Source organism: Petaurus breviceps, unplaced genomic scaffold, assembly GCF_028583685.1.
Source record: "Petaurus breviceps papuanus isolate PSGF00001 unplaced genomic scaffold, PetGlider_PUasm1.0 90925, whole genome shotgun sequence".
Taxonomy (NCBI): domain Eukaryota; kingdom Metazoa; phylum Chordata; class Mammalia; order Diprotodontia; family Petauridae; genus Petaurus; species Petaurus breviceps.
This window is the reverse complement of record NW_027187380.1, coordinates 23,363,039-23,468,462: the sequence shown is the minus strand read 5'-3', so window position 1 is coordinate 23,468,462 and position 105,424 is coordinate 23,363,039. Positions and strand designations below refer to the sequence as shown.

General features: G+C 36.9%; 1 protein-coding gene across 1 annotated transcript; it reads left to right on the top strand.

The window, feature by feature from the left end:
• Nucleotides 1-11,741: 11,741 nt before the first annotated feature.
• On the top strand, nucleotides 11,742-84,393 carry GNA13 (G protein subunit alpha 13). The gene is made up of 4 exons (XM_069076574.1): nucleotides 11,742-12,228; nucleotides 14,723-14,949; nucleotides 72,725-72,775; nucleotides 78,676-84,393. Exons 1-4 carry the CDS (start codon nucleotides 11,946-11,948, stop codon nucleotides 79,246-79,248), a joined length of 1,134 nt encoding a protein of 377 aa, XP_068932675.1. The 5' UTR covers nucleotides 11,742-11,945; the 3' UTR covers nucleotides 79,249-84,393.
• The last annotated feature ends 21,031 nt before the right edge of the window (nucleotides 84,394-105,424 follow it).

Below are 105,424 nucleotides of genomic sequence, written 5' to 3'. Positions count from 1 at the left end.
AGGATAAGTACACTAATAGATGAAGCAAATTATATGGATATAGTTTACTTAGATTTTAATAAAGTTCTTCTCAGACTATTTTTGTGGGAATGATAAAGAGATGTGGATTAGACAATAATGCAAGTATATAGATACAGAACTGGTTGGATGGCCAGACTCGAAAAGTAATTGTTAATGGTTCAATGTCACTGTGTCAGAAGGTTTCCTGTGTGGTACTCCACAGGGAGTCAGGATACAAAAGGAATTTGACAGGTTAAAGCATTGGGCTGAATCTAATGAAATGGAGTCCAGTAAGGATAAATGTAAAGTTTTGTGCTTGAGTACAAAAAATTCACCTTCCAAAATAAAGGATGTAGGAAGTATGGTTAGAACAGCAGTTCTGAAATAGATCTCGGAGTCTGGCCTCAGCTACTTCCTAGCAGTGTGAACCTGGGAAAGTAAGTCACTTACCCCTATTTGCTTCTGTTTCCTCATCTGTAAAATGAGCTGAAGAAGAAAATGGCAAACCACTTCAGTATCTCTGTCGAGAAAACCCCAAATGGGGTCACAGAGTCTGATGTGACTAAAAAATGACCAGACAACAAGAAGCTCAATAGAAGTCAGCACTATTATATAGCAGCCTAAAAGGTAAATTCAATCTTGGGTGGCATTTGTAGCAGCAAGCACCCCAGCATCCCAAAGGTGGCTGCCAACACAGGTTCTTAGATCTGATTTTCTAAAGGAAAGCAACTCAAAATGGGTTAACAAGCTTACTTTAATCAATCAAACATCTATCGTTTACCTAGTTCAGGGAGAAAAAAGTCAGCACCCCAAACTTCAGAGTATACAGACAGAAGTTACAAGAAAACAGAAAAACATATCAAGTAGACAGGCCTTCACACTGTCCAACCATTACATCCATACCAAATCACAGTTACCAGAGAGGGAAGCATCAATATCTGGGTTTTCAAAGCCGCCGGGGTGGGGGTGGGGGGTAGAGGGGTGGTCTCAACAGTGGCCTAGAGTCTCATCTAGTCAAATCACACATTGCTTCTCAAAGTGAGCCCCAAAGCAAAGCCTCCCATCAGGGCTTATATAGCCTTCTCCTGGCTCAGAGAATGTAACAACCTTCTTGACTCTCTGACCAATCACAAAGTACCTCCTAAGAAACAAGCCTAGTACAAGAGGCTCCAGGTGCACTGAAGCCTAGGGGCAGGGAAGATCTTAAAAATTTACATTCCTATAACAGCATTAAAAGGGGCATAGCTTTCAGGAATAGGGAGGCTATAGTACCACTATACTCTACTCTCACCAAATCTCCTCTATAGTATTATACTCAGTTCTGTAGCATCATGGTTTAAGGACAATGATAAAGCTGGAAAGTGTCCAGAGGGCAACCCAGATGGTTAAGAGCATGACAGATGAGAACTGATTGAAGAAACTGGAAATGATTAGACTATGGAGAAGACCAGAAGATGGGGAGGAAAAAAAGGGCCACGAAGGGAGGGGGACAGGAAAGACACTTTAAGTGTCTTCAAGTATTTGAAAATCTGTCATGTGAAGAATGGATTAGATTTGTTCTGTTTGGCCCCAAAGGTGAGAACCTAGAGAAATGAGCAGGAGTTGAAAAGGGGCCAACTCAAACATGATGTCAAGAAAAACTTCCAAATAATCAAAAGATGCTTCCAAATAGAATAGAAATAGAAAGCCCTGCTTAGAAAGGCCTCCTTTGAAGGACTTCAAGAAGTGACTATTTGAGGATATATTAGGTATATTATGAGAATCCCTTTCATGTATGGGTTGGACTAGATGGTTGTTGAGGTCCTTTCCAATTTTCCAATTCTATTTGTTCTATAATGAATTATTTAACAATACTTTAGCCTGCTTCTTCCATGTTTCCCCACTGTGCTAGACTTCACAGGCTGGGCCATAATTTGTGAACTCTGAAGCTTGTGAGGTCAGGTCTAGTTTGTTTACAAGATGAACATTAATACAGCTTGCTTTGCTTTTCTTTGGAGTTGACCTTGTTTAGTGAGCAATTAAAGTGTGTAACATTAACATTGTTTTCATTGTGGTTTCATTCTTGTTCTTTCTCTTTTGGCTTAAATAGATTTTAAATTGAGAGATGTGTCTTCAGGCACAGTTGAAATCAGACAAAGCCTGACTAGGAGAAAATGATTTCTAAGTTGGTACTTGGTACATATGGGTGAACAGCTGTTCTTCACTAACACAAGTAGTAATGCGTTTAAACTCTAGTATAAGAAGTTTAGGCAAGACATAAGGAAAACCTTACTAATATAACAGTAAATAACTAAATATTCAAAAGGCTATCAAGAAACACTGGTTTGTTCTCTAGAGAACTCTAGAGTTGGACTAGACACCATCATCTATTTTATTTGGTTAGGTTTAACTCAGTATTTATTGCCTCCTTAATGTACAAGAAGCTATGCTAAGAACTGAGTCTATTAAAGTGAATATAAGACTGTCTCTATGGTCAAAGATCACTCTGTCTATCAGGGAAGATAGGATTTATAGATAATTATGATACTTCCTCCAAAAGAACCTTAATATCACACATGTGGGCATTTCTGTGTGGGATATGAAGACCCTAACACAAATTGACTACTCGGAGACCTCTGAAAGTGAAGATAGAAAGTTTTATTAGAATCTTGTGAGAAGCGGGTGGTCCAGTCTCTGGGACAACACCGAGAGAGAGGAGGCTGAGGTAGAGAAGCAGAAACTGGGTTAAATAAGCAAGGGTTACCTGCCCCTCCCAAACATTAACCTAATTATTACTAATGAGGCTCTAATCTTGTTAGATAACATACATAATACATAGGTCCACTATGCAAGCCCAGTAACAACCTCAGAATACTGAACCCCCTTCAGTCTAACCTAGATACATCCTTATCTGGGTCTGAGTGACCCAAGGCCACTGTCTATTTCCTGATTGGTCAAATCCACCTGCTGCTGCCAGCTTCTTCCGTTCTACATTGTTTCATTTTAGTATTATCTAGGAGTTGTCTGGAAACTGGGAACTCAACTTCCTCCCAAGGCTACTGCCTCAACTCCCCCAAGGCTACAGTCTGTTACTTTTTATCAGTAGTCTTGTTCAGCAATTCTTGCAGTTCTATAGAAACTTAACCCTTTGCTACCTCTCACATTACCATTCCTTTCCCCAAACTAAAAATACCCCTAATTTGGTCTCAATAGTTAATCCAATCAATTGTATTAATACTCAATAGCTCTTACTTTACCTTGAAATACACAATGACTTACATATACCGTGTTTCCCCGATAATAAGACCTATCCCGAAAATAAGCCCTCCCCTTACTGTGTAAGATTCCTCTAAAATAAGCCCTCCCCCGAAAATAAGCCCTATTGAGATTGCTACTGTAGTGAAGGTGATCCCCTGCGCTACACGCTACATTACGGTACCCTCTGTATGCACCGTTCCCCCCCCCCGTGAAACGCACGCCGCGCTCCGAGCTGCATCCAATCAGAGCTGCAGCAGTGAGTGCGTCATCCTGTTCTTCCCCAGTTATTTGCTTATTGAATCAAGGTACATTTTTTTGTTCACATTTACCTGTTTATTAAAATTGCTTTCAATGTTCATTAAAATAAGTCCTCCCCTGAAAATAAGCCCTTTGGTGATTTTCTGTCCAAAAAATTAATAAGACAGTGTCTTATTATCGGGGAAACATGGTATATGGGGAAACAATACTGAACTTAGTTATAAAATACAAGGAAGTAATAAGAACATATATATATATATATATGATATTCAGAATGGGGAAACTTCACTGCAAGTCATTCCACACATTTCTAACCCCTTTATATATTAGTACATAGGACTTCAATTGTTGTAATTAAAATAAATAATCATTTGATGTCCAATTTTTTGAAGAGGAACTTCTGAACTTGGCCATACTGGTCTTCACAAACAGACACATAGTTAAATACTGGGCCCAGATCCAAAGGCTTTACAATTTGGTACATTTCGTAGAATTTGACCTTCACTGGCAGAGCCAATGTCTTTTCTATGCCACAAGATATCAGAAAATAGACTAGAAGTGATGATTCAAGGTCCCAAGACAGGGTTCTATGTGTTGATTTTAAAAAGGCAAGGGGGAAGCAACTGGATAGAAGGCTGGCCCTGGAGTCAGGAGGGCCTGAGTTCAAATGTGGCCTTAGACACCTACTAGCTGGGTGACCCTGGCCAAGTCACTTAATCTCAATTGCCTCAAAAAAAAAAAAAGGAAGAAATCTTGACACAAACTGAGCTATACATACAAACATGTAAACATACATATAACAAATACTTTATGTGTGTATACATTCATACATATATTTTATATATGTATACACATACACATATATACATGTGTAGGTGTGTATAGATTTATTTATATATGCATGAAATTTGCTATTCCCTTCTCTCCTTACCATCTCTTTTTATACCTGGTTTCCCGGCTCTGTCTATGTAATTTGGGGCAAATTACTTTATCTTTACAGGCTCCATTTTCTCATTTGTCAAATGAGTGATTGGACTAGATGAGGTCTAAGGTCACTAAGAAAAAAATAACTAAAAGAAAGTGATCTTTTGCTGTTTTTTTTTTCCTTCTGAAAACCTGTGTGCATTTGGACTCATTTAATAATTGCATTTCCTTGAATGTCACCTTGGATGCTTTCTTTTCCTCTGTAACATATGCATCAATAGGAAAATAAATTAGTTGGTGACATTCTCTACTTACTCTGGGAGTCAGACTACCCACAGTCAACAAAAAGATCAAACTGAAAATTCCTCAATGCTTTTGGGATAGCCACAACTCCTTGATGGTAGTCACAATGTGATATAGTTCACTGCTATTTAATACCAAGGTAGAGAGTAGGGTTGCAGGTTATGGCATGCAATGTTCCATTTTGAGCCAAAGAGTCAGGGGAGTGGTTTAAGGAAGCTGCAGGCCCACATATGCTAATCAGTGGTCTCAGGGAAGGGGAGTTATATGTAATAAAAACTTTTGGAAGATTTCTCTTGGGTACGTGGCAAACAGCAGAGGGCTTTAAAACACAGGGTGAATTCTGATTCCATAGTTTGAAATTCTGCCAGAGGAGAAAAAGCACTTACATAAAATTTGGGACATTGCTTGTTTCTGATTTGGCTTTTATTAATCAATCAATAAGAATGTATTAAGCACCTACTGTTTCCAAATCACTGTACAAGTAGCAAGAGATACAAAATCATATAAAAGAGCTAATAATATACCCAAGAAACCACATATGCACATCTCTCTCTTTCTCAATGTGTATGTGTGTCTGTGTCTGTGTCTGTGTATGTGTGTGTGTGTGTACAAAATAGATACAAGGAAAATTGGTGAAGGGAGGCACATTCAGCTAGGAGAATTAAGAAAGCCTTACAGTAGAAGATATAACTCAGGCTGATCCTTTTTTTTTTTTTTTTAAAGCAATTGGGGTTAAGTAACTTGCTCAAGGTTTTACATGGCCAGTTATTTCTGGGTATGGTGCTAAGTATCTGAGCCCGAATTCGATCCCCAGGTCATCCTGACACTGGGGCTAGTGCTCTTACTCACTGAGCCACCTGGCCGCCCCTCGGGCTGATCTTTAAAGAAAACTAAGGATTCTAAAGGACAAAAGACAGGATGGAGTGCATTCCAAGCATAGGGGACAGTCAGTGAAAAGGATTGTAGATGGGAAATGGAATACTATGTAAGAGGAATGGCAAGGCCCAGAGTGAACACTAAGGGAAATATTACATAATAAGCCTGGAAAGGAAAGTGAGGGCCAAATTGTGGAAGGCTTTAAACACCAAACAGAGGCATTTATATTTGATTCTAGAGGTAACTGGGAGGCAACTAGAGTGGCTCAGCTCTGAGATGCAGGTAATAAAATTTAAATGTTATATGTAGTTCCTCCTACAGCAATAGCTCCCCAATCCTACTTGAATTGGATGGCCCAGGTCCCCAAAGGGAATACCTACAAAGAGTTCAAAGGGCAACCCCACTGGGCAGCGGTTTCTCACGCTGCTCGCGGGCTCCAGTCAGAGTTCCCCACTGACTAGTCAGAATCATTTAGCTTTTAGAAAGGATACTTACTAAGCAGGTACAGCAAGAACAGTTGTCACAGAAATATCTACCCAAATTAGAGGTATGCTTTCCCCTTGCACACACAGGGTACCTACTCTTCCCAAATTTATATAGGACTTGATCATAACTAGTTTACGTTTTTGATTAGCTGTAATTACAATTTTATACAACTGTCCAAACCCTAAACCCCACATTACCCAACCATTGTGAGGATAAATAAGATGTTTTCAAGACATCCTTTGAGCTGCTTGGAAGAAAACCATCCATAATGTACACAGCATCATAAGCTGAACTTTAACTTGGTGTTCTGAGACTGTTTTCAAAGTCACGGTACATTACACAAGAGCTGTTTTAGATGGATTATTCTGGTTATCTTTAAGACAATAAAGGCTGTGAATGAGCTGAGGTCACAACTGCTGTACAGTAAGTAGTTCATGGGCCTTTTTCTAAAGCAGAAATAAAAGCAACCAATAATTAAAATCATGTTTTCCACTAGTTAAAATCAATCCCTCGTGACTCGGACTAGATTCTTAATGAAATCTTTAGTACAAACAGCTTATTCCAGACATGACACCATCAAGATTCATTATAATAACATTACTGTATTCCAATCCACATTTCCAACCAGACTTTGGTACTAAAAAGAGCATTGGATTTAGACTTGAGGTGACTGGGTTTAAAAATCAACTCTGCTAGTACCTGTGGGACCTTGGGCAAGTAAGTCACTTAACCACTCCAGGTATTAGTTTTATCATCTGTGAAATGGGAAGGTTGGATATGACATCTAAAGTTGCTTCTAGCTCCAAATATAGTTAGCTCAAGTTGTGGTATAAATACCTTAATACAAACTAGTTTGTGGTGGAAAGAACAGTGGATTGCCCAACCAGAGAGCCTGGATTAATATCCTGACCCTGTTACTTATTACTTCTGTAATGAGTAGTGAGCTACATGATATGGTGCATGAGAGTGCTGGACTTGGAAGACAGGAAGACATGAATTTCCAATCCTGCTTCAGACAATAAGTAACTATGTGACCCTGGGCAAGTCACTCAACATCTCTTGGCCTCACTTTCTTATCTGTAAAATGGGGACATAAGAGCATGTTCTTCACTGGGTTGTTGTGACAATCAAATGCATAACCTATGTAAAATTATTTGCAAACCTGAAAGTGCTATATAAATGCTGTTACTATTTTTATGTGACTTCATTTAACTCTGAGAGCCTCACTTTTCTGATCTGCAAAATAGGAATAATAATAATATCCACTTCACAAGGTTGTTGTGAGAGTCAAATAACATAACATCTAAAGTGCTTTCCTTAGGGTGCTACATAAATATTATTACTACTATTATGTGATTTTAATTCTAAAGGCCTCAATTTTCTCTTCCGTAAAATGAGGGGGTTGACCTTTATCTTTAAGTTCCCATCCAGCTGGAAATCCTATCATCCTATGACATGATGACTAGACTGGTAGAAGGGCAGCTAGGTGGCAATGTGGATAGTGTACCAGGCCTGGACTTAGGAAGACCTGAGTTCAAAGCCAGCCTCAGATACTTACTGTGTGACTTGGGCAAGTCACTTAATCTTGTTTGCCTCAGTGTCTTCACCTATAAAATGAGCCAGAGAAGGAAGTGACAAACTACTTCAGTATCCTTGACAAGAAAACCCAAAAGGAGTCCAGAAGAGTGAAACATGACTGAAACAACTGAACAACAAGAAGACCAGGGGAATACTGAAAGTATTAAAGAAAAATAACTCATCACAGTTAAGATCCAAAGTACTGGCTATCTTATCACAGCCATCCCAGTGGATGGAGATAGTTTTTTGTTTGAATTGCCTATGGGACATTCAATTCAAAATGTCCAACAGGCAGCTGGTGATATGAGACTAAAGCTCAGGTGAGACTAGGACTGGATACACATACACACATATCTGGGAATCATGAGCCTAAAGATGATAATTAAAGCCCTACTTCACACATAAATAATAACATGATCTGACATGTGACAAGGGGGAAAATGCTTGTTGATTGATATGTGTATCAGATTACAGTTTCCAAAGTATTTTTACACACATGAACTCATACCCACAACTGTCACATGGCTCACTGTGCCATCTCTTGAGGAATAAAGTTAACTGCTGGTCCCTAAGCTTCAACTCTGGGAACTTGGGTATTAGGTATTTGACATGGGAAGACTCTAGAATGTCCTTATTTTCCTATTAGCTCCAGCTATCAAAAATGTCAATGTTTGTTTCTAAACCTATCACCTCATGCTAAATAACAGCAAGGGCAACTTTTATAAATTGTCCAGACAATTATATGTCTTCAGTCACTAGTTTTTGGGGTGGGGAAGAGGGGGAAAGGGGTGTTGTTATTAACGCGGAGTTAGGTCAAATTCCCTTAAGTGATATTGGTCCCCTTTAGTTCAACCCTTCCCACTCCCATCACCACTTCCACCCCTCATTTTCAGGTGTCTTAAGACTACAGGCAGCCAGCCAGATAGTGAAGTGGATGGAGCACAGGGCTTGAAGTCAAGAAGACCTAAATTCCAATTTGGCCTTAGACACTTAACTGACTGTGTGATCCTAGGGCAAGTGAGTAAATATCTCCCAGCCTCAGTTTCCTAAACTGTAAAAGGGGGATAAATAACAAAACCTACTTGGCAGGGTTATTATGAGGATCAAATGAGACGGTATTTGTAAAGTGCTTAGCACAGTCCTCGACACATAAAACTATAAAAATGCCTATTCCCTTCCCCTTCTCTTCAAGATCACAAAAACAGTGGCAGTGTTAGGGCTCAAGTCATTATAGGTCACATCATGCATACCTTGCAAAGGTGGCATATGACAGACTATATTGTAATGAATTTTGAAATTTTAGAAAGGAAAGGGCATTTTTGTAGGTTAGATCTCTACTAATCAAATTACACAAAGAACTCATCAATCGTATCAGTTATCATATACTATACATGTTGATATCTCATTTATCTATGTATTTATTAGCTATTAAAGAATATAAATATATGATAATTAATAACCAAACCTAGGTGACCCTAGGTAATGTCTAACTTCATTTGGTAACATGCTGTCAGGAAGAGATAATTCAGTCCTATAATAAAACTATTTGCCATGCAGAATGAAACAGATACACTGCCATACCAAGGTCACTGACCATTTACCAGAGTACACTTGGATGTAGTCCAAACCAGTTGCTGATATATTTTAAAGAAAGTAAAAATAACTAAAAAGTGGCATACATAATTCAGTCTCTCCCTCTTTACTCCATCATTCCCTGCTGTCTACAAATATACCCAGGTCTCTCCCATCCTTAAAAAACCCTCACTTAATCCTACCATAGGTCAAGCAGATCTGTAGCCCTTTCCCTGAGTAGCCAAATTCCTTGAAAAAGCTGTCTACACTCCTTGCCTCCACTTTCTCTCTTCTCAATCTTCTATCAGTCCCTTGGAATGTCTTCCAACTTCATCATGCAACTGGAACTGCTCTCTCTAAAGTTACCAGGCATATCTTAGTGGGAAAATCCAATGGCCTTTTCTCGGTGCACATCCTTCTTGACCTCTCATTACCATTAGACATTTTTTAATCTCCCTCTCCTCCTGGATATTCTCTTCTCTTTAGAGTTTCATGACAATGTTCTCTTAGTTCTCTTCTTATCTGACTATTCAATCTCCTTTGTTGGACCATCACACCTTGGGCACTTAAATGTAAAATACTAATGCTTTTTTATTTTTACCTCTTTGCCAAGTGCTGCTTCACTCTTATCCCCAGTTTAAAGGATGTTTTTCAAGGATTTGATGTAGATACCGTAACCGTTGGGAGTAGTATAGATGGTAGCCCAGTTCTAGATTTTGGCTCCAAAGTTCTGCCTTCCAGAAATAATCATCAGGGTTGTCAAACTTATTCAGAGGGAAGGTTAGGCAGAGGACTTTGAACACCTTTGTCTGACACTTGGCTTGTAACAACATGAACTGGTTCAGCAGGAACTCTTACCTGCCCCTTAGCTATCCTTGATTTTTGAATGCACACTGCACACTTTGACAGGGAGGGAAAGGGAAAAAGTGAACTCCCTGACTTACAGGCTTTTCTCCTTCCTTTTTGCTGAAAGCAGATTTAGATTAGCATTTGTGGAATGGATTGGGTTCATTGGCTGTATTACTTTCTCTTCTGGCTAGTCCTACTCATTTCTGCCTCCTACAATCCTTGTCTTCCTTCAAGGCTCAATTCAGGTGTTACCTCCCCTGTAAAGCCTGCCTTGTTTCCCCCAGTGGTTGTGTCTATATTCCTCCTCAATTTTCCTTTTTCTTACGTTTATATGGACAAAATATATTAAGTATACTTGTGGATTAAAATACATCAATATAAAAAAAATACACCCAAAGAAGCAAAAATACTGCTAGATTCCAGTATAACAGAATTCCTTTGTCCTTCATTATCTCTGGGCAATGTTTTGTAGAAAAGTAGAATTCTGAAAGGAACATCTCTTTACACATCCTGTAATTAGATCTCACTCTGATAACATAATAGAATACATAATATTTTAATTTATCTTATTTTGATAAACAATAATAATTCAAACTTATACAGAGCTTTCAAGTTTATAAAGTGATACCTATCAGACTGGCTAACATGACAAAACAGGAAAATGATAAATGGTGGAAAAGATATGGGAAAATTGGAACACTAATGCATTGTTGGTGGAGTTGTGAACTGATCCAATCATGCTGGAGAACAATTTGGAACTATGCCCAAAGGGCTATAAAACTGTGCATACCCTTTGACCCAGGAATACCACTTCTAGGTTTGTATTCCAAAGACAGCATAAGAATGGGAAAAAGACCCACATTTACAAAAATATTTATAGTAAGTAGAGAATTTAGAACTCAAAATCTTATGGAAGTTAATGTTGAAAACTAAAAATAAATAATTTTATTTAAAAAATGATTTACATATTAATAGTTCCTCATAACAACCCTGTGAATTTGGCAGTACATTATAATTCCCATCTTACAGATGACAAAAATGTGGTTAATACAAGTGAATTCTCAATCCCAGGTCTTCTGACTAATCATATTGTATTATTTCTGTTACACCACAGAGATTCCCAAAGATAGGTTTCCCTATAAGTCTTTCCTATTTCATAATAAATCATTCTCTTGGAGCTATCACATCTCTAACCGTCAGTGATAATATAAAATCTCATTCTTATTTAACTCATTGCACAGAGAATGGTCCAAACTATCTACGGCGCTGAGACACCCGCCAGGGCTGCAGAGTGAGCTAAAGCGCGTACCACCACTTCAAACAACTTCCTCACTCTAAGTGAACCAGAGAGTCGCAGAAGAGCACGAAGACCCGTGAAGGTCACGTGACAGGCTCCGCTCCTCCCACTAGCTCCAGCTTGCTCGCGACCCCGTAGAGGCAGGTGGGGCGGGGACTGGACGGAACCAGGGAAACGAATGGAGAAGTTCTGCGCGTTCTATCACTCGCAGAGGAGGCGGAACCCAGGCGCGAGGGAGCGCGCGCTCGCCGAAAGAGGAACTCATTACGCGCACGCCGTAGCCCGCCCAGGAGGAAACGAGGCTCGAGAGTGGGAGTGCGCGCTCGCGTCCTTCCCTCCCCTCACTCCGTCTCCTCCCCCTCCCCCCTCGTCCCGCCCTGCCCTACCCGCCCAACTCGATTCCTCCTGCCTTCGTTCCCTCCCTCCCCGGCGTTCGGGCCGATCTCCTTGCTCTCGAGCTGCGGCGCTCGGCCAGCGGCGGCCGCCAGAGGAGGAGGTGGAGGGCGGCGGAGGTACAGGCGGCGGCTGAGGAGGAGGCCGTGGAGGCGGCGGCGGCGGTGGTAAGATGGCGGACTTCCTGCCGTCCCGCTCCGTGCTGTCCGTGTGCTTCCCGGGCTGCCTGCTGACCAGCAGCGAAGCCGAGCAACAGCGCAAGTCGAAGGAGATCGACAAATGCCTGTCGCGGGAGAAGACGTACGTAAAGCGACTGGTGAAGATCCTGCTGCTGGGCGCCGGCGAGAGCGGCAAGTCCACCTTCCTCAAACAGATGAGGATCATCCACGGGCAGGATTTCGACCAGCGGGCCCGGGAGGAGTTCCGCGCCACCATCTACAGCAATGTGATCAAAGGTGAGGGGCCCAAGGGCCTGCTGACCCGGGGCGGGGCCGGGCGGGGGCCGGGACCTCGGGGGATGGGGCCCCCTGCGGGTCCGGCGGCTGGGGCCCCCTGCGGGTCCGGCGGCTGGAGACTTTGTCCCGACGCTCCCGAGGTGAAAGGGAACCTCCCTGGGCATCGTCTCGCGCCCCAACCCCACCCCCATGTTCCCGAGTGAAGGCCGTCGGCCCTGGTCTCGTCTTCGAAGGGAAGTGTGGCGGGGTGGGGTGACTCGGCGGGGAGCCACCCTCGTTGTCAGTGGAAGGTAACGCGCGGGACACTCCTCTCGGCCCCCAAGTCGGCCGCCCGGTGCCGTTCCCCCTCCTCGCGCTGACCGCTGTCCTTGAAGTTCTCGTTTCCGACCTACTCCTCCCTTTCCGAAGTTTGGGTGCTAGAGGCTTGGTAAAAAGCCCTGGCAGAAGAGAAACTTGGTTGTTTGTTTGCATTAAAGTCTTTTCCAGAGCCATGAGTGTCTGCCTGTGGGAGGCTTCTTGTGGGTTGTCTTGGGCCCTTTTTTTAGGTTGTCAGACTTAGGCTGTGCTGGTGGCAACCAGTTCCTGTAGTAGGCAGAGGTCTTTCATCCCCCCCCAAAGTCCTAATAGTGGTTATTCCATTTCATCCCAGTGATTTGCACAGCCCCAAATGCTTTTTTGCTTTCGATAGTGTCCACCCAATTGAGCCACAGTTTAATTAGGATTGTAGTTGGCACATACATAGGAATCGCTTAATAAATGCTTTATCTAAATGAATTAGGAAAAAAAATGCTAAGGTCTGTTGCCCCTCTTTTATGTAGCTACGTTTTCTGGTTGAATAAACGATTTGGAAATATTTTGTAGCAGAAGCACTAGGATCTAGATAGAAGTGGCCTTAGAAATCACTTGACAACCTCCTCCCTTACCGACCCCATTTTGCAGATAAGAAAACTGAGGCCCAGGGAGAGTAAGTGACTGACTTAAGATTTTACATACAGTAAGTAGGAGAGATGGTATCCTCTGGTTTCAAATTCTGCTGTCTTTGTGCTGCACCCTGATGATTTACTTATGTTCAAAAAGTGTTTCTTATAAATTCCGACCCCGGAACAAACAACCTATATGATACTTTTTTTGACTGGCTTTTTAAAAAAATGGATGTTTTTAGTATAAAGGAAGTGCGATAAAACTGAGATCAAGTGCATTTATTGCTTATAGCCTACTGGTTTTGATGTTTTGAGATTTCCTTTAATTTATGTAATTTCTGAGTAGCTACTCCAAGTAGTCTCAGATTTCAAGTCTTCTAAAGCAGTAATTTCTTAGTGGAATTACTTCAGAAAGTAGTAAAATAATTTGTTATTTTTTTCTTCCAAAGTTGTTCTTAGAAGAACAGGTTAAGAAAGTTAAACCTTTAGCTTCATTATATATATACTTAGCCTTACTTGTTTGAATTAAATCAAAATAAAGATACTCCCTTTCAATACCTCAGAAATTCCCCCCCCTTTTTTTTTCTTAAAGTCTGTTCTTTGAAGGAAACATTCATATCAGAAATTTAGTAAAACCCAAGTAGGTAAATATTGTTTAGAAGGTATATTAATAAGTGGATACTAATCCTTTTAACTAGGTCATTAGAGCAATTCACATGATTAAAAAAAATGCTCAGAAGGATTGTAGTATCTTTGAACCGATATTCTTGGATCTTACCCATCTGAATGAATCCATTTTCTGTGTATTCTACAGATGAGTCCCTGGAATCTGGATTCATAGCTACTAAGATGGATCAGAGGTTTAGTGATTGATATATTGGTTCTTAATTGAAATAAATCTCTGTAAGGTCAGTTACCTTAAGCAGCCCTCACTAAAACACACACATACATGAGTGTACCCATGTGCTTGCTCTCTCTCTCTCTTCTCCCCCTCTTTCCCCCCCCCTCTCTCCCCCTCTCCCTCTCTCTCACTCCCCCCCCCACCCCCCCTCCTTTTCAGGGAAGACTGTTAACTTAAATTGATTTCACACAAGCAGGAAAGCCCAGGATAACTTCATCTTGGTATTGACCGATGTTTGGGAAGCATCAGATAGCTTCTGATTCTAGTTGTTCTCTCAATAAGAATCTTTTGGATTAGACTTAAAATTCCAAATAAAAATGTTTGTTGAATTGAATTTACTGCTCTTGCTCTTTAAGTATCATTAAAGTGTTTATTAACAGAAAAAGAGCGTTTGATAAGAATTTTTCTCAACAGTTTTTATCTACTCCAGAGGTTATTTTGTGAAGTCATCTGATTTTATTCAAAATTCTTTATAATGAAAGGTAATGTTAATGATACTGTGAACACCCAGTTTTATCTATATGAGTCTGAGTAACTCCGGGTATTTGTAGAGGAGATGGTAGAAATGATCAACTTAAAGCAGTGTTGTTTTAATTAATAGTAGTTTTAAAGAAATAGACAAACATTTTTAAATTTTAATAATTTCCTTCACCCCGTTTATTTTTTTTTTAAGGTATGAGGGTCCTTGTAGATGCCCGAGAAAAGCTTCATATTCCTTGGGGAGATAATTCAAATCAAGTCAATGGAGACAAAATGATGGCTTTTGACACTCGATCAGCTATGGCAGCACAGGGAATGGTGGAAACACGGGTTTTTTTGCAATATCTTCCTGCAATAAGAGCATTATGGGCAGATAGCGGTATCCAGCATGCCTATGACCGACGTCGAGAATTTCAACTGGTAAGAAATACTCTTTTAAAATATGTCTTGTAAAAAACATCTAAGTGAAATGTTATTAGTGTCTACTATTAGCAGGACACCCCCACCTTTTTTTTAACTGAAGTATAGCATAATGAATCTGTCTAAAATCCTGATCAGTGAAATTGATGACGACTGTTGATGTTTTTATTGTTGTTCTTTTGCTGAGCAAAGAGAATAAGTAAACCACATAGAGCTAATGAAATTGGAGTATTAAAAAAAAACCATTTCTTTCTTTCTTTGCAAGGGTGGCCATAATGTCTCCTAAGGGAGAACTTCTTTAAAAACATTTTTCCAGCCTTTATTCTTGTCGTAGATAACTGTTAACATAATTTGCTTTGGCTCTGTTCCCCGTCTCCCCCCTATACGTTTTTTATTGTTCAGTCTTTTTTCAGTTGTCTGACTGTTCATGACCTCATTTGAGGTTTTCTTGGCAAAGATATTTGAGTGGTTTGCTGTTTCTTTCTCCAGCTCATTTTACAGATGAGGAAAATGAGGCAAAAACAGGGTGAAGTGACTTACATACAGCTAGTGAGTCTGAGGCCAGATTTGAATTCAAGAAGATGAGTGTTCCTAACTTCAGGCCCAGTACTCTTATCTACTGTGCCACATAGCTCCGCTGGCTCTCTACACAGTAGGTGTTTTAATGCTTCAGTTAGTCCTTTTGCTCTGAGTTACAGGTTGTTTCTTTTTTTTAGTAGTGGCTTTTTATAGTTAAGGACCTTATTAATTTTTTTCAAATGCTTTATTAACTTCTGATTTACATCATACATTTCCGCCAGATTTTGAGTTACAAATTTTCTCCCCGTTTTTCCCCTACCCACCGCCCCAAAATAGCAGTCCCACAGGATATCCCCTCCTCCAATCTGCTCTCTCCCATACCCCTTTAGACTTTTCCAGTGGATCTCTATGCCCCAGTGCTTGTGTATCTTATTTCCCCGATTACATGTAAAATAGTATATGTGTGTGTGTGTGTGTGTGTGTGTGTGTGTGCGAGTATTTGATTTTAAAACTTTGAATTCCAGATTCATTCCCCTCCTCCCTTGTCTCCCACCCTTACCGGGAAGATAAGCAGTTCAGTATAGGTTGTACATGTGTGGCTAATGCAAAACAATAACATAGTAGATATATTGTAAAAGACTGACTATATTTCCCTCCCTCCTATCCCACCTCCCACTTGTTCTGTTCTCTACTTTGATCCCATCCCTTCTCAAAAGTGGGTGCTCGAACTTCCCTCCCCCCCCAGCCTGCCCTCCCTTCCATTATCCCCCCTACACTCCTGAAGGGTTAGATACCCTATTTAGTGTGTATTTCTTTCCTTCCTCAAGCCAAATTCAATGGGAATAAGGTTGACCCATTCCCTTTTGCCTTCCTATTCTTCCCCTCCATTGTAACCATTTTCCCTTGCCTCTTCTATATGAGATAGTTTATCCCATTCTGTCTCTCCCCATCTCCTCTCATTATATTCCTCTCTCAACTCTTAATTTCACCTTCTATCATTCCTTCCTGTTAAATTGGTTCTGTGCCCTCTATCTATGTATACTTGCAAACATATATACACACATTCACATATGTAGTCATATGCCCATATACCCTCATATGTAGACATATATATACACACACACACATATATATATATATACACACACACACACACACACACACACATATATATATATATTTCTATTCCCTTCAACTACTGAGAAAAGTTTCATCAGTTACAATTATTGTTTTTCCATGTAGGAATGTTAATAGTTCAACTTTAATAAGTTCCTTATGATTTTTTTTCCCTGTTTACCTTCTCATGCTTCTCTTCCTTCTTGTATCTGAATGTCAGATTTTCTATTCAGTTCTTTTTTCAGCAAGAATGCTTGAAAGTCCTCTATTCCACTGAATGACCATATTTTCCCCTGAAACATGATACTCAGTTTTGCTGGGTAGGTGACTCTTGGTTTTAATCCCAGCTCCTTTGCCCTTCGGAATATCATATTCCAAGCCCTTCGATCCCTCAGTGTAGAAGCTACCAGATCCTGGGTTATCCTGATTGTGTTTCCACAATATTCAAATTGTTTCTTCCTGGCTGCTTGCAATATTCTCTCCTTGATCTGGGAATTCCAGGACCTGGCTATAATATTCCTAGGAGTTTTCTTTTTGGGATCTTTTTCAGGAGGTGATCAGTGGATTCTTTCAACCTCTATTTTGCCCTCTGGTTCTGAAACATCAGGGCAGTTTTCTTTGAGAACTTCCTGGATGATGATTTCTAGGTTCTTACTTTGATCATGGCTTTCAGGTAGTCCAATAATTTTTAAATTCTCTCTCCTGGATCTATTTTCCAGGTCAGTGGTTTTTCCCATGAGATATTTCACATTGCCTTCTATTCTTTCCTTTGTTTGGATCTGTTTAACAGCATCTTGATTTCTCATAAAGTCATTAGCTTCCATTTGCTCCAATCTAATTCTGAAGCAATGATTCTCCTCAGTGAGCTTTTGAGATTCTTTTTCCATCAGGCAAATTTGGCTTTTTAAGGCATTCTTCTCTTCATTGCCTTTTTGAGCCTCTTTTGCCATTTGAGTTAGTCTATTTTTTAAGGTGGTTTTTTCCTCAGGCTGTTGACTCTCATTTCAAATGCAATTTTCTTGCATTGTTCTCATTTCTCTTCCCAATTTTTCCTCCACTTCTCTTATCTGCTTCTTAAGGTCCTCTATGGCCTGTAACCAGCTCGTATTTTCCTTTGAAGCTTTTCGTGCAGGAGTTCTGACTTCACTGTTTTCCTCCTGTTCCATGCTTTGCTCCTTTTTGTCCCCAGAATAGGAGTGTAATGTTTGAATCTTCTGCTTTGTTTCCTTTGCCTGGTCATGTCGCCCCTCAGTCACTTGACCCCTGGGCTTTTTGCCACAGTAGGACTCTGCTACCAGACAGGGGATCTTTCGTCCCAAATGCTGGGGTTTTCTCAGCTGCTGGAGGTATTAGATGGGTGCCCTCTCTGAGATCTCCACATGCTCTGGCAAGCTGGACACACACCCCAGGACCTCCACCCTAGACTGCACTCCAGATCCACGAAGGTTAAAGCAGGAGCGATTACCCCTCAGGCTGGTGCTTGGTCCCCCTACAGTCTGCAGGCCAAGAGCTGAAGCTGCCACACGGTGCTGGCTGTGCAGGGTGTCTCAGCGGCTTCTGGCCCCTGGGGGCAAAAGCCACGCACTCCCACTTACTGGGTCCCAAAGTCCAGACTGCACTGACCTCTCACTTTGTCCTTCACATCTATGTGTTGACAAATCTGGAAATGGCCACAGCTGCTGCTGATCTGGAGTCTCTCCAGCCGTTGGCTGGTCAGGCCCCAGGCTTGGCTTGGCGTGGGGCTGGGCTGGGCTCCCAGAGCGCTATGCTGGCCGATTCCTGCCAGCTTGCTGGGCTGTCCTCAGGGGGAAGTTAGCTTCTCTGTGTCATTTTGTGGGTTCTGCAGCTCCAAAGTTTGTTTAGAGTCCCCTTTTACATGGATTGGGGAAGGTGGAAGACGTAGCCCAGCGGAGGTCCCGCTTCTACTCCGCCATCTTGACTCCGCCCCCGACCTTATTAATTTTAATCAATACTGTTATGTATTTTTATTGATAAATCACATATACTGTGGATAATGATGATAAATTGGAATATAAGTGTGTTGTGTGTTACAGGTACGAATCTGTGATAGCAACTGTGACTCTTCATTTCTTGGGCCAAAGTGAAATCCCTCTATGAAAGATTCTTAACTTGCAGTCCATGAACTTATTTTAAAAATATCTTTACAACTATTTCAGCATAATGGTCTTTTTTTGTGATCATATGTATTTTATTTTTTGCACTTAAAAGCATTATTCTGATCTATTAAGTTTGACCGGACTCCCGGAGGGGTCCATGAAACAAAAAAAGATTGAGATTTGCTGTTTTGTGATTTCTGGACAGTTTTTTTTTTTATTTTTTGGTCTTTATTAATTTGTTTACTTTTAGTTTACAAGATTCAGCTCCACAATTCCTTGAGTTTCAAACTTTCTCTCCCTGTCCCTTCCGCCCCACCCCGCCTATCACATTAGACATTAGTCAGGTTATAAAGGATTGTATCAGATGGAATGAACAGTGGGAAAGAAAAAAAACTAAGCAAGAAAAAGAAAAAGAGCAAGTAGTTTGCTTCAATCTGGATTCAGATTCAGTTCTTTCTAGTTCTTTCTCTGGATGTAGACATCTCTCTCCATCAATGAGTCTTTTGGGGTTGACTTATAACCCTGTATTTCTGAGAAGAGTCCAGTCTATCAAAGTTGGGTCATCACACATACGTTGTGTCTGTAATTGTTGGACAGTTTCTTTAATGAGAGACTGTGACTAAAAAATTTTTTCAATCAGTGGCTAATTTGGTGAGATCCTCAATGAATTCAACTAGATTGGTTTTCCAAAGTCAGAAATGTAGTCTGATATTGCACCTTTATTGGAAGCCCTTCTCAATTGGAATAAGATCTTTAAGAGCTTGAATTCCATGGCATGGTTTTTGAGGACCCAAGGTCACCTTTGTATCACAACGAGACATTGTAGTAGAACTTTAGTGGAGATTATTCCCTTAAATATTGTAAGTTTTCAAAGGCTTTTAAAAGTCCCTCTGGGGGCGGCCAGGTAGCACAACGAGTAAGAGCACTTGCTCCAGTGTTGAGAAGACCTGGAGATCGAATCCCAGGCTCAGACACTTAGCACCCACCCAGAAACACCTGGCCATGTAACCTTGAGCAAGTTACTTAACCCCAATTGCTTAGGGGCGGCCAGGTGGCTCAGCGAGTAAGAGCACCTGCTCCAGTGTCGGGATGACCTGGATCAAATCCAGGCTCAGATACTCAGCACCACACCCAGAAATAATAACTGGCCGTGTAACCTTGAGCAAGTTACTTAACCCCAATTGCTTAAAAAAATAAAAAGTACCTCTAGTCAGATTAATAAGCATTTATTAATTACCTAACATGTGCCAGGCATTGTGCTAAGCAGTGAGGATGCAAAGAATGCCAGTCCCTCTCACAGTCTAATGCAAACAATTATGGACAAATTGGAGACAATCTCAAGAAAGGTACTAAGATTTAGCAGGACTGGGAGAGACTTCTTGGAGAAGGTGAGAGACTTAAGTATTAAGTTCAAGAGAAACCAAGAGGGGGGGAATATAAGGAGGGAGAGAGTTCCAGGCATAGGGGACAGCCAGTGAAAATGCCAGGAATGGGAAGATGGAGGAAGAAATCCTTTGTAATTTAATTGTGAATGCTTTATTTTCCAAAAACTGAAAAGATTTCAAGTGCTACCAGACTAGACTCTTTTTTAATGTACAGGTGATTCTAGTCTGAGAAGTGTTACTCTGAAATAAACTTATTTGATAGTTAAAACAGGTTTAATAATGCTGTTGACTATTATTATCTGTGTACAGGTAGTCTCAAAAGTCTCAGTGCAATTTTAAGCTGTTGAAACTTTAATTAGCTTAAAACTGCACTGAGACTTTGGGACATCCTCTATATGTGTGTGACTGCAAAATGATGTGCAAACCACAGTCATTTCTAAGCAGTATTGAAAGTTCTTTCAGAGTATTGATGACAGAGGAGGGGTAGGAGGTAATCAGAAAATCTTTTTCTGCACTCTATAATATTTGCTTCATCCATACTATCTAGTTCTTAGTTCTCTAGCCTTATATCATTTTCTTTTATTATTTTAGTTTGTGAAAGTGTTAACTCTTCAACTACATTAATAAATTCTCAATAGAGACTAGGAATAAAAAAATTCTACATCCCTTTCCAGTCTCTTATTTGTTTATAGGATGACCTTATATGAGAAGCATTATGGTGTAATGGATAGAAAGCTGGCCTTGAAGGCCAAAAGACTTAAGTTCAAGTCTTGCCTCTTGACACATACTGTCATTGTGACCCTGGGCAAGTCACATAATCTCTCACTGCACTATGCAACTCTGAGACTAAGTTATAGAGAAGGTGCCACACAGCATTGATAGCTGGAATATCTTCTAGGAGTTTTTTTTTAATGCTAGTGGAAATCACAGATTGAGTCCCTGTCTCCATACTTTAATAATTTAGGTTATAGGTATGATAATCTGTAAGTAATATTTGAAAAATTTGTGAGGCATTAGACAGGGACATTATACAGGATATTTTTCAATTCAACAAACATATTAAGCACCTACTTTATGTGAGGTACATAGAAAGGCAGATCTTGTGACAAAAAATTGCCACTGTTGACAAAGGGATAAGTGTCCTGTAATTAGCCAAAGTCTGAATCAGCTATATGAGGGAAGGGGAAAGGATCATTTTTTCCATTTGTCTTTAAACGATTTTTACAAATCATTTTTGTTTTCTGAAGTTAATAAAGTTAGAAAACTGCACAAGACTTAAAATCTTTCATTTTTTAAATTGCTGCCCTTTACTTTTTATATCACATATTATATATATCCTTCATACACCAGCTCACCCCTTTTCTGGGGGAGCCTTTAAGAAAATTTTAAAAAGAAAAGAAATGCATTGTAGCTAACCAGCATATTGACTAGAGGAGAACTTAAGCTATTAGATTGAGAGATAGAAGGTAATTTAGAATGTTTCATAGGAAAGAATAATAATGGTTTTGTACCTGCTGAATGGGACAGGGGAAGAGAATTTTTAAATTTTATGTTTTAATTTTTGGTTGTTAGAGATTTTCAGTTTAAAAAATTGTGCTATAGTTTAGAAAGAAAATTGTTAGCTTGAAAGAACATGATTTCTTGAATAGCCATAATAAAGATTATATAGGAATAGCAACTGGACTGTGATTTCATTGGTGTAGGAAATTCCCAGGTGACAAAATATCCTCTATTAACGCAAGAGTAGAGAGAGGTTAAGTGACTTACCAGTTGGGTTGTACAGTTGCCCTTCTCCTTACCAGGGTATGCACCTGCCATTCTACATACACAAGTGAACACATTCCATCCCATCTTGTTCAGCAGATTTCCCCTCTGTCATCCCTACTATCATTTATCTTCAATCTCTCCCTGTCTACTGACTGCTTCCCTACTACCAATAGACATGTCCAGGCCTTATTTGAGCTATCTATCTTTCCCTAGCTTTCTATCCCTCTCTTCCTTTTTATGACTAAACTCCTTGAGAAAGCCATCCACAATAGACAATTCTCTCACTATCTTAGCTTTCTGTGGTCTGATTTTGGATCTCATTCAACTGAAGCTATCCTCTCCAGGTGCCGTTTGTCACCTATGGAAGATGAATTGGAGAGGAGGAAGATTAGAGGCAAGCAGATGCATTGACTTTTACAATAGTACAGATGAGGACCTGAGCTAGGGTAGAGGCCATTTGAGTGAAAAGAAAAGGGGACTGATGTCAGACATGTGGAAGTGGAATTGAGTAGACATGGCAACCGATGGGATATGGGAGTTAAAGGGGAGATCGCATTGTGGCGGATGCATAGGCTTGCAAACCTGTGTGGTGATAATGCCATAAATAGAAATAAGGAAGTCTATAGGAAGGATAATCTTGGGGAGAAATATCATGAGTTTAATTTGGATGTGTTAAGGTTATTGATATTAGACACAATTTTAAAATAATAATTTAATAATAGTTTAACAAGGTACTTAAAAGTGCCTACCATGTAAAAGAAGACAAAAATATTTACCCTGGAGAAGTTTACATGTCACCTTATAATATTGTTATACAGAGCAAATTAAAAATTGTTGTACATTTGGCCAACCCATTTTTTAGATGTACAGGTTCCTCCTGTACTTTACTTCAGGGTGCACATTTACACACACATAAGCACCCACACAGTATATGTACACATACACCTATTTGGAGATAATAAACATATAATTATTCAATTTGAAAGAAATAACTTTCCCTAATAATTACATTGTCAGGAAAATAAGAACTGTTTCTTAAAAGATTTTCATCACAACATTTTAAGCAAAAAGCTGGGGGAAAATCTAAATATCTTAACAGTGGGGACTGGGTAAAATCAGAATTTTGTGGTGTATTAATGGAATGGACTAATACTACAGTACAATTAAAGACTTATGCAAAGAAAAAAAACTGAATGGAATACTACCATATAAGGGGAAAATTAAAGAGGATGAATTTTAGAAGACAAATGACTGAGAAAACAAATTTGTATTTAAAATTAATTTAAATGCAAATATGAACACTTAATTTGAAAAGAAAGGATACCTTTGTAATTCAGTATTGCCCTTTGATTTAGAGATTATGATTTTCTCTGATGCTTGACAGCTTAAAGCATAAGACCTAAATAAGTGGATTTCTGGTTTTATTTTGTAGTTAACTAGCAAAGTAATTATGTCTTTGATATGTCAACCTTTAATGCAAGAAAACTGAATGTTGTATAGGATGATTTTGACATCAGTTTTAGTTGATGATATGTGATTTTTTTTCAAGTTCCTTTATTTTTTTCTAAGCTAACACAAAACAAAAAGTACTGTAATGTTCCAAGCTTTTCTTTATTACCTCAAAAGCTCACTAATATAATGCTGTAAGGTTTTCAAAGAATTCTCCACATATTATCTCATTAGATCCTTACAGCAAATCCTGTGAGGTAGCTATTATGGGTGTCATTGTCATAATACTTTTAATATTGACAATAATCAATAATAATTAAGGTTTAGAACAGATGAGTGACTAGCTCATGTCCACACAGCTATCATCAGAGCTGAGATTCAAACCTAGGTCCTCTTTACTCTTGAGTCCAGCTGTAATTAATGTTCTCATATTATGGTTACATTTGGGAACATGCAATCTATGGAATTACAGTTCCAGAGGAGTTGAATAACTGAAAAGCAGAATAACAGAGGAAAATGTATAACTTGTAAAGCATATTGTAAAAAGGTTTGATCATTTTTCTAGTATATATGTTTGAAATACATAAACACCTGTTTTTGTGAAATATAAATCATTTATCATCTTTTTATATTCAAAGAGATGGGAATTTCCTTTATATTTCTACGCTCTTTCTTCTCCATGCTAATGGGATTTTTTTTTTACATAAAGGATTTGTGTGTGACACTTAAATCTCTTTTAGTATACTTTTCACTCTCTGTAAAATTGGGAGAATAATTGCACTACTTCCCTCATAGGACTATTTTGAGCAAAGTATGTTGCAAACATAAAGCACTGTATAAATGTAAGTTATTGAAGAAGACCTGATAGTCATCTCTTACTACAGCTAGAATAGGATTCTGTAAATTCAGTTAAGGAAAAAAATATTTTTCAAAGAAAGACAATTTAATTCTCACCTGCCGTTTAGTCCTAGGGAATTACCAAGGCCATTGAGAGCTTAAGTGACTTACCTAAAGACACATAGCCAAAATGTGAGTGTCTCAAGTAGAACTTGAACCCAGATCTTCCTGGCTTCAAGGCTAACTCTCTATTCCCTGCCACATTTTTAAAAATACCCTTATTTAACTCAAAATACAACAACTATTTCAAGTAATCCAACAAAATAACTTTAACTATGGCAAAAGGAACATAAATATCTTTGGTTTTTTTCTTTTTCCTAGTAAGACAGCCCACTAGATAACAAATTTATTTATCCTAAGCATTATCAGAAATACTAAATCTTACTAATAACAGAAAAACTGACTAGAAAATTCTTTTATAAGTGGGGAGGAGGATAACTTTGTCTTGCTAACAATTGGGTAAATAGTAGAGAGGAAAAAAAGAAAAGCACAGGAAGTCAGTTCTGACAACTCAACAGACAGCTAAAAAATAAACTGTTAAAGGATCTCTTCTAACGTTCAAAAGTATGGGGAAGTTGGCAAAAAAACCTGTCAAAATAAAATGGAAATTGGATACAGACTTGAACCTAACACCTACTGTACTTTGTTTTCACAGATTTTTAATTGCTGATTATTATATTTGAAAAAGATTAATTTTAATTATTCTATCTGCTGACCTCTCCAAATTTTTTCTTATGTTCTTGCTGTTCTTCAGCACAGTGTTATCACTATCAAGTAAAGGTAGAGCATAAACAAGAGTTTATCTAAAATGATTAAAATAATAGGGAATTATTTTTTAGTTGAATTTATTAGAACTTCACAAGATTTATATAAATAAGAATGAGATTTTATTTGGGTTATATATTGTCACTGAAGGTTAGAGATGTTATAGCTCCAAGAGAATGATTGTATTATGAAATAGGAAAGATTTATAGGGAAACCTATCTTTGGGAATCTCTGTGGTGTAGCAGAAATGATACAATATTTTTAGTCAGAAGACCTGGGATTGAGAATTCACTTGTGTTAACCACATTTTTTGTCATCTGTAAGATGGAAATTATAATGTACTGCCAAATTCACAGGGTTGTTATGAGGAACTATTAATATATAAATCACTTTATAAACTTTTTAAAAATAAAATTATTTATTTTTAGTTTTCAACATTTACTTCCATAAGATTTTGAGTTCTAAATTCTCTCCTCCTTCCCAAAACAGTGTCAGTCTGATGTAGGCTCTACATTCATATTCACATTAGTCATGTCATAAAGAAGAATTAGGTCCAGTGGGAGGAATCATGAGAAAGAAAGAAACAAAACAGAGAGAGAGAGCAAATAGTATGCTTCCATCAGCATTCAGACTCCATAGCTCTTTCTCTGGATGTGGATAGCATTTTCCATCATGAGACTTTTGGAGTTGTCTTAGTTTTTTGCATTGCAGAGAAGAACTAAGTCATACCACAGTATGGCTATTACTGGGTATAATGCTCTGGTTCTGCTCATTTCTCTTGACATCAGTTCATATAAGTCTTTCCAGGTTTTTCTGAAGTCTGCTTGCCCATCATTTCTTATAGCACAGTAATATTCCATTACATTCATATACCACAACTTGTTCAGCCATTCTCTAGTTGATGGACATCCCCTCAATTTCCAATTCTTGACCACCACAAAAAGAGTTACCATAAATATTTTTGTAAACGTGGGTCTTTTTCCCATTTTTATGCTGTCTTTGGAATACAAAACTAGAAGTGGTATTCCTGGGTCAAAGGGTATGCATGGTTTTATAGCCCTTTGGGTATAGTTCCAAATTGTTCTCCAGAATGATTGGATCAGTTCACAACTCCACCAACAATGCATTAGTGTTCCAATTTTCCCATATCTTCTCCACCATTTATCATTTTCCTGTTTTGTCATGTTAGCCAGTCTGATAGGTATCACTTACACCTTATACTGGAATCTAGCAGTGTTTTTTGCTCCATTGGGTATATTTTTTTTTATATCGATGTATTTTAATCCACAAGTATACTTAATATATTTTGTCCATATAGACGTAAGAAATTAAACTAAAAAGGGAGTGGGAGAAATTTATCTATCCACTGAGCCATAGAGAGTAAAGAGGGTCAGTAGTGAAACTCACTGTATCATGTCCAAAGTTTGAGCAGCAGTCAAGAGGAACTAAAGGTTCTAATATAAGGAAGTGAATTTTATCTCATAGGTTCCTTATTTAACAGAAAAAGGAGAGACTGGGGTGTAGGGAGAATTTAGGGTTGGAGTTGAAATAACTCAAATTCTATATTAAGGCATGCTCATGTGAGGAAATCTAGGAATCAGGTGTGTGTGTGTAGGGGGGAGGTCAATTGAGAAACAGAAGTTTTTGCCATTAGGGTATATTACAGTATTGGTGTCATTTGAACATAGAAAGAGGAAATAAATTGGAGAATTTGGGAAATAAGATCACAAGACTGGTAAAGAGGCATAATGAGGAATTTGAATTACCCAGACATGTGCTGGAGTTCTCTTTGCCAAAAACACAGCATTTGATAAGTTCTAATAAGTTTTTGGCTTGCTTTAATGATTTCATCCCTCAAAAGGGAGTGGAACCAATAGGGAAATTCTAGATCTGATTCTCACTAAGAGTTATGAACTGGTTGCTAGGATGGAAAATGATGGGAATCTTGAGGGAAACTGATCCTTCCCTCTTAGAGTTTGTGATAGAAGAGAGGAAAGCTTGTCATAACGTGACAAATTTTGAGAAAGCAGGTTTCAAAGAATTCAGAGAAAGAATAGACAGGATCCTATGGACCAAGAACATAATTCTGACAAGGAAGAAAAATGAGTGTTGAAGGACAAGGAACAGATTCACATTCTTAAAATATACCTACATACCTACATACATACACACACATACACATGCATACATTTAGAGAGAGAGATGATAGAAACAAGAGTAGGGTAAAGGGGATGACCCCAGTAGCCTGTTGTGTCCTATAAAAAGAGGATCACATACATACTCAGATATGGTCATTCTATTGATGTGTTTTGCTTCACTATACTTTTTGTTACAAGAGAGGCTTTGCTATGGGGGTAAAGAAAAGAAGAGTTGGGGTGGCTAGGTGGGGCAGTGAATAGAATACCGGCCCTGGAGTCAGAAAGACCTGAGTTCGAATTCAGCCTCAGACATGTAACACTAGCCATGTGACCTTGGGCAAGTCACTTAAACCCAATTGCCCTGCCTTCCCCTCTCCAAAAAGCAAAAAATAAATTTAAAAAAGTAGAAAAGAGGAGTTAGTGGTGAATAATAAATATAAAAAAGAGCATCAGTAAAACATTAAAAATACATAGAAACAAAAAGAGTTTAACAGGATAGTTTTGTGACTTTCAAATATACACTTTCAAAAGAACAGAAATTCATTTTTGTGTCCTCTGTTCTTTGCATTTTGAAATGTTTGCATTGATGGTTAAATTCACATTAAAGGAAAAATTTAAAAAATAGGATCAGGAATGCTAAATCTCAGAATAAGCTGAGGCTGTTAAGGGAAATTAAAAATTTGAAGAGTTCTGTTTTAGTTGAGTAAAAAGGAGGATCAAAGCAGAACTAGGACCAACACTTGGAGCAGATGGGAGAAGGGGGACTGAGGACCGGGAAGGAAGGGCTGTTTGGCTTTCATTTTCATTTTTTGTTTTCTCTGCTTCGGAGAATGACTTTGCATTGGAAATGATAGAACAAAAAAATGAGTAATTAAGGACTTGATACTGAAGAAAAATAAAAAGTTAGTACCAGGTGTCCTTGATGAATTTATGTCACCCACCAGGATACTGAAAGAACTAGGAGACGGTGATTGGTAAGGCAATTATGAATGATGTGTGAAAGAGCATGGAAAGTAGGAGAGGTACCTCAGGACTGCAAATGTCCTGACTTTCAAAAAAGGGAAATAAGCTGCAGACCAGTGAACTGGATTTAGGTTCCTGGCAGAATTCTAGAATGGGTTGTAAAAAAGATGATTAGGTAACATCTTTATAAGATGTTAATTGCTCATAATTGTCCATCATCTGTAAAATTTTAAAATTTAGTTTATATTTTAAACTAATATATCATTCTTTTAAAAAAAATAATTAACTTTTAGTTTTCAGCATTTACTTCCACAAGATTTTGAGTTAGAAATTTTCTACCCATCTCTCCCGCTCCACCCCAGATAGCATGCATTCTGATTACCCCTTCTCCCAGTCTACCCTCCCTTCTATCACCCCATCCCTTTCCCCCTTACTTTATTTTAGGGCAAGTTAGATTTCTGTACCCCATTGCCTGTATATCTTATTTCCCAGTTGCATGTAAAAACAATTTTTAACATTTGTTTTTAAAACTTTGAGTTCCAAATACTCTCCCTTCTTCCCTCCCCACCCACTGACATTGAGAAAGCAAGCAATTCAATATAGGTTATGCATGTGTAGTTATGCAAAGCACTTCCATAATAGTCATGTTGTAAAAGACTAACTATATTTCGCTCCATCCTGTCCCACCCCCCACTTATTGTATTTTCTCCCTTGACCCTGACCCTTTTCAAAAGTGTCTGCTTCTGACTACCCCCTCCCCCTGTTTACCCTCCCTTCTATCATCTCCACCCCCCTTTTATCCTCTTCTCCTTTTACTTTCCTGTAGGTTAGGATACCTAGTTGAGTGTGTATGTTATTCCCTCCTTAAGCCAAATCCAATGAGAGTAAGGTCCACTCCTTCCCTCTTGCCTTCCCACCTTCCCCTCCATTGTGAAACCTTTTTCTTGCCTCTTTTATGTGAGATAATTTGCCCTATTCTCTTTCTCCCAATGTATTCCCCTTTCACCCTTTAATTTTATTTTTTAGATATCATCCCTTCATACTCAACTTGCCCTTTGCCATCTATCTACATATATAGGTGTGTATATGTACATATATATATACACATACACATATACATATATATGTTTATATTTCCTCTATCCTAATAGTAAGAAAGGTCTCATGAGTTACAAATATCTTTCCATGTAGTTCAACTTTAATTTAAAGTCCATTATGATTTCTCTTTCCTTTTTACCTTTTCATGCTTCTCTTGATTCTTGTATTTGAAAGTCAGATTTTCTTTTAAGCTCTGATCTTTTCATCAAGAATGCTTGAAAGTTCTCTTTTTCATTGAATGTCCATTTTTTCCCTTGAAGTTTTATACTCACTTTCTCTGGGTAGGTGATTTCTTGGTTTTAATCTTAGCTCCTTTGGCCTCCAGAATATCATATTCCCAGCCCTTTGATCCCTTAACGTAAAAGTTGCTAGGTATTGTGATATCCTGATTGTATTTCCACAGTACTTGAATTGTGTCTTTCATTTTCTTTGCTTTTTGGAGGGGGTACGTAGGGCACTTGGGGTTAAGTGACTTGCCCAAGGTCACACGGCTGTCTGGGGCTGGAATTTGAACTCAGGTTCTCCTGACTCCAGGGCCGGTACTCTATTCACTGCGCCTCCTAGCTGCTCCACTTGAATTGTTTCTTTCTGGCTGCTTGCGATATTTTTCTCCTTGACCTGGGAACTCTGGAATTTGGCTACAATATTCCTAGGAATTTTCCTTTTGGGATCTCTTTCAAGAAGTGATCAGTGGATTCTTTCAGTTTCTCTTTTACCCTCATTCTAGAATATCAGGGCACTTTTCCTTGATAATTTCTTGAAAGATGTCTGTGGGAGTAGAAGCATGACCTTTCCCGTGGCTCTGGCTTCCACCTTCCTCAATCCATGTAAAAAGGGAACTCTAAACAAACTTTGGAGCTGCAGAACCCACAAAATTACAGAGAAGCTAACCTCCTGCTGAGGACAGCCAGGCAGGCTGGCAGGAATCAGCCAGCTCAGTGCTCTGGGAGCCACGCCCAGCCCCACACCTAGGCTTTAGCCCCAGGGCGGGCCTGACCAGCCCCAGCCAGAGGGACTCCAGATCAGCAGCAGCTGTAGCAGTTTCCAGATTTATCAACACATAGATATGAAGGACAAAGTGAGAGGCCAGTGCAGTCTGGACTTTGGGACCGGTAAGTGGGAGTGCGGGGCTTTTACCCCCGGGGCAAGAAGCTGCTGAGATGCTGGCACAGCCAGCCAGTGCCATGTGGCAGCTTCAGCTCCTGGCCTGCAGAGTGTAGGGGGACCAAGCATCAGTCTGAGGGGTAATCGCTCTTGCTTTAACCTGCTTGGATCTGTATTGCAGTCTAGGGTGGAGGTCCTGGGGTATGTGTCCAGCTTGCCAGAGCATGTGGAGACCTCAGAGAGGGCACCCATCTAATACCTCTGGCAGCTGAGAAAACCCCAGCATTTGGGACGAAAGCTCCCCAGTCTGGTAGCAGAGTCCTACTGTGGCAAAAAGCCCAAAAGTCAAGTAATTGAGTGGCAAAATGAGCAGGCAAAGGAAACAAAGCAGACAGAAGATTCCAACATTACACTCCTATTTTGGAGGCAAAAAGGAGCAAAGCATGTAACAGGAGGAAAACAGTGAAGTCAGAACTCCTGCACGAAAAGCTTCAAAGGAAAATACGAGCTGGTTACAGGCCATAGAGGACCTTAAGAAGCAGATAAGAGAAGTGGAGGAAAAATTGGGAAGAGAAATGAGAACGATGCAAGAAAATTATGAAATGAGAGTCAACAGCCTGACTGAGGAAAATAATACCTTAAAAAACAGACTGACTCAAATGGCAAAAGAGGCTCAAAAAGGCAATGAGGAGAAGAATGCCTTAAAAAGCCGAATTTGCCAGATGGAAAAAGAATCTCAAAAGCTCACTGAGTAGAATCATTGCTTCAGAATTAGATTGGAGTAAATGGAAGCTAATGACTTTATGAGAAATCAAGATGCTGTTAAACAGATCCAAACAAAGGAAAGAATAGAAGGCAATGTGAAATATCTCATGGGAAAAACCACTGACCTGGAGAATAGATCCAGGAGAGATAATTTAAAAATTATTGGACTACCTGAAAGCCATGACCAAATAAGAACCTAGATAGAAATCATCCTCCAGGAAGTTCTCAAAGAAAACTGCCCTGATGTTTTAGTACCAGAGGGCAAAATAGAGGTTGAAAGAATCCACTGATCACCTCCTGAAAAAGATCCCAAAAAGAAGACTCCTAGGAATATTATAGCCAGGTTCTGGAATTCCCAGATTAAGAAGAGAATATTACAAGCAGCCAGGAAGAAGCAATTTGAATATTGTGGAAACACAATCAGGATAACCCAGAATCTGGCAGCTTCTACACTGAGGGATCGAAGGGCTTGGAATATGATATTCCGGAAGGCAAAGGAGCTGGGATTAAAACCAAGAGTCACCTACCCAGCAAAACTGAGTATCATGTTTCAGGAGAAAATATGGTCATTCAGTGGAATAGAGGACTTTCAAGCATTCTTGCTGAAAAAACCAGAGTTGAATAGAAAATTTGACATTTAGATACAAGAAGCATGAGAAGGTAAACAGGGAAAAAAAATCATAAGGAACTTACCAAAGTTGAACTATTAACATTCCTTCACGGAAAAACAATAATTGTAACTTATGAAATTTTTCTCAGCAGTTGAAGGGATTAGAAATATGTGTATATATATGTCTACATATGAGGGTATATGGGCATATGAATACATATGTGAATGTGTGTATATATGTTTACAGGTATACATAGATAGAGGGCACAGGACCAATTGAACAGGAAGGCATGATACTTAAGAGGTGAGAGGAATATAATGAGAGGAGATGGGGAGAGACAGATTGAGGTAAACTATCTCATACAGAAGAGGCAAGGGAAAGTGATTACAATGGAGGGGAAGAATAGGAAGGCAGAAGGTAATGGGTCAACCTTATTCCCATTGAATCTGGCTTGAGGAGGGAGTGAAATACACACTAAATAGGGTATGTCACCCTCCAGGAGAGTAGGGAGGGAAGGGGAGGAGAGGGGGGATGATGGAAGGGAGGGCAGGCTGGGGGGAGGGAAGTTGGAAGCACCCACTTTTGAAAAGTGATGGGATCAAAGTAGATAACAGAACAAGTGGGAAGTGGGATAGGAGGGAGGGAAATATAGTCAGTCTTTTACAATATATCTGCTGTGTTACTGTTTTGTATTAGCCACACATGTACAACCTATACTGAACTTCTTATCTTCCCGGTAAGGGTGGGAGACAAGGGAGGAAGGGAATGAATCTGGAATTCAAAGTTTTAAAATCAAATATTCAATTATATGTATGTATATGTATGTGTGTGTGTTTGTGTATATATATACATGCTATTATTAATACCATTTTACATGTAATTGGGAAATAAGATATATAGGCACTGAGGCATAGAGATCCACTGGAAAAGTTGAAAGGGGTATGGGAGAAAATATGGGAGAGAGCAGATTGGAGGAGGGGATATCCTGTGGGACTGCTATTTTGGGGGGGTGGGTAGGGGAAAAACGGGGAGAAAATTTGTAACTCAAAATTTGGCAGAAACAAATGATGTAAATCAGAAGTTAATAAAGCATTATAAAAAAAAGAAATATGATGTCTGTGCCCTTTTTTTGATCATGGCTTTCAGGTAATCCAATAATTCTAAAATCCTCTCTTCTGGATCTGTTTTCCAGGTCAGTGATTTTTTCCAGTGAGATATTTCACAGTGTCTTCTAATTTTTTTCATTCTTTTGGTTCTGTTTTATAATTTCTTGATTTCTCATAAAGTCATTAGCTTCCATTTATTCCATTCTGATTTTTAAGAAATTAATTTCTTCAGTGAGCTTTTGAACCTCCTCTATTTATCCAGTTCTGCTTTTTAAGGCATTCTTCTCCTCATTGACTTTCTCCTCTTTTGCCATTTGGGTTAGTCTATTTCATTAAAGTGTTATTTTTTTCAGTATTTTAAAAAATTTCTTTTAGGAAGCTCTTGACTCGTTTTTCATGATTTTCTTGCATCACTCTCATTTCTCCTCTCAATTTTTCCTCTGCTTCTCTTACTTGATTTTCAAAATCCTTTTTGAACTCTTCCATTAGCCTGCAACCAATTCATATTTTTCTTGGATTCTTTTGATGCAGTAGCTTTGACTTTGTCGTCACCTTCTAGTTGTATGTTTTCATCTTTTTTGTCAACAAAGTAAGATTCTGTAGTCTGAGTGTTTTTATGCTGTTTGTTCATCTTCCCAGCCAAATATTCTGCTAGGAGTGGGTGTACTGTCCCAGCTTTCAGGGGTCTTGTATCAGGCATTGGATCCCCCACTGTCTGTGGACCCAGAGCTCCAGAAGCAGTCACTGCAGCCACCTCCCAACATCCCAGGCTGGGGCCTTACCACACTCCTTTTTCACCCAGGTCCCACAGAATTTTTCCATTGACCTTCTATGCTGTCCTTAGCATTTGTGGGTTGAGAAGTATGGTAACTGCCACAGTTGCCATTGATTCGGTGCCCTGGAGCCTGCTCCAGCCCTGTCTGTGCTGGCATGGCCCACACCCAATTGCGTTCCACTCCTAGCCCAGTGCGATAGACCCTTCCTTTCTGCCTTCCAGGTTGTTTTGGGCTGGAGATGTGTTTCACTGTTATTTTGTGAGTTCTGTAGCTCAAGAATTTGTTTAGAGTCATTTTTCACAGGTATTTGGAGGAGTTTGGAGGAGAGCTCAAGTAAGTCCCTGTTTTTACTATGCTATCTTGTCTTCGCCCCACCTACTGTATCATTCTTAAGCATAGAGAAAGTAGAGAGTAAAACCAATATAAAGAAAACTTGGCCAAAAAAAAAAAAGGTCTTGTAGTAGTTGTGTAATCCTGGGCATAACATCTCTTGGCTGTAGTTTCCAGTCTTTGACAAAGAGGGTTAGATTTAGAACTCCCTCTAAACCACCTTCCAGCTCTAAATCTATGCTGCTCTTTTAGGGAAAAAGTGACTTTCTCAAACTTATATTTTTAAAATGTACTGCAACTTTACCAGTTTGAAATTGATTGGAATATGTAATAAATAAAAGATTTCATTCTCCTGATGAGGTCTTACAGATACTCCTTTTCGCAGATGAGATTGTTCTGGGAATATCAAATCTTAGAACATTGCAAAACCTCCTGGTAGAGATCTATATAACAAACTAAAGAATTTTGTCTGATCATCTTAGATTTGACATGTATTTGAACAAACCATCCATAGTGCTGGGGATGGGGATGTTCATTCGAGGAGGTAGAAGAGATGAAGATCACAGAAAGGGAATTCCTTGACTCCTTAATATATCTCACTTCGTCTTACTTCCACATATCTAAGCTATTATCAAGGCCTGTTGATTTCACCTCTGTGACATCTTTCAAATAAGCTCATTTCTCTCTTCTGACACAGTCACCACTCTAGTGAAGGCCATTTTACACCTGGACTATTACAGTAGGCTGCTGATGTGTCTACCTGCCTCATCTTCCCATTCCAATCCATCCGCCACTCAACCATCAAAAGTTATTTTCCTAAAGCTTAGGTCTGTCCATGTCAGACCCCCTACTTAATAAACTCTAGGGGCTCCCTTTCTCCTCCAGGATCAAATAGAAAATCTTTGGTTGACATTCATATCCCTTTATAACCTAGACCCCTCCTATACTTCCATCTTCGTACATCTTACTCCCAGCTCTATACTCTTTAATCCAGTGACACTGGCTTCCTGGCTGTTCCATGAAAAGACACTCTATCTCTTGCTGTCCCTCTTGTCTTGGAATGCTTTCCTTCTTCAACTCTGCCTACTGATTTACTTGGCTCTCTTTAAGACCCAAGTTAAGTCATGTCTTTTACAGGAAGTCTTTTCTAAATCCCTCTTAATTCTAATGACTCCCTCTGCTAATTATTGCCTATTTATCTTATATAAAGCTTGTTTATATTTGTTTGCATGTCTGTTTTTCTCATTAGATTGTGATCTCCTTGAGGGCAGGGATTCTCTCTAGCACTTAGCACAGTACCTGTCACATAATAGGCATTTAATAAATATTTATTGATTAATTAAATGAAGACACATATGGTGGATATGTGTAGGCTACAACATGGAAAAACATGAATGAAGGATAGGCATCAAAGAAATTTATGAAGAGAAAATGAGCTAGTTAAAAATCAAGGGCAAGTGATGGTGGACAGCCTACTCCACTGGTATTCCTACAGTGTTAGGAATGATCAAGGAAGGCCTCTAGAATACTGGGTAGGCTCTCTATGATGAACTTATGGAAGGATATGGACAAGAATTACACAAGATGGACAAACATGGATGCAGTCACAGATTCATTTGCATATGAATGACAAACATGTCCCTGAAGTTCTCTATAAAGAATTTTTACATTAATCGAATTTATCATGGTAGTGATTATCAGAAATATTTTAAATCTTACACAAGATTCTTTTTTAAAATGTTCATTAAGATTCTTTTAATAATTCAAAAAATTTATTTTTCAATATAGCAAACTATATTTTCAATCATAAAACACTATTTTTCCCCCTTTTGGGGGTGGGGGGGAGACATTTGGGGTAAAGGGACTTGCCCAGGGGCACAAAACTAGTAAGTGTCTTGAGAACAGATTTGGATGTAGGTCCTGATTTCAGGACTGCTGCTCTATCTGCTATGCCATCTAGTTGCCCCACTATGTTTATATTTATATATACATTGACTTGTGCATTACTAAACATTTGCTTAATGTGCGGAAGATATTGGGAAGGAACGTAAAATCTAGATGAGATGGGAAAGATACTCAGATAAATACAATACAAAATAGAAACATGTTCAAGTTTGTAAGAGAGGTAAGTGTTCAGAATTTTGACTAAAGAGATCAAAGAAGCCTAAAGCAATAGGTTGCATTTTCTTACAGAAGAGATAAAATTTTGACAGGTAGAAATATGGGGGAAGGCTGTTGCAGGAATAGGAAATAGAATAGAGGTAAGAAAGAACTGGGCATATTTTTTGACTGATGAATAGTTCAATTTTATTGGAATATAAAATCCATGAAGAGAACTAGTATGCGTTAAGATTGAAGCTAGATTGTAGTAAGTCCATGAATACCAGGCTAAGGAGTTTGGCCTTATTCAGTACGCAAATTCATTTAATATTTTTGAACATAAAATGGAATCATATCTCTGCATTAAGAAAATTAATCTGTCGGTGATGTGCCATAATGGAGTGGGCAAAAAGGTGAAGTCTTGGAGGCAGGAAGATTGGTTAGTAGACAAGCCAAGGTTAGCAAATGTTGTCACAAGAGGTAAGAAAGGGTGGCAAGTGGTAGGAGGGGGTGGATGGAACAAGGTATTGCAAGAGGGCACAATCAACAGAATTCAGAAACTTATTGTTTATGAGTAATGAGGCAAAGAAAGGTGGAAATGATTGCCTCAATTTCACAGAAATTAGGAATGGAGCTTATAATAGAATCAATAGGAGTTCTGTTTTTTACATGTTGAGCTTGAGGTAAGGGTTGGTTACAAATTAATAAATTATCAAAAAAGAAAAGAAAAATTATCCTTGGTCAGATGATAATTGCAATAGAGAAAGAAGAGAACTGAGTCTTAGAGAATATATACACATTGGAGATAGATAACTACAAAAAACAATGTTAATTACAGAGTCAGAATGTGGGCAGAGAAGATACTTCACTAGAGAAACTGAAATTTTTTTGAAACTGTTGAGTTTTAGAAAATGAAATGATATGAAACACTTTATAAAAAAGGTTTTTCAATGTTCATCTGTGATATATTGGGTACTGAAGAAAGCAGCAGGAAAACTGTTCGCCAAGAAGTTGATTATCACAAAGAATTATAACACCTTTTAAAATAATGTAAAAAAAATACTTTCCAAGATCAGCTTCCACTTAAGCTTTTAAGATAAAAAGCAAAGAAAAATTCCATTCAACACAACCAAATAAGTCTAACTACCCTGTGTTGTTGTTGAGTCATTTTTCAGTTGTGCACAATGTTTTGTGACCCAATTTGAGTTTTTCTTGGCAAAGGTACTGGAGTGGTTTGCCATTTCCTTCTCCATTTACTACCTATACATACTCAAAAATCAATTTGCTATTGAAGTATTGTTATATGCTATGTGAAATGAACAGTTAAACAAGGCCAGAAGGGAAGGAGGGGAGGGTAACAGAATTCATATCATTAATATCTTTAAAAAATTCAAAATAAAAAAGGAAAAAACAACTTAGTTTTGTGCAAGGCAGTAGAGGTATTATCTCAGTCATCTTAAAGGAATTTATCCAATTCCTTCATTGTACATTTGAGGAAACTTAAGTCCCAGAGGTTTAGTAATTTGTACAGGGTCACATAAGTAGTACCGTAAGTAGCAGAACCAGGATTCAAACTAGATCTACTTACTCCAGATTTAGTGCGCATTCCACTACCTCACATAATTGCATCAAGAGAAAATCATTCTAATTACAGATAGAATTTAGCTTTAACAAAAACCATTGTGTCTAATTTATAATATAGCTATTTCTTCAACTTACTGATGTCAAATCACAAAAGGTTTACAGATGAATATATTGAGTTTAGTTGAACAAAACAATCCTATGCAACTTATGTTCATAACATTGACAGAGAAAAGCCCTATGTTAACAACTGAAGGCCATATTCCACACATGTTGCCCCTCGTTATTAGAATTTGAGCTCCTCAAGAGTTGGGATTGTCATAGCTTTTCTTTTTATATCCCCAGTGCTTTGCAGGTAGTGCTTAATAAATACTTTTTCTTTCATTTGTCTGTCTCCTCTATTTTACTTTCATTACCCTTTTTTAGGCTCTTATTGGTGCTTTAGTGAGCTTGCCCAGTTGATCAGCAGTAGCTTTTGAGAGTAAGTTTGAGACTGTTCCCTTACATGTGAGAAAAAACAGATATGCTTAACTCAGCAAGTTTTAATTTTGTTTTATTTTTGAGGCAGGCTCTCATCCCACTTCCTCTCTGAAGTAGCTCTCCCAAAGTTACTATAGTCTGTTTCAAGGACAATTCTCTATGGACAAGCATTTATGCCATACACTATGCTAGGCACTTGGGATATAAAGCCAAATGTACTGAAACAATTCCTGTTCTGAAGGAACTTACACTGCATTGGGAGGAGACAACATGTACATAAAAGTGTATGTAGAGTAAATAGTAGGTATTGTGGGAGGGAAAGCACTAATGCCATTGAGTGGGATTAGGAAAGGTTCCATGATGGTAGACATAGTACTTAAGCTACATCTTGCCTTTCAGGCATAGAGAGGATGAAAGGCATGAAACTATGGATTTTGGGAAAGGTGGGTAGTAAGGTATAATGAAGCCTTAAAAGAAACTAGAGCCAGGTTCTGAAGGGCTTTAAAAGCTACACAAAACGTTTATATTTAATCCTAAAGGGAGCCACTAGAATTGATTAAAAGAATGACATAGATCTCTTCTTTAAGATGATCACTTTGGCAGCCTTGTCAACACAATAGATAAAATATTTTAAAATAAAATTATTGCCCCAAAGTCATTTCATCTACAAGAACTTACACATTAAGTATTTTAGTTTTTTCTTCAGTCTAGAATTAGGGATGAAGCCAACAAGAAGTGAAGTCAGCTAGGCACTTAGCAATACAAAACAGGGCAAAAAGCTCAAGGAGCTTACAAGTCTAATTTGAGTGACAACATGCAAACAACTGTGTATGAACAAGATAGGACAAAATAAATTGTAGATAATCTTAAAGGAAAGGCATTAGGGATTTCTTATCCTTTCTCAGAATGTTTTTAAATGTATAAAATAGGTTACAAAGAAAACTAATTATATTGATAATACAATTTAAAAAGCATTTTAAAAAAGTTTCACAGACCTTAACTTGTAAATTAAGAACCCCTGGTCTAATTCCTGTGGAGAACAGAAATTCCACCATAAAAAACTGATTTATTTATTTTGTCATTCAACAGTCATCAAAGAATATTCAAGTTTACTCAGTACCTAACAACCATAAATGTATTGTTGACTTCCCTGAGTTGGAGCAACCACAGCACATTTAATGAGATGATGGAATGTAGACTGTTGGGATGAAAGAAAGAGAATTTTTCTATTCCTTTGATACTTATTCCTTTGCTGACCACTTTCCCCCTTCTGTAATACAGGGATTCTTAACTTTTTTGTGTCTGTTTTCACTTTTGGCAATCTGGTGAAGACTACAGATCCCTTTTTAGAATGGTGTTTTTAAATGCTTAAAATAAAACACAGGATTACAAAGTAAAAACCAATTATATTGAAATACAGTTAATAAAAATTTTTAAAAAGGTTCACAGATCCCTAGGTGAAGAACCCCTATATTGGTTAATTAAAACTCTTATTTACTAACGAAATATAATGCTATTAGAAATTAACATTATGCTATAGAAGCTGTAGCTTCTATAGAGTTTAACTCTACAGTAGGTTTGACTTCCAGACTTCCCATCTTGAAGAATTACTGTCTTCACTTCTTTTAAAATACATTCTGTAATTGGAAAAGGTATATTCAGTTGGTACTACAGGTATGAACAACTGCACCAGACTCCATGAGTTGTTATTAGATCACTACTTCTAGATCTTAGCTTTCTCAAACCCATTCAGTTTAGTCAAGGGTGAACAGAAAAGAGTACTGCCCATAATTGGATTAATCAAAGGGTCTTCTTACTCTTAGACCAGGGGTGGGAAACCTTCGGCCTCAGTGCCACATGTAGACTAGTAGATTCTCAAGTGTGACCCTTTGACTGAATCCAAACTTCACAGAACAAATCCCCTTAATAAAAGGATTTGTTCTGTAAAACTTGGACTCAGTCAAAAAGCCATACCCAAAGACCTAGAAGGCCACATGTGGCCTCAAGGCCTCAGGTCTCTAACCTCTGCCTTAGACTGATCATTACCTTAATTTCAGGAAAGATTACTTCCTGTAGTAATCAAGTCTTTCCTTTGAGAAACTAGTTAGACCTTTATAAAGATGAATCAAAAACATCAACTCAAGACATTATTTCCCCAAAATTGATAGTTAAAGAAAGGCTGATACACTATCTCATTCAGATTAGTCAAAAGATTGCACACTAATATACTCTCTTAAGGTTATTCTTAATATTTTCAGCATTATTCTTGATATATTCCTAAAGAATGCTCAGGAAGACCAAGTATGCTTCCATAAGTGCTATACAGATATAAGGTGCTTTTGTTATTTGACTTGATAGTTATAGAACTTGATAATTTTTTTGGTCTCATTGTTACTGGTTGAAAAAACTGAACAATTGATAAGACCTATATTTTTTATCCCACCTGAAATCTGAAGAAAAATTTAAATATGACTAGTAATTGTATGGTTTAGGGGGAAAAGTTGTGCAGATTTTTGTAATTTTTATCTCTGTGGCTATAACATTTATTATAATGTTTAGTCTTCCTGTAAAACTATTTTTGCTCATTTAAATGTCAAAAATAGTAAGAGTTTATTAACTTCTTAATGATAAATTGTGTCTTTTAAAAGCCAGATTATTTAGGGCAAGAAATTATAATGATTCCCCTGTTAATTTCAGGATCAAATAGAAAATTCTCTGTTTGGCTTTTAAAGCTCTTCATAACCTGGCCCCTTCCTATCTATCCCTCTCTATGCAATCTAAGGACATTGACCTTTTTGCTCTCCCTTGAACACAACTCTTCCATCTCCACACAGAATTTTTATTGTCTTCCATGCCTCCTATGCTGTCCCTCCTCATCTCTATCTAATGACTTCCCTGCGTTCTTTCAGTTTCCAGCTAAAATCTTATCTTTTGCAAGAAGCCTGTCACAAAGATCCCCTGCAGTGCTGATGCTTGACCTTTTAAGATTAACTCCAGTTTGTTTTTGAGATCAAGGACCATTTTTTTTGCCTTTCTTTGTATCTCTGGTGCTTAGCACAGTTCCTAGCACGTATAGGCACTTAATAAATGCTTCTTGATTTAACAAATCTGAATTTTTTTCAGTCATCCCTGTAGGCCACCTGTAAGGTGCCACATGACCATGTTATGATTTGCTAGAAGAACCAACCATCAAAGTAGACTTGTACCTGTAATCCCTGCTGCTGGAGAGACTTAAGCAGGTAGATCATTGAGCTCAATGGAATCATCTCAGAATACAAACAAAAAAGAACCAAAGATCTAAAATTCTAATTTCATGTTTCTTTTTGAAGAGAAGTTTTCTATCCATTTTGGGACTGTGACAACACTTTTATATAACACTTAAAACATAGATGCTTTCTTGAAAGTATTATCCCCATTTTATAGAGGAGGAAATTGAGATTCAGAGTAGTTATATATTTGCCTGAGGTCTCATAGCTAGTAATTGTTGATGTCAAAACTAAATCTTCACTCTAGTTCCAGTGATATTTTCACTACCTTATGCTGCCTCTCATTCTGAATATAGTTATTTGGGGGATAAAAAATAGTAATAGGCCTGTGGTACCTCTCTGACCCTCAATTTTCCCTTCTGTAAGATGAGGGAATTGGACTAGGTGATCTTTAAGGTCTGTGATACTAGAAGGAATGTTATATCACTTGTAAACTCTGTCCTAGGAGTTACAATACTTGAATTTAAAGTCCCAGCTGAGCCCTTAACTAGCTATATGACTGGGGGACCAGTGTACTACATCTACTCCTGTATATATTAATATTAGTACTTGCTTTCCACTGTCCTGGTCTGCAGCTAACATGCCCAGGCAGAAACAGCCCTTGGGGAACCTTTCTGATTTGTTTGAAACTGTTGACTAACCTCTCTTGCATACTCTTCTCTCTGGGTTTTAACTGTTTTCTCCCAGTCCACTGACCTATACTTCTTCTTTGCCAATATGTCATCCATGATAATGCCTATAAACTGTGACTGTATTGCAAGGCCCTGTCCTGGTCCCTTCTTTTTTCTGTCCATTTTCTCACTTGATGACTTCATCAGCTCCCATTGTTTCACCTATCATCTCTACGCAGATGATTCATATCTTTATATTAAGACCTGTTCTCTTTCTTGGACTTCTGTCCTATACTAGCTATCTTAACTGAACTCAACCACCCCACCAACAAACAAAACCAAAAACTTCACCCTCTTCCAAACCTCTCTCCTGCTGTTCTTCCAGTCAACCAGATTAAAACCTCAATGTCATCTTCCGTTTCTCCCTCTCATTCACCCCACAGATCAGATCATTTTTGCTAGATTTTGTCCCTTCTATCCCCACAATGTCTTCCATCTCTTCCATCACCAGTCATCTTGACCTATGTCTTGCCACTGAACTCTGATGACTTTGAAGAAAAGAGTGAGGCCCATGACTTTGCACAGCTTCTTTTTTTTGCACACTTATTAAGTGCCTGCTATCTGCCAGGCACTGTGCTAAATGCTGGGGGTACAAAAAGATGCAAAAGACAGCCCGTACCTTCTAAGATCCCATAGTCTAATGGAGATAGCATGCAAACAAAAATATACAAACAAGCTATGTGTACAAGCAATATGTAAGATAAATATGAAATAATTAACAGAAGGAAGCACTAGAATTAAGAGGGGTTGGGAAAGACTTACTGTAAAAGATGGGATTTTACTCCAGACTTAAAGGATGCCAGGGAAATTGGCAGGAAAAGTTGAAGAGGGACACCATTTCAGGAGTAGAAAACAGCCAGAGAAAATACCCAAGAGATAAGAGACCCTTCCATGAAGCCAGTATCCTTGGATTGAAGAATATAGAGCTTGGGAGTAAGATCATAAGAAGGGTGGAAAGGTACGTGGAGACTAGGTTATTGAAGGGCTTTGAGTGCTAAATGGAGGTTTTTATATTTGATCCTGGAGGTGATAGGAAGCCACCAAAGTTTATTGAGGGAAAAGGTGAAATTAATAGGCTGGATATGCAAGATGAGAGATGGTAAAGAGTCCTGGATACTCTTAGGTTGAGAGCTTGAGGGACTGTGAGGATAGTGTTCCCCTCTTCAGTTTTTAAAGATAGGAAGGGAGAAGGTTTAGGGGAAAAGATAAGGAGTTCAGCTTTGGACATGTTGAGTTTAAAGATCTGTATTGGACATCAAATTTGATATATCTGAAAGGCAATTGGAGATGCAAGATTGGAGGTCAGTTTGGGGGCAGGATAGGTAGATTTGAAAATTGTCATCATAGAAATGGTAATTAAAAAATTCATGAGAGTTGGTAAGATCACCAAGTGAAGTATAGCATAGAGGGAGAAGAGAAGAGAGTCCAGACTGGAAGAGGATCCAGCAAAGGATAGAGAAAAGGAGAGTTGTCTAAGAGAGAGGATAGTATCAAGGAAGAGAACATGATCAACAGTATCAAAGGCTGCAGAGAGGTCAAAGAGATTAAGTACTGGGAAAAGACCATTGGATTTGGCAACTAAGAGATCCCTAGTAACTCTGTAGAGAGCAGTTTTGTTGGAATGAAAAGGTTTAAAACCAGATTGTATGGGGTTAAAAAGAGAGGAGAAAAAATGGAAGCACCTATTATAGATGGCCTTTTTGAGGAATTTAGCTACAAAGAGCAGAAGAAATTTAAGAATGGAAGGATCAATTGAGAATTTTTTCAGGCTAAGGGAGCCATGGGCACATTTGTAGGGAGTAGGGCATAAACCAGTAGATAGACAGGAAGAGATTGAAAATAAGTGAAATAATGGGAATGAGATTCCTTCCTTCTGTTGGAAGAGATAGGATAAAATTGCTGCAACAAAAAAGAACTCTGGTAAGGGGTTGTGTGGAACAGGATTGGAGGAAGAGGTGGTGGCAGAAGACCACAATAGCCATAGCAGCACTTTTTGTGGTCAGAAAGAACTGGAAACAAACAAAGTAGATACTTGTTGATTAGGTAGGGAATGACTGAATTGTGGTATATAAATGGAAAATTATGTGTAAGAAATTATAGATATGGGAATTTCAGACAAGCATGAGAAGACTTACATGATGGGTTGCAAAATCAAATAAGCAGAACCAAGAAAATATATACAATGACTACAAAAATGTAAGTGGAAAGAACAGCAACCCCACAAAAAGGAAATAAATGCTAATAACTTTTTGGTTTGAATCTGTGGAAGAGTTGAATTAAAAGCAGAGGTGAGAGACTGAGAGTGTGGAATATTGTAGATACTGTCAATCTTGGTTGATCTGTAGGTTTTGCCAAGCTGCTTTTTCCCTAAACCTTCTTCATTAAAAAAAAAAAAATTCTTTGTTATAAAGGATGGTTTGCTGGAGGTAGAGGGGAGGGCAGAAAGGATATATTTAGAAATGAGGCTATCAGTAAAAAAATAATTGAAACAAAATGGCTATGGAAATTACAGAGTTTTTAAAAAAAAACTTTATTCAGAATTCCCTTCTTGAGTTTATTATGCCAGTTCTGTTTCTGTTCTTTGATACTAAGAGAGTGATTTGAGTCAACAAGTTGACATGTCTCCAGGAACCTGTAAAAAGTGGATTTGGTATTGTCCACATTGGCCCATTGAAAATAGATTATTCTCTTCTTTTGGTTTAAAGGTCTTGAAGTTTGGGTGAAGGGAGCAAGGTGTAAAAAAATGTTATGGTATTAGTGTTTAAATTTCAGTTAAAAGAATGGGTCATCTTAACTTCTAGCTAAGCATTTGGCCTTGATGCATTTATAGAAAAAATATAAAAAGGCTTCTAAATCTTGTCCTTGTAAGCCTCAACCTTGAATTACTAACACTGTCTTCTGCCTACCACAAAGCTGGAGAAAGTCTGAAACCATGCTGACTGGGTCCATTACAAATTTATGATACATAATCTCAACCATGTCCTTACTATTACAAGGCAAATCCTTTTATACCTCCCTAATGTATTCAGTATTTGACTCACTAGTATGTTTTCCAAACCTTTTCTTCCCTTCTAACCCACCCCCCCATGGCTCCCCTCCCTCATTCTCTCAGAGAACTTTGCGTCATAATTTACTGAAAAAAATGAGGCCATTCACTTAAAGCTCGTTCTTCTTTCCTTCTAATTATCACTTAGATATCTTCCCCACCCCTATCTCCCATTGTTCTATCTGCAAATTCTTCTACCTGCACACATCCCATTCCATCCCATTTTCTCCTGCAGATTGTCCCTGTCTTATTAATTGCTTCAAACATACCCATGTCTCCTATCTATCCTTTAAAAAGATTCCTCACTTGCTCTATCCCCACTAGCTATCATCTTATGTGTCTCCTCCTTTTCTTGGTTAAATTTTTTCAGAAAGCCATTTATAGTTGGTGCATCCATTTTGTTTCCTCTCACTCTCTTGTAATTTAGTCTGACTTCTGACCTAATCATTCAACTGAAACCGCTGTCTCCAAAGATACCAATGATCTGTATCTTCCTTCCTCTCTTCCTCCCTTCCTTTCTTCCTTCTTCAGTTCCAGATTCCTTCTAGAGAATTCATGGCATTAACCATACTCTGGAAAAGAAAAAGAAAAAAAATGCTTCAGTCTGTACTCTGAGCCCATAAGTTCTCTCTCTGGATATTTTTAGCATGAGTTCTTTGAACAGTGAAAGGTCATTGTGTTGACCAGAGTTACCAAGTCTTTCACAGTTTAAAACAATCTTTACAATATTGTTCTGTATATTGTTCTCCTGGATCTGTCCACTTCGGTTTGCATCAATTCATTTAAGTCTTCCCTGTTGTTTTTTTTCTGAAACCATCCCCTTCTTTGTTTCTTACAGCCCAATAGGATTCCACCACATTTATCTACCATAACTTGTTTACCCATTCCCCAATTGATGAATACCTCCTCAATTTCCAATCTTTCCCACCACAAAAAAAATAAATAGATTTTTTTTTTAATGTATGAGTTCTTTTCCTTTTCTTTAATCTCTTTGGGGTGTAAACCTGGTAGAGGTATTGCTGGGTCAAAGGGTATGCACAGTTTTATAGCCTTTTGGGCATAGTTCCAAATTACTTTTCAGAATGGTTTATAGCTCTACCAGCAGTGCATTAGTGTTCCAATTTTCCCACATCCCCTCAAGCATTTCATCATTTTTCTATTCTTTCATTTTAGCCATTCTGATGGGTGTGAGATTGTAACAGAAGTACTTTTGGGGCATCCATTGCCATCTTTGTAATTTGCTTAAAAATTCATCTACAAAATGGGAGATGTTAAAATTTTAAAATATACTTAAATGCTGTGATATGGAATATATAGTTTTAGCACGAGAGAATATGCATAAAAAAGAGATGCTTCTTCCCCTCAGGGATTTTGTGAGTTGGGGAATGATAAGATGTAGCCAGATAAATATAAGTTGAAACAAGTTAAGTATGTGAGGAAAACATAAAATTACTATTAGATCAGGTAAAGGGAAAATTCATTCCAGTTGGATGGCATTTTATTTGGACCTTAAAGTAGAAGTGCCTTGGTTGGAGTGTTTTAAAAAGTGTGAGAGAAGATTAGAGGTAGTGTAAAGGGTTTTCAGAACTAGGAGGAACAGGTAAATGTTGAAAGGGGGCAAATTTTGGCTAGAGGCAAGGAAAAACAATTAGAAGAATTATTCCTCAGAAGGTAATGGGTTCCCCTTCACTGGGCATCTTAAACTAGCTTGTCAGGTATACTGCATCTGAAATTTGATAAGCATGTCATTTATGCCTTTATCCAAGTCAGTTTCATTGGTGAGATTTTCATATGAGAAGCATTTGTCCTGTTCTTGTGTACTTAAGTATAATTTTGAACTATAGCTGTCTGTATGTCATGTGCACTTAGCTCTAGTCCCATGAAAACAGTTTATTACTGTATTTCTCGTAGTATCAAACATAATACTTGGCATGTGCTGGATCCTCATTACATTTGGATAATATATGTGTTTTTAAAAATTATTCAGACCATGGCATATAAGCCTTACTATTTAGTTACTTTATCACTCCTAATTATTTGTTAAAAGGTGATAGAATGAACCTCCCAGCACTTAACACAGTGGCAAGCACAGGGTAGGTGTTTGACCACTGGTTGACTAACTTACCTACTTAAAATGTACATGTATATAATATTTTGAAGGTTTGTGGACTTCAGCCTTTTAAAGATAGCTTTTGTTCTTGTAATGAAGACACAGAAGCAGCATGGCATAGTGGATAGAAAGCCAGCCCTGAGAGTTAGGAGTACGTGGGTTCATGTTCCACCTGTAATACTGTCTTATTTCTCTGTGAACAAATCATTTGACTTCTCAGTGCCCAAACACCACTTATGTTCTGTAAAGATGAAAAGGATTTGCTGATTTGTATTGATGGAAAGTGTTTTGTCAAAAAGAGTTCCCCCAGGTTTTACCTAGCTTTAGGAGCAAAAACAGTTTCTTTTCCTTTAGAAAAGGAGGTGGCTGTTAACTACAATTTATTAAGATATATAAATGGGAAAAAGCAGCAGAACCTTTAAGGAGCATCTTTTTTTTGTTTTGCTTTTTTTAGAGGGGGGAAGGAAGGGCAGTTGGGGTTCCAGGTGGCTTGCCCAGGGTCACATGGCTAGTAAGTGTTAAGTGTCTGAAGCCAGAATTGAACTCATGTCCTCCTGACTCCAGGGCCAGTGCTCTATTCAGTGCACCACCTATCTGCCCCTTTAAGGAGTATTTTTGAAAAAAGTGCAAGGTTGTTTTTTTTAAATTAATAAATTATCTTAGACATTACCATAATTGCTGAATTAACTGTTCTCTGTGGTCAGTTATAAAGTCAGTCATGAGTAGTTCTTCTGAGAACTGCTGCTGTGAATAGCTTTAAGGATCTAATTGCATAGTATAGTGAACTCTCTATTCAGCAATAAACTAAAGCAAAACATTCAAGAAACTAAAGCGTAACATTCACAACAATATAATGTAACAACTTATTCCTAAGGTGGCCATATAGTCTTAAACAAAACATATCATTCAGTAAGTCACAATCTCCTCAATCAACATAAAGTATCCAAGTAAAGTCTTCTTTCATCTTTTTTTTTTTTTTTTTTGCTTTTTGGAGGGCAATTGGGATTAAGTGACTTTCCCAAGGTCACACAGCTAGTAAGTGTGTCAAGTGTCTGAGGCCATATTTGAACTCAGGTCCTCCTGACTCAGGGCCGGTGCTCTATTCACTGCACCACCTAGCTGCCCCATGTCTTTCATCTTGACTCACTGAGTTCCAATCATCCTTAAGGGATAGCAGAAAGTACAAACACCATCCACCACTAGGTCACAGTAAATTACAATATCATCAGTCAGCTCTGAGTACTCAAGCAAAGGTCCTCTTTCATCTATAACTCCAGGATGACTTAACATGGCTCCTCTTCCACAGGCTGTCCTTTCCTGGCTCTTGCCTGGTTTCACACATAGACAGCTCTATGCTCCGTTCCATATTACCCTGTTCCATATTACCATGGTGTGGTGATATTGTTAGACCTGTTAAGAGCAGGGAAGCTCTCCAAACTCCCTTAGGCCTATTAAGGCAACACAGTGTATACTGTTTCCAACAAAGACTTGACACAATCAAAGGTGAGGTTCAAAGACACTTGAATAGCTGAAACAAGCAGCAAAATATTACTTTTCTTGCCCTTACATCAATAAAAGTGGAAGAGTTGGGCTCTTCTGTACCTTTCACACACCTGTCTTGTGCAGAAGCCCAAGTCAGCATGGGACCCAAAGGGCCATTTTTACTTTAGTTTGACACCACTGATTTACACTATATAGTTATTGTATACATTAATATTCCCACATTTTAGCTACTCTCAATGGCAACAGTTCTTAAATTTTTGATCTTAGAACTTTTTTATGCTTTTAAATATTATTGAGGGTCCCAAAGAGAGTTTGTTCACGTAGGTTTTAAATTAATTTATTTTTAGTTTTCAACATTTCACTTTCCTAAGATTTTGAATTCAAAATTTTCTCCCCTTTCCTCCCCTTTCCCCTCCCCAAGGTGGTGTACAATCTGATATAGGCTCTCTATATAAATTCATATTAAATACACTTTTATATTAGTCATGTTATAAAGAAGGATTAGAACCAAAGGGGAAAACCATGAGAAAGAAAACAACCGAAAAAAAGAGATTCCATAGTTCTTTTTCTGGATGTGCATAGCATTTTCCATTGTGAGTCTTTTGGAATTGTCTTAGAACTTTGCATTGCTGAGAAGAGCTAATTCTATCAGTTAGCCTTCACACAATGTTGCTGTGTATAATCTTTTGGTTCTGCTCACTTCATTTAGTGTCTGTTCATGTAAGCTTTTCCAGGTTTTTCTGAAGTCTTCCTGCTCATAATTTGTTCTAGAACAATAGTATTGTACTACATTCATATACCACAAGTTTTTCAGGCATTCCTCAATTGATGGGCATCCCCTCAGTTTCCAGTTCTTGACAAAGAACTGCTATTGTGTATCTGGGTCCTTTTCCCATTCTTATGCTCTCTTTAGGATACAGAACTAGAAGTGGTATTGCTGAGTCAGAGAGTATGCACAGTTTTATAGCCCTTTGGACATAGTTCCAAATTGATCTCCAGAATGGTTGGATCAGTTCACAACTCCACCAACTATGCATTAGTGTTCCAATTTTTCCACACCTCCAGCATTTGTCATTTTCCTGTTTTGTCATATTAGCCAATCTGATAGGTGTGATGTGGTACATCAGAGTTGTTTTGCTTTGAATTTCTCTAATCAGTTGTGGTTTAAAGAATTTTTTCATATGACTATAGATAGCTTTAATTTTTTCATCTGAAAACTGCCTGTTCTTATCCTTTGACCATTTATCAGTTGGAGAATGACTTGTATTCTTATAAATTTGACTCAGTTCTCTACATATTTTAGAAATGAGGCCTTTATTTAAAATAATTTTTAAAAAAACATATAAATAACATTTTAATAAAATAGCTCTATTTTATAAAACAAAAAATATTTAATGAGAACATAGTTTTACATATTTTTGCAGAACTTTTTATTGTCTCTCTTAAGAGAAACCACTATAGTCTTCTATCTACTTCTATGTTCATTGTGTTGCAGTGTGTTGTTTTGGCTGAAGTATATGAAGACAATTTATTTCATGCATGTTTCTATTTGGAAAAGAGTATTTTAATAAATAAATAATTTCTTAGCATTATTATTAAAGTAGTTTTCACCTCATGGACTTCCTGAAAGGGCCTTTGGAACCTCACTGGAGTCTTTGTACCACCCTTTGAGAACTGCTACTCTGTTTTTAGATTGGGATCTTTTTTCTGTATAAGTTTGTGAAAATATTTTTTAAAATTTATTTTATTATTATTATTTTTTTTAAAGCAATCGGGGTTGAGTAACTTGCTCGAGGTTGCACGGCCAGTTATTTCTGTGTGTGATGCTGAGTGTCTGAGCCCGGGATTAGATCTCCAGGTCATCCCGACACTGGAGCCGGTGCTCTTACTCGCTGAGCCACCTGGCCGCCCCAGCGAAAATCTTTTAATGTTATTCTGAATTCCTCTTGTCATTTCTTGATGAACAATAATATTCTATTACATTCACATACTACAGTCTGTTCATCTATTCTCTGAATGATGTGTACCCTTTTCATTTCCATTATTTTACGAACATAAAAAGTGCTGCGTTGATTACTTCGAGAACTTTCCATCTTTGACCTCTTTAGGGAACAGGGGAACCCCATAGATAGGATCATTGGGTCAAAGAGTATAAATAATTGAGTGACTTTTCACACATCATTAACAAATCGTTTTCCTGGGGCTGCTAGGTAGCACAGTGAATAGAGCACCACCCCTGGAGTCAGGAGGACCTGAGTTCAAATTCGGCCTCGGATGCTTAACACTTACTAGCTGTGTGACTTTGGGCAAGTCACTTAACCCCAGTTGCCCTGCCTTCCCCTCTCCAAAAAGAAAAAGGAAAATCTCAACAGACTAAGTTTTTTTTAAAAATTGTTTTCCAGAACAGTGGGACCAAGTTAATAGCTCAAACTGCAGTAAATTAGTCTTTCCACAGTCTTTTCAAAGTTAATGTTTATTTTTTAGTTGAATGATCTTTTAATCAGAGACCTTATTACCTTGAATCCTGTCATTCCTGTATTTTGAATTATGGTCCTGAATTTAAAAACTCTGTTCTCAGTGTCTTCTCAACCAGATGTTAACTTCCCAAATCTGCCTTTTTCTTTTACATTCCTTACTGTCCAAAATAAATCCAATAGCAGCAGTGTTGTTGTTGAAAACACACTCTATGTCCCTAAGGTCTTGTTTCTTTATCAAGACTTCATAATCTTTAACAATTCTGAGCCCTTTTCATTTCCTAACCATTTCATTTGTTTCTACATGAATTAATAGAAGTAAATAATTGCCATCTAGCTTGACAGATCTTGGGAGATTATCCCTCATATCTTAGGTGCTTTAGGAAGACTGTAGATCTTTGATGTCAGTTTGACAAATAATGCCTCAGTTCCCCTTAGCTGGAAGTCACCAACTAACATAACTTTTCTTATTCTTTTATTCAGTGAGTTTTCACTTGACAGCAGCTAGTCATCTACAGCATCATTCTTTGGGGGTCAAAGAGTTGCATCCTCTTTAGAATATTCAGTTTCAGAAGATGTTTGAAATAAATTCTAAAATAAAACGCTTTTATTTTTATATTTAATTTTTGACTTTTTTTATCTTGCACCAGGTATGAATAGCAAAGTAGTTGTACAGAGTTCTCCCTCATTTTCTGTTCTGATCATCTAAGGGTATAACTTGCAAATCCTTAAGAATATATTTTATCACTAGATTGTAACAATAATTAGAATGCTGAATTTCTTACTAAGTGACTGCTACAAATGAAAACATTTAAAATAACTTTAAATGCATTCCAAGATAATTTAGTATATATTCTCAACAGATTCACTTATGCTTAAGAATTAAAGTTATTAATTTTATGGAACTGTTATGGGAATTGCTAGGTCATGCAACATATATAGAGCTAATATTCAAATGTTAAGAAAAAACATCCTACCATTCTTACGTCTGCAAGTAGATCCATGTGTTTCCATATACTTTTCTACATAATATATGAAGAAATGTGTAAGGCTTCCAACAAGGTCACATATCCAAAGTTTTCAGTCCTTCAAAAGCACTTGAACTCTGGCTAGTTTATAATTAGTATTTCAAAAAAACCAAAATAAGCTATTACAGGCTCCTATAAACAAAAACTTTGAAGAGACTAACGACAGTCAGTAATTAATACAGTTATTCAGCAAATTATGGCTGTTCCTAGGGAGTACAAGTTCAAGCCTGTTAATACCAGAGGTAATCATTTTATGCTCATTTATGTAATTCCGTTTAATTTCTTTGTCTGAACATAACATATAAAAACAGTCTTTCCACAAATCAAAAACATGGAAACATTTTTAAAATAAGTAGTCTTTTTTGTTGGATATAATACTTTCACCTTGTGGCTTTTGCATGCCACAGATCTTAACTAGATTGAATCTTTTGTGTATCATCTTAAGAACTCACCAAAACATAAATCATGCCATATTGGTAGTTAAAAAAAAAAAGACGGGGCGGCCAGGTAGCACAGGGAGTTAGAGCACCGGCCCCAGTGTCAGGATGACCTGGGGGATCAAATCCGGGCTCAGACACTTATTACCCACCCAGAAACACCTGGCCGTGTAACCTTGAGCAAGTTACTTAACCCCAATTACTTAAAAAAAAAAAAAGATAGGTTTAAAAGACTAATTCTTGATGAGGGATGGCTATTGGGTTCAGCAGGAACTCTGATCTTATCTAAGACCAGAACCTGCGATTCAGTCTGGAAAGAATTCAGCTCAGCCTTACTTGGAGTCAGAGTTGAAAAAGTTTATTATACGCTTTTCAGCGGGCAAGGGTCCTTAGGGGACCTGCAAGAGAAAGGGAGCACAGGCTTTTACTTTTAAAGGGTAGGGCTGCCACTGTCAGGGCTGACCAGATGGATTTAAGGAACTTTAGTGCATAAATAAAAGTTAGGGCTGACTGAGAGGAACTTGTGACTTCAGTGCATAGATAAAAGTTTGAGGAGTTTAATTTGGAGATGAAATTTGGGCCAGACAGGAGAAGACATGAGGAGATTAAGTAAGGACAAAGGAGTCACGAGTTGTTGCCTAGGCAGAGTGCAGATAGGGGGAAGGGGCAGAGTTTGAGGCTGGGAAAGGGATTTTACAGACTGGTTTTACAAATTGCTGTTACAGATATAGATCCCAAGCACCCCATCATTCCTACTATCCTTCTTTCTGACTGTATGCTAGAATATCTGTGTTAATGATGGGGTTGTAAGATCATTAAAGTCCAGGTCCACTTATCACTGGTCTACTCCAAATATGATATGCCAGGAGCAGCATATTGAGATCGAGTGTAAGCCAGTGTGCTGTACAGAGAAACATGACACAGAAGAAAGTATGGATGAGATAGATATTCTGGAAGTACAAGAGGATTGAGCATATTACATTGGTTTCTAGGATTCTTGTAATGAGTCTTCAGTTCATCAAATTCTGTAATATGCCAGTTGATAAAGAGCTTGGCAGTGAGCAGCAGTGCCAGCATGTAGCAGAAGGTAGCGAATGTGAATGCCATGGCCCACCGAAAGTAAAAGGCTTTAAAGAAAAGAGGGGAGAGAAAACTCTCTGTACATATATCCATAAATCTACATAACAAAGAGTGGCTACAAAGTAGGAAGAAAAAGAATTGAGACAACTAGAAGTTTATAGAAGACAAAAATCTATGGCCTTGGGTGCAGAAAGCAATATGAACTAAAAGGTACTCTTGCAGAGAGTCAGATTGGTGGAATGAAACCTGTGACTCCAGTGTGGCTCTGGATACTTTATTTTGAAGAAACATAATAAATAAAAAAAAAAAAACAAGAAGAAACATAAAAGGGGGGCAGAGATTGCATTATATACTATGATGATGATGGAAATCTTGTGGGTAATTAAGTACTGTCTTCTAGAGAGTTTGTGACAGAGAAGGAATGGAAAGCCAGGAATAGTAGGACATGCAACCTAGATTTTAGAAGAGGAGATTTCAGCAGGTTCAAAGTAAGAATCGGTAAGATCCTGTGCACTAAAAATTTGTAAGGGAAATCAAAATCAGCTCAGAAGGGATTGGGAAACTCCAGTGAAATTCTGAAGATGAAAGTGGAGTTGTTTGAAAAGAGCAGTATAGATGCACAGGGAACTTAACCAATTTTTAAAAATATGTGTACAGAAGATAGAAGCAAGAGTGTAGGTAGTTAACAGATGACTATGGCATGTTCCTGTTAAAGTAGGGTCAGTATTGCTAAAGCTCTGAATGAGCTTAGTCTGGTGATTGATGTTCTAGCAACAAAGTTTTGTTTAGGGTTGGGTTTTTTGGTTTTGTTTTTTTGTAAAGCTCTTTGGGATTCCTTGGTTGGTAAATGGTCAAAGGGTACAAACAAGCCATTCTCAAGGGAAGAAATTCCAGGCTATCTTTTGCCAAGTGGGGGAGAAATGCTCCCAAATAACTAATAATTAGGGAAATGCAAATTAAAGCAAATCTGCAGTTCTTTTTCACATCCATCAGATTGGCAAAGTTACTTGAAAAAAAGGAAAATGACAAATTGTGGAGGGGCTGGGAAAACGGACACATTGATGCACTGTTGGAATTGTGAATTGGTCCTGTCATTCTGGAAAGCAATTATGCATACTTTTGATCCAGCAATACCTGAAACTAGGTCTTATACCCAAAGGAGATCAAAGAAAGAGGGAAAGGTCTTACATGTGCAGAAATGTTTATAATAACTCCTTTTCCTGGCAAGGAACTGGAAACTAAGCAGGAACCCATCAGTTGAGGAACAACTAAACAAATTATGGTGTATGTAGGGTAATGGAATACAGTTGTATAGTAGGAAATAGAAGGTATAGTTTCAGAGAAACATCAGAAGAATTGTATGAACTGATGGAGAGTGAAATGAACAGAACCAGGAAGACAGTTTATACTATTACATAAGCATTGTAAAATCAAGCAGCTTTGGAAGAACTCTGATTAACTCAGTGATTAATAATGATTTCATAGGACTGCTAATGAAGACTGCACCCCACCTCCTGACAGGTGATAAAATATGTAGGATATGCCCAATATTAGAATTTGTTTTGCTAGACTATACTTGTTATAAGGGTTTCTTTTTGTTTGAGGTTAGGGAGAGTAGGAGGGAGGAAAATTCTTGATGATTGGAAAAAAAAAAACTAAAGTTTGAATTTAAAAAAATTTTTTAAAATCCCCCCCCCCAAAAAAAAAGCTAACGAAGATAAAACCTATATGGGCAAAGAAGTCTTAGGATCACGTATTTGGGTAGATGGGATGCTGTTGACTGACAGCCCAGAAAAGGCAGAGCTTCTTAGTTTGTTTTTGCTTGTGCTTTTTTTCTGCCAAGGAGAATGACTTTTGCACTGGGAATAATAGCAAGGATTTCCATATTGTTGGTACCCAAAAAATAAATAAGGATATAGAGATCATTTGGTCATCCTTGATAAGTCATATCACTTGACTCAAATGAGCTACATCCTTGGATAATTGAAGGAATTAACAGATTAAGAAGACTAAGCTGCTGTCTGTGGTACTTGAAAGATCACTAAAATAGAGGTGTTGTGGACTAGAGAAGGGCAATATCCCATTTTCCATAATGGGAAGAAAACAGACTGCAAGCTATTGACCAGTGAGCTTGATTTCATTTCCTGGGAAAATTATAAAACATAGTATTAGAAATGGTAAGTAAACACCAGGAAAAGGAAGTGATGGTTGCAAAGAGCCAGAATGGCTTTTCATAAATAGGCCATGTCAGACTTAACCTCATTCCCTTCTTTTCAAAGGATTTACAAATTAATGCAACAAAAGAATGCTATAGAAATATTTTATCTAGATTTAAGCAAAGGATTTGACAAAGTATATCTTTGCTCTCCTTGTGGGGAAAAAATGGAGGGATATGGACTATTGAAATAAACTTCTAATTGTTCTCCTTCATGTCTCTTCCCTCTCCAATACTTTTACTACATAGATATCAAAGTCATTTTCCTAAAGATTAGGTCTGACAATGTCTCCAGTGGTTGGTTCTCTATTAACTCCAGGACTAGATATATAAAGTTCTTTGTCATTTAAAAGTCTTTACAACTTCAACCATTCCAGACTTCTTATACTTTATTTCATTTTCACATACTGTCATCCAGCTATCCTGGCCTCCTTTGATATTCATTACAATCCACTCCCCTTCTTCCATACTTCAGATCTATAGTCATGGTCCCTCTTGCCTGAATTCATATTCTCTTCACCTCTACTTCTGAGGATCTCTGATTTCCTTTATGACTCAGCCCAGAGGCTACTTCCTGTAGGAAGCCTTTCCTAGTCCCTTCAGCTACTAATGCCTTTTCTCTGAGTTCACCTTCCATTTATTCTGTTTGTATGTACAAGATAAAAACATTTGTTCTATTTATGTCCTATTTACATGTCTCTCAGTAGAGTATAAGCTCCTTGCGGACAGGGGCTATTTTATCTTTCTTTGTTATCTCTAGGGCTGATTTCATAAATGCTGATTTGACTGACTTCATGCTTAATTGAAGCTAGGTGGCTCAGTGAATAGAGTTTGGGACTTGGAGTCAGGAAGATCCAACTTCATACTTCAGATCCGACTTCAAACTCCCTGGCTCTATGGCCCTGGGCAAGTCACTAAGCTCTGTTTGCCTTAATTCACTGGTTAAGGAAATGGCAGACCACTACAATATCTTTGCCAAGAAAACCCTGTACGGGGTCATGAAGAGTGGGACACAATTAAACAATAACAACAAACACAGTGATCTCCCAGATAGGGACTTTGTACTCCTAGTGGGACATTCCATGCCTGAAACGTGTGTGATCAACTAATCAGAGGGTGAAAAGAGGCCTATCTCACATTTTCCTGTAACAGTCAAACATGTAATTGTCTCCAACATAACTATACAACTCCCTTCACCCATTATTCCTCAATATTCCCTCATTTCTCACTTTCCCACTATTGGCTTTCCCTAGCAACTCTGAAAATTGACTCCTCGGGGTAGTCATAATCTGGTCACAGCGTCTACCCAAGAATAATTCCCCTCCTCACAAATACCTTGCTCCCCAGGTAATCTCTGGCTGGAGCTGGTACCCCTCTGCAGTTTGGCTCTGTACTCTAGGGTAGTGGCTGGTGACTGGGAACCCTATGTTCTCTTCAGCTATCACCCTTTATTTTTGATGGGATAGAGTAAGTTTCATGGTATGAACAGGCATGAATGTGTTTTGATATCATAAATCTCATTATATTATCTTTTCCCTCATATCCACACTTTTTTTAGAACTTCCTATTTCTGCAGAGGATACCACCAATCCTTTTCCATCTCTTAGGTTCTTAACCTTGTTCAACTTCAAAGCAAGATCATTTCTTGACACCTCTTTCTTCTTCAACACATTTATTAGTTGACAGGCATCATTGTTGCTGTGTCCACAACATCTCTCACATGCATCCTTTTGTCCCCACTCAAACAGCCACCACTATAGTTCAGTCCTTCATGGCCTCTTATCTAGACTCTTTTTAGCCTCCTCATTGCTCTTCCTGACTTAAAATCTCTTCTCACTCTAATTCATTTTCTACGTGTCTTTTCTACATGGCTACCAAAGTAATATTCCTAAAACACAGGTTTGATTAAGTCATTCCTCTACCCAATAAATTCTAGTTTTTCCCTATTGTGATAGGGATAACATTTCATCTTTATCTTGTTCTTTAAAAATGTATTTTTGTGTAAGTTTTATAAAATAATTATCAATATCATATTATGTAAATTTATAAATAAATATACAAAAATGAGGAGGACATGCTTAATTTTTTTTCATTGGACTAGACGATAACAGTTAGATGGATTCATAACTGGTTAAATGGTCAGACTCAAGAGTAGTTATTAATGGTACCATGTCAGGTTGATGTGTTTCCAGTGGTCCTAGGCTTGACTTTGTGCTGTTTAACGATAAGGTTAAAGGCATAGATGGTGTGCCAATCAGACTTGGAGATGGCACAAAACTAGAAGCAATATGTTAGACAACTGATCCACGAAAGATGGGAAGACTTTTTCCAGTCAAATCTGATTCTTTCTGACTCAATTTGGGGTTTTGTTGGCAAAGATAGTAGAGTGATTTGCCTTTTTCTTCTCTAGCTCATTTTATAGATGAGGAAACAGGCAAATGGGGTTAAATCACTTGCCCAGGCCCACATGGGTATAAAGTGTCTGAGGCCAGAATTAAACTCAAGATGATGACTTTCTGACTCCAGGCCTGGCACTCTATCCACTTAACCACTGTGAAGACTTAAAATCTCAGTAATAGCAGTGTGACATGTAGACAAAAACAAAAACACAAATGTGGTCTTGAACTGCATTAAGAGAAAAAGTAATTTCCAAGAATAAAATGGGGATGGTTCCCCTGTATTGTGACTTCATCAGATGTCAGGAGTATTGTGTTCAGTTCTGGGCACTGAAGATTAGGAATGTCATTGATAAAGTAGAGAACTTCCTGAGGAAGGGAAACAGGATGATGAGGGACCTGGAGACTTTGTTATGTGAGGATAGATAAATTAAACTGTTAGCCTAGAGAAGACAAAACTCTACAGTAGAAGACTTGAAAGGTAATTTTTTAGTCATTGTATGGTTCCCGAAGGACAGAACTAGTTGATAGCTGGGGTAAATGTTACTGATCTAGGCTTTTGATGTAAAGAAAATTTCCTGGCAGTTAAAGCTATCCAAAAGTATAGTGGACTACTTTGAGAAGTAGACATAATTGCCTCACATTTATACAGGATTTTAAGGTTTGTAATGTACTTTATGTATATTATGTCACTTAAAGCTTCCCAGCAACCCCTGAGGTAGGTTCTATACTTGTCTGCCTCCCACTCTCCCCTACCCTTTAGGGGATACTTGAGTTCTCCTGCAGTTAGAATTCTTTCCAGCAAAGGTTGGATGACCACTTGTAAAGGTAGGAGCAAAAAGAATTCTTGTTTGGGCACAGATGCAAATGGGGAAAGGTCTTTATATAAATAAGTGATCTTACAAAGGCTCCATGGGTATTTGAGAACATGATAGCTGATGAAATTTGATCTTCAAAAGATATCATGTTCAAGTCAAATAGATAATTATATAGTGATTCTAGGTCACCCTTACAGGAAAAGAGATTTCAGAATGAGATGACTCATTTATGGAATCCTTTTAGACTGCAAAGGGCATTCTTTACAACTACTTTATAAGGTAAATAACACAAGTATCCTCATTTTACTTAGGAAACAGGCCCAAAATAGTGAGACCCTTGCTGCAACATTCCACTGCCACAGGGCAAACCTCCCCTCCCCCTTTCAGACTTAGACAAATCTAAACAAGAGGTAAGCAGGAAAGAAGTTAAGGACCTGAATAGAAATTTTAAAAAATATAGCTAATAGAGATCTGTGGAATAGAAAAGAATTTACATAGTTTTCCGCTGTGTATTGGACCCTTGCAAAGATTAATCGTATATTGACTCATAAGGACTCTCCAAAAACATGTAGAAAAACAAATACTAAGTATGTCGTTTACTGCTTATAATGCAACCAAAGCTGTGTTCCTTATATAGGTCCTTAAAGAAAGAATTGTAAAGTAATTGGAGACTAACATGATTCTAATGAACTGGTGGGTCAGTTTCATCAAAGAAAATTAAAATAATGAGATAGCTTACCAAAGACTTATGGGATACAACTAAAGCAGTTAAAAGGAGGAAATTTTATTTCCAAATATTTTCATCAGTTAAAGAGAACAAATCAATGACTTGAATATGCAATTTAAAAACTTAAATAAAAACAAATGAAAAATTTCCAACTAATAAGAGTAGAAATCTGAAAATTAAAGATTAATACAATTGAAACTAAAAAGTCCATTGAATTGATAAATGAAACTAGGTTCTGATTTTTAAAAAAAGGGAGACTAAATTGTTGACATGAAAAAGGACTTAGGAGGAAATAAAAGAAATTATTAATTAGAAACTATTTTGTCCAATTATATGCTAACAAAATCGATAACTTAGAGGAAGTGAATAGATCTTTGAAAAAATAAAAATACCCAGATTAATAAAAGAAGAAAGACTATTTAAATAGCCCAGTATCAGAAAAAGAAATTTGACCAAGCAATAAGTGAGCTCCCAAAGGAAAAAAATCTAGGACCAAATGGATTTGAGAGTAAATTTTTTCAGATATAAAGAACAATTAATCCCCAAACTATGTTAACTGTTTGCAATAGTAGGAAAAGAAGAGTCTCTTTCAATCTCAGAAATTTCTGCAATACAAATAGCCTTGATAGCTGAACTAAAGGGAGATAACTACAAACCAATATCTGTATAATGAATGTTTACACAAACATTTTAAATAAAATATTACCAAGTAGGCTGTAGCAATATATTAGAAAGATTATACATGATCACCCCTTTGGGTTTATATCACAAATAAAGTTCAGCATAAGGAAGACTATAAATACAGTAATACAGTCTTTAGTTTGAATAATAATATATACAATCTGACCTCAGACACTTAACACTTACTAGCCGTGTGACCTTGGGCAAGTCAGCCCCAAATGCCTTACCTTCCCCCCTCCAAAAAGCAAAAAATAAAAATAAAAATCCACAATGTGATTGTGCCTTGATCCTTATAGCAAATTTTATAGTTTTAAAAATCGAATAGTGTCTCCAGTGAAAATAGGTATTTCAATGTCAATCACATTCTCTTCATTCACTTGTACCACAATCACTCTAGTTAAGGCCCTAAATCATTTCCCACTTGAATTACTACAATAGCCTCTTTATTCCTGTCTCAAGTCTCTCCTGTGTCCAATACATCTTTCATACAACTGTCAAATTGATAATAAAGTACAAGTTTGGCTCTGTCATTTCCCTGCTCAGAATACTCCAAGATAAAATATAAACTTGTTTGACATTTAAAACTCTTCACAATCTGACTTCAGCCTCACATTTCCAGTTTATTGTATATTACTTCACACACTCCAATCCATCCAAATTGGTCTACTTAATGGTCCCTGTACCTGATATTTATCTCGTGTCTCTCTTCCCAATTCTCCAAACCCACTCCTTCCTCATCTCTGTCTCTTAAAATCCCTATCTTTCTTCAAGGTTCAGTTCAGGTGCCAATCAAGAAGCATTTATTAAGCACTTAGTGTGTTCTAGGCACTGTTAGAAGTGTGATACACAAAAACAAAACAGCCCTTGCTCTACAAGGAGCTTGAAGGGGAAACAACAATGAACAAATATTAAATAAGAAATATGTATAGAATAAATGAAGGGAGTTTGTTGGAGGGGATTATATTAGTAGCTGGGGCAGTGGGGATAGGATTCAGGTGGGAGGTGGTACTTGAGAAGAACTTTGAAGGAAGCTAGAGATTCTAAGAGGAGAGGTAGGAAGGGGGTGCATTTCAAGGAACAGAGAGACATTGCAAAGGCAAAGAAGTTGGAGATTGAATACAAAACACTAGATATCAGTGATCAGTTTTACTGAAAGATAGGGTGGCATAAAAAGGAGTTGGGATGTCATAAACTAGGAGAGGTCTTTTTTATTTCTTACTTTTGAAGGAATGGGAGGTCAATTTTGGAGGAGTTGTGGACAAAAAGACACATTGTTGCATTGTTGATGGCGACATGAATCAATAAACCATTTTAGAAAGCAGTTTGGAATTATGCAAATAAAATGAACATGTCATTTGACCCATAGTGAATTAGGCTTATTCCCCAAAGATGTCATTGATAAGAACATTCCCACATACACAAATATTTGTAGTAGCATTTTTTGTGGTAAAAAATAATTGGAAAGGGGCGGCTAGGTGGCGCAGTGAGTAAAGCGCTGGCCCCGGAGTCAGGAGTACCTGAGTTCAGTTCCAGCCTCAGACACTTAACACACACACACACACACACACACACACACACACACACACACACACAACTAGCCATGTAACCCTTGGGCAAGTTACTAATAACCCCAATTGCCCTCCAAAAAGGCAAAAAATAATAATAATAATTGGAAGCAAAATAAATTGCCTGTCAATTGAGGAATTGTCAAATTATGATACATGAATGTAATGGAGTATTAACTGTGCTGTAAGAAACAGTAATTATGATGAATACAGAGAATCATGGAAATATTTGTGTAATCTAATACAGAGTGAAGTAAGCAGAGCTAGGAAACAATATATAGATTGACTACAAAAATATAAATGGAAAGAACAAACACAAAACAATCAAAAGTAAATAATGTAAAATTATATAGTACAAATGTAGCTTCTAAGAGACATGACAGCTCCTTACTTAGCTGTTTGCAATAATAGGAAATGAAGAGTTTCTTCCAATCTCAGAAATTTCTATAATACAAATAGTCTTGATAGCTGAACTAGAGGGATGTAACTACAAACCAATATCCATATAATGAATGTTTACACAAACATTTTAAATCCCCATCTTATTCCTTTGCAAAGGTACATATTTTTTTTTACTTTTCTTCCCTCTTTTTAAAAAAAAAAATACTGTTTCTTATATGAAATGACATTCTTGGAGGGTACAGTATTGGGAAGGATTGAAAAAATTGACATGGGGATACTTTCTGCATAATTTCCAAAAGTCATCCTACTGATAAAATGAAACAGCAATCATGTGGGTATGTGTGTATGTATACAGACTGTCTGTGTCTCTATATCTTTGTGTGTGGCACTATGAATCAGTTACTCTTGGAGCTTGTTTAGAATAACATTGTTTTAAGGTATGTTCAGGTGAGGAATTCTAGGAAACAGAGGAAGGAAGCATGACAGTATTTGGTTGAATCAGTGGAGGCAGCATAAAAAAAAAAGAATAGGACTTTGGGAAGTAGTTTACTAGCCTCTCACAGAGGCATGATACAGTGATGAGGGCCTTCAGTTATCCAGACATCTCCTGAAGAATGTGTTGTTCTTGCTTGCTCTGCTTCTCAATTTACTTTAGTGATAATTTCATCCTCTAAAAGGTAAAGGAGAAGAAAATTTGATACTCTAAATCTTACGGAAGTGAATGTTGAAAACTAAAAATTAAATAAATTAATTTTTTAAAATGAAAGATGGAGGAATCAGTAGTGGGAAATTCTATTGTTCCCCTCTGTATCTGATTCTAACACGGACAAGCTAATTGTTGGGATGGAAACCTTGAGAACAAAAGAGAAAATTCTCTCTCTTAGAATTTGTGATAGAAAGGGAAAGTAAATCCCAGAATAGTCTGACATGCACCCTAGATTTGGGGGGAGCAGATTGCCAAGGGCTCAAGGGAAAGATAGAGGATCCCATAGACTAAAATGTTACAGAAGTTAGCCCAGGAGAGACTGGGAGATTAACAGGAATGAAATTCTGAAGGCACAAAGGGAAACATGTCTATTGAGGAGGAAAAATGGAATTTGTTTGAAGAGACCAGTGTAGCTCCCTAGGAAATTTATCCATCAACCAAGATTTTTTTTTCTTTTTGGAGGGCAATTGGGGTTAAGTAACTTGCCCAAGGTTACACGGCTAGTATTTTTGTGTGGGTGTTAAGTGTCTGAGGCCAGAACCGAACTTGTGTCCTCTTGACTCCGGGGCCGGCACGCTACTCAGTGCACCACCTAGCCACCCCTCAACCAAGATTTTTAAAGAAGGGATAGAGGAAAGGCTAATTAACGTTGTTGAATAGAAGAACATGGCACACACATGTCATGGTAAAAATAGTCTCAGGAATGCTGAAGCTAAGAAGGAGCTTAGACTGGCCAAGGAAAGTAATGACAACAAATAGGGATATTTTATTTTTATGCAGAGAGAGTAAGAGTACTATATTGTGAAGAAAAAAGCTGTTTAATGAAGGACTCTTGTTTGGGGGTGAATGGGACAATAACTGACAGTGAGAAAGCAGAACTTCTCAATTCTAACCTTGCCTATTTTCTTTACCAAGGAAAATTCCTTTTGCATTAGAAATGATAGGGAAAAAACTAAGAGTTTTATATCCAAGAAAAGTAAAAAATAGTAAGAAAGTACCTAGTTGCCCTTTTATGAATTTGAGATCAATGATCAAGAAGAAATGACATGTGATTTCTGAACCACTGTCAATAAAATATGAAAGTCTGGGGAAAGCAGGAGAGTTATCACAATTTTGGAGGACAGATGCCTTTATTTTCTAAAGGAAGACAAAGGAGCCTGTATACTGCAAAAGTTAAGGTTTAAAAATATCTAGAAAGTGAACCCATCTTCAGTTAAGTTAGTGACCTGCCCTGATAGGATGCTGATACTTAGATAGAAGCTGATTTCTACCTCTCCCACATAAAATCCAGCAAATTTCTGAAAAGGGCCCAAGGTCAATCTTAAAGAAAAGGAGGAGGTGGTTGAGGAGGGAAGAACAAGTAAGCTCCAGGCAGTAGTTAATGGAAGGGTTACACCAAAGAAGGCAATAAGAGCTCAGCTAAATATAGAAACTTTGAAATACAAACAAAGGAGTCAAGACAAACCAAGGAAGGTAAATAAATATATTTGAACTGGAAAGATATAAACAATGAAGTATTTAGATTCTGATAGGAGAGAATAGACAACTGGCTCTTCAGAATCCTACTGTTTTCAAGAGTCACAGAAAGGAGTTACATAAGACAAATTTAAGACCTGGGTGAGTTTGCTGTGTTTTGTTAGGTTTTTTGAGAGAAAAAAAAAAAGGGAGAAAAAAGGAAAGCACTATGGAAGATATAAAGAAAAAGAGAGATGAACTTATTTTGCATAAATGGGATTGTGCTAGAAAAAGATTATACAAACAGGGAGAAGAAAAAGGGATTGGAGAGAGTAGGCATCTAGTGACTTAAAACTGAATCTGTAAAGGAAGATTAGCCAAATATACACAGAGAGAGTTTTGGGTAGAAATATATTAAATTCAACAATATTAAATATATATTAAATTCAGGGATAAGATAAATGAAGAGGAGGTAGTGTTCAGGAGGGAACAGTTACAAGAAAAGTAAATGTCACCTTTGGACGATTTTAAAAGCATGAGAAATGGGAGTTTTGATTTGTTAAAGAGAAATGGGGCAGAAGAAGAGGAACATACCAATTAATTATAGATTAATGTTGATTAGATTCCTTCTCATCCCCTACCCCATTCTCTTTAAAGGGGGGAATATGCAGAAAAGAGGACAATTTATAAAATATCAGTGGAGAAAAATGAAAAAAAGTAGCAACCATGACAGTGAATGAAAATATGAAGCTGCACAAAATCACACAATAAAAACAACAGATCATATGAGGAAAATGGGGCTAGGGCATAATTCAAAAATTTGTCAGTGAGACATTAAAAAAATAGGAACATGTTTAAAAAGATAGGATAGTTTTATACATGTTAAACTATTAAGAAATACATGGTTTTATACATGTTAAACTATTAAGAAATACATGGATGTTACAATAAAGTGACCAGATCTAGGCCTGAGGCTGCTGTCAGCCTGCACCTAGGCTCCAGTGCCTCCTAAACTCTGGGCCCTGGAGAAAAAAAGGAGGGAGTAAGCAGGGAAGGTTCATACCATCTTTTCCCCATCATAACTTTTGCTGTGCATCAGAAGATGTACAATAGATGTATAACTTTGACAGAAACCTGAATTTTGTTTGTGGAAGTAGATATGCATTGGAAGGTTGTGAATTACAAAATGGTGCAGTTTCTTCTTGATATTTTGAAAGAATTGCATGGAAACAAACCCAAATTTGAGTTGTGCTTAGAATGTCCCCTAATAATTATATCAGTCATGTTGGAACAAATTTGAACAAATTCTCATTTTTGAAACATTATAGTAGAACTATCCGTATTATGCTTTTGTTGACTTGAAAAAAAACAAAGGTAGCATTGATGATCTCAAATTAAGAGTAAAAATAGGACATGGTTTTAAAAGTACAGGCAAAGAAACTATATTATACTTTAAATAACAATAATAATGTTATTAACATTTCTATAGCACTCTAGGCATTATGCAGTTTCACAATAATGTGGATATTTATAATTATATGAATATTTATAATTATTTGCAATAATGTATTAATATAATTATAGATAACGTAATTTCAAATTATAGTATTGTAAATAATGAAATTATATCAATATTCATTGTCATTGCATCTAAGTATTTTAAGGAAAAGTTAATTGAATTACAGAAATACATACTAAAATTCAGATAGTTGGGGACCTCAAAATGCCTCCTTTAGACCTAGGTAAATCTAACTGAAATATAAATAAGGAAGAATTTGAGGACCTGAGTATAATTTTAAAAAATTAGATTGATAAAGCTCTAGTGATTTCTGACAGTGGAAGAGAGAAAACTGGTGTGTCTGTCTGTCTTGGAAGTTAAGGGCACCTTTGCAAAAATCAATGGTATACTAGGGCATAAAAAAACTTCATAAATCAGGAGACCAAATTTATTTTAGAAACATCCTTCACTTGAGGCAGTTTAATCCTCTAATACATGGATCATAGAACAAAAATAAACAATAGGCAATATCATTTTAAAATGACAAAAATAAGACAACATAGCAAATCTTTTAGGATGTAGCCTTCTTGAAGGAAAATTTATATCTCTCTAAAGTCTTTCAACACAAGACAGAACAAACAAGTCAGTGAATTTGACTAAATTCAATAATACAAATAAAAATTTAGATAGTTGCCCTGTCAAGCCCCAAAACAAATTTTTTTAGTGAACAAAACTATTAAAATGATAAATAGGCTGCTGGATTTTGTTTTTAATAATAAATGAACTAGCTAATCTGAAATAAAATCAGTTAGCTTTGGAAACGACTAGGTGGATAAAGTAGCAGTGGATAAAACGTTGGCACAGGAATCAGGAAGACCCAAGTTCAAATCCTGTCTCAAGACAATAGCTGTATGACCTTGAGCAAGTCACTTTAAACCTCTGTCTGCCTTATTTTCCTGCTTTGTAAAATGGGGATAATAATAGCACCTAACTCTCAGGTTTGTTGTGAAGATAAAACCAGATGATATTTGAAAAGCACTTTGCATACTTTAAAAACACTATGTGAGGGGCAGCCAGGTGGCTCAGCGAGTAAGAGCACCGGCTCCAGTGTTAGGATGACCTGGGGATCAAATCCGGGCTGAGATACTTAGCACCACACCCAGAAATAACTGGCCGTGTAACCTTGAGCAAGTTACTTAACTCCGATTGCTTTAAAAAAATGAAAAAAACAAAACTATGTAAATATTAGCAGTTATTGAAAAAGAGAACGAAAACCAAATTGCCACTATCAAAAATCAGAAAGGAGAAGTCCCAAGAAACAAAGAGGGAATAAAAGAAATTATTTTAAAGCTTTTCCCCAATTATATTCCAGGAAAATTAATACATTGAATAGGTTAATATATACAGAAATATAGGATACACAGATTATCAGACAAAGAGATATAATTCGGTCTCAGGAAAAGAAATTGAATATGCCTTAAAGGATAAAACCATAGGACCAAATAGATTTCTAAGAATTATAGTAAATGATGAAAGAACAGTTGATTTTAGAATGTATAAATTGTTTGCAAAAACAAAAAACAGAAAAACAGTCCTTCCAAACTCTTTCTTTGAAATAATAAAGCTGAGAAAGAAAACTATAGGCCATATGTTCCTAACTGTTTTTTTAATGTGTCAAGACCTCACAGTCTGGAGGAGCATGTGGACCCTTTTTCAGAAGAATGTTGTAAGTGCCTAAAATGAAACACATAGGATCACAGTTGCTCTGGCAGCTAGCAGATTTTGAATCAGATTAGCTAACGGTTGATTTATTATTAAAAGCAAATCCCTACTCCTGATTATCTTCAGGATAATTTATCTTCAGGCTTTGTTATTTTCAGTTTTATCTCTAACCTTCAAGTTTTGTTTTTCTGTTTAGTTGAGTGTTTGATGGGATTACTTTTTAAATTTTTAGTTGTATTATTTAGTTTTAATATTTAGTCATATTCATTGACTTCTTTGTTCTGTCTTTTATTTTTAGAGGAATAATTATATTGAAATAAAAGATTTTTTCCCCCTCTGTCCAAATTCATGGACCCTTCAGGTGCATCTTTAGACCCCTGCCTAAGAACTCCTATAGATCAGTATTTCTAGTGAACACAAAATATTGAATAAAATATTATGAGTGGCTATGACAAAATATTTAAAAGCTCATACACTGTGGTTGGACTTATACCATAAATTCAAAGTTGGTTAAGTATTAAGGAAAATTATGAATGTCATGGACTTTATTAATAACAAAAAACAAATCATCAGTAGATGCAGAAAAGCTTTTGACAAGATACAGTGATACTCCTTTAAAAAATAAGAATAAAGGAATCATTCCTTAAGATCACAGTTATTTAAAACCAAGAACTACATTATTTTCAGTGGAAAAATATTAGAGCCCATTCTAGCAAGATCGAGATATGAAATGTTTACCACTATTATTTTATTTTAGAAATTCTAGAAATATTCTAGAAATGCTAGTTACAACAATAAGATATGAACAAAAAAATTGAGGGAATTGAGAAATTCCTTCTCACATAAGCAAGGAGGAAGCAAAGTATTATCTTTTACTTAGTTTGCTAAGAAAACTATAGAGTTAGCTAAAATTATTTTTTCTGTCTCCCATACCTGGAATGTTTTCTTTCTTCATCTCCACCTCTTGGCTTCCTTGAAGTCCCTACCTTCTATAGGAAACCTTTTCCCCTCCATTAATATTTTCTGTTTATCCTCTTTATAACTCATCTGTGCATTTGTGTTTACTTATTGTCTCCTCCATTGAGATTGTGAGCTCCTTGAGGCGGCTAGGTGGCACACTGGCCCTGGAGTCAGGAGGACCTGAGTTCAAATTCAGCCTCAGACACTTGCCACACTAGCTGTATGACCTTGGGCAAGTCACTTAACCTCAGTAGCCCTGTCTTCCCCCTCCAACAAGAGAAAAAAAAAGATTGTGAGCTCCTTAAAGGCAGGAAAGAACTGTTTTTTTGCATTTCTTTGGATCCCCTTTGCTTAATTAGCACATTGCCTGATACATAGTAGCCATTTAATAAACACTTAGTGAGTGACTGAATTCCAAATAGAGAATATTTTTAAAAACTAGAACAGGAAAGGAGACACCTTTGACCAGATCAGAAATAAAGTGGATAATTTACTTACATTGAAAAGTATCATCTTAAACAAAAGCAGTGGTTAGAACTGGAAGGGAAACAACTCAGAAAAAAGTCTTTGCAACAAATTTCTGGTAAAGGTCTGATCCAGAACAGATAGACAATTTATATATATTTATATATGAAGAAAAATATATAGTGAGCAACCATACACATAGAAATGTTCTAAATAATATCAATGCACATTAAAAACAGTTGAGGTTTTTAAAATTAGATTTTATTTACAATTTATTTACAATTCCTAATTATCTTCCCTTTCACTACCCGTTGAGAAGGCAAGACAAAATAACCCGTTACAAATATGTTTAGTCGTATAAAATAAATTCATTAATGATGTTCTAAGAAGAAAATATGTTTCATTCTGTAATCTGAGTCCACTAACTCTATCTGGAAGTAGAAAGCATGTTTCACCATGAATCCTTTGCAACTGTGGTTAGTCGTCATGTTCATCAGAGTTACTAAGTCTTTCAGAGTTGATTAGCTTTATGATATTGCTGTTATGCTATAAATTGTTTTCCCAGGTCTACTTACTTCACTTTGCATCAGTTCATACAAACTCAGGTTTTTATGAAACCCTCCCCTTCATCACGTCTTACAGCATAATAGTGTTCCATCACATTCATATACTATTAACTTGTTCAGCCATTCCCAAAGCAATTCCCTTAAATTCCTTTTTTTAGAATTCTTTGCCACTATGAAAAGAGCTGCTATAAATATTTTTTTATGTATGCATCTTTTCCCTCTTTCTTTGATCTCTTTGGGGATATAAACCTAGTAGTGGAATTACTGGGTTAAAGGGCAATTTACAGTTTAATAGCTTTTGGGACAGCTGAAGTTCTATTGTAGTTTTCAGATAAGAGAATAGACACATTTATTTGTGAAATTGTCTAATCGTTCTTTGCTTTCTTAGTTTGAGAACATTTCATTTTATTTATTTTTTAAATAATATTTCCCCCAGTTACATATAAAAACAATTTTTAACATTCATTGTGTTTTGTTGGGGGTGCATTAAGTTTTGAGTTCCAAATTCTATACCTCTTTTCTGTCCTCCCCTTTGAGAGACAGTAAGCAATTTGATAAAGGTTATATACATGCAGTCAAGTAAAACTTTTTCATATTAGTCATTTTGTACTAGAAGACTTGAAGAAAGAAAGAAAAATAGTATGTTTCAATCTGTATTCAGACAACATCAGTCAATTCTTTCTCTAGAGGTGGATAACATTTTTCATCATGAGTCCTTTGGGATTTTCTTGGATCATTTTGTATTGGTGAGACATAGCCAAGTCATTCACAGTTCTTCATCATACAGTTTTGCTGTTATTGTGTTTAGTGTTCTGGTTCTGCTCACTCCACTTTGTATCAGTTCATGTAAGTCTTTCCAGTTTTTTTCTGAAATTATCCTGCTTATCATTTCTTATAGTGCAATAATATTTCATTAACAATTATATACCACACTTGTTCAGTCATTTCCTAATTGATGGATGATGAATCCACAAAGCAGAAGTATAGGTCAGCAAACCACATCTCAATTTCCAGTTCTTAGCTACCACAAAAGGAGCTGCTGTAAATAATTTTGTACAGGTAGATCCTTTTCCCTTTCTTAAAAAATCTTTTTGGGATACAGACCTAGCAGCAGTCCAATCAATCTTGAAGCAAGCTGAAACTGTGCTTATAAAAGTCACTAAACCATGTGTGCATTTTGACTTTTGAAACCACTGCTAGCTTTATGCCCCAAAGAGATGAAGAGGGAAAGGACCTACTCATTTGTACATGTATATGTAGCTATACTTTATATTTTAGTAGAGAACTAGAAACAAAAAGCACTGCTGACCTAATTGTAGTTATTAATGTAATGGAATATTATTTCTCCTTAAGAAATAGCAGAATGAATGAATACAAAAACTTCTAATCTAATGTGTGACCTAATGAGGAGTGAATTGACCAGCACTGACTCCAGTATTGTAAGCAAAAATAATTTTGAAAGGCTTAAAAAACAGTGATCAGTAACATGAGCAACCCAGGACTCCTGAAGACTGAGGATGAATGCTCTTTCCCACTTAAAGGTAATAGACTAGGAGTGAAAAATGAGACTGACATCTTCAAAAATGTCCATAGAGTGATGTAGAGGTATAGAAAGAACCTCAAAGATAATTGCCACCTCCTTCAGAGACCTTATTTTCCATATCTGTAAAATGAGGATTAATACCTTTCAGAACTCACAGAACTATTAGGGAGGATCATGTAAGATATATGTATACAGCTTTTGAAATACTATAAAAATCAGTTAACTTATTTTGAAAGCAGATGCTACAATGTAATATTTTGAAACATTTTTCTGTTATCTTCAGGGTTTATAAAGTAAGAAGGAAATAGTTCATCCATTAAGTGTTATTTTCTTTTTTCTCACCTTCCAAAATCATCTTAGTCATATTTTCTAGAAACTACCAAATTTTCCAGCTCCTAGAGAGCAGTTTTCACCTTTTCTTCCATTAGGAAAGGATAGGGACTAGACCTATGATTTTGTTGTTATGGGAAACTTGTTGGTGAAGAAACTCCTACCAGTGCAAACCAGTTCTGTCTTTAATTATTCAATTCCCTCCTTCCTTCTCCCCCCCACCAAGTGTCAGGTGTCTCAGGTGAGATTTCAGCTTAGGTCTTCCTGACTCCAGGGGCTGATGATGTTCTATTTGCTGTGCCACCCAGCTGCCCCCTGTCTTTTCTTTTATGTGCCTTAGAGAGTTTGCCTAGAGCACTGAGAGTCAGGCAGTCACAGTATGAATCAACCAAGAAACTTGAATCCAGTTCTTCTTCAAAGAAAGTGCTCTTTCTGTACATTACTCCATACTCCTTCTAGTTTAGCAGTGGTTAGTAGTGGTATATAAATATTGTAAAAAGAAACAAACATCTGTACTTCAGAAAGGATGGTCACTTTTACAAAAATAGAGAAATGGACCCTGCGGCACTATTAATAACTTAACAAGATATGCCTTTTACTATGTGTTTATTTTAAAATGTTTCATCTTTTTTTAATATGTGGATCCAGCCTTTTTCTCAAGCTAATCTTTTCATTTTCTCTACTGCAGATGTGTTAGGATTCAGGTAAAAAAAAGACATAAGCTTAAATTGGAGTAATAAATTTAATCTCAAAAGTTACTTGTTGATTAATTTAAAAGGCAAGTAGAAAACTTTTTAAAGACAGATTGACTTGTTGGATATTTTTTAAGTGAAATACTTATGATCTTCATCTGGGGCTTCAGTATTTTATGGAGGGCAAGATTTTGATGTTTTTGGAAGGGTTAACTGTTCATTTCATTGTAACTAAACAGATATGTTTGGATTGTATGCAGTAAGACTATATAATAAAAACTGTTATAACCAAGTTTTCCATCCCTAAAGAGGCATTTATTTGTTTATTTCTTTCTTTTTTTTTTTTTTTTAGGGTGAATCTGTAAAGTATTTTCTGGACAACTTGGATAAACTTGGAGAACCTGTAAGTTTTAACACTGTATATTTCTGGGTTTTTACCACTTAAAAGTAGCACTCAGATTTTACTCATTAGTCAAAATATATTTATTGATCGTTTACAGGCATATACACGTGTGTATTTGTGGGGGTGGGTGTGATATTAAAAATAAAAGATAGCACTTTGGGGAGAGGGGACACTAGTAGACAGGGGAAGCAGGAAGAGCTTTGGGTAATAAATGGTGCTTAAACAGAAGACCAAAGATTTCAAGAGGCAGAAGTGAGAAGAGTATGCATTCTAGGCATGGGTGACAGTCAGTGCAAAGGTGCAGAATCAGCAGTTAGTCTTGTGATGTGTTCGATGATGAGTGAGAATGAGGGTTTGAGAAGTTGAGGATAACAACAGGGTTACAAACCTGGATGGTGGTACCTTAAGTTTGGAAAAGATGTAGTTAGAGGGAGAAAATTAATGAATTCCATTTTGGACATTCTGAATTTGAGGTACCTCTGGGACATCAAGTTTGAATTGTCGAATGAATAAGTTAGTGATGTTGGAGTAGTGCACAGGAGAGAATAGGGCTGCCTATATACATTTGGGAGATGATAATTGAATGTATAGGAACTGATGAGATCACCTAATGAAAGAGTATATAGAAAAAAGAAGAGAGTACTCAAGACAGAGCCTTAGGATACACCCACAGTTCAGATGTGTTACACAAATATTGAATCATCTGAGGAAACTGAGAAGTGGTCAGATAGGTAGGAGAACCAGGACAGGAAAATATCCTGCAAACCCAGAGAGGAGCAATTACACAGGAGAAGAAAATGTGGTCAGTTTTGTTAGAGGTTGTAGAAAGACCAAGGAGGATAAGGAGTGCAGAAGCTATTGGGTTTGGCACATTAAAAGATTGTTGGTGACTAGGAAAGAGTATATTTTTGAATGATAAACTCAGAAGGAAATTAAGAAGGGATCACGAGCAGGGGAAGTCAAGGCACTGAGCATAAAGATCTCAAAGTCAGCTGAGAAGAGGAGAGATAATAGAATGGTAATAGGGATGATAGGACTTAGTGAGGAATTTTTGTCTGTGGGAAGACTTGGATACAAGGAAGAAACCAGTAAATTGGGGTGGGCAGCAGGGGAGATACTCAAGGAGCAGGGTTTGACTTTGGTAAGTAGGTGGTTTCATATGTAGGTTAGGGATGAAGTCAAGGGACTCTGAGAAGAGGAGGAATTGTCAGATGAAAAGGGGAGGAGAGGAAGTTCTTCACAAATAAAATAATCTCCCTAAAAAACCTTTCCAGTAGTAAAGTTTTCAGCTGGGGGGAAGGAAGGGGGGAGAGAGATTTGGAACAGCCTCTGTGAAGAATGGGCTAGAGAATTAGGGAATAGAAGGATTACCTTGCTGCAATAAGGGCACAGTTGAGATTGCATAGCAGACATCTGTAGTGTGATTAGTCAGCTGAGTTGTGTTTGAGATCAAGAAGGGAGGGAGTTTAGCCAGAATAGGGGTGAAATACTGTGAATTTAGAGGGTTATTCTAGGTCACAGGAAGGACAAAGAGCAGACTTGAGAGGAGTGAGGAGCACCGGGATAAAAAGAGAATGTTAGGAAATAGTGATCAGATGAGGGAATTTATTATGGGAGTAGAGCATTTGCAAGGTCAAGGATGTGGCCATCCTTATGTGAAGCTGAGGTGGAATGGTTAGGAGTCAGAAAGATTGAGGAACTGGAAAGCTAGGGTATTTATTCAAGGGAACTTCTTGTATTTTGGAAGTCCCCTGATAAGAGGGCAATAGTTGGAATGAAGACGAATACTGTGAGCCACACCCTGAATTCATTGATAAAAGAGGGAGAATGTCCTGGAAGCTGGTAGATAATAGCCACCAGAATCTAGTAAGAATGACAGATTAAGAGAAATTGAACTTTAAAAGAAAAGTTGCTGAGTGATGACAATAGAGAGGTGGTTTCTTTATATCTAGATAGAGGGACAGTGAAGGGCAAGGAGTGTTCCAACTCATCCTACGGGTTCAGTGAGTTATGCATGAGAGGAAGTGTAACTGCTACTGAAAAGGCCTGGAGTGTAGTCTCATCTGTAAAGACTAAAGGTCTCAGTGAAAGCCAAAAGATGGAAGAAGTATTAGAGGATGAGCTTTAAAATTAAGAAAAGTTTGTTAATTATAGATTGGGAGTTCAAGGGAACACATTAGAAGGTATAAGCAGATAAGGAACAGAAAATTAGAAGAGTATTGTTGCCCTTCAGTAGTCTTGGATTCACCATCACAGGGATAGACAGACTAAGAGGGATGAGAGACTGTTAACCATTGGGGGAATGGGTCTAACCAGAGTATCAATAGAACTACAGATGAAGTCAGACTGGAATGTTCACCTCATCTCTCATCAAAGCCCCTGGATCTTGATTTCTTAGCCCTCCAAGAGGGGTATATTCTGTCTTACTCTCAGGACCAGGGGAAGCCTTTTGGATGAGTAGTGTGAGTCCCAAGATGGTCACTTGGACCTTTACATCAGGAGCAGTAGCAGCAGCAGGCGCAACCAGTTTGGAAGTTAAAAGAAAGCACATACTAAGCATCTTTTGTTATATTCCTTTTATGGAGCTCAAACTCTTCCTACCTCTTATTAAAAGACCCCATTCACAGCTATGATTCCTCAAATTCCTAAAGGAGAAGACAGTTTGAAAGAATAAAGAAAAAATACATTTGAGAAAGAAAAAGACATTTTCATTTTACTTTTCCTATGTACTTTTGTAAAATAGGAAAAGAAATTATAGAATTGATCTTAAAACTTTTTAAATGAAAATATTTTCATTTTAGGATCAGTTTGTCATTTCTAAGTGGTTTTTTGTATATTTCCCGTGCATTCAAGATAGCTTCACTTTTGAACACTATTGATCTGGCCCCATCACCTGGCTTGATGGCGCTTAAGCTGCAAGATAGCACAATTCCTTGTACATAATGAATGCTTATTATTTTTGTTGAATAAACAAACAAGAGAATTTTATTTTCTTTCCTGGTAATTGAAATGATTTTACAATAATTATCCTAAAAAATTATTTCTGTAACAAGTGATGGAAAAGAGTGCTTAATAATTTTTTTCCAGGACCTAGGCAAGAGTAGCGTAATCCTGTCACCACAGATCTTTTATGAGAACGTAATAGAGTAAGAAGATGCACCAGATTTTCTGATTGGTTGACTATTCTTTGCATTTTGTATAAGACAAAGCAAAGTGTTCATTGTTGCTTCTGGTGTACCTCCTCCTTTCTTGCTCAGCACCATGTGGGAATCCAAAAGCTCAGGGTAAGATAAGGTTCTTGTTTTTAAGGAATTTATAATCTAACAGGGAAAGCAAAACTAATATACATTAAGTGCTAGACTGCAATGTTGATATTAGTACAATAATAGGAGTTCAGAGAAAGGATAGTTTAAGCTGGAATAGTTGGCCTGTGTGTGAAATTTGATCTAGGTTGTGAAAGATATGGAAGGTTTACTTAGATGAAGGAAGGGAGAAGGGTAAAGGAGGATACGTGGAGAGGGAAACTTTGATGGTATCTGGAGCTGATGTGTTTGTCACAGTGTAGGCTGTGTTAAGGAGTACAGTAGTTCCTGTGTATAGAAAAATATTAACTTATAGTGTCTTAAAGCAGGTATGATAAAAATCACAATTTACACATTTTCTATTGCCCTTTTTTCTGAATATCAGCAGAAGTCAACCTCAAGTCAAGATAGGAAAAAATAAGTGTTTTTATTGAAGGCAGCATGAATAAGTAGATTAAAAAGTAGGTACTATAATGAAAAATATAGTTGGAGGTAGAATGCAAGCCAGATTATAAAGAGTAAAAGAATTAAGAAATTTGTTCATTAAGTAATAGGAAGTCATAGATTTTTGAGCTAGGAATAAGTAATAGGAAAATTGTTATTGGTTTCAAGATAAATGTGAATATAGAGATAGTAGAGACAAAGAAGACCAGTATCCATGTGTGAAGAGATAAAGACCTAGATTTAGGGTTATTTCCAATAATCATTGGAAATAGACATAAATGTAAAAGAATTTCAAAAGAATAAAAATACCAATTTGATGACATTGAATATGGGGGTCAAGTGGAGAGAAGAGTCAAAAATAATTCAATTATATAGTCCTAGTGACTAAAAGATTTGTATGAGTAGAAAAATTGGTGTTTATTTAAGCTCTTTATGTGTGGTTTGGGAAAAATAAAGATTCTCTTTTGGAATATTTAGTTGGAGTGATTGTACCCATTCAAACAAATGTTCAGTAGTTGCACATAACAGAATTTTCCTGATAACTTTGCCTGAAACAGTTTCTCTTGAAACAGGCCCTTGTTTATTTGCTAGTACTTCTGTTCCCTAGTACTTTTATATATATATAGTCTTTACCACTCAGTAAAATAATTATCTTACGTTGTCTCCCATTGTTTCTCTACTAGTCTTATTTATCCAAATAGATTGTCAGCTCTAAGTTCAGGAATCATGTCTTATAGAGCTTCTTATCACCTTCACAATGCTGTGCACATATTAGATGCTCAGTAAGTAATTTCTATTGATCATAAATAATTAAGGTATCTCCTAGATTGTTGGAACAGTATGATATGAAAAAAAAACAATGTGGGAACAAGTGTGTGCTTTATATTTTTAAATGTAATTTTAAAAATCATATTAATTATATATACTTTGGATTGTCCATGTTCCTGTCTCTTAAATAAGCACAAATAATTATAAGGTGACAGTATTTGTACTCCCTCTGTTGTCATTTCAGTGGATAATTATCTGACATTGTGTAAGTAATCATTGTACTGTAATATTTGGAAAAGGATACATAAGGTAGTGAAGAGCAGGGATCATAAGCTCAGATTCTGATTTTTTATTACCTTTATTCATCACTATTCAAAAATATAGTATTAGGATGATGATAATGATGTGCTATAGTTCTAGAAATATACTGATATTAAAGAATGAACCTGTTAAATCACATAAATAAATGTACTACTGAAGTGATTTAGTTTGACCTTCATTAATATTTAAAGAGAATCTAGTGTGAAAGAGGTTGTTTAAGAAAAAAAAAAGGAAGTGCTTTTAAAAAGTTTGGCTAATTGTGTTACAGGAAGTTAAATCACTACATATGTAGACTACAGGCTTTTCCCCATTGAGCTCTCTTGCAAGCAGCTCAGTCTAATAAACACGACACTGGAAGGTACTAGGAAATTTTAGTACTGTGCTATCCCATCATGAGTTAGAAAGTTGAGAGACATATAATGACAGCTCATACTTACTTAGAACTTTTAGGTTTAGAAAGCACCTACCTTATGAAAACCCCAAAGAAGGGACGTTCCTGCCATAGTAGCACTTAGACTACACCGAGGCTAACACTCAGCAAGAATTAATTGAAGTCTATTGTGTGCACTAACCTATACTAGACACTATAGAGAAGATAGAAAAGAAAATTAGAACAGAGGCAGGAACAGGATGGATGTATTTCACATAGAGAAAGATTATTTATTAGCTTGGGATACATACTATATGTGTAAGCAAAATTGGATAGATAAATGAAGAGAGCAGTTGATGAAGTACTTGGAAAGCTTGGCTGAAGAGTTTGATTAGTAGAGAGAAAACAAATGTAAATTATTGTACAGGGAGTGATACTATAGGAAAAGTAGTATCCTTGCTTAGTGAAATAAGTAATACTACTTATTATTTATGGTGGATTTTTTGGTCAGAATATCCATCTAGATGCTTTTGAATATTTTAAAGCTACTAGAATTTAATTATAATAATATTGAAACTTATGCTTTAAATTTTTTTGATATTTTGTTTGGACGTTTTCAGTAAGTTAATAAGCATGTTGGGAATCACAATGGTTGGTACTGTATTTTAAAATGATAAATACAATTTTTCTTATAGGATTACATTCCATCGCAACAAGATATTCTGCTTGCACGACGACCCACTAAAGGCATTCATGAGTACGACTTTGAAATTAAAAATGTTCCTTTCAAAATGGTTGACGTGGGTGGTCAAAGATCAGAAAGGAAACGTTGGTTTGAATGTTTCGACAGTGTAACATCAATACTTTTCCTTGTCTCTTCAAGTGAATTTGACCAGGTGCTTATGGAAGATCGACTGACAAATCGCCTTATGGAATCTCTGAACATTTTTGAAACAATAGTCAACAACAGAGTTTTCAGTAATGTCTCCATAATTCTCTTTTTAAATAAGACAGACCTGCTTGAGGAAAAAGTGCAAATTGTGAGCATCAAAGACTATTTCCTAGAATTTGAAGGGGATCCCCACTGCTTAACAGACGTCCAAACTTTCCTGGTGGAATGTTTCCGTAACAAACGCCGGGACCAGCAGCAGAAGCCTTTATATCACCATTTCACCACTGCTATTAACACAGAAAATATTCGACTTGTTTTTCGTGATGTGAAGGATACTATCCTTCATGATAACCTCAAACAGCTTATGCTACAGTGATGTGCAAAAGACTATATTTTAATACCCTTTTGTGTTTGTTTGTTTTCTGGGATTTTTTTGTTGTTGTCTGTTTTTATAAATAGCAGTTTACAACAGGACTACAAAACCTTAATCCTGTGTTAAACTTTTGATAACCATAGTCTGTCTTCTGTGGACTTTAGTTTGTGGCTGAAAGCTGCTGAATACCACATTATTGCCAACTTCTGCTTAATTCAGGCTTTGAATCTTTTCCACTATAGCTTCAGGTTAAATCAGATTGTAATTCTGTAGCAGACCTCAGTTAAATTTACTTCATGTTTCAAGTCTCTTCCCACTTTTCCAGTCTGAGTTGTGTTTCTGTAGCAGCTGTTAACTTGTAGGTATGTGGTTAAGATTATTCAGTTCTTAAAAACAAATAAGGTGTCTTTTTTGCCTTATACTCAGTAGTATCTTATCTAGCTTGCAGTGACTGCAAGGGCTGTTGGAAAAGATTTGATCCAAGGGATTGCATTCCATGGACTTATCACAGATTTGGCCTTACTGGTTTTTTTTAATTGATATGCAACTATTGGTTGTACATTTTTTTTTAATTGTGCTTTTTTGAAAGTAATGTTCTTAATATTTTAAAGTTTACATAAGCATTTCTGATTTGATGCTAATCAAAGAGTATTCACAGATGGTACAAGGAAAGCCAACAAGTAAACAGACCCCAGGTAGTATTTTGACTAAAAATAAATCATATATTTTTTTTGGTTCCTATTTAATGATGATAGATTAGTAATGTACCATGTGCTGAATATTCTGGTAATAGTAGTAAATCAAAGCTGCTTGCAACTTAAGTGATAATGACTTTTAAAATAAAGCATTTTCAGAATTCTTTTATTTGTTTAACTCTCAGACTTTTAAATCCTGTCTCATATGATTTTGGTCATTACTGTTTAAAAAAATACAATTGCAACATCACAGATACTGTTCTTTTGCTGTTTTGATCATTTCGATGACTTCAGTCTTTTATGCATTTATATGTTTGTTTGAAACTTACCATGGACAGTCATTTCCCCTTCAAATTCAGCAAATCACTAGATGGGGTTATCATTATTAATTCTTGGTGTATATCTGTCCAAAAAACAGCACATTTTGGTTGTATAATTTCTATTTTTGAAATGCCATTATTTTTAGTACATTTGAAGTGTTAAACCATGTACTTTTAAGAAGTTATAATTTTTATAACTCAGACACTATATGTGATTAAATTAAATTTGATTCCCCACTGCTTCCTTTTAAAATTTTTGAAATGTACTCCTATTAAATAGCCTCATAATTACAAATGCACTCATTATTAAGATGATCAGAATGGTTGTGGTTGCAATAACAAATACTGTATTTTAGGTTACATATAGTCTTAGAACTTGGATTTTAGAAAAAAAAACATGATACTTTTTTTAAAATCAAACTTTTTCTCCTTTTTAAAAATTGTGATTAAGACTGTGACATAGATCACTTGACTGTAGCTGACTCTTCTCAGGTATTTTATTGATTAGAAATTCCTTGAATGTGTGGTCAAAACTATGTATCATCAAGTCTTTCAGGGGTTGAGTTCACTAAACTGTCTGGCTTAAGTTTAAAACTTCACAGTGAGTTATCTAAACAGGGATTTTTCTTGACATTCTTGTTAAAGTAGATTTCCTTTGACTAAAGGTCCCATTCCCATCATTCTAGAATTACTACCTTTCAGTATTTCAGTATGGTCATGCATGAGCATTCAAACATGTACTCCTAGATGGCCTCAGAGGTCCCTTCTAGCTCTAGATCTATGATCTTACATCATAATGCAACTGTATAGCAGATTTCCATGCATGTCTAAAGTTTTTCCACATTTAGTGATTCTTGCCAAAATGAACATTAAAAACTGTCTTGAAATTCACAGCATTAGAATTATTTCACTAGTCAATATCAGTAACTATATTCACATTAGGCTTTTCAACAATAAATTGCTATGTAAATCTAACTTTTATCAAATGGTCAAAAAAAGCATTAACTTTAGTGAAGACTAACATGTTTTTATATGTAAAGAAAAGTGTTTAGTCTTTCTAAATCATCTGAAGTATGTTATTGGAGCCATAAATATTCACTAAAGAGATTACTAAAATTTACCTATTTTAAATAGCAATCTTCATTCTTTTAGACTACCATTAAAAACTGTTAATAATACCTACCATAGAATAATCTTGGTAGTGAAGTATTTATTTCTGCGAATTGAAATGTGTGATTTTTTTCAGTGACATTATTTTAACATTTGGTAACAATTTAAAATGGACCTGTAAGTCCAACCTTTCAATCACATTTTACTTATCTTTTAAAACTAAAGGAAGGAGTGTTAATATTTGGATCACTGAACTTATCTTTGAAATACCACTAGATAGGGAAGAAAATGATAAAACTTAGGGGACAGACTAAATGAGGTTGCTTGTAGGTTTATGTTTTAAACAATGCCAAAATAAATTTTTTTGGCCCAGTCATTTTAAAGAATCAGTTTTAAATGTATTGTGCCTTAGAACATTTCGTTTTGTAAGCCTTTCTTATTGTGTTTTTTGGAAACACATGCCTAGTTACATTATATTATATAATGTTTACTGATTCAGTGGTTGTAAACCTGAATGCTTTTTAAATCTTAAGAATTGTCACTGAAGTGCTTTCATGGTTTTGGAGAAATGTATTCCACATAATATTGATATTTATGTCTAACAATATAAAAAATTTGGGCCTCAGTTTTACTATATATTTTTTTCCTTAAGTTTTCTGAAGACATAAATCCAGGGTGTACTTGTGCCAATCAGAATACTATGTTATGATTTTACAATGCCATTTGATTTATCATATTCAAAATTAAGCCAAATCTTTACATTTTTGATGTGTTTGATTCTGTGGTGAAAATGACTCCTGTTTTGCTCCCTGGAAAATACTTTGAACCAAAGAATGAAAAAAAAAAAAGGAAAAGGAAGTTTAGGGGAAATGGAAGGTTTTTTTTTTTTTAAAGTTTAATTGATTTAACTGTATATAAGTTTCTCTACAGTGGATTTTTTAAACAAACTTTTTCAGTTAGACTGGGCAAGCATTTTGAAGTAGACATTTAAAGTTACATGCCTTAAAATCAGTATTGGGAGTGATCAGGCTTTATACCAGTTTAGATTTATATAATTTTTATAGGATGAGTTGGGCAAACCAAAACTTAAAATGTATGCTCGTTTTTTTTTTTTAATGTATTTTTGTATTAACATACATACCCAGTTTTTTTTCTCAGTATTTATGTGGAATAAACTTATCAAATTATGTTCTTCCATATGTTGAATTTTAAGTCACCATTTGGAAAAGTCCTCAATTTTGCCATTTGAATAAGGTAATACATTTGGATAGAGCCAGAAATAAAAAAAATTTAAAATTTAAGCCAGGTTCCTTCCGTTGCAGATCTTATAGCATGTGTTCTTTTGTGTATACAAGTGTAAGAAGATTGAGTATGAGTGTTAACTCTGAATTTCCTGAGTCCATGAAATCATACTTGTTTAGCCTATTCAAAAAGTGGTGATAAACAGCCCTCCTGAAATTTTTTAAAGCCACATTTGTTTCAATTTTTTTTATTATCTAAAAAAGAAACAACATCCAATACCTTTCTTGTTGAAAATTATTTTGTTGTTTAAAAAAAAAAATACTGGGTCAGCCTTTTTTTCTTTTCCCACTATTTCAATATATGCAATGTACCTTTGAAGTAGATCTTTTATGCTGCTTGATTTTTTTAATATTAATTCCTAAGAAAGAAATTTATTACCCTGTAGCTGGATATACAATTGGTTACATGGTATATAGTAACCACTAAGGGAGTATATTGTTATTAATGGTTTACATCAAGGAACAGATAAGTCCATGGACTAAACAGAAGTAAATATTTAATAACAAGGTTTGAAGTAAAGACCTGTTATGTTATGGTACGATGTCAGGGCTTAATAAACTTATAATAGAGGTGGAAATATAGAAATAAAGCTTAGGGTTTTGTTTAACAATTTGAATTTTAACTAGATGTATTTTCTAAGTACCATCAAGTAGATATTAATCTTAGTGTTGTAAATAATAGCATCATTTGAGGTACATTTTGCAGGCCACTATCTTGCAGTCTCTTCGCCTGTACTTGAATGTAACATTATCATTTTCAAGAGATTTCACTTTTGTGATGTTCAAGTTTAATCATTTGGTTCCAAATACCACTACTGTTCATATACCAAAATTTATTTCTTATAAGCCTTACAGATTCAAGCAGTGCTTTGAGGTTGTAGAAAATTCTCAGTTTAACCTATTATGCCACTGATTCTATTGATGAAAATTTTCAGTCAGTAAGTATTAAGTGCCTACTATGTGCCAAGCACTCTACACTGATAAGTCAAAGGATGAGACCCATGGTGAGAATTTAATCCAATGAGGACATGACAATGAAATAGTTACACCTTGTATGTGATTTTTGTATTTTACATTGCAGGATTGTTGCCTAGATACTGCTTTAAATCTGTGAAAAAAAAATTTGTCTTTAAAGCAATGTTGTAATAGGCATGCACCACTCAGCAACTATCCCTTTTTAATGGTACCAGAAAAAAAAAGTTTGGTTTAGTTCTTGGAAAATATGCAACATTGCTGCAAATTTCTATTTACCATATCTCTGCCTTTTACTTGAAAACAGATAACTAAATTGCAAAATATTTTAAGTGACTTTTCTGTACTATACAGTGGCGAGAGCTTAGTTACCATAAGAAGCCTTATCTAAAACTATATTTTGTAACAATCATAATAGATACTGTATCAAATAAAAATTGATTTGTATTATTAGCTCTGTATAAAAGTATTTGTGGCTTGGGACTTTTTATACATACAACTTCTTATAATTTTCCAGGGACTCTGATATAATTGTAAATTTTATCATCTGTACTTTAGTTTGATTGGCAATAAATTATTTCTAGAAGAGGTCTAAAAGAGGGAAACATAATTTGATTTTATAAGGCAATTGAATTGCTAGTATAGTAAAGCTTTTTACTTTTGTACATACTTTGCAGACATTTTGCTTTTTGCCATTAATATTTGCATTGTAAAAATTACTGACATTTAATAAACACATTTACAAACCAAGTACTATTAAGTTATTTAAAGCAATAGGTTGGGCATTAAAAAGTGCAAAAGACTTAGTTTAATGGCTAGAAAGCATAAGTTCTATTAAATGATTTAGGCCTCAGCTATGTCAACATATTTAATTTTGCCCTAGCCCATTAAAAATTTTAACACATCAGACTCAGAGGACATACAGGCCTCAAGCCATTTGTTTTCATCTTTTCTACTACTACCAAAATTTTCCTTAAAGTTGGCCATAGAGCCTGATTCTTTCATGGAGACGTGGTAGGAAAAGAAGAACACTCATTGGAGAAAAAAAAGAAACATTTAGGTTTGAAACGGGAGGTAGAGGACAAGCTACTCCAAGAAGTGGAGGAGTGGAGTGAGTGCTGGACTTTGAGAAAAACAAGTTCAGTTGTGACTTGGACACTAGCTGTGTGACCCAGAGTGGCCACTTTAGATAGATGGTCACTTGTACTTCAGACTGAATTTCCTTCTGTAAAATAGGGATGATAATTTCACCTATCTCACAGGGTTAAGATCAAGTGAGATAATATAAATAAAGCACTATATACATAAATGAAAATCCTAGCTACTCTTAATATGGGGAGCTGGTAGTGTGGAAGTTGTCTACCTATGCAGATCAGCAGCTCTTCCATACCTTAAGAGTTTTAGGCAGTTTCATGGGACATTTGCAAGTTAAGTGGTTTGCTATGGTTGTATTGATAATATAGGTCAACAGTCAGGACTTAAACCCAGGTCTTCCTGATTCATCTAGCCCACTACTACATTAGGATGTCTCTCACTCTTCTTACACTATTAAGAATGTATTATAGGGGGTGGCTGTTGTGGCGCAGTGAGTAAAGCGCTGGCCCTGGAGTTAGGAGGCCAGTTCGGTTCTGGCCTCAGACACAACACACACACACACACAAAACTAGCTGTGTAACCTTGAGCAAGTTACTTAACCCCAATTGCCCTCCAAAAGGCAAAAAAAAAAAAAAAATGTATTATAGATTAATATTTCTCTCTTTTGGGGGACATTTTTTTTTTTTTACAAATTGGCTCATTGTAATATAATTAGATAATCATGATTAGACTTTTATGTTCCTTTTGCGAATTTTTACTTAATTTTTAGAAACCTATTTCACTTAATATTCCCCCATTGCAACTTCAGCCATGTTTAAACTACTTTTACAATTTATCCAGTATGCTGTAATAGAAATTTTTTTTCTAGCTGTGGTTGGCCTGTGTTGTTTGAAGTGCCTTCATACTCTGAGGGTTTTCTTGATTCCTTTTCTTTGTGTTGAATGCCTTCTGTCATCTCTTCCCAAAAACAGTATTAAGCAGTTGGCCATATCCATGCTTTTAGAACTTAAAAAAAAAAAAAAACTTTAACTATTTTTTTATTCTACATGTTTCATCTGGCAATTTTGGTTAGAATAATGTGCAAATAAGCCCAAACGTTCAGGCCTTATGCAAATAAAATTGTTTTTCGTGACCACCAGCTTTATATAACTTCTCACCATAGCAAGCTGTCTTTCAAATTCTTAACACTAGTAGCATGAATGATGGTAAAGAGTAGACAGCTTAACACACAGCTAGTCAGTCATCTCTACCATGGAAAATATGGCTTTTCTGAGGTTAGTTCAGCAGCATTCTTTATTTTTCTGGAGGTGATCAGTGGATTCTCTAGATTGGTATTATGTTGACTATATTCAAAAGTTGTAGCTTGTTTTCATATATTTCCTGGTTTAAAGTAGGGTTTTTTACTTAGGTTTTTCAGGGAGACCCATGATCTTTAAGTGGAATTCTGTCTTCAAGGTCAATTATGTTGACTTAAATATAATTTGAGTTTTTTTAACATTTACTTTTTGTTTCTTTTTGCCCTACTTCAGTATTTTAGTGTTCCATTTGTTGTAAAATTTGTTAAGAAAACTTTCATATCCTTTTGGTTTTCAAGTCCTCCCTCTTGATTTATCTACTTGTCCTCTAGACTTAAACTGAGATTTTTTTTTCCTTGAAATTTTGGTGTTTTAGGCTTTTTTTTTTTTTAATGATTTCTTTATCACTTTCTAGCCTCCCTCCACTCTTCCCCTTTGCCAGTGGGTACACCTCTAGAGGCTAGATTGACAGCCTGCATCCCTACCCTGAGTACTGTCTTAGGGGGGTAGTATTGGCCTTACCTGGCTTTCCATCCCCTTCACACGTTAGCACTGGCCACGCTGACCCCCATGCCCTGATCCTCCAAGCTTTTCCCTTCTTTCTTGGCTTTGTTGAACCAGAATTGACTGCTTTTTTTGCAGTATGGATGGGGCATTTCAGGCAGAGTATCTGCAAGCTCAGTAGTTTCTGACTCTGGAGTGGGCTCCAGTCAAAAAGCAGCACATTTTTAGCTATCTAAGTTTCTCTATTTCCTCCTCCTTTTAACCTCATATGGCAGGGCAAAGTCTTGTCAATGTCTATTGTTCTGTGAGGTGGTGAGATGGCCTAAGATGGGCCCTAGGCACAAGCTACCTAGAAAGGATGCTCAGGGTTTTTAAGGATGACAGTTCTTCATTGTTAATTATTTTACCTTGTCAGATTTTCTTTTTTTCCTCCTTGGATTTAGCTATGATTATTTGCCCAGGATCAAACAGCTATTAAGTGTGAGACCAGAATTGAACTCAAGTATTCCTCACTCTAAGCTCAGTGCTCTGTCCACTGTGCTACCTAAATTGATGGTAACTTCCTACTAGCTATCATATTTCTCCTCCCCCTTTGTGGTAAACTCAAGAAAGCCATGTGCAGTCAAGGCCACCACTTAGCCACCTCTTTTAAACCCTCTGCAATCTGTCTTCCCAAACTCATTTAACTGAAATAGCCTTCTCCAAATTTACCAATTATCTCATTATCATGTTTGATATCCTTAACTCAATCCTAATCTTTGACAGCAGCATTTGGCATTGATAACCCTCTTTGATACCCTCCTCTAGGTTTTTGTGACTTGTTCTTTCCTGTTTTTTTCTTCTATCGAATCACGCTTTCTCACTCTCCTTTGCTGGTTCTTCATCCATGTCAAATGGATGTCCCCCAAGGCTTTGACCTAAGTCCCCTTCTCTTTTCCACCTAAGTTATCTCACTTGGTGATATTATTAGCTCCCATAGGTTTAATTATCTCTATGTAGATGATTTCCAAATCTGTTTTTCTAGCCCTCTTCTGAAGATTTCCTGAGAACCATGCTACTACATTTCCCCTTAGACTTAGATAACACTAAAGAGTTGAGGTCTTTTGGAATGCAGTAACTCATGAACCCTATCAGTGTTCCCCCTTGATTATCTATTGGTAAGGCTTAAATAATCAACCAAACTTATTTAGCTTTGAGAAATGGTTATTTTCTACTATGGTAATTCCCCCTTGCTGCCCCAAAGTCTAACATACTCTCCCACACATACATAGAGTCCAGGGAAAGTGGATTTAAGTTTAGAACACAAATGACTAACAGCTCCTGGGAGGCCTTTTTCTGGAATCCTCATGATGTACCCTTTATGCATGAGTTTTTCTGCTGGGCTTCTTGTATAGCTTAAAGCTGCCTTCCTTCATGATGACTAGTTTATCATTGCCTCCTTACTGCAAACCCTGCCATCAACCATTATGGGGATGATACTAGGACCATGACAGGAAGTCCCAAATCTTCATGACCTTCCAAAAGCTTGGGGCAGGGTCGAGGCAGAGGAAATTGACTAAAGCTATTGCCAGGGCTCTTCTCCCTTCCAAACAATTCCTCAGAGAATTGGTTAAAAAGTTTCCACCCTAAGCTATCTGACAATTCAATCAGCAGTTGTGTTATAATAAGAAGTGTCATTGTCAGAAGCCCTTGGTCTCACTTGAATCAGACCTAATTAGCCTTCCTTCCATGTAAGACCTAATCAGTTTTATGACAGAATCTTGATCCTTTGCAACTCAGAGACTTAGACTTATTTATGATTAAGAGAGGAAGTTCTTAGGGTCTGCTGGGTATCACAATAGAGCTTTGGACTTGATTCAGGAAGATGGTAAGTTCAAATACTACCTTGGGCACTAGGTGTGTGACTGATCCAAAGGCTTAACTTTTTATTTAACTTTTCTTAGCCTCAGTTTTCTCTTCTGTAAAATGGAACAATAATAGCACTTATATCACCAAGTTGTTGTGAGGGTCAAATGACATAACAACAGTAAAGTACTTTGAAAATCTCAGTATGCTATATTAATCCTTTTGAGTAAGGAGAATCTCAGGGAGCTGTTGGTTTCAGGAAGACTTTTCTCTCCAAGGGTACATTACTTTTCTGTTTTAGTAAATCAAAAACTCTACCTTTTTTTTTTCTTTTTTAAGCAATTGGGGTTAAGTAACTTGCCCAAGGTTACACAGCCAGTTATTTTGTGTGGGTGTTAAGTATCTGAGGCTGGAACCGATCCTGGGTCCTCCCGACTCCGGGGCCGGTGCTCTTACTCACTGTGCCACCTAGCCGCCCCTCAAAAACTCTACTTTTAAACTTATCTTTGGTTTATTTTGCTGTGGAATCTTGTCTTTTGTTGCACAATTACTATAAAATGTTAAGTGGAAATTGTTTGGGTGATGGAGTTTTATCATTAGCAGAGAGAAGTATGAACCCTATTCCAAACAAATGCTTGTATATTAACAACTTGTTTCTGACAAATTTGGGCTAAAATGCAGACTATAGAATTTTTCTTCACTCACATATGCATACATAAAAATACATACGTATGCATGTACATGTGATATTAATGGATCAACATACAAGAGGACTTGGATATTTTCTAGTACCCAAGCTATCCATCCACTATCTTGCTCTCTAAACATGACTGACCCACCTCCTTTATTGGAGTATCATGTATTTTCTTGGCAACATATTTTAAGTCACTTCTTTCTTGCAAGTCATCACTGCTACAGCTGTTCCCATTGTCCTTTGGATCACCCACAATTTTGATTCTTCAGCCGTCGTGGTATGCCAATATTCTCAGCTACATAGCATTATTGAGAGGATATTGATGTTAAAAAGATGAGACTTTAAGTAGCTTGACATTATTGAATACATTGAATAATTACCTAAATACAGTCGAGCTCTCCTCCATCTCACTATCAATCTGGAGTGCCTGTTCAAGATGTAGGTACTCAATAGGTTCCCCACCTAACTACATGCTCTCATATATATGTGTGTATATATATGTGTATATGCACATATACATATATGTAAACCTAAATATAGTAAATGTGTTTTCATTGTTCCCTAGTTGGCAGTGTGATGTATGGAAAGGAATATGGTATTAAAGAACACTAGATTAGCATGCTAGTCTCTGTTCTGCCACTAAAAGCTAAATAACCTTGTTGACAAATAACTCAATCTTCCACAGCCCCCATTTCCTCATTTGTAAAATGAGATAATTTTTCAATTTTTTTATTGGCTGATTTTGTTATAAAGGAAGATGTTTCTGATAATTTGCCAGGATCTTAGAGAATGGATTTTTTGGGGGGTATCATTGAATTAGATGGTCCCCAAAGCCTCTTCCAACCCTGAAATTCCATGATACTGATTTTATAGTAAAGGCCAAAATTTGTTTGCAGAAATTCATTTTGCAACAAATATTTTTTATAATTCATCCAATATGTAAAGCAAGGACATTTGCCTTTTATTTTAAAATCTCTATGCTTGACGATGTACTGTTCTGCATTATTGAATTCAATAATCATTTTTTTTAACAATTTTTTTTCTGCATGTAATGGATCCAATTCAGTACTTAAGACCAATATGCATTCCCAGACAGAGGGATACTACTGGTTCTGAAGGTTTCTGACCCCCTTCAAACTCTTTTATAGCTCCATGCTTCCTGCCTCCTGAAAACAGAGCACTACCTGCTTCACGTGCTGCCCATGGTACATCTCTAGTCAGAGTATTAGCAGGTTTCCAGGCTTGCTTGCTAACCTTGCCAAGCTTGCTCTAGCTCCACTGCTGAGACCCCTTTTGCAGACTTCAGGCTGCATTTTTATGTAGTCTTGGTTTGGATGAAGGACCTTACTCTTTGGATTTCTGAACCATTCAATCTTTTGTGATCTTTGCTGGAGTATACATGGGAAAGCTGGGCCTTTCTATGACCTTTCACATTACCGTCTTAACTGGAAGTTCTGTTTAATATTTCAGAGAGGAAAATATTTCTTGTAACTTGATTTTTCTCACAGAATCTCTGTTCACATCAGTAGGGATTCAGGGGAACCTGTGTTAAAAACACTGCAAAAAAGACTTCAAGCCATAATTTTAAAGTCTGATATTGCTAGTGATGTTAATCTTCCTACATAAAGTGTAGGTTTTAATTTAACCCTTGGTATCTTAGAGACATCACCATTATGGAAATTTTTAGTGCTGGGGAAGTTCAGTGAGATAAAAATTTGGAGGCTGATATTGTAGGATCATAGTTTTTACAACAAAAGGGGCCAAAGAAATTGCTCCAGGCTGGGTCTGATGTAGGTCACTCCTTTGGGTAGTTTCTTTTCAATATTGGAACAAATTAAGATGCTCATGGATCTTTCATTGATTAACAAAAAGATTTACTTAGCCCTAACAGGAGAATGATATTCAACAAAAATAGGTATCGAGGACACCTCAAATTGATTCAGCTAAACCAATTTTGTTTGAGCTGCCCTTAGTGATCAACAAGCCAAGCATCTGAGACTGGAGCTCCCCATGGCTACCTTGTACTGAGGAGACCAGTAAGTATTGTCAGCAGCCTGATCCAATTAAAACTAGAGGATGGTCTCAGTACCTTTAAAGGAAAAAAATCAACCTAACTTGTAAAGAGGTATGAGTTAAGATTTTACTTCTACTACAGAGGAATCTAATACAACCCTTCTCATTTTAAGGATGAAGAAACTAGGGTCAAGAGAAGTTGAATTACTTAACCAAGGTGAAAAAGGTATTAAGTGGCAAAACTAGCATTTGAATTTGGATCATCTTTTTTCCAAATCCAACATTCTTTTCACTGTACCCATACTTTCTAGGCAATACTGTATAAGTGCCCTTCAAATTATCCCACATAGCCAGCTTTTTGCACTTACATATGGCCTGGCCTTCCTTATGTCAGGTACTAGCACTGACTTTACAAAAGCAAAGCTGTTCCTGCTGAACAGCAGCCTTCCCCTCCTCCACCAAGAATCTATAAAAACCTATATTAAAAAAAAATATATATATATATAACTCTATAAAGGCTGTTTTTTTAAAAAATTACTTAATATTTCCATAGACTATGATGATTGAGAAGGCTACCATGTTGTGTTTGGTTATTACTGAGCTAGATTCTTCCTCTTTCATTTACATAAATTACTTAGACTCTTCCCTCTCTCATTAAAGGATTGAAAGGAAAGGGAAGATGATAAGAAAGCAGTTGCTTAAGTTAGTGGTGTTCAGTGAGAGCCCTGCCATGTCCTCAAGGGATGTCTGACCAACCAGTTGGAAAGTGAGAGGAGGGGATACATCAAAACCTTCCTTGTGGGAGCCTGTGGTGGGCTTATCTTCAATACAGCAAACTTCCCCTGAGTTAAAAATGGAGATGATTCATCTTTGTTTTTTGCATTGTATATTGTAAATATACACTAAGTAACATAGAAACAAAGTAACTATAGAAAAGCCATCTTTACTGAATATTGTTTATTGAACCTGTTTATTAATTGTTATATTGTATATCTTTCAATATGAAAAATCTAAAAAAGAATTTCACCCTCTTGGCTAGCTATGTTATTCAAACTAACTGAATAACCCCTTACCTAACAAGTGACTATTATTTACAAATGTGGCCTATCACCAGAAATACACAGGCATTTTTTTAAATTATAAAAAATATTCAATCACATTAATACTAAGCAGAAACAATTTGTCATTAATAAAATTTTAAATCTTTAAAATGTGGCTTATTTCATCTATATATTTAAAAAGAATTTTTTTTTAAAGCAATCAGTGTTAAGTAACTTGCTCAAGGTTACACGGCCAGGTGTTTCTGGGTGGGTGCTAAGTGTCTGAGCCCGGGATTCGATCTCCAGGTCTTCTCAACACTGGAGCCGGTGCTCTTACTCGCTGTGCTACCTGGCCGCCCCCATCTATATATTTTTATTTCTATTTTTGTGATATATAGTATACATCAGAATTCTATGATCATAATATACATATACTTAAGTTGCATGCTCAATTTTTTTTGTACTGATAGGGGTACATGATAAAAAACAAACAAACCTGGAAACCTCTGCCCTAAGTAAAGGCTTTAGGATCATAGTTTAATCAGGAATAGTTTGTTCATTTATTTGCCATTATCCTAAGTTGCTAAGATGCTAACAAATTCATTCTCAATGCATTTTTAGAGCTTTCTCTTCACCATTACTTCCCTTTGCTTCTTGCATGCTTTTGGCTCTGCCCTTGATTCTCTAATTAATCCTCATTAGTTTTTCATGGATTCTTCCTCCTTTCTCTACCCACCAAATGTAAAAATTCCTATTCTCAGCACTTTTTCTCTACAAACTCTCCCCAACATGTTCTGCATTTCCATCTCTATGCTTTTATTTACACGTTTCCTCTTGCTTGGAATACCTTTTCCTATCTCCACTTCTATTTTGTCACCACTATTCATGATCTTCCCTAATCAAGAATATTACAGGTCCCAAATCATTTTCAGTGTATCTCTTCTGATATTTATCTTTAAAAAAAATTTTTTTTTGTTCTTTTGGAGGGGGCAATGCAGGGCAATTGGGGTTAAGTGACTTGCCCAAGATCATATGCCTAGTAAGTGTTAACTGTCTGAGGCTAGATTTGAACTCAGGTCCTTCTGACTCCAGGGTCAGTGCTCTATTCACTGTGCCACCTAGCCGCCCCCATTTATCTCTTTCTATATTGTATTATTTTTCTACACATCTGTAATGGTAATGGGAATTTGAAGATCTTCCCTGACCCTTAATAAACCTAAGGGAATTTGAAGACCTTCCCTGCCTTGAAGATATACCCAGCCCCCTAATAGGGTGAATGTAATCACATAGAGCCTATGGTGGGAGCAGTTTGCTGAAGGGTGGAGCAAAGCCTACAGGAAGCTGGGAGTCAGAACAGTTAGAGACTGGAGGGAGGAGAGGATGCACCCAAGGGAGACAGTCAGGCTTATGGGTAAATGTTGGTTTGTGAGAAGGCTAAAGGATACTATGGCTCTTTGTGCTGTTATGGCCTATTAATTTCTTTGCTACTATGATGGTTTTAAGATTTGGTTTTCTGAATAAATATTTTGCTTCTGTCTTCTATGTGGAGAGTCTATTATATTTTATGATTGATTACTATGCCTGCATATTTACAGTGGCCATGGGTGCTGTGAATATTGCACTGGTGCTACAACATCTAATCTGTATATCTTTGGAGAAGTCCTTTTCTCTGAGCCCCATGAGGTCAGATACAAAGATTATGTCCATTTTACAGATAAGGTTCAGAGAAAAGGACAATATGAATGATGCTATCATAAATTATTATCTCTCTGTGGTTTTATTTAAACTTTTCCTTCTGCTTGGAATACCTTTTTCTCTCTCTACTTCTATTTTCTTTGCTAGTTTACACCTTACCCATCCTTTAAGGTCTGCCTCAAATGTCACCACTATTCATGATCTTCCCTAATCAGGAATACTACAGGTCCCATTGTTGCTATAGCAAGCTACTGCAGTGTAAAGACTGCCAAATTTGGAGTCAGAAGCCCACTATTTAAGTCCTGACTCTGCCTCTTTAACCTTTAGTAAATCACTTAATCTCTGATCCCTATTTCCTCATTTATAAAATGAGAGGATTAACACAAAACTAGCCATGTGACCTTGTGCAAGTCACTTAACCCCAACTGCCCTACCTTCCCCCCTCCAAAAAAAAAAAGCAAAAAGTAAAATGAGAGGATTGAATTAGATCACCTCTCAAGTCCCTGCCCATTCTAAATCTGTGATCTTGTGACCTCCAAGGGCAGATTTCTGTCTTCTATCCCTTGTAACATCTAGCCTGGTGCTTTGAATATAATAGGTGCAGTAGTTCAGAATGTTTGCTTCATCAAGTTGTTGAATTTCTAGTTTCTGTTAAATGTTAAGTTTGAAATAAATTTATTAGTTATTAAATATCTAATTTAGAAATACTTTTAATATCAACATATAGAACATATACATATTATAAAATCTGTCCCTGACCACTGTACATACATATAGACAAACCTATATAATATGCATACATGCACACATTTGCTACACAATACACACACACACATATATACTTGTGCATTGTGTGTACACATATATACATGTATGTGTACATATACATACACAGGGATTAGACTGTGATTTCATTGACAGGAGAAACTCCTCAATTAGGAAACACTCTCTACCCATTGAGGTTGCTATCTTTCATACAATAATAGCCTCAGAGGATGAGAGCCCTGAGATTAATTAACTTGTCCAGGGTCACACCGATAGCATTGTATCAGAAGTGGGATTTGAACCTGGGTCTTAAGCCACACTAGGTGGGGAGGAGAGGAGAGAAAAGAGGAAGAGAACTGGGAAAAGGAGAAAGGAAAAAGCAGTTAGTTTAACTTTTCCCCTTGCATGGACTCTCATATTCTTTTGAAATCTTTCTTTAAAAGTGGTAGATGATGGGGCCCTTTTTCAGAAATTGTCCGCAGCATCAAAAACTTGCTTGAGAAAACATCAAAGAATTGAAAAAAGAAACCACAGCCTCAGGGCTTTAGTGACTAGTTAGCAATATGAAGCCTGATTCATGATAGGAATCTACTTGTTCCAGTAAATATAAAGCAAAACTGTAACATTATGTTTGTTCCGAGAAATATTAACTGAAATCATAAATAATAAAAGCTACAACAGCCACATTTAACCTAATGGACTTAAAAGTTTTATTGCCTTTTACTTTTGCTAATATTCTGCCATTGGGCAATAACAAACCTTCCTGCTTGCAGGGGTCCAAGTTATTAAGAAGTTCTGAGCTCAAAAGTTTCCAGGTAAATCAGTTATTTGGAACTACAAATTCCCTTCCCTATAGAAATAATGTTACACATTCTAGTTAGGTTGCCAGACCAGCCCATAAAAACCTTTTAACCTGTCATGTTTAAACTATATTGTACTAAGGGGGAAGGGATGCAATAGAGGAAAGAAGAAAAGAAAGAGAATTTCCTTTCCCCTTCCCAGGTCTAGGGCACATCCTAAGGAAAATTTTCAAGTAATATTATTATTTATAATAATTTATATAGTAACACTTTAAGGTATGTAAGGTTGTATACACATATCTTCCCTGTGATGTAGATAGTATCATTATTTGTCTTTACTGACCTTCTCAACTTCCGTTCTGAAACTCTCTCCTCCTTTCTAGTTCTCTTCTTCCCAGATACTTAATGCCACCTGAAACTTCCCACTACTGCACTATATCCAGGTCTGCCTTCTCCCACAAATAGCCCCATGCTCCACAATTACCCAGCTCCCCTATTCCTCTTCCCTGTCCTCCATTGTATACCTACTCAGATGACTAAGCAAAGTGCTAGATCACCTGAAACCCATTAAGGACTAGTGGTTAGCCCTTTAAGCTTCTTAGTGAAAACTGTATTTTTAGAAGGAAACTTAGCCACCCGATAAATAATCTAATTGGCAGAATTTCATGTAATTCGAGAAAATCAAGTGAAGAAAAAATTCCCATAGGATGAAGAGAGGTATTTGGGGACTAGGTTGGGCTGGGGTACCTAACAAGAGCAAGCCCTGTGGAGGAATATTCACATGGGTTTAGTGCTCCCTAAACTTTTCTTTATTGTCAGTTTCTTTACTTCCTCCACTTTAAAGTTCCAAACTTACTCATAATTGCTTCATAGTCAGAAAGAGGTTTATAAGTATATGGGAACACATACACACAAGCCACACACATGCACATGTGCACCATGCTTGTTTATATGTGTGCATACATGTTTATATTACATACACGTACATGTTTACATTTATTCCTATTCCCATATGTACATATAATAATAAGCATAACCAGCATTTATATAGTACTTACTATGTGTCAGGCATTGTGCTAAGCTCCTTACAAAGATTATCTAATTTGATTCTTACAACCATCCTGAGAGGTAGGTGCTATTTATCCCCATTTTACAATTAAAGAAACTGAGGCAGAAGTTAAGTGACTTGCCTAGAGTCACACAGCTACTAATTCCCTGAGCCTAGATTTGAACTCAGGCCTTTGTGACTCCAGGCCTAGCACTTAGCTGGGATGGTAATGATACTTTTAAGTATATACATTCATATATATTACACATATAATATTAATATGTATACACATATTCATATATACACAATATTTTAATAGATATTCATATTTGTATAGATCTACACACAGATTACATACATACACACATATTATATACACACATACATATCAGGGACTGCCTATATAATATTCTTCCCTTAGAGCAGGGCTTCTTTTTAAATTAATTTTTAGTTTTCAACATTCACATCCATAAGATTTTAAAAGTTTTGTTGTTTTTTTGCTTTTTTGCAGAGGGGAGGGCAGGGCAAGAGGGGTTAAGTGACTTGGCCAAGGTCTCATGGCTAGTAAGTGTTAAGTGTCTGAGGCCAAATTTGAACTCAGGTCCTCCTGACTCCAGGGCCAGTGCTCTATTCACTGCGCCATCTAGCTGCCCCACGTCCATAAGATTTTGAGTTTTAAATTTTCACCCCTTTCCTCCCCAAAACAATGTGCAATCTGATACAGACTCTACATATACATTCATATTAAACATATTTTCACATTAGTCATGTTGTAAAAAAGAATTAGGATCAATGGGATGAACCACAAGAAAGAAGAAACAAAACAAAATGAAAAAAGAGAGCAAATAGTATGCTTCCATCTGCATTCATACTCCACAGTTTTTTCTATGGATGTGAATAACATTTTCCATCATGAGTCTTTTGGAATAGTCTTACATCCTTGCATAGCTGAAAAGAGCTACCCACAATGTGGCTATTACTATATACAATGTTCTCTTGGTTCTGTTCACTTCATTCAGCATCAGCTCATGTAAGTCTTTCCAGGTTTTCCTGAAAATGCCTGTTCATCATTTCTTATAGCACAATAGCATTCCATTACATTCATATACCACAACTTGTTCAGCCATTCCCCAATTGATGGGCATCCCCTCAATTTCCAATTTTTAGCCACCACAAAAAGAACTGCTATATTTTGTGTATTGTGGGTCCTTTTACCATCTTTAATGCTCTCTTTGGGATACAGACCTAGAAGTGATATTGCTCTATTAAAGAGTATGCACAGTTTTATAGCCCTTTGGGCACAGTTCCAAATTGCTCTCCAGAATGATTGGATCAGTTCACAACTCCACCAATGATGCATTAGTGTTCCAATTTTCCCACATCTTCTCCACCATTTATCATTTTCCTGTTTTGTCATGTTAAAGTCAGTCTGATAGATGTGATGTGGTAGCTGAGTTGTTTTGATCTTCATTTCTCTAATCAATAGTGATTTAGAGCATTTTTTCATATGACTGTAGATAGCTTTCATTTCTTCATTTGAAAACTGCCTATTCATATCAATTGACCATTTATCCATTGGGAAATGACTTGTATTCTTATAAATTTGACTCAGTCCTCTATATATTTTAGAAATTAGGCCTTTATCAGAGACACTGGCTGTAAAGATTGTTTCCCAGCTTTCTTAAGCTTTTTCCACTTGTGACCTCTTCAGCTCTTCTTAAATTGTAGAGCACTGATACAGTTATTTACCATTTACATATTAATGATATACTAATAGATTATATACTACCATTTATATACTAATTTCTAGCACTTTTATTTGATCCTCACAATAACCCTGTGAGGCAGGTTTTATTTTTAAGGTGTACAATTGTACAACTTTAAGGTATACAAGATACTGTGGCCAAGAGAGGTTAAGTGACTTGCCCAAAGTCACATAGCCAGTAAGTTTCTGAGGCAGGATTTAAATGTGCTGTGTCACCTAGAGCCCCCAGAAATGTTACCCCAAGTTAAAGGTGGGTCAAAATCATTGATCAGGAACACCCTTAAGTATTTCCTTTTGAACACCTAACCAGAAGACACATTCGAGACATAGCTGATAAGAGTACTGGATTTGGAGTCAGGAAAACTTGAGTTTAAATCATGATGCACTCATTAACTAGCTGTGTGACCCTGGGCAAGACACTTAAGCTCTCTTAGCCTCAGTTTCCTCATCTGTTAAATAGGGATAATAACAGATCAAATGAGGTAATATACATAAAGTACTTTGCAATCTTAAAATGATATATAAAAGCTATTTTTATTATACATTTTCTGATTGAATTATATAACCAGAATTGGGTATAAACAAGGCCTATATATTTGTATGAGACTAGGTCTGCTCTAGGCCTTTTATATAAAAGGAAGAAACTATCTCAGAAGCTGGGAAAAAGAGATTCTGAGAATTTAGATTATAGGAGAGGGAACAAGCCTGGAACAAGAGAGGATTAGAAGGGGCAACTTAAAAATAATTGAGTTTAACACCTAACTAGCAAGAATAATTAGTTAGGAAAAGAAGTTATCCAAGGTGAACTGTTTCCTAGGCCTTAGTGGTTCCAGCCTTTCCAACAGCATTTGAGGGTGCATTTTATATTTGCTTGCCCTAGGTGCAAAAATTATTAAGTTAACATAAAAAAAAATTATTAGGGGCTATGTCATCCCTAGTACAGTATGGTCAGAACTTCCTTCTATATTCTCTTGATTATGCCATTCTTTTCCTCATATCAATCTACTTTTCTGCTGTTTCAAATGACAGAAATAGCCTAACAATTTCTTTTCTCCTCTAAAAGGACAAGATTTAGAGATCAAATACTTAATTACTTTGGTCCTGGCATTCAAAGACCTTCTACAATCGAACACAAGCCCACCTTTCTATCTTATATAATTGCCTCCATTCACTCTATGATCCAGCCAACTTGAACAGCTCTTTCCCTCTTAATATGTACTATGCTCTCATACCTTCATGCTTTTGATTTCTAATGCCCTCTTTCCCTATCTTCACCTATTGAACCCATACTCAAACCTCACCTCCTACTGGAAGCCTTCTCTGCCCTCTCTGGTTGGTAACAATCTTAACCCTCAGGACTCATGAAGTACTATGTTCTGTATGTTTCTAATGTTACATTTGTCATATAATATTGGCTATTATAGCTCTTATTTTGTGTTTTGTTTCTTCTAAATGACTAGAGGAAGAATTCACTTAAAAAATGTTTTTTGATCAGTAAAATCTATTTTCTTACTGTCCCACTCCAAATCCCTCCTCCCCCCATTCCAATTCAGAATGAAAGAAAAGCAAAACTCCTGTTACAAACATGTATAGTCAAGCAAAACAAATTTCCACATTGCTCATATCCAACACACACACACACACACACACACACATGCATACACTCACTCACTCACACTGGTGTCACATCTCATTCTGTACCTTGAGTCCTTCACCTTCCTATCAGGAGGTAACTAGTATGTTTCATCATTGGTCCTCTGGAATTGTGATTGGTCATTACACTGATCAGAGTTCCTAAGACTTCGAAGTTGTGTATCTTTACAGCATTGTTGTATAAACTATTCTATTAGTTCTATTCACTTCACTATGTATCAGTTTATACAAATCTTCCCTGGTTTCTCTGAAACCATTAGCTCCATCATTTCTTACATCACAATTACATTCCATCACATTTATATACCCCAATTTGTTCAGTCACTCCCAAATGATAGACAATCTCTCAGATACCAATTCTTGATTACATCAAAAAGGGCTAGAGATATTTTTGTAATTATCTAATTACTCTAACACTAATTAGAGTTTTCCCCCCCTTAGGACTAGCCTCTCATTTAATCTACCTTTCTTCTAGTCCCCCCTTCTTATCTCTCCCCTTTCCCTACTATGTCCTTGTTGAGTGAATCTATTTCTGTACCCAATTTTATATGTGAATTCTTCCCTCTTTTGACCAGTTCAAATGAGACTGTTTCCAGTGTTGCCTGCTTCCCCTACCCCTTTCTTTTGATTCGTTTAGATTTCTACTTGCACACATTGATTACGTGAGATAATTTTCCCTTTCTTTCCTTTCCCCTCCTAGTGTATTCCTCTTTCCTTCCAATACCATTCTTATTTTAAGACCATCAAAGTGTAATAGAACCATTCCTGGTCCTCTAATTAGACTTTCTCTGTGTCTAATCCAGCTTCCTCTAGGATCTCTGATGATGATAAGGTTTGAAGCGGAAACATGTATTATTTCCTCATATTAAAATGTAAGCCATTTATTCTTGGTTAGTCCCTTACAATTTTCATTCATGTTTACCTTTTTATGTTTTTCTTGACTCCTGTTTTTGCACTTCAAAGTTTCCACACAGCTCTAGTGTTTTTCTCAGGAATGCTTACAGGTCCTCTATGTTATTAAAATGTCATTTTTTTTCAGTTGTATAATTATACTCAGTTTTGTTGAGTGTCAAATGAAATCATATTTGTAAAGCACTTAGCATAGCAATTGACATAATAGATGCTATGTAAATTCTAGCTTTTGTTGTTAATATTATTATTGTTGGGTGAGGTATTCTTGGCTGAAAGCTTATATTCTTTGCTGTCTGGAATATCATATTTCAAGTTCTCCTTTATAGTAGTGGCTACTAAATTGTGTGTGATCCTGACTGTGACTTTTGTGTGTGGGGTGTTAAGTGTCTGAGGCTGGAACCAAACTTGGGACCTTCTGACTTCGGGGCCGTCGCTTTACTCACTGTGCCCCTAGCCTAAAGATTCTTTTTTTTTTTTTTAAATATTTTTAAGCAATCGGGGTTAAGTAACTTGCTCAAGGTTACACAGCCAGTTATTTCTGGGTGTGGTGCTGAGTGTCTGAGCCCGGGATTCAATCTCCAGGTCGTCCCAACATTGGAGCCGGTACTCTTACTCACTGAGCCACCTGGCCACCCCTAGCCTAAAGATTCTTAATCTCCCTTCCCAATGTATTTTCCAAGTCAGTTGATTTTGCTATGTGCTCTCTTACATTTTCTTCCATTTTTTCAGTCTTTTGACTTTATTTTAATATTTATTATTTTCTTCTGGAGTTTTCAGGGGGTTTGTTGCTTGGACAAGGTTTTGTACCTTTTGCGCTAAGTTGTTAAATCCTTTCTAATTCTTCCAGTTCTCTCATTTCTCATTTCTTCCTCATTTCATTTATTAAAAAAAATTACACATTCTTTTAAATTTTTGCTTCATCACTTCCAGATATTCTAGTTGAATTTGCTTTCTTATTTTAACGTAAAATATTTTATTAGGTCAATTAATAAGCTACTAGAGTTTGGCTCAGAGTGAACTCTTAGCTTGCACTTAAGTGCAATTTTGGGGGTGGTCATAAAAAACATTATGAAGGGACATCTCCATTTTCTTTATTCTCTATCAATGACTTTCATTTCAGTTTTGCCTGTTGTGGAACTTAAAGGAATCTCATCTACCCCCTTTGTTTGAAAGGCAGAGTAGTAAGAAGGCCTGCATTAGCTATGAGAGAGTATCATACTTCATTTTCCAGAACTTGGAAAATTTGAATTTGGGAATTTGAACTTGGGAAAATCACTGTATTGGGGAACCAAGTGCCTCCTAATTCACAAGCACATGCCATGTTAGTAATGATAATAAACAAGGATAACAACAAATAAAATAGCAAATAGAAAAAATCGTCCTAGACCAATATCTCACAATATCCCTTCGTCTCCCTGGCTTTGCAGAAATTTGGCTGCTCCTAGCTCCATTCAAGACTTGGCCTCATGGCCCACAATTATGACAAGACATTTTTGTTTGATAGCCTTGAGAAGTTTTACATTTTGCATCTGGAAAAAAAACCAGACAAACAAACAAATAAAAGAACATGGTTGTAGTAAAAAAAAAAAAAAAGTTACAGGGGGATATAGTGGAAAGAACATTCACTTTTTAATCAGAAGATGCAGGTTCAAATTCCACCTCTAACAAATTTTGAATTTGTGTTTTTCTTTGAGAATCTGCAGTCATTCTTTTCTGTTAGACTGTCTTGAGCATCCCTGTCACCATAATAGCTTTTCATTGTAGGATTTTGTTTGTTCATTCTTTCAGTTCATTTCCTGGCTTTAAATTTGATGTTAGTTAGCCTGGACTCTGTGTCCTTCTGGAGGGAAGTCTGGGCAGATCCCATTGCTGCTGTTTTGGGACACTGAAATATTGTGTTATTCCAGTATCTCAGGGACAGTTCAGGCTGAGGACCTGTAATCCTTCAGTGCTTCCAAAGTGTTCTTATCCAGGGCAGTCTGATCACTGTCCCTGATCTGGGTTCTGCAAGTTACTAACCTGCGTTTGGGTCTCTGCAACAGTGGACTGGGGTTGGACTAAAACACTGTCAGCCAGCTGTGAAGTTCTACAGGTTCAGAGTGAAATCACTGTAGGCTTCCCTTTGGTCTAGGATTGCTGCCTTGGTTATTCCCCTGAAAGCTTCTGAGTAGACTAAGAGCTGGAATTGAGACCCCATTCTTATCTACACAGCTGCTGCTTGCTTCCAGACTTGCCCCTCTCTCCTTGATATAAAAGGGGAAAGTATTTGAGAAAAGATAATTAGTTTTGTCTTAGCTATGTGGAGTTTGAGATGCCTATGGGACATCCAAGTTGAGATGCCCAAAAAGCAAAATGGAGTTCAGGAGAGACACTTGAGGTGGATATATAGATTTGGGAATCATCTACCTAGAGATTAGAATTGAAATAATGAGAGCTGATGAGATTATCAAACAAGAAAATGTAAGAGAAGAATGCCTGGGCTAGGGCCCTAGGAGACACTAACCTTTTGTGGGCATGATCTGAAGGAAGGTCCAATATATACCAGATAGTTTATGTGTTTTGAAGTTATTTTTAATGTAATTTCTCTTACTCTGGTTCTTTCCTGGTTTTTCTTAGCACTGTATAGAAATACTGAAGTTTTTTTGTGGATTTATTTTATATTCAGCTATTTTACTGAAGCTATTAATCATTTTAATTAGCTTCTTGGCTGATTCTCAGGAATTTTCTAAATGACTTATTATGGAGTTTGCAAATGTGGAGTAATTTCATCTCTTTGCCAATTCTTATACAGTACCTTAAATTTTATAGCTAGCATTAGTCAGTTAACAAGCTTTTATTAAGCACCTACTACATGCTAGACACTGTGCTAAGTGAAAGAGTTACAAAGAAAATAAAAAAAACTGTCCCAGCTCTCAGGAAGCAACATGCAAACAACTATATAGTACAAATAAAACATGTACAGGATAAATTGGAGAAAATAAACAGAAGTAAAACACTGGGATTAAGGAGTATTAAGAAGGATTTTTCATAGTAGATGGGATTTTAGCTGAAACTTGGAAGTGGAGGTGATAAAGAAGGTATGGGCAACAGCCAGTGAAAATGCCAGGAATTGGGAGGGGGGCCTTGTGCGACTAATGGCAAGGACACCGGATTGCAGAGTAAGAGTAGGTGCTGAGGGCAAGCTGTGAGACAGGATTTTCCATTTTATCCTAGAGACGAGAAGGAGACATTAGAGTTTATTGAATAGAGGAGTGATACGGTCAGACATGAGATTTAGGAAGTTTAGTTTGACAGATGAATAGAGGATGGACTTTAGGGGAGAGACTTGAGGACAGGAGACATGCAGCAAGCTAATGGAAAAGTCCAGGAGTGAGGTGATGAGAGTCTGCACCAAGATGGTGGCAGTATCAAAGTAAAGGAGGACGATATGAGAGATGCTCTAAAGGTAAAATCTACAGGATTTGGAAACAAGAACTATGTCAAGTAATAATAAGGAGAGGGGATATTCCCAGTGCATTTCTCATTAAATTCCTTAAGTTGTCTTAATTTTCCAATTTATTAACTTTCTTTTAGTATGGCATCCAAGAGAAACTGGAGAAAGCATTCGAAAAATCAGTCCATTGAGAATCGTAATTTGTGTTAATCAGTAAGCATTTATTAATTGCCTACTATGCGCCAATCGAAATGCTAAGTCCTGGGGATTCAAAGAAAGGCAAAAATAGTTCCTGCTCTCAAGCAGCACACAGGGAACATCGTGCAAACAGTAAGTACACACACAAACATATGCATAATATATGCATGCATATAATACATATGATAAATTGGAGATAATCAACGAAAGAAAGCGACTAGCAGTAGGCATGGAAAAGGTTTCTTGTAGAATGTGAGCAAAAAATTTAACCTACTCCCTTTTTGATTACCATTGGTGTTCAGATTTTGAGGCCTAAATTCTACCTTTTAACAGTTTTCAACTGAGCTTGCCCTTTCTTCCTAACCTCCCCCGACCCGCCCCCGTACGTTTTAACCAAACAAATGAGGGAAAGTAGAGCAACAGTATGCTGATTGTCCCCAATATACATAAAGAAGGTATTAGGTGAAACTAGAATTTTTTTTTTTTTACGTTGCTGGTTAATAGGTCGGTTACGCTCAGCTCTGCACATACCAGCTAAAAATCTAACCTTAGCAAAGATGCAAATTGTGATAGGGGGAGGGGTAGATGTAGGTGAAGAGAAGCATTCACGTCTACTTATTATGCAGTGCCCATTATCTACGATCACATACAGTTGGGGAGGGGGAATCTCTGCTTGGGAATGTCTATTTTGCTTTGCAAATGAGGTGTCAAAAAGATGCCCAAGTGACCCCCCCCCAAAAAAGCAGAGTGGGCGGGAGGATTTGAATTCGAAACAAAGCCCTATGCGGAACAGGCTTCATTGGAAACTCCTCCCCTTTTGCCACACACACACACACACACACACACACACACACACACACACACACACACACACACACACACACACACACACACACACCCACACCCACACACACACACACACACACACACACACACACACACACACACACACACACACACACACACACACACACACACACCCCCCCCTCTGCCCTGCTTTTGTCTACAATTCCTGGGTCCGCCAGG

Bases quoted from the DNA above. Each gene is read 5' to 3' on its own strand.
- GNA13 (XM_069076574.1), top strand. From the start codon at position 11,946: ATGGCGGACTTCCTGCCGTCCCGCTCCGTGCTGTCCGTGTGCTTCCCG. The intron at 12,229-14,722 runs GTGAGGGGCCCA...TTTTTTTTTAAG, and splicing joins CTACAGCAATGTGATCAAAG to GTATGAGGGTCCTTGTAGAT. The intron at 14,950-72,724 runs GTAAGAAATACT...TTTTTTTTTTAG, and splicing joins GACGTCGAGAATTTCAACTG to GGTGAATCTGTAAAGTATTT.